At 38.6% G+C, this 144,179-nt stretch overlaps 2 protein-coding genes across 5 annotated transcripts; both read right to left on the bottom strand.

The window, feature by feature from the left end:
* Window positions 1-15,857: 15,857 nt before the first annotated feature.
* On the bottom strand, window positions 15,858-104,019 carry LOC147826108 (uncharacterized). Of its 2 annotated transcripts, XM_087183296.1 has the most exons (8): window positions 98,783-104,019; window positions 82,946-83,040; window positions 79,809-79,913; window positions 65,553-65,709; window positions 32,087-32,241; window positions 31,719-31,809; window positions 18,709-18,839; window positions 15,858-17,606 (listed from the first exon to the last, which is right to left on the bottom strand). In XM_087183296.1, the coding sequence occupies exons 5-8, from the start codon at window positions 32,187-32,189 to the stop codon at window positions 17,566-17,568; spliced, it is 366 nt and encodes a 121-aa protein (XP_087039422.1). In that variant the 5' UTR covers window positions 32,190-32,241; window positions 65,553-65,709; window positions 79,809-79,913; window positions 82,946-83,040; window positions 98,783-104,019; the 3' UTR covers window positions 15,858-17,565. The 2 variants fall into 2 exon arrangements, with proteins under 2 accessions (XP_087039422.1, XP_087039423.1); XM_087183297.1 differs by lacking the exons at window positions 79,809-79,913; window positions 82,946-83,040; window positions 98,783-104,019 and adding an exon at window positions 65,844-66,030.
* A 1,853-nt stretch (window positions 104,020-105,872) lies between these two features.
* Window positions 105,873-116,825, bottom strand: Tlr4 (toll like receptor 4). Of its 3 annotated transcripts, none has more exons than XM_087183293.1 (3): window positions 116,319-116,825; window positions 112,524-112,690; window positions 105,873-108,717 (listed from the first exon to the last, which is right to left on the bottom strand). In XM_087183293.1, exons 2-3 carry the CDS (start codon window positions 112,661-112,663, stop codon window positions 106,458-106,460), a joined length of 2,400 nt encoding a protein of 799 aa, XP_087039419.1. In that variant the 5' UTR covers window positions 112,664-112,690; window positions 116,319-116,825; the 3' UTR covers window positions 105,873-106,457. The 3 variants fall into 3 exon arrangements, with proteins under 3 accessions (XP_087039419.1, XP_004849535.2, XP_087039421.1); XM_004849478.4 differs by having other exon boundaries at window positions 116,407-116,824; XM_087183295.1 differs by lacking the exon at window positions 116,319-116,825 and adding an exon at window positions 113,977-116,311.
* Between the last annotated feature and the right edge of the window lie 27,354 nt (window positions 116,826-144,179).

Genomic DNA, 144,179 nt, shown 5'->3' on the forward strand with positions numbered 1-144,179 from the left:
TTTTTGGTTTTGCCTAATAGGCTGTCTGTGTTGTAATTACTCAACCCTTCCATGTATCACAAAGCAGCCATAGACAAGATGTAAAGCAACAAATACAGCAGTTTTCCATTAAAACTGCATATACAAAATGGTCAGCAGACCAGATTTGGTGGCAGGGCAGGCTGTAATTTGCCAATCTCTGCTTTAGAGGTTTGAGGTAATCATACTTCTCCTTTCATGGCCTATGGTCTTCAATGATCCCTGCACTGTCCCTCACTAGACTCCTTTTTCAATTTATATAGTTCCTATATTCCCATTCCCTTCTTATGCCCCTCTCAATTTTTCCACCATGGTATAAAGCAGAGAGATTAAAATATATACATGTATACATACATAGACATATAAAATACATGTAAACATACAATTTCATATGTCCCTGTACATTTTTGTGTGTATCTTTATACAACTTGCTTTTTTTGCACATATTTTAATTATAAGTGGAACTAAATTTTATATTGTATTTGATTTTTTAGTACATTTTAATAGGAATGAAAATGTGGTCTAGCAATAGGATGAATATTTAAATTAAAAGAGACCTATTATGATAAAAAATACAAAATGGCCCCTTTGCCCTGAGTACATTTATCCCATTATTTTTGCCACTTTCTGGAGCAGTTCTGGAAGTCCTCATTTGTTGTGCTGTCGTGGCTGCCTCAGTGTCCTGTCCAGACTCAAAATATTTACCTTTTACAGTCATTTTGACTTTGGGGAAGAGCCCGAAATCACATGGTGCCAGATCTGGTGAATAAGGTGGATAATGGCACATCTGAATGTTTTCATGAGCCTGCCTTTCTGTTAGTTGGTACTCAGCAACAGCACTCACCATATATTCCTTTGCTCTCATAAGGACACTCATGAAAGAGAATTTCTAGAACTTCTTCAGAAAGTGGCACAAGGGGTGGAATAAGTGTGTTCAAAGCAAGGGAGACTATTTTGAGAAGGACTCATGGCAATGTGTCTTTGACTGTAATAATTTTTCATTTATCGGTTTATTTTAATGATACTTCATATATGCTTATAGAATGTATAATTTTTGCAAATATTTTAGTTTCAAGTGCAGCTAAATTTTAGGTCATATTTGATTTCTTTATTTATCCAGTGCTTTCTTAAATGTTCAATTTGTGCAATTATCTTCATTTGGTCAGCTTTTTCTACCTGATGAATAGTTGAGAGTAGTAGAAGTTAATACTATTCTCCAACATCAAGTTCTTCTCTGGCTCATCAAACAAAGTAAATGTTGACCTGGAGAATTCATCCAGACACTTAAAAACTCTGTATGACTGAAAAATAAATGTATGGGTGAAGGTTTATTACAATGGTATTAGTTAGCCTATCCTAGCACACTGTGTGTTGCTGGTAAGTACAAAATAAGTCCCCTGCAGTGTACATGCAAAACATTTAGCCCATCTTCTGTCCTAGTAATGCATCATGAGATTGCTTAGCAAGCATAGCACAATGGTTAAACTCATGATCCCTGGAACCCACATGTCTGAATTAAAATTCTAGTGCCACCACTGATTAAATGTATAATGTTGAACATGATTTTAAAAAATCTTTTTTGTTTCAGGTGTTTCCTTTATTATACAGTCTTGTAGGCTATTACTGAGAGCATGTTTTTTAGAATCTACTTTAAATTTTAAAATATTTTCTGGCATTAAAATTATATATGTTTTTAAATTTAAAATAGGACTGGCAATCAACATTTTCGAATTTAGGATGTAATAATGTCTAGGGCCGTTTTATCCATGATTGCAGGGTATGAGTGGAGCAGGTATTATTGTTCCCAATTTACATGAGGAAAAAAAAAGGGAAGACTCAGACAGGTAAAATTAGTGGTTTCAGGCCATCCTGCCCATGGTAAGAGAGCAAGGCTCCACTCTGTGCTTCCGGGCTCCAAGTGAATAATTGCTTGGTGTCTTGGGTCCAGAGCAACAGTGGACTCTGTACAGGAAAAGCCATTCAGCGTAATGTGTTATGACAGATTATAAACACAAGATCTCTGAAGACATGTGAAGCTCTAACCAGGTAGTGGTACAAGTTGGGCCACAAGGACAAAAAATTAAAGAAAAAAAAACACAGAAAAGTGAGAGGACAGAAGCTGCCAGTGAGGCGAGAAGAGACATTTCTCCAAGGACAGAAAAAAAGGAAAGTTAAAATGATATTGATCTTGAGTGGCAAAACACTCTCTTGACTTTTCATCCTGCTTTCAGATCATCTGGCATCAGAAAAGAATCTGGTGCTGAACTCAGCTTTGGTGGTGGTTCAGAAGATAGAATAGAGGAGCAACCATTTGCTAACATGAGTGAGACCAAAGTGGTTTTTGATCGTATGAGCTAAGCTGCAAGGTAGAGGTGATGTGGAACTTGATAAAACATGCAGGCAATAGCAAAGCACACACGCCATCTCAAAACTTAATTCATTTCCTGACCTAAAATGGGGCTGACTTTCTTTTTAAATGAAGTTGCAATATCATTCACATCAAACCCACAAGGGCAGCAGGACATATGATGACTTCCAAGGTCCTTCCTCAACAATTACCTTATAGAATTCCCAAAGCTACACTGTGAAAGTAGGCTGGGAGCTGTTTATTATTATTGTTTTATAAATGATAAAACTGAGAATGAGAAAAGACCGGATTCAGCACCACAGAGGCAGTGGGAGAGGTAGAAGCAGATCGTGTTTTTCCCATAGTTTGTCAATTATCTCTGCACCACAGCACATTGTATGTGGTCAGACACTCCACAAAACAGGTTTGGCAGTGTCCCCGTGTGAATAGATATGAACATATCCATTCATCTAACCCAATGATATATTCATGTATCTTCATTTCTGTTCACTTTGATAATCTATCACTTATGAAATCCCTGTTACCTATCAATAGAGCACTTTTATAATTATACTTATCAGTGTAGCTATGAATCTCCACACTATCACAATCCTGACTGGTCATCATTCTGAAGATACATTGACTTGTGTGTTATATGTGTGGGGAGTTACACAATGAAAGAAAGTCTACCAGTACTGATAACATCAGTGTGCAGTTATAAGTCTTGTGCTCTGTATATTTTTAAACTAATTTGCCTCACCTCTCTGAGCCTCAGTTTCCTACCTTGACAAGAGTATAGAAATGCTCCCCTACCAAAGCTAGGAAGATCTGATAAAGATAGGGGTTGTAAGATGCTGAGCATAGGGCCCAGCCCACTACCTACAAATGCAATTTTTCCTTCCTAGTGGCTTTCTCTAGAACCTTGTTTTCTGTCCTGCCCAGCTAAGCTCTTCCATTTCCACTGGATCTTCATCTTTCTTGTCTCTGAACCTTACAGTTCTATATCTTGTGACTGGATTATTTGAACATTTGTCAGATGGTTTCAAAGATTATCCATTTTTTGGTCAGATGCCATGCTTTGACAAACAGGCAAAAGCTCCCTGAGGATAGAGCTTACCATTTCATATTTAGGAAACCAAGAACTATTCCTGAATCTACTCTTCTGAATCATCTAAGAGATTAGCATAGGATTTGATATTAATGAGTGCTAAGTTAGTGTTAGATAAATTAGATAGGAAAGGATTTTCCACATAGGACTCTAGAGTCTGGAAGAATTTAAGAGTGTAGACATACAGCAATTTATGCTCCACACACATACAAGAACTAGGATGGCAGAGTATTCTGCAGTTATACAAAGAATTAATTTTATTATTCATTATTTAAATTAGTATTTATTGAGCATCTGATCTATAAAAGATCCTGTGATATATGCTGGGCTACAAAAGTGAACACACAAACATCTACAGTGGACACATAATGAAATAATCCTATTCTAATATGATTCGTGCTATGACAAAGGGATGCAGGAGTTTTTGGAACAGAGAGGAATAGAGGGCATCATAGTATTAATCTGACATTTGTCTGACAGTATTCATTTGCCTCATCTTCTGGTCAAGTCACCTTTACTTTGAAGAGCTAAGTATCTTTCACCCCATGTCATTCCTACCATTATTGTGACCAAGTCTGGCCAATTATTGACCCCTACCCTGCACCAGTCGTAGGCTTAAATATAAGTGTGTGATCCAATATGGTCAAAGTTCTTACCTGGCAATTGATAAGCAGGTACTACCAGACATGGTCTCTATATTTGTAACTTTACCATAACTGGGACAAAATACCTAACATTCCCTAATTAAAGGAGGAAAGCTTTAATTTGGTTCACTTTTCAGAAGTTTCAATCCATGGTTAGCTGGCTTCATGGTAGAAATGGCCTGGTAAAAGAGCAGGGCAGAGGAAAGCTGCTCACTTTTCAGACCAGGAGGCAAGGAGAAAGAGAAGATCCAGGGACAAGCATGTACCTTTCCAGGCCATGGCCTCAGTGACGCACCTCCAAACGGGCCTCAACTCCTAACAGCGCCTTCGGCCATGAATTCATCAATGGATTGATCCACTGATGAGTAAAACGCCCCCATAATCTAATGACCTTTCAAAGGCCCCACTTTTGAACACAGGAGATTTTTAGAGGACATTCTAGATCTAAACCACAACACTCTCCTCTTGGCCACTAAGTTCATGTAACATATGAGAGCAGGTAGCGCCTCTGTTTTCCCACTGTATGGAAAGTCTCTTGGTGTAAAAAAAATCAGACCATAGAATAAAGCAGGCATTACATATGAATTAAAAACTAGTTCTGGGTAACTTTTAAGTACCTAGAACTCTATGAGTCTACAGTATCTTTGAATTTCCCAATCACATGAGCCAGTGAACTCTCACTTTCCCTTAAAATTTGAATGTCTTATGCAAACATATTTGTTTAGGCATTTTATTGCTTTAAATCTACAAAGAATTTCAATCCATTTTAAAACCACTATATCTTGTGTGAATCTCAAGACTGTTTTGTGAGATCTGTTAAAGTGTTACGATTCTACTTTCATGAGAAAACTGAAATCAGAAAAGGAATAATTCAACTGAGGTTAGTGAAAGTAATTGTTTCTGAAGTCTAGAGAGAAAGAAACCTTTCTGATATTTAGGACAGGGTTCTCATCAGATTCATGTTCGTCCTTGTGGTCCCAGGCACCACATTTAAGTATCCATTCCAGACACTAACTGGTCATAAAGGTCCTTATCACAATATCCTATTACTGTGTGCCCAGACAGGTAAGATATAGTTCAATCAATTCTCCAACATTGCTGATAGTATATGAGTTTAATCTTGCTTTCCCTGTATCTCTTTTTCTATGTTGTGTATAAATATATATGACATATATGAGTGAGTTAAGCCATATACGCATGGCAGAAACATATGCACATGTCTGTATATTAGTATATGTTGGTTATATAATATAACAAAGCTATAGATATAAAATTTAGATAATATATTTATATATGTGTATCGTGTGTGACTATATTTATCACTCTTACTATATTTATCACTCAAACTATATTACAATATATGCTTTGAAATATTGATCAGAATCCAATTCAAAGGATAGTAAGTAGAGAGATTTTCTTTTGTTGCCAAAATGTGACCTGTCAGCCTTAGATTGAACCTGACTCATGCATTTTAGGTATGATGGGCTAGGTTTGAAGAACAAGCACGTGATTGGGTTTAGCAGTATGTGTTTAAGGCTTAATGAGTTGCTTGCATCTCAGCAGTGCAATCTCTGAAATCCTGGGCGTCCTTGAGATACGTGCTAAGCCTATGACTGACCTCTGTGGAAAAGATGCCAAATACTTGAAGACAAATGATGCCAAAGGGCTTTCAACTGACCTCAATCTTGGCAAGCAGTTAGTTAAAAAGCTTGTTATTGATCCAGTCTTCAAAATATTCTGTCTTTGAAAGGTTTATTAATTAGACTTCTAGAATCATGTTAACTTAGAGAATAGCAACATAAATTGATTTAGTCTATGACATTTCTAAAAATATACAAATACTTATTAAGATTTTAATGCCAATATGTGTGTTACAGCTGGTGTTGGTGTTGTGTGAGTAGTAGGGGTTTGTTGGTTTGTTAGTGTGAGGCAAGAGTCTAAGGAACACTTTGAGAAAGAATAATTTTTTTTCTGGACACAGCCTTGTCTGAGACATCATTTAAAGTGCTACTCATTGACCCTTGTGAAACACCCACACGATAACATCTATCTAAAACTGAATATCAGAAAAAGTCTGGGCTATATCAAATATAGCTGTGCTCACTTGTGTCACACCAAGTTTTATCTGTGTTCTGTTACCTTCTTGGAAGATAACAAGGAAGGTAACACTTTTAATACTAAGTGATAGACTCTTCAAACTTGTTTTCTCAATAATTACTATAACACGATCACTACTCATTGAAGGATAGCAGTGATTCGTTGTCTCCCCAGTGGAAGTTTTCCTTTTTTGACATTTTCTTTTGGGTTACTAAAAAATGTGCAAGCCTATGTTTAAAAAAACACCAGAAAGGTTTATAATGAAAAAGTACATCACCACATCACACTCTCTATTCCTGCTACTCGAAGAAAGTCACATTTCTTAAGCTCAATGCTAGCATTCTTCTCTAATATTTAACACCATATTTTCAGGATTATTTTTCTTGTAATATTATTTGATTTGTCAACTTTAGGTATGAGTTTTTCCATACTTATGTCTTTCAATGAAACAAACATAATTATAATAAAATTTTAATGTAACTAAAGGATATATGCTCATCTTACCATATTCACATAAAAGTGCATACATTTTATTGTCCTTTTTTGAATATTTTGGGTGTATTTTTGCCAGTTAATAATTGCATATCTTTTTTCATAATATTCTGTAAATTAACATCATGGTAATACTCATCACATACACTAAGCACATAGCCATCACATTTTCCTCTAAACAAACATCTCAAATAATATATTTTTCCTGATATTCCGTGTATTAAAGCCAGCTCATCTTTTTGATCCATTATTTCCAATTTGTATTTTACACCTGATATAAAGGTATTCTTCTAAAAAATCCTTTCAGACTTAGCTATGGGATATTTCTATATTGGACAGCCTGTTTCATAGTTTTCATTTCTGTGGTCTTAAAGATTTAGTCTTTAAATATTGCAGAAGCACATAGTCTCATAGTTTACTAAAAAAGAATGTAGGAGATAGTACTTGCAAACTTTTGCTTATCTAGTTATCATTCTTTCCTGCTCCTATACATCTATAATTCAGCTGGTTGAAAGGATTGCACCTTAAAAATTTACAGGCATTTTTCTCTCCTAACATTCTGCATTATTTTTGTGAGGAATGATATAGCCTGATTCTCTTATTTTATACATGATTTTTCCCATCCATACTGGAAGGTTTTACACTATTCTGTGCACCCTTGGTAAAGATCAACTTGTGGAAGTTTATGACAATATGGCCTTGACAGGTTCTTATTTTTCACAATCACATATTGGAAGTTTTCAATCCAGAAACATTTTCTCTTTTAATTGAAGGAATTTTACTCCTTTATATTTCTTATTGAATTCCTATTATTTACATATCATTCTTTATAAATTATTTTTAATCTTTTATCAGCCATTTGATCCAATCAAAAGATATACATCAAACAGTCATTTTAACAAGGAAAACTTAACATACAGAAGTATTCATTAAAATATAGGATTGTAAATGGGAAACTGACTAATGAAAGGTAAAGAATGCTAACAAATATAGAAAGAGCAGATACAGGTAAGGCCCACTCTCACTTGGGTTACAATGGAGCAAAGCGGAAGAATCCCTCCTCTAACCCCAAAGTGAGCATGAGGCTTTGTTTCAGGGATGAAAAAACTGAGCACTGAATGGTAGCAAAGTTCACTGACCTGCTTCTCCATCTTGACGCCTAGAGCCTGTGCTTGGGGGTGCCAGGGCTGGTCCTCCACAGGGAGGTGACATGCTCGAAAACACATTAAGAAAACACACAAGAGGGCTCTGGGTGAGGTTCTGGCTTCCATGAGTACCAGGCTATGACACTGCATAGGAGCTGGGTGCTCAGAGACTGCTGTGCCGCAGGAGCTTAGGGAGACTCCTTCTCCGTTTCCTCCAGACCTCTATGCAGAAAAAGTGTAACATCTGCCTATCTGCAAAGGAGAAATACTTACAAAGTCCACCTCCTTTGTCTCAGAGAAGGATGTGAGGGTGCATTTGGAGCTGGCAAAAAATACATGGATAAAAGCATCATTCACTTTTTTGTTGTTGTTGTATTTCATTATTTGAGTGCTTTCTCAAATATATCTTGCAATATTTTTGCCCATTTTTTCTTATGGTCCCCCAAGTCTTCCCATCCGCTAATATTTATTTTTACATACTAACTTCTTAGGGACAATCTGTTGTTTTTCATTGTGCGGGCAGATATTTTGTGGTTCTATGCCTTTATTAAACCCTCTAACTTCAATTTCTAAAACTTTTTGAAGTCTGTCATGTAACACAGTTTCTTCCATTGTTTTGGTTCCTGTAGATGTATATGATTTGTATGCCTTAACTATCACTTGAAAGATGCATTTGGAAAGGAAAAGATAAGTGTATTCCTCCATTGTATTTCATTTCCTAATTTAATACCCTTGTTGAACATTTATTGAAGCCAATTTCTTCTTAGAAACAATCTGGTCACAAATGATAAATCGTTTTAAAATTTCATGTTGAGAAAATGACAGGGCAAGACAGTGAGAATGCATGTGTGAATGAGAACAAAAATTGGATGAGTGAACAGGAAAAGAAATGAAAGATGAAAAACCATGATTGTCCTCTTAATGGACAGCAAGGTGGAGTGGAAAAAACATAGGGTTGGCAGAATTTGATTCCTCCATTTGTGTGTGTGCTCTACAAAGAATTTGAAATGTTTTATCTAGATGGGGGGGCAGTGTGGGAAGGTTGAGATGAGAAATAGGAAAGATCTCTTCAGAATTTAGATTCATTTCTCCTCCTGATTCATTTTTTTTAAAAAAATAATAAACTCAGTTACATATGAGGAAGCAATAGATTTTTTTTGCATTTGTTTTCAACTACTGAGATGCCACATATCCCAGTAAGAAACTGATAAATTTCTGTGCTTTTAGCACTGAGCACATATGCAAACTTCCATACTGGGTACAATTTGAGAGAGTTTTCAAGCATGCTAATGCTCGCATGAGCATTGGCATAGCTGAGTCTTGATCTCAGAACTTTTGCCCACTTCCAAGGTGACCTCTGGACTGTGCCAGAAGGGACGCCTGATATGTTTCTTGGGGACTTTGGGACTTTGCAGAACACAAGTAGAAAATTGCAAAGGAGAACATTTCCCTTGCACACAAACCTTGTCATTCAGGTGAACCAATTTTCTCTTTGTAAATCAGGACATTTGCAAATGTTTCATTAGCTCTGGCCTAGATAGCTCTGTAACAAATGCATTTGCTGTGTGGAGCAGATGATGTATCAGCACAAACAGCTCACTGAGCCTCCATTAATTATACAGGGGGAATAAAGGGCCTATTTAAACAGAGCCAAAGAAAATCCATTTGGGGGTGTATGTCCCTGGAAAAGGAGGACACCCCATATTGAAAGAATTCAGTAAACTGGCTGACTTCTTTCTGCTCCACAGACAGGACACTGAATTACTCACTCTTTCACCTAGTATTTCTTGAGCACACAGCAATGATATTTAGCGCTGGAGATAAAATAGTAAACAAAACGTTTCAGCCTTTGTCCTCCTTGAACTAACTTGAGAAGGTAACAGTAATAACATGATCACAAAACAAAACATGAAATTACTGCATGTAACTGAAGACATGAAAGCAGATAAAATGGTGGGGGAGTGTGGTGAGCTAGGACAGAGAGGGCAAGGAAATTTTTCCAAGGGAAAATGATGACTGTAGAGCATAATTCTGAGGGATGAGTTGGAAGTACACTAGCTGAGATTCAGGGGAGGAGAGAGAGTTACATACCTTATGCTAAGGGACGTGCACAGTATTTGTTTAACAGCAACAAAAGAATCTACTAGGGCAATACAATCTAGTAGAATAATATTATCAGAAAGGACAGGAAAGGCACAGGACTTACCCATGCAAGACCTTTAATTCTCTGAAAATTGTGATTTTCATTGCAAAAACAATGATGAATCTCTATGGGAATGAAAAAGATACAGAAACCCATGCAAAGAACTTCACATAAATACTTGGCATGCTGAAAGTATTTATTGAATCTTTCCTGTGTGTTCCACCAGACCAGCCATAGGCAAAAATTCCTGTAAAAGGCCATATCATAAATATTTTAAGTTTTATTGGACACATAGGAATTTTTCTTGTGTTTACTTATTTTTCAACTCTTTAAAGTATAAAACCAATCCTAGCTCAAAGATAGTATAAAAATGGGCTAAGAGCAGAATTTGGGCCCCAACCTGAGTTGAACTTTGCAAAGCCATGCAGTAACCCAAAAGCTCTAATAAGCCACAGATAATATCTCTCTTCTTCACTTTAGAATATTCAGTGCTCATTTCAGCACCAACCACATAGTAGATACCCAAAACACCTAACTAATGAATTTTAATTCGTAACTAAATTAATTAATTGATGGCTAAACTAAATGCTTTAACTGTTCAATGCATATTACTGACAAAAAAACAAGGGACACGCTGATATTACAATCATTGTCATTTTTACTACCAGTGTTATTTTTGCTGTTATTATTCATGTGTTGTAGATAGGAAAACGTAGTAAAATTTGCTTATAATCATAGAGCTAGTAACAGAGTCTAAATTAAAACAAACCTGTAAATTTCCAAGCTCAGCTTCATCTTTCTGATCATTCTCACTTCTTTGTAAATACCACATAAACAATGTGTGATATAAATAAGCATCATATTATAAAACCACAACCTAACGTTTTGAGAGAAATATGCACTCAACATGGGAGGTACAGAACATCCTTGGATTTCCTCTTTTCTCCTGAGATTTTCATAAATGTAAAACAGTATTTGAAGAGAAGAGAAGAGGAGATAATAGGAAGGAAGGAGGGAGGGAAGGAAAGGAAAGGAAAGGAAAGGAAAGGAAGGGAAGGGAAGGGAAGGGAAGGGAAGGGAAGGGAAGGGAAGGGAAGGGAAGGGAAGGGAAGGAAAGGAAAGGAAAGGAAAGGAAAGGAAAGGAAAGGAAAGGAAAGGAAAGGAAAGGAAAGGAAAGGAAAGGAAAGGAAAGGAAAAAATAGAAAAGATATCATGTGTGAGAGGAGTCACTTTCTGGGGCCAGATGGGACTATGTATGTGCAAGGGATTTTAACTGAAAAAAGAACTGACCTGCTCAATACGTTATAGATATGAAGCCCTCTCCTCCCTCATAACCTCCCACCTCCAAGTATTCTTTCAGGTTCTGTGGATTTTATCTATCAGAGAAGGAACAAGTCATTCCCCTTTCTAGGCATTACAATTATTAGTGAACAATTTTCTTGGCATTCTCAATACTTGCTTTGAGAGTTGTTAAGAATTTCTTTTACTGAGTCTAATGGGAAAAGAAGTGAAATCACTTATGCAAAAAACAATATTTTTAACAATGCCATCAATGACTCGAGTGACTGATGTTTCACCTCCTTTTTACCTGTCTTAATCATCTTTTTATGTAGACAGAGAGGTGAAGGAGGATGCTAGTGTTCATGATAGTAGGATTGGTTGCCACTTGTTGGAATGGCCTAGGGGCCAAATGAAGAAGTCTGGTCTCAAATTCTCAAGTTTCTCTTTAAAATATGATGACTTAGTATGTTTTCAGCCTTGGAACACATAAAACAACAAATACAAATTTTATCAAAGTTTTTATTGTTATAAAAATGAAATCGACTTTGGAAATATAATACATAAAATTCGAGGAGGAACTATTTTGAAGGATATTGATGATGGTGGTGATTTGATAGGCACTGTAATATAATTGAAAGCTTTTATAAAACTTAAAGATGCGATAAACGTGCACAACACATGAAGAACATTATAATCAGAAACACATAAACACATAAACAAAGGACTATATGTTCCAAATATAAACCTATTGAAATGTGAAGTGATTTGGAGCCATTCATTTATTTTTACTAAAAATGAGTCTATAATTCTACTAATTTGGGGAACATTGTCCTTGGAATGTCCTGATGGTAGCTGTCTTAGTTACTTTCTCATTGCTGGGACAGAACACTTGACACCTATAAGTTAAAGGAAGAAATGTTTATTTTAGCTCACATTTTGCAAAGGTTTCAGTCCATAGTTGGCTGGTTCCAAGGCAGGGAGGCATGCAGAGGGGCATAGCAGAAGAGAAATACTTCATGTTGTGCGGCAGGTGCAAGCCTCCTTCCTGCTTTCTTTTTGTATTCCCTCCAGGCTATTGCTTATTTGTTGGTATCTCTCAAACCCAGGGTGGTGTTACACTCTTCAGCAATTCTATCACCCACAAGCACACTAAATCAATCAATGGATTAATCCAGGTATCAAATCCATAATCTAGTGTCACATACCCATGATCCACCTACATCCCAAAAGCCCCACCTATAAGCACAGGAGATTTTGGGGGTACATCTAGATAAAAATCATATTAGTTGCCAGTGATATTAAAATCATTATGAAGGCAAAGTCTTTCTTACCATGTCTTTATATCAATTAAATTTTTAAAATTCGACTTGTACAAGCAATTTAGAAACAAATCATGGAAGAATATATTGAAATATTATAAAGATACAGGTTCCACACTCGCTCTACTTTGTCTCCTTATATCCTATTTCCCTGCTGCCTTCCTTATTTAACCCTAATCCCATCTGATTCAATTGTTCTTAACCTCTATACAATACTGATTTAATTTACCTTTCTTTCATCATCTAGGCAAACTGACTGGCACCATGTAGGCCATTGTTCCTTAAAGTGTAAACCAAGAATAAGCAACATAAATTTCACTGGGAACCTGGTAAAAAATGCATAATCTTATGTACTATTCTAGATCTACTATAAAGATACTTGCATTTTAACAAAATCCCTGGATAAACTATATATACAATGAAATTACCAACCATTGCCCATGATGATTAATGTAAATTGTCAACTTGTCTGGCTGGGAGTTGCCCAAGGGATTAGTAAATTAAGTGTGATTTGATTTACTGGGTGTGTTTGAGTGAGTCAAGGAGATATGATCTTGGGGTATGAGCTATATCTGGTCTCTCATACTTTCCTCTCTGGCACTGTTCCCCTGCTCACTTTGCTGGCCACCAAGAGCTTTTCTCTTTCACACCCTTTTGTCTTGATGTTTCTGTTTGGGAGCCAGCTAACCATTTACTGAATCCCCTGAAACCTCTATTCCTTTAAGTTCTAAGTGTTGGGTATTTGGTCCCAGAAACAGAAAAGCTGACTAATATGGAAAATCAATACCAGAAAAGTGTGATGGTTGCTATAATTGTACCTGACCAAAAAGTTTAGAAGACTTTGAAATCGGTTTATTGTAAGATTTTGGAAAAGCTCACAGATGTAGGCTAGAGAAGACCTCTAATGCTATTAGCAGTGTCTGATTGGTGATTCTGGTTGAAGTTAAGAAGATCACAATGCTGATATGAATGCATACAGTAAAGGCTAGGCTCATGAGGTTTCAGCTATGAATGAGGATTTTTATTTTAGCAGTTGGTCTAGAGGCTGCAAGTGTTACACACTGGCAAAAAACAGTATAAATTTTGCTCATATCATGAGAATATGTGAGAGACTGAAATTAAGAGTGATAGACTAATTGATCTGATAGAAAAATTTCAAGGCAACCAAACATTCAGGATTTGGTATGGGTTCATCTGGCTGCTTTTAGACAGATTTATAGTTAAAATCAGGGACAAAAAGAAGAACTGAATTTTTTTTAAATTTAAATTTTGGTCCTAAAAGAATCAAAAGTTGTGAAGTTGGGGCCAAAGTGTGGTTACTGAAGACATTAGCACCAATGAAAAACAAACCAATTACTTTGCACAAAAACAAGAAAAAAGATTCCTGTGAGCATCTCTGAAATCAGCAAAAGCCCACCTATCATAGGCTAAGGGTGCAAACTTTCATTTTGGAAGAGTCCCTAGGACTCTTGCTCCAGAAAATCCTCCTAAAGCATGGTTCTCCAGGATTCATTTCACTATGATCCACACTTGGCTTCTGCCCAAGATGATAGTAGAATTCAGCATCATCCATGTGATGTTGGTTGTTCGGGCATGCAGAATGCAACAGGGTCAAGAAAGTTTCTACCCAGATTTTGAAGGAAGACCTGGAAGGCCCTAAGAGAATAGTATTGTGGAAATGAACAGAAGCCCCACTAGCGATTCCATAAAGTTAGAGATGTCAGGAATGTGTCTTGTCTGGCGAAGAAAGTCAAAAGCAGCAAATGTTGCCAGTTCAGCAGAGAGGGCATGAAGGTTGCATCCCACAAGGCCGTGGGGTAGGGCTGTCCAAGCCCTCCGGCATCCACATCTCACCACCATGTGCTCTGGATGCTGGATGTATGGGGCTACAAAACTCAATGTTTGTCCTTCTGGGGTGTCATCTTGCTCTGGTCCCAGTGTTTTCTCTCTCCCTATTCATTTTTTTGGAAAGGGAATGCTTAACCTATACCATCGTACTCTGAGGTTTTGTAACTTACTTTTGATTAATATAGAGATCCACAGCTAAGAGTTTGCCTTGAGTCTCAGAGGAGATTTTGACTGGGATGTTTTAGCAATCTTGAGACTGTTGAGACTTTGGGGAATAGATTGTTGTGTTTTGCTTGTACATGGTGTAGTAGTATCATATTAGGCAGAATTATAACATATTTATTTGGAGATTACCTGCTATTTAAAAAGATCTGTTTAATATCAAGTTGTCAGGGAGATGGATGTGACAATTAAGACAGTCACCTTGGTTGACTTAGGAGCTTCCCAGGGGATTAGACAAATAAATTTCTGGATGTGTTGGTGTGGGTTCTGGAGCTGTGATCTGGTCTCTCACACTAGTATTCCCCTCTTTGCTTTCTGGCTGGCATGAACCAGTAGCTTTGCTCCATTACCACTTTCTGTTAGGATATTTCTGCTTTGAAGCCAGCTGTATTAGTCAGTGCTCACCAGGAAAATGGATTTAATATAAGATATGTACAGAGCCCACCAAAAAAAATGTGTACACATATCAGGAAAAAATCTTGTATAAATATTTTAATACTAAGTTTATTGAGGCCTCATACAAGTTACCTTTGTCCTCTACAATTACAAGAGGTGCTCAAAGTGGTGATGATTACCTTGAAGATATTTATTCGTACGGCGAACTGCTGCTTAGGTAACTGTGGTCATTCAGATTGCTACACATGCATTTTCAATTTCTCCTCTAAGGATCGGCAGTGTAATGGGTTTTCTGTGATATACAACATCCTCTAGGGTCCCCCATATAAGGGTAACACCATCTGTTGAGAAAACATCATACTATTTTTCTTTTTCTGAAGTATGTGTGTGTTTTTGGTCATCTATCTATCTATCTATCTATCATCTATCTATCTATCTTTACAACATAGGCTTACAATGGCCACCTACTGGGTCAGAGGCAGAAGAATGCAAAAGGGGTGTCTGTGCACTAGAGTTCCAAAGGAGCCAGTCAAAAATCAAAGTCCTGAAGCTCCCTATAGAGTCTTGTGTGAGTCTGTATCAGGGGGCTGAAGAGTTTGTGCTGCAAGTCAGGAGACAGACATCCAAGGTGAAGTGAGAGACTGGAGTTCCTCTGAAGAAACAGAAGTGAGCCTTCTTTCCTCTTGCCCCTTCCTATTTCATTCAGGCTACAAGACTGTTGATTGGGACCACTCTTGGTGGGTCTTTCATCTTCAGTAAATCCATGCTGTCACACCCAGAACCATGTTAATCCAATCAGTCCAGCACTTCTTACTCAAGTTGACAAAACAGTTAACTATCACACCAACCAGACATAGACTGAATCCTATGAAACCATGATCTAAATTAACCTTTTCTTTTAGTTGTAAGTGTTGTATATTTGGTCCCAGCAACAGGAAAGCTGAACAATACGCTGCCTTTGTCCTATTCCCTTCCTTACTAGAACCTATCCATATTCCATTTCTTTAAAAATAGCTATTTACTGTGGTTTTAAAGAAGTTACTGCAAAATTCAGAAAAATGATATGAAATCAGGACTAAAAAGGAACTGCAATGTAAGGGCCAAGTTCATGTGATTTGGATTAGGACAAATCTAACTTCAAATTTCAGCTTTGCCAGTATGCAGCTGAGCACTTACTAAAGCTTTATAAACTCCTGTATTGTTTACACTTTGAAACCAAGGCTGGGCTGCCCCTGCCTTAATCTTGGACCTTGATAGTCTAATGGTAAAGAAAGGGTGATATGATAAGGTGGACTCAAAATCCCAAAGCTTCTTTTCACACCAGAGAAACTATTTGATATTTACACATCTGTGTACTATTTATTTCACTTAAACTGAAATTGTAAATAAGGAGCAAAATGTATAATGAATAATGTGAAATAGGACGAAAAGGTCCAAAGGGGAAGGGGAAGGTGGAGAAGTAAGGGGAAGGAAAGAAGAGAAAGGAATAAATATGAGATAAGGAAAAAAACACAAACAATGTTTTTGTAAATAGGGAGAGGTGGAGGGATTGAAGGGAAGGGAGGGGAATGGGTCAAAAGTAAGAACAAGATAAATCATGTAAAGGTCCAAATTCCTAATGATGAATGTCATTGTATTGCATACCTAAATGTACCAATAAAATTAATGAATAATAAAAAGCTTCTGTTCAAACCTCTGCTTACCATTTCTACTCACCTTCTACTGTCGTAAGTCACCCTTCAATGAATAAGTAGTATATTCCTCTCAAATAGAGACATGGAAAAGGGGGAAATAGAGCTGCTAATCAAAATTAATCCAATCGGCAATGGACAGAGTAATAATGGTCATCTCACGTTAATGGAAAGAATAGAAAATGTTTATCCATGCATCTGTTGATGGGCATATTGGCTGCTTCCAAGAGTAAACTATGAGGATTTTTGCTGCTATGTACATGGATAAACATATATCACTGTAATATGATGTCTTCAAAACTTTCAGGAAGATACCTGGAAGGAGAATAGCTGGGTAAAATGAAATTTCTATTTTTTTGAAGAATCTCCATACTGATTTCCAAAATGATTGTACTGGTTTTCATTCCCACCAACAATGTAGAAAGGTTCCATTTCCTCCTCAGGCTTGCCAATATTTGTTATTGTTTGATTCTTGATGATGGCCATTTTTTCTGGGGTCAGATGAAATCTCAGTGTGGTTTAATTTGCATTTTTTAATAGTTGTGACACTGAGCATTTCTTCATGTATTTATTGGTTCTTCTGAGAAGTGGCTACTCATTTAGGTTACTCATTTTTTGATTGTGTCTGTTATTCTTCAGGGAGTCTTAATTTTTTTGAGTTATTTCTATATTGTACATATTAGTCCCCTACCAGTGGAATAGCTGTCAAAATTTTTTTCCCATTCTGTAGGTTGTCTCCTCACTCTCTGAGTTGTTTCCTCCGCTGTAAAGAAGTTTTTCAATTTTATATGATTCCATTTGTTGATTCTTGAAGTTATTTCAAGGTGTAGGATTTATACACAGTGGAGTAGTACTCTACCATAAAGAAGGATAAACTTGAGTCATTTGTAGGAAAATGGAAGCACCTTGCCACCATAATGTTAAGTGAAATAAATTAAACACACAAGCTTACATATCACATGATTTCTCTTGTATGAGAAACCCAAAACAGAAATAAAGAGCACCATAAAACATAGATAATATAGAGATAAATAATTTGCACTTGGGAAGGGGACGAAGAGGTAGAAAGAAACAGGAAGAAGGGAAGGGGGTTAAAATATTTTAAATATGTTATGTACATGTACCAACTCTCTGCAAGAAATGTAATCATTTGTACTGCACACTTGTACCAGTAAAAAATGAAAATTGAAAAAAAATAATTTAAATGTTAAGACATGAGAAGTGTCTGATCTCTGACCTTCTACTTAGTAGCTGGGTACCTACTTCACTGTTCTGAACCTCAGTCTCCTTATTTATAAACAGGGCAATAACATTTCATAGACTTAGTCTATGAAATGAATGACTGTGTAGTGCCTAGTAGGTACTTAATGAAAAAGACCATGAACGTGCTCAGAATAATTATCTCCTCTATGCTCTCAGATGTAAAAAGTACCAAATCATCACAAAAACCTCCAAATTAGACATGCTGGAGGAGGCTGAAAGAGCCACGAGTTGCTTCATTCTCTCTTTCCTCTGTGTCTGCATCCTTCCCTGCAAAAGCTTGTCAGGAAGCCTGCTCTCTTTTGCATGGAAGAGGGAGTGTGTTTGCAGAGATAACATGGGGTGAGTTCAGAGTTCAGAGTTACTAATTGGGCTTCTGCTTACCTTTCATATTCATTCAGAATCCCAAGCAGAACAAGGAGTATAGCAGGCTCCCACCCTCCCCTCAATCCCTCCCCCATCTGCTGACAGCAGTCTTGTAGCTTCCAAGAGTCATTTCCCCACTCAAATTATAACTGTAATCAGAAATGGATGTGGCTGCAAAATTGGGGGTGGGGGACATAAAGACTATGAGGATATTTTGAGACTGGATTTGGTAGTACAGGAAAAGCTCACACAGGGAATTATTACATTTATCCCAGAAAAATAATCTGCCAAAGCCCCATCCCTCTCTGAGACCCACATAGATAGCACTTACGGTCTGAGATCACTTCAGTAAATCCAGAATATGATGTCCAATTGCAAAGTTCTTTAGAATCTATAAATTGCTTCCACGTGGTATGATCCTCCCAAAGCTTTAAGGAAGCCAATGCATCTGTCATGGCTCCACTTTATGGATTAGAACACAAAGGTCAGCAAGGTTAAATGTTCACACAGGCACACTTAAAGCATCATGGAGACAGGGCAAGTGCACATACGTTCTTTCTCTTTTCCTACACAAATTTATGACACTGTTTCTTTCTCTGGAATCCCACTACCTTTTAGAGTTTCTGGAGCCCCAAAACTGAGAGGTCAAAGTCTCTAAAGCAATGACCACCAAAGCAATGTCTTCTGGCCCACACTTTACCTGACGAGGTTTCCCCAGTTTCCCATCACCCCTGTAAACTCTTCCACCTAGACTTAAGGCTTCAGCTTCTTCTGAAGAGCATCCTTAAATACAGAATAAATTTCTGGTGCTAATAAGAATAGCCATTTTCTTCTTTAGCCCTTCAAAACATTGCTTTCAAAATAATGCAGTCCTTGTCATGTGACCTACAATACTTCTCATGCCTCATTACCCTTTCTAACTGTGAATCTCTACATTCCTTTCTTCTAGTGTTTGTGCTCAAACCAGATTGAACAGCTTGAAGAAAGAGGATCAGCCCTGTTTCCTCTTCTCTGTTTTGCAAATCCCATCCCCTGTACCTATATAATCCTTATTCAACTTGTCCTCCTGTCCATTTTCCTATAGAATTGTGCAGAAGTGCCCATGATATGCTCTCTACCAGAGATGGAATATTCTGACATCACCCTACACCACCTAACATAGCCTTTCTTACTGCACTAGATCTCTACCTTCGTGGCCCTTCCTTCTCTGTCCACAGCATCCACAATAAACTAGAAGTTCCTTGAGGACAGGGACTTTTCTAATCCATGTCTATACCTGTGGCTTCTAGTGTAGCACAGAGTAAACACATGCATCAGTCTGTCTGGTAAAACTTCTTAGAGTGGGAAATCCCTCTTCTCACCCCAGATTACAGAAATGTAGGATGCAACAATATTACAGTCTTTGTCATTCTTCTCCTTCAAGTCATTCAAATTGTCTTAAATTTAAGGTTCAAGATGATGTATGTGTAATCCAGCCATCCAGTCTCATATATTTTTTTTCTCTTACTGTCACATCTTCCATTAAAATAAGGGGGATGCATATCCTTTGAATACCCTCAGCATCTCTTCTTCTAATTTTTCACTCCTGCATCCCTAGAGCCTGAAAGGATGTTTTTCAACAAGAACTTCATGCAACCATTCGGTAGGAGGTTTTTAAATCATCCCGATGCCAGGATTCCACCCCATGACATTTAAACAGAAATACTTGGATGAGCTTGGGAACAGTATTTTTTAAAAAGTGCACTAGGTTATTCTAATATGCAGCCAGGATTGATAAATGCTGGCACAGAATAATGCCTGGCACAGAATAGGTATTTAATAAACATTTGCTGAAAGAATGAATAAATGAATGAATAAATATTCTGTCTTATGATGTGTTTTCTAATGTGCATTCTTTATCAGCCTCAGGCCCCAAACACACATGCACACACTGGATGTGAGCTGCTTCAGGGTGGGCACTCTGATTTAAGTATCTTTTTTAATTTTTTTTTTGCTTAAATTCTTTTATTGGTACATTTTGGGTATACAATACATGTACATTTATCATTGGGTACTTGTACCTGTACATGATGTATCTTGGTTCTTATTTTTTCCCCATTCCCTCTACTGGTTTAAGTATTTTTGATTCTTTAATTTCTAGCATGTAATATGAGCTAAGTGTTTATTAAGTGAATATGCTGTTATATAGAGCCGGGATAAGGAAGATCTCCTGGGCAGATGGAGAAGGATGATACAAATAAGGATACATGGAGAGATTACACTTGGGAGTCAGATGGACCTGCATTTGAATTCCAACATTGTTACCTAACAAGTCTGTGAACATTGGGCAAGTTCTTTCATTTGTAAATGGGGATAAATTACCCCTTTCGGCATGATTATGCAGCTAAAATGGAAAAAGAAGCATGAGAGTACTTAGTCCAGTTCCTATTATATTAAAGATACTTAAATGATGTCTTTTTTCCTCCTTCTTCCTTTATCTTTCCTGACACAAGTTTGAGCAGGATGATTAAGTCAGGTTGGACATTTGGGGGGGGGGGAGAAAGAGCGAATAGGCAAAGAGTAGAAAAAGTAAGCCAGAGGGAAATGTGGATATATCAGGATGGGTATAGAACACAGAAATAGTCGTTATTGGCCACAGCCAAAAGCACAAATCTCAGGCCTTACACTAGTCATTGCTCTTCCCTTACCCAAGCCAGAAACATAGCATAGCCATAATTCACTGTCCTTGCTCATATGCACCAGGTAATAAGTGCCATGAACACTAGAGACAGCATTTATCACCAGGTAAGCAGTTCCATACTGAAATAGCTTGGGCCAGCTAATAACCATTTGGAAAAACTCCCAACACTATGACTCATGCCTTCTGTCTAGCCTGTCTTGAAAGGAGGGGTAACGAAACAACCCTGTCCAAAGAATCTAAAGCAGCTGGGTTCTAGTTCAGTTATTCTGTCTTACAAATATATTCATCTGTAAAATGAAGACAGGGGCAGGACTCCTTCCAGCATTTTGTAAATCTGGGACCCTGGGGCTTCTTGAAAGCACCTGCTACCCCATTTTAGTAGTTAGTGATGCATTCAAATAGCAATACTATTTCTAAAGAGGTCTTACCTGGTTTCGCCTTTGATGATACTAAAATCGGAAATTTTAATTTTTTTTTAATGTAATGGGTTGACCAAAAGAGAAAGTTAGACTAAGTTTTAAAGGATCAGAAGTGCTTACAAGGGATTCTGTATTATTAGCTTCTTCCTTGAAGGTCCAAGGTAAGTATCTTTCTTTGTCATCCTGAGAGAAAATTTCTCTCTCTCTCTCTCTCTCTCTCTCTCTCTCTCTCTCTCTCTCTCTCTCTCTCTCTCTCCCTTCCTCTCACCCTTCCTACCCCCTTCCTCCTCCTCCTCTACCCTCTCTCCTCTCTGTCTGAACCTATCTTTCTCTCTTTCTCTTCTCTCCTTTACTCTATTTCTTCTCCCTTCAACTTTTGGTGTAATTTTTCATTAAAAAGGTTTATAGTTAAAATTGTGCAACCCTCACCAAAGTAGAAAGCATGTAGAGAAAAGGAAATTCCACACGTGGACAAAGTAGATCAGCTAAGCTTTTAGCCTTAGAGAGAAAATTCATTATCTTTGATGTGTCTTTCCTTGATTTTCTCCTTGGAATTGCATGTTCTCATCACAGTAGTGACATATCAGTATGGGTAACAATAGTCGCCCATCTAGCTTAGCTCACCATGGAATTGCCCTCAGGTTTGAATAGACGTCAAAAGTGTACTACATTCCCTTCTATGTCCTCTGTGAATATACTTTGCTTAGTGCTCTACTGGGCACTGGCTGGGTAGAGATTAAATCTGAACAATCAAGAATCCTAAAGTGCACCACTTGCCACCATTCTCTATGATTTACAGATGCTAGAGAATGAACAGTATATATAATGTATACATAAAATGGTACAGATTTAGGTATTCTGTTAGGATCCAAACAGCTTTCCAAAAGAATTTAATTTGCCCTGCCAGAGAAGTATTCCACAAATTTTTAATATTTTATTTTGTTGTTGTTTGTCATCCCATAGCAGCATGCTGGCTCTCATACATCAGATACAGCCTGCAAGGCCCCCCATGATTTTTGGATCTAGTTTCCTTCTCCAGATTCATAGCTCAGTGCTCTTCTTTACCCACTCCACCCAAGCCACACTTTGTCGCTTCTTCTTGAGTAATCCAACATCTTTTACACATGAGAAACTTCAGACATGTTTTTCTCTATGTTGAGGAAGATTTCAAAATTGCTTTCCCACTCTTATAACACATGCTTTCCCTGAGCAAATACACACTGATGTTCATGGGCATCAGTCACTCATGGACACAAGGACGCTTGTCTGCATTGTAACTCTGGTACCTCTGATATTTACAGCTCATCAAACGCTGACTCATCAAATGTATTCTACAAATAATTATTGAATGAGAAGAAGATTCTATTTTCTATTTAGTAAAGAAGGAATTGCAATTAAAAGGAAAGAAAATTGCAGGTATACGAGGAGTCAGGCAGAAGTAACTGGGAAGGCTGAAAAACACACTCAGATTCTAGTCAGCACAGAGGCCAATGCTGACAGCAAAAGCTCCTGCCAGCCACCTGGCATCAGTCAGAACAATTTCCCTCTCCCAACAGCAAATTCTCTGCAAATGAAATTAAATAAAACTTTATTGAAACAAGAAATAGCAAATGAGAATGGCTGGTTGAGTCCCTTTACAGCAATCATGCAAAAGACACTCATTAGCTTCCTTTTATATACAAGTAAAAATGCTACTTTATCTTTACAATTTGTTTACTCAAGGACACTCAGAAGTTTTGCTGCATCTTGGCAGGCTGGCTCACCTGATATTCCCATCACCTTGGACAATGTGGTTTCATCAAACCCAGGCTTTTCCCAAGGTAGAATGACTCTTAAATTTTGAATTTGTAATCCCTACTGATTCTTTGGATGGATAAATATCATGCCAGTAACCAAAATAAGGCATCTTCATGTGAACAGATTGGATATATTGATTCCATGATAGCAGATACAAGAACACTTTTTTATAATATTCCCTTAACCGAATTTAATCTCATCTTACTATCTTCAAACTGGCTAACTTCTCTGACCAAGTCCCAGTCTCTATCGATAGCTTTGTATACCTTAAAACTTGGGGCTGGAATCATAATTGGACATTATGAACAAAGTTGTTAATTAGTGGAAGCTGCAGGTATGTATTGTAGCAGCTAAGACAAATATCTATGGAATCAGAAAGATCTGGGTTTGAAGCCCAGTTTTGTCTACTTCTTGGCACAAGGCCTTAAATATGTTCCCCACACCAATCCTCAGCTTCCTCATGGGAGTGAGTAATGAGTGCCTGGCCTACAGTAAACACTACAGTAGAGACTGAAGAAAAGAGTAATGGTGGAGGAAATATCAAGTGACATACTAGGAGGAGCACAGAGTTTGAAATTCAGATAGATTTCATTTACAGTCCTAGAACTGAGACAGGCTATGTGATCTTGAACTAGTCAATTGCTCTTCCACCACTTCAATTTTCTCATTTGTAGAATATAGTTGATAATATCTAACTTCACAATATAATGTTTCAAACTAGCTTTGACACTAACGAAGTTTCTTACTTAGAGCTTGATTCCTACAAGCTACTAAAAAGGGGAAATTCTTATTTCATCATCCTCATGCTCCTCATCCTCCTCCTTGTCAGCCTGTTACTTGTTTTGTGTCCCTAGTTTCTACCTATCTAAAATATAAAATGTTGAAAACCTAATTCCAATGTTGCAATTTGTCCACTATGTGATTGATGTCTCCCAGATGTAACTTCACTAGTAAGAGCACTGGCTTTCAGCCTAGACTCTCAGATCTCACTGCACTGTCTTCCCCTGTGCTCTCATTAACTACTACTCTTTACAATTAAATTGTGTAATGAATTTCGAGTACCTTGGTTGAAAGAATTCTCGCTTACCACACTGAGTATAAATTTCCACCAAGAGCTTTTCTGGTTAGATCATAATTCAGAGGCCATTAATCACCTATCTGGCCTCCAGGGCCCTGCAGAGGCTGAGGAGTTAATAAAGACTTCTTAGTAGAAAGGAAAAAGAATCACAGCCAATGCTGGTAGATCTTTTGATGATCATGGAGTGGACTGCAGATTGCTGGGGAAAACCCTCAGCAATTAAAGAGCTGAGGTCTACCAGATGTGGCAATGGTTACTGTTTTATATGAAGACATAGACAGCTTTTCTCTCCAAGGTCTAAATTAAGAGCTACTTGGCAAGAATAATCTCCTCTGGCCATGAATTTCACTACCACCACCTGTCATAACAACTAAAATTCTATCAAGAGAGGTTAGCTCTTCTAACTCATTGTCAGAAACTGTATTATGACTCCACTAATTCTGCATAATATTTCAAACCACATTATAGTATATAAACTGCTTTTGTTTTATCATATTTAACTGTTAAATCAGGCAGGCAGAAGATACAAGTTTGTTCACTTAGTTAAGGAAGAAACAGACATTGAATGCTGACATGGTTATTCAGACACTAAATGACAGGTCAAGAGCTCCAAGCCAAACTTTTCAAAAGCACATCCATTGTTTTCTTGGTGCATGGTACACTCTCTAGACTGAAGAAGGATTTTTAGATCTAAGTTTAGTTAAGCAATGACAAGAGCAGTGCAAAGAAATTGTGGGAGATCATTGAAAAACTACAAAAATAGATGTTAGTCTCTCAATAGAGAAATTAGCTACACCTTTGTCTGAAGACAGAGAAATGTCACAAATACCTTTGGTGCCATGTTTTGTTGATTATCTCATGAGCAAAACATAGTAAATTGGAAAGAATATAGGCCCTGCTCTTGACAGATCTGGGTTCGCTTTTCAATCCTATCTTTTTCTTGAAACATTCCTCTTCAACAAAAGAAGATTGTATAATGTTAACCTTACCACCTGGTGACAAAGCTTGAATGAAGTAACTAATGTGATATGACCAGCACATAGGAGTACTCAATAAATGATACATCTCATTTGTTTAATTGGACTCTGCTCTTAGCTGTTCTAGTTTCTAATGATATATTAGCAAGGGTGTTTTTACCTAAAGAAAGCAATTCATAAAAAAGGTTAAGTAAATAAAATTTATCTTCTGAAAAAACTGAAGTTTCTGGCACACATTTATTGTTATCTTTAGGATGGGCAAGAATTCATGTGTTACAACAAGGCACCTTCTAAAAACCTTAGTGTTCAAACATGCAAAGATTTGCTTGTTGGATTGTGGCACGTATCTGTGATTGCTTAAATTACTGTTCAACAAATATTCACATTCATTCTCCATCCACAATGACTGAATTTACTCTCCATCCCTTTGAAGGTGGGTTTAATTATGACTTACTTTGGCCAGACAAATATTGGCAAGCATCACATCAGCAGAGGCAATACACTGCTTATCCAGTCTGGCTTTGGTTTGCACACTTCTCTGATTTGCCAGGAAAATAATAAGTCCCAGGTAGATTTTGCCCATCCACCTGTCCCCAGACTGCCATATCGCTGGCAGAGCTCATTGTGTAGGTATCCTTTCTAAGAATAACAGATACATGGAACAGATCAAAACCTGACCTCTTCTCTGTATCCTGGAGTCTAGTATATCCCAGCCAAGTTGCATCCATTTCAAAGACCAATAAATGGGACAATAAGTGGTAAATATTTAAATGACTGAATTTTGGGAAGATTATGAGCCATTATTGGGATTAGATTCATATACAGAATGAGTCAGCTCTTGGTGGTGGTGGTCGGGGCGGGGGGGCTCCTCTGCTCTAGCCAGGGACCCAGGCTCAGAGAGGTTCTACCTGTCTTGCTTTTAAGTTTTTTATTTTTTGCAACTTAATTGGCATACTATAAACTACATATTTAAATCATACAATTTGATGTATTTTTACAAAGGCATTACCACAATCATCACCCCACAGTCAGGAAAGTAAGCCTACCATCGTTTCCCAAAGTTTAGTACCCTTTGATAATCCCTCCTCAACCCTTCATCTTCACCTCTGTCTTTAAGCAGTCATTGAACTTATTTGTACCAGGATTAATCAGATTGCATTTTCTAGGAGTTTTTCTAGTGGAATTATACAACACATACATAGTTTATTCTTTTTAAATTACTGAGTACTATCCTATTTTATTAAACTACATAATATTTTAATCCACTCATCAGTTGATAAACATTTGTTTTGTTTCCAGTTTGGGACCATTAAAATTAAAGGTCCTACAAACATTTTCATACAAGTTAGGTATGGGTAAATGCTTTCATTTCTTTGGTATAATACCTAGGACTCCAATGGATGTGTTACAAGGTAGTTGCAGGTTTAACTTACAGTCACATCCTTTTGAATATGTGCAATTCATCAACTCTACAGAGGATTTTTAATTACTAAAGGTGCCACAGTGCCCTGCTTCCCTGCAGGAATCTGAGCAAGGTGAGAATCTCCATCTTTGCTTCATCATGGTTTTGTCTCTCAGAATCTTGGTTCTATTTTTCTGACAGTTTCTTTCTCTATCAGGCATTTATTTAAAAATGGTCACACACACACACACACAAAAAGGTCAGGAAGTCACTACCACATCAAGCTTCCATCTTACCAGATTAGCACTTTAAAGGAAAAGAGAGCCCTTCCTTTCTATGTGTTTTATCGAAGTGCAGTGTTCACTTTCACTTGACCACATCGTGTCTAGGCTTATTCATGAACCAGGGCAGGGGAGATGGAATAAGACAAGGGTCATGTTGGAGACAAGGGATTTGATCATTCCCCCCCTAGACTGCATCGTCAGAGAATTGTTGAGGGATGATTCCCCCCAAAATGCAAGGGCCTTTAGGCAGAAAAAAGGAAAGAAGTAGGAGGTGGTGAAAGGGGCCCAAAAGGAAGTGGAGGGGGAGGTGGTGGAGGACAAGAAGGGAAAACACACTATTGTGTTTGGGTCATAAGTGTCTCCAAAAGCCATGTTTTGAAGGCTTGGTCATCAATGGCTGGCACTATTGGGAAGCGTACAAGCTTTTTTTTTTTTTTTTGGTACCAAGGATGGAACTCGGGTCCTTGCACTTGAGAGGCAGGTGGCAGAACCACTGAGCTAAATCCCTGGCCCTAGAGAAGTATACAAGCTTTAAAAGGTGGGTATGGGAAAACTAATGGACGGCATTTAGGTCATTGGAGCATGACCTTGAAGAGGATATCAGAACCTGGTCCCTTTCTTGTTGTCTCTGTTTCCAAACCAATATCAGTGAGCATTTTCCTCAGCCACTTGCTCTCTACCATGATGCTCTGCCTCACTCTAGGCCCAAGACAACAGAGCTAAGCCACCATGGACTGAAACTTGTGAAACCATGAGCCTAAATGAATTTGTCCTCCCTATAAGTGAACTTTCTAAGGAATTTTGTCAGGGTGATAAAACATACACACACACACACACACACACACACGCACGCACACACACACGACAACAAAGCAAGCCTTGCTACAGTGATAGTGGTAGAATAATCTTAATGTTCATGTTCTTATTTTGTCCCAAGTAACTTTCAATGGCAAATTGAATTACTTCACTTTACCTAGCCCCTTTTCATCTTTCCATTGTCCAGTGGCTTACAGTGCCCATTATTATATTACCAAAAGAACAGTCTTCCAATCCATCTATTTTTCAGTATAATGATGTGTAAAAAGAAGGCAAGGCTATGCAAAATTTTTAAAAATTCAATTAAAAAAAAAGAACAAGAGAGGATAAATTCCAAGGTTTCATCCTGCTCTTACTGTCTATTAGTCTATGATTCTACAATCCCTATTCTTTGATATTAAGACTTTTCTCTGATTCTCTTGATTCGATGTTATTAAGATTCCAGCATGTCTTGGTTTTCTTGGCAGCACACACTCTTAAGAATCCATACTCTAATCTTGTTACCAAGTTCAGATCATGAGGTTGATACACCCCTGAGGACAGATTGACATTTTGATGTTCCTAGTTAGCAAAAACATAAACTGGGAAAACTGCATTAACAAGCAAATAAATTTATGGGATACTTGCTATAAAATGAATCTCGCTGCTTGTCGGCACCTTTTAAGAAGTGAAATATGTGTATGGCCTAAAGAACTAAGGGAGCTCTATATTCAAAAATGTGTTTTTCCTCTGCTTCTCATGATGCAGAGAGAAAGAAGAGAAAATTGCAGATACTGTAAAGGCCCTGGATTATTAATGGGAGGCTGCCTCAAGGAATGGAAGGGACCTTTTATTATTCTCTTCCCAGCTCCCGATCCAGCTTCAATAGCTAAGACTGGATCACTCAACATCATCTTTGTTCTTCCCACAAACCCTGAATTCTTCAGTATTATTTCTTTTCCTCTGGCATTCATTTTATACTCAATCTCTTGGGATGTCTTTTCTACAAATTGGTAACATCGCAAAGGCCCTTGTTTTTAGTGAAGTAGCCATGCATGCAGAGACGATAGGACTTTGCTGGTAGAAAATCTAAATTCAAATCTGTGATATAACATTGGCTAGCTGAGTCTTTCAGGAAGAAGCAGGGAGGTTAGGTACCCTCAGCCATAAGGTCATCGCTGAGATTTATTGAGCTGTCATATGGATAATACTGGGGACAGGAGAAGAAAATGGTGAATGATGATTCTCCTTTCTCATCCCTTATTGTCCGTGAAACACTTTCCTTAAGAGATTTAAATGTTCCCTAACAAAGTTTAGTACAAGGAATGAAAAGTGGGTGAGCACCCAGGATATAGGGCCGCGTTGCAAGGTTTAAACATTAGCTCAGTGTTTTCACACTGTTTCATTTTGGTTGATATAGATTTAAATGGAGTGGAGCCTTCCTATCACAACGTGCTGATTAAACCAACTAGACTTTATACAACAGTCTTCACTTCTGATAGCCACCCTTTCATCTAATAAACTAATAACATACTCCAGACAACCTAGCTTTCAGAATCTAAACTATACCCAGGATTCACGCACTGAAGTAGTTCCTAAATCTTTTGCGAGGATTTGTGCTCAGGAAATATGATTACTTAGAACTTCTTTGCTTCATGCCTGATGTAAACAGAAAACTAAAGTCTCATAATATATGTCACTAGTTATTATTCTTTTTTTTTCCAGTGCCAGGGATCCAACTCAGGACCTTGCACTTGCCAGTCAGGCGCCAGTACCACTGAGCTAAATCCCCCGGCCCTACTGCTAATTTTTCTTAAATGAGGTTATTCCTTGATTAAGACATAGATAGGAGAAGATTGATTTATATTTTGTGAACAAGGAATCTGAAGCTCACGTGTATGAAATAACTTTCCTTAATCAGACACTTACTGAGAAATAATACTACTGCAATTAAGGAGAAAATAATTGAATTTTAAAGAGCTGTGGAAGATAGAAGAAAGTATGTATTAGTTAAAACTGTTATTGTTTAAAAGTCCATATTACTCAACCAAACTACAAATTCAATGCAAGTCTTAACAAACACCCAATGACATTTTTTTTTTTTGGTACCAGGGATCGAACTCTGGACCTTGCACTTGCGAGGCCAGCAGCAAAACCACTGAGCTAAATCCCCAGCCCATCCCAATGACATTTTTACAGGAAAAAAACCCTAAAATTTATATGAACTATATACTAAAGCAATTTGGAGCAAGAAAAACAAAGCTGGAAGCATCATATTTCCAGACTTCAAAATATGTTACAAATACACATTTATTAAAACAATATAATATATAAACAGAAAATATCGAATAAACTAACAAAATAGAGGACTGTAAATAAGTACAGTCATATGCAATTAACTGATCTTTGATAAAAGTATCAAGAATACACAACAGAAGATAAGGTGGTCTCTGTAATAAATTATGCTGGGGAAATTAGATACCCACATAGAAAAAAATTGGATCTTCGTCTTATACACAGACAAAAATCAACTAGAAATGGGTTAAGCATATAAAGCTAAGGCCTGAAACTGTACAATTCCTAGAAGAAAACATATTGAATATTACTAATCACTAAGGAAATGCAAATTACTGTCACAATGAGATATGAACTCATGTATTTTGGAATGACTATTACCAAGAAGACAAAATATAGCAACAGTTGATAATGATGTGGAGAAACTGGAATTGTTGATGTTGTGTGTGGAATATAGGTAGATGCAGTCAGTATGGAAAACAGTATGGTAGTTTTTAAAAACTAAAACTAAAAATATAATTATTTAGCAATTCTGCTTTCAATTATACACATAATGTAATTGAAATAAACATTTCAAAGAGTTATCTGCACTCTCATGTTCATTAAAACATTATATTAAGATGTGAAAGCAACCTAATATTCATTGACAGATGAATGTATAAAGTATGGCATATATACACAATAGAATACTTTCTTCCTCCTTAAGAAAGACTGAAATCCTACATTTGTAACAATACAGATAAAACTGGAGAACATTGTGCCAAGGGAAAAACCCAGACACAGAAAGATAAGTACTATAATATACCTCTTACATGAGGAATATGAATAGTCAAACTCACAGAGTTAGAGAGGAGACTGCTGCTTTTCAGGGTCTTTGAAGGGAGGGAGGCAGAAAGGGTGAGGTATTTTTTTAAAACATACTTTGCTTTAGCACATGTAATCATTATTGGATTGATAAAGGTCAGGAAGAATTTAAGTAAAAAGTTGAAGAAATACCCATTCCACATGTAGTTGATTTCAAAATATGTACACAAGCTCCTTTCAATGCTTTATGCAGGTACCTTTGCAATGTGGCTTGAAGTGGATTCTATTTCTCTGACTTTTAAACTGTTCAATTCCTTTGTATCTGGTTTAGCCTTATCAAAGGCTTAAACCAATAGCTGAGCTGTTATTCGGTTTCTAATAGTGTCCTCAAGAAAGTCTGAAGCAGCTTCTCACAATCTCTTAAAAATCCAACTTCCATGTGAGGAAGTATAAGCTAGCCAGGTGGGAAGGTTTTACGGAGAAGTGAGGTGACTAGACACTCTAACCAGCCTGCCAGTGAACAAGACTTTAGGTATTTAATGTTCCATGAGGCTTCTAAGAATAGCGCACTTCCTACTTCCATCAGTTCTTCAAAATGTATTATCACAGTACACTAGTTAGTTTTTAACAGATTCATTTAACAATAAATTACTAGAATTGGAATGAACCTCAGAAAAATGTATGTCTCAGGTGACCCCAAATCTCTGTTTGCCTTTCTCATAAAACTATTTGCTCTCCTACTTCCATCTCAAAGGAATTCTAGTTTGTGTAAGATATTATATGATTTCCCTATTTATGGAGAAATCTTACCTGTAGTATCTTGGGTAACTTCTGCTTAAATACTTCCAGCCAATATTGACTTTCGAAGCCAATACTATTCCACCAGGGGTAGGTGGTCCAACTGAGGAGAAATATTTCCTTCTGTTAAAAAAGACCCAGTTTCCAATATCTCCCATTTATTAGACTTTGACATTTAAAGACAACTATCATGACTAACTTCGCTTACAGCACCAAACTCACAGTCTCACACAGAAATGCATAGACATAAAAAATGAGAGTTTTTCCCCTTAGCAATCCTAAATCCTTTAAAAGTTTACCATAAGAGTTAAAGCACTGTCAGTTATCTCTGGCCATCCATTTCTATGAAAAAAAAAAGTATAACAAAATTTGAAATTTACCTTTTCTCAGAGATGGTAGGTCTATACTGCAATTCCCACAATAGGCAGAAACGTCCCATTTCATGAAAATCATCATAAAACCTTCAAATATCTTGGCAACCATAATCAAGCATCATTGATTTTGTTTACAGAAATATTGAATATGGAAATTTTATCTATGGAGATGACATAAGAGAAAATGAGTTCATTAATTAAAGTAATAAAACCATGACTGGAACATACAAAGAATTTGGTGCAATGGTACTTACAAAGATTTTGAAAGCATGTGTGAGACAATGTAAGTCTCTGCAGAAGAACATGGGTCTTCAGAATCATGTAGAACTGAGAGAATTGAGCATTGATTTCACTCCAGGATCCACAATATATTCTCCAAGTCCTCCTGTAAGTTCTTTAACTTCATTAAGACCATGCACCATATACTTTGATACTAGCTATTGTATGCCATTTTAAAAATTCTTGATGCTTATTTTTACCAGATGTTAGGAACTGGAATCAGATGCTAGGCATTGTCTAATAGCTCATATAATTTGACTAAGTTTCTTAACTTCCTTAACATCAATTCTGTAATCGTATGATCTGATGAATACAATTTACCTGATGGGGAGGCTGTTGATTTAATTAGGAAGGGAAAAGGTTAAAATAGCCAACAAAACAGAAAAGTTCTGTAATCTAAGAAAAGAGTACCTTCCATGTCTGCTGATAACTGATTTAACCCTTGCTCTTATGGATAGCAACTCTGCAGGAGATGGCTGAATAAATTATTACTTTAATAAGAGATATGATGGGGCAGTACAAAGAGCTTTGGAATTCTAGAGAAGAAAATGACCAAATAAGATTTCCCAGAGGAAACGATGTCTCATCTTACATAGGAAAGATGAATCAATGATTACTAGATGAAAAGATGTAGTGTGGTGGAAAGAAAAGAAAGCAAATTCTCAGTATTGAGGGAAACCTTGGAAAAAGAGAAATCCTAACAAGTTAGAAAAATAAAAGTAGTCCAATACTGTATGATAGGGATACAGGGATGTACCAAAAACTATTTGGAACATCTTAAAATTATTATTGAAATAGGTCCTCCTATAGTCCTATAAATTAATGCTTACAATTCATTAGGACTTGGATTTACTCTATTTCAGAAGTGAGAAAACTGTCACACTAGAAGGTCATGATTTTAGTAAAGTTTAAATAAAAAATGAACCAGGATTGGTACTTGGGTACTCTATCTCCAAAGCCAATACTTTCTATTGCCCAAGAGACAATAAAGAACACAGAAAGAAAAGAAAGTTGGACATCAGTGGCTTCCAGCTTTAGTCCTGAGGGACAGGGTGGACAGGTGATCATGTGCCCTTGATGCATCATGTGCATCACCATGTGCCCTTGAGCCTGCCATGATGGAGCCAGGTATAAGCAGCCTTGTCTTCCCCAAGGGATCACTCAAAGCTTAATCCTTCTGAGACGAAGGAGCAGTCCTTGGCATGCATGATTGTCAGATGGTCCATGTGCCTGGGAAACTCAAAAGAAGCTGTAAGAACAGAACAGGCTGCCTCACACTGAGAGGCATGTCTTCAGACAGGGTCCCGAGGGTTTAGAACTGACCAACAACTGCAGTCACACCAAGAATTTGTGTTCCACTTTGAGTGATTACAGGTTTCTGTCAGCACAACTGGCCTTCCCGATAATATTCAGGCAAAAGGAATGAGAGAAGAGGCCCTCATTTGGCTATTTTTCAAGGCCTTTCCTATCTCAGGCCAGCAGCTTTATTGTTCTGTGGCTGTTTCAAAGTACCCTCTTTGGAAAGACTCGCACATTTTCTCCCTGAGCCTTATCGGCTTCCCTCAGACCTGCTCATTTGCCTAATGGTGTCTCCAAAACCAAGCAGAAAGCTCCAAATCTAAGCGGAGTGACTTCTCACTTTGGGCCAGCTGCAAGAATCCCCCTGGCCTCTGTGTTGGCTCGGAACTCCCCCGATATCCATTTTCCCCAACTCTTGACCTCGTAGTAGTCAGATACAGACATGAGAACATCTGGGGACTCAGAACTTCATGACTGCTGAATGCACTGCTCTCAGCTTCTCCAACATTCCTGGGCTGGCCTTGCTCCTAAAGATGCCAGCAGCAGCTGAATACTGCTGCTGTGCGGTTTGACCAATGACTGTGAATCAGGAATTAGATCAAAGCAGTGTGTGAAGGGGAACAGATCTTGAGCCAGACAGACTAAGGAATCATAGGATATCTAAATGTTAGAGCTCATATGTTACCTAAGTATTCAAAGCTTGATTCTTATTTATTAAAAAGGAACAATAAAAACAAATTTATTAGCTCTGTAATGATTAGAAGAGAAAAATGCCAGGCATTCATTTATTTTATCAAGGGATTTTTATTTTTTAGCTGCTATCAAGACAATTTTTATCTGAAGGAAGTGAGACAGAGAGAGGAGATGGAGGGTCACAAAAATAGTCCATTAATCTTCCCCCTGCTGCTGATGTTTGAGAAACTTCATATTCAGGAAAACATTTGTTGAATTGATCAAAACTTCTAAAGAAGGCCTTAGAAATACAGGTAAGGAAAAGGGATTTCCAATCAAGACACAAGAGTTTTCTTTTATATGACATTAAAAGAACTGTAATGACATCTAGTATTTTGTTACAACATCTGACAATGAACAAATACTTTGCTTCATAAAGTGATAGTTCTGCAAAATGGATATAATGAAAAGCCTAGATATCTAAAACTGATAATCACTGAAACAATAAATTTGGACATCCAGTACAAACGAGATTTTCTTCAGTTAATTAACGAAGAATAAATGGATTTTAAAATACTAAATTTCTCATCTTGGACAGTCTGCTTATGGTGTCCTTGACTCCATATTGGGCACTGAGAAGCAGTAGTTGGCCTCTGACATATGGAGCCAAGAAACTAAATAGGAGAAAATTTAATACATTGTGCAGTGCCATGCAATGGTTAGTCCACCCTTCCAGCTACGTGGCCCAGCAGGGCGGGCATTCCTGACTGCACTCTGTTCCTCATCCTCCACTTCCTCACATCAAGTTCTTCAATTCAGTTAGTTCTGCCTTCACATACTTGCAGAATCTGACCATGTGTTCCACTAACCCCCATCATCTCTAGCCTATATTATTCCAAAACCCTCCCCATATGGTCTCCCTAACCACATCTAGTATGTTTTCCAAAGTAATGCTTTTGAAACTTTAGTCAGCCTATGTTGGTCTGCAATGCAAAATATCTTGATGTTTCCCATCACACTGAGAAAAAAAGCTAAAGTCTAAGTCCAAAGCCTATGTGTTCTTATACATTTCCTCTTCTAAGACTTAGGTATAATCACTTTGCTTAGCCATACTATCTCACCTGCCTTCTTCTGTGATTAAGACAAATATACTGCTACCTCAGGGCCTTTGCACTTGCTTCTTTCTTGGTTAGGAATGCCTTTCCTCATATAGCCATATGGTTCACACTTTTATTTCATTGAGATTCTCTCAGAGAGGTATTCTCTAATTACTCACCATAAAAAGCCAATTCCCCTGCCATTCTCTAAATCTTTAGAGTGTATTACCTCCTATTTATTGCTACTTGCTATAATATAAGGTATATTTTAAATTTGTTTATTTTTGTCAATAATAGAATGCAGCTTCTATATGGACTGGGAATAAAACTCTTTTTTTCAACTATCAGTTTTAACTTTGCATAAAAGTATATATTTATTTTATACATAATTTGGTGAGTTTTTATAAAGAGATGTTAATCAGATATGAAACATTTTTGTCATCTCAAATAGCTTTATGTGACACACTTCTCATCCCAGGTAATAAGCTGATCTGGTTTCTGTAACATTAGTCTTACCTTTCCTAGAATTCCTATAAGTGAAACATACGATGCGTATTCTCAGGATATCTAGTTCCTTTCATTCAACAAGGTGTTTCTAAGATTCACACATGTCCTTCTGAAGATCCACTTTTTGGTTGTTGGTCTGTTATTAAATAGTATTCCACTTGATGAAAACAATTTTTCTATTGACTTTTTGATGAACATTTAGATTGCCCTCGGTTTAGGGCTATGATGAATAAATCTGCTATGAACATATGTTTTGGGTGAACACGTTTTCATTTTTCATAGGTAAATACCTAGACCTAGGATCATTAGGTACTAGGGTAAGTATGTCCCTACTTTTTTGACAACACTCGAAAACTCGGATTAGAACCTGGCATGTAGAAGGGATTCATTCAATATTAACTGACTAAAAATCTTTAACAATTGCCATGAGAGTGAATATAAATGCAGATGACTCTGAGGCCGGAGTTGGGCTTGTCCACAGTTCCAAACTGATTGAGAAGAGCTGAATTATTGATGGGTAGAATCCATCTGTAACTTGAGCGAACAGTGTCTAAGTGAGCAAGCCTGTTGAGTCCCTGGGTGAGACCCCCTCATGAAGGAGCATGAGTGAGTCAAGCTGACACAAGGCAGTGTTTCTCTGGCCTTTAGATTTCACAGGCCTTGCTTGGCTGTTTCCTTCCCACCAGGGAGCTGCTTAATAATCCCCAGAGTTCTTCCTCTCCAGACTCCTGCAATCCCATTATCCTCCTGCCTGGAGAGAAAAGCTCACCTGACAACACTGCCAGCAGAGACTCATGCGGACGTATTGAATTTCACCACCTGGTGACTACAATTAAAATTCGTCTCCTTTGATGTGTTTTGGTTGGGGGAAAAATCATTTAAATTCTTGGAGATGCAGATAAGAGATGATATATGTCCCATCTATTTCCCTCATAGCAACACTTCCTGCTGTTAATACAGATGGAAAAAAAGAGCTTCAGTCACACACACACTTGACTACCTGTAGTGGAGAAAAGATGAGGAGGTGGAGGAAGAAAAGGAAAGAGACAAGAAGGAGCCTGTAGTGGAAGGCAATAATGAGGAACAGTCATGCTATTTCTGGGAAAGAGATTTAAAGTAAAGAGAGATGTGCATCTGCTTGATACATAGTTTTCTGTTCGAACTGATAATCCAGGCCCTCTTTTTTATCAGTTCAACAGAGTCAAGTGTCACCTTGAGGATGAACTAATCCAGAAGTTCTTATTCTAGCATCTGTGGGTGAACTTGTAGGGGATTCTTGAACTTCCTGATATTAAGAAGGGCAGAGCAGGTATCTATCTTTCCTCAGTCTCTCAAATGGAGCGTAATGACCACAAAGAGGTTAAAAAAATAGTCAAATTCCTATATTTTAGGTGGTCAAATTCTTATATTTCATAATCGAGGATATTAAAGTCCAGAGAAAGAAAGAATTTACCCAGATCCATATTACTGGTTTAAGTCACAGAAGAAACCAGCACCAAATTCTCCTGACTCTCTCCCATTTGATTCATTTCATCTTATTGCTCATCAGCATACCTGGTAACAGGGACCAATGTCTTCCAGTCAGACCATAATAAGTACTCCTGTCTGTGGGCAAGGCACTTATAACTGAAGTCTTTTGGCAGAAGAGGAAAAAAGAAGCTTAGAGGAAGTCAGGCAGCACACTTCTTCAAGGTGTACTTTTTAGGCTTAACTTAGTGTGGCTTGCAGGACCATGATTCCAATTCTTCCTTTACATATCCCTCCAAGATTATTCCCCCATCTTCCAGTGTGTACAAGAGGAGGTGTGTGATTCTAGTTGGGTCAATCAGATGAATTCCCCTGGTGCCTGTGATTGGCTCAAGATATGGGCACATGATCCAGTGAATCCAATAAGAAACGTCCTCTGTACTTTTTTAAAAATTGAAATTGGATATGAGTTCTTTCTTGATCTTTGGTAAGAGACTTAGAAAAGAATTCCAGATGAAATGAAGCTGCATAAATTTTGATGGGAGCTGGGTGTAGATCAGTCACAGAGCAAGTGTGTTGGAGGCCCTGGGTTTGATGTCCAGCATAATCCCCAAAATGAGAGGTGGGGAAATATGATGGAATAAGACTGAGAGCAGGAATTAGGAGAAAAGAAAAAATGAACAATGTACTGATATCAATTTTCCAGTCTTTTTTCTCTATCACTTCTCTGACTGAACTCTGTTGGTATGTACGCAACAGTTCTGTTTTTGCAGAGCTAAAGTAAAGCAAGATATTTAGATAAAAACAGTAAGATATGTCATTTGCACTGAGTTCTGCCTAATACAGTGCCTAAATGTTTAAACACTTCCTGTAAGCACAGGGCATTTCTTTTGGACTCATTCTTTGAGAACTTCTTCAAGATCTTTTTTTTTTTTTTTTGGTACTGGAGATCGAACTCAGGATGTTGAACTTGTGAAGCAGGCTCCAGAACCACTGAGCTAAACCATTTTAAAAAGCCACTTACGTCCCTTCTGTAGCAGTATGGAGCAGGAAAATGTCTGGTGGCGCCAACTGGACCACTGAACACACAATATCCAAGGAACAGCATGCGCTCCTCTCAAAATGACTGGGAGCTTTTCTTGTCTTTTCTCCAGCTTCCATTTTTCTTTCATTAGGACACCCTTCCTGCACAGTGTGTCCTTATCCATGGAGTTCTGATGCCCCCTGCTGCTAGCTGCTGGCCATTGACTGCAAGAACCGCGCATTTCCCCGGTTGCAGAGCTCCAGGGCTTGGTTTTCCCTGCCAAGCTGTCATGTGTGCTAGCTCTTCCTTTTCCCATTATGTTTTTCTTCTGTCATCTAAGCACCTGGCTTTGTTTCCTCACCACCTTCCTGTGCTCCTTCCTTGAGTCTTGTCTCTCACATCTTTCAGTATCTTTCTTTTCACCTCTTTCCTTCTCAGCCAGTTTCTAATTTTGTTCTCTGTGCCTCAGTCTCTCCCTCAATCTCTGTCTCTCAATTCCTGAATTCCATTTCCTCTTCCATTCCACTGGCTCAGTTTCTGTGACACATCCCCACCCACTCATTCGTGTGATGTTGGCTTTTACAGAGAAACATACCTGATGTTCTTCTCACTGTCCTAAGAAAATTTAATGAGGAGGTGGTCAGCCATACTGAGTAGCTGGGGTGACTACCACTTTGAACAAAAACGTTCTGCTAGGAAAAAGTAAATTGTCTTCACTGAGTTCTAAGAAGATTTCTTCCACTATCTTCATCATCAGTTTGCTGTATGTTATTAGGCAAATCTTTCTCCCCTTTCTGAGCTACACGTTTTAAAAATGTATGTCTAGTGTGGGATAGAGGTGAGGAGGGAATACTGAAAGGCCCTGGGGCCTCGTCCAGATCAGAGAGGGAAGTCAAGATTCTAGCACTCCCAGTGAGAGGATTGGACTTGCACATCTGTGCAAATTTCCTGCTCAGTAGGCCTTGCTGAAGGATTGATCCTTTTGTTAACAAATAGGACTAATATTCCAAGAACCCCACTGGCCTGAGTTTGTTTTTCCACCAAAGTGAGCTGCTGTTAGATTCGAGACAAACACCCAAACAACCTTCCCCAAATGTACCCCTATCCATCTGTTAAATGGAGGGCATGCAATTTGCAATAGCGCCTGTGACTTTCCACAGGAGAATGCGGGCTGGAGGTAGAACAGGAGGGTGGCTATCGAACACTGCCGAGTCAGAGGCACTGCATACATGGTTTCACAGCTTTGTTTCCAATCGTTCCGTGAGGTGTGGATTTATGGATAAGAAAACCGAGCTTCCAAGAGGTTAGGTACATTAGTAACCAGCATGTAGCTGGGTCGGGGTCTAAACTTGAGTCTGTCAGATACAAAAACTTCAGGAATGTAAATCAGAAGCACAGACCTCATCACAAGGATACTCTGGATTGGAGTCTACTTACTTCCTTGGGCACAAGTTCCTCCCTGGATGAGATGATGGGGTGTCCTCTTACGGTGCCCAAGGGTCCCTTAAGTTGTAACATAGAAAGGATATGTCGGTATGTTGCTCACTACTTCCCCTGACTTCTTTCCAATTTGTTCTGCCCTTTAATCATTGAGAATATATATGAATCTGTAAATTCTGTATCACTGAGTTTCTCCTAAGGCAGAGACTATGTTATAGCTAACATTTGATTTCTCACAATGCTTAACACCTTGTGGTTTTAAATGTAGGAGACATTAAGTTTTGTGGTTTTTTTCTGAAAGCAGAAAGAGTGGGAGGAAACAAGTCAAGCATGGGAGCTACAGGGAGAGGAAAATATAAGACAAGAAGAAAGAACGGAAAGGGAGATAAATATTGAAATGTCTTTTTCACATTTCAGGATTCATGCTATGAAGTAAGCAAATCTCCATTATTGGCTCACTATTTGCCTTTAAGTACTCATGACTGAGGAAGGCCGAAAGCATTGAAAAATAAAGAATTTTCCGTGTGTATAGAAACTATGCAAGATAAAGAATTGGAGGCAACTGAATATCAAATTTCAAATCTCTCAATTTAGAAAATAAGGTAGTAAGATGGTGGTACTTGCCTTTATAGGACTATCCCTTTAAAAACAACGTTTACAGGTGCATGTTTATTCTGCAAAGCAAGATGCCTCTGCAGCCTGAACACCCACTCAGCCCAGCTTCAGGGACACCACTAAGCATGTGGTAGTCTACCCTCCCCAGGACAGATGTTAGCAATCAATACCAAACCAACCCCTCATGCTTAAATCTGTCAAGGAAAAGGCTGTCACAATAACAGCAGCTGTTTTATATGGCTACTGATTGCTTTTGAGCCTCTCAAACAGAAAGGTAGGAAAGAATAACTGATCATGTTTCATCAAGACAGATAATAGAGGAAGACAGTTGGAGCAAAGATGCTTCCTGTGACTTGTACCGCCCAAAAGAGTGCTACCTGGGGAAAGGTACAACTCACTCCGGAGGTTTCTGTGCCTATGTTGATGAACAGAAATAGGAACCCTCCCCAGCTCAAAGATCAGGCAGCACCAGGCAATTCCACATCCCTAGGTAAATCTTCACTACAGTTCCATGTAAGCCTTGGAAAGAGGCTGTATAACTGAAGAAAGGACAGCTATTGACCCCATGTCACACATGGGTAAACTGAGGTACACAGAGAGGCTTAGGAAGAAATAAGAATAGATATTATATTTTTTTCTCTTAAGCTAGTACTTTTTTGTTTGTTTGTTTTCCTTCAGATTTAAGACCAAGATGATCCAGTGGAGTAAATCCACATTAATGGAGGCAACCCAAACCTGTGTTTTTGAAGACTATTTAATGGCCAGGAGAGAAATATTTGCTGTATAAACTTAAATGAAACAAGAATCATGAATCCACATATGTCTTGTAACCCTGATTTCATAAAAATTTAAATACACACACACATCATAATATTAACCAAAACGTAATCTCTGGATGGTTGTATAAGAAGTGATTTCAGATTCTTCCTTATGCATTCATGTATTGTAAACCTTTCTTACAATGTGCACGTTTGTAATATTTTCAAAATTTTAATTTGAATATATAATTTTGTTTAAAGATGTGGGTGTGTAGAACCACCCATACACACACACACACACACACACACACACACACACACACACACACATCAAAACCAAATCATATAATGAGAAAAATCTTTTGCTTTACTTCCTCTTGCCTTCCCTCAGGGAGACTATAAATCCAGGAAGTTGTAGAATCCAAAGGCTGTGCTAGACAATACGGCTGGTCAGCCCCATGACCTCAGTCAAATGCTTCATCTCTGAGCTTCACAATCTTCATCTATCAAAAAGAAAATATTTCCTTCTCTCACCAAACTTGTAGGTTCTTTCAAAAAATAAGGAATTAAGATGTTATGCTTTAACCTAAATGTGCAGGCGGACAGGAAGCAGGAGTGTTATGTGAGAGGGAGATCCCCGCTCTTGAAACCATAAATTTATTCACAATGTCTGTCTTCACCGAGCTGTAGGCTGCAGCAGTCCCCATGATTACCTCTTCACAATCAAATGGGGGCATATATAAGGAGGCAGATGTGGCTCCACAGAGAGGGAGGGAGCTTCTAATTGCAGGATTTACATGAGACAGATTCCCAGGAGGCCTAGAAAGAGGCAGCAGAGGAGATACCACAGGCTATTTCTCCAAGCAGAAAAGTATGCAGAGGCTTCCCACAGACACTGCCCTGTCAGCCTCTCAGGGTCTTCACAGCAGGAATAGGAAGTTAAAACTAGGCTTAGTGACAAGGGATTGGTAACTTTACTGAAAAGCTGCTTACTGTGAGGTACTAGGGGGTAGGGATAGGCAAAAAAAAAAAAAAAAATGCAGCAAGAGAGAAATGATGGGTTTTCCTAGTGCTTATTTTATATCTATAAAATATTACTTAAATTATCATATACAATCTGTACAATTTATGTGCGAGGTTTTGATTAAATAGGAACATCAGGCACACTTTAATAAGGCCTGAGTAGCTCAGCTGCTGGTCTACATGTATGCCTTGCCAGCCTCCACTTCTGTTCCTCTTTGTATGTTCTTATTTTTACCTACCATTCTCTGCTTGAACAATTCCTTCAGGAATTGGTACAACAGCACCTTCTCTAAAGACTCTCATTTTACCCAGCTTCTCTTAGGGTAGTGCAGAATTCCAACTCTGTTCTCCTTTTATAGGAAATAATACCAGAGATGAAATATGAAATATTATATCTCCCAACCTGTGAACTGTATGATACGCAGAGTTCTTGTTCTCTAGAAATCGAAGAATGAGACCTAAGAACAACAGAGGTTAAGAGTAGGAAGATATTTATTGATAACAAAGCTCCTGAGGGCCAGGAGGGGTCCTGAGTGGGTAGCCGGGGATCTCACTTTGCAGAGTAGTTTTATAGGGTAAAACCCACGTGGGTACAATGTGGAGCACAGCCATGAACATCCAATAAGGTTACAAGTATAGTCGTTTAGGTAATAGTGGTCCAATTGGGAAACAAGTCATGTAATAGGCGTGGATGGAAAGATAAAACATTCTCCTAGGAAGTAGTGGGTCCAGAGGTCTCTGCTCACCCACCGGCATGGTTGATGTCTATTTAGATTTCATTAGGCCCAGTGTTTGTTCTTTGAGGAAGTATGTAGGTCTGGTCATCTTGGCCTTATCTTTAGGCCTGGTTTTCAGCTGATGTGTCTCAGGTCACAGCTGTGATGTATTTTACTTTTGTCTTGACCCTTGGGAGGACCTTGCCCTATCTGATGGCCTATAATATTTCTACCTAGCTCCTCTACCTATAACACTCCCTACTTCACTCTGATGTATTTTTTGTACTTACATATTTACATCTGCGTATCCCTCACCACATCATACAGTTTTGTTTTTCTTGTCATTATTGTTTTTCCCTTCATGTCCCTGGTGCCTAACACAGTGCCCAGAGAAAGAACAAGCTCAATAAATGTTCGCCATCTTACAAAACAAAACAAAACTAGATGACTTTATGGGAAGAAAAAAAAAAGGATATATGAATGAAGAATAAATTTGTAAATAACTGAAATATGAACTAATACAACAGTGAAAGGCAGCATAGATGTTTTTGCTACCACTCTAAATGCTGCAGATATAGAAGAAGAAAAGAAGTAAAAACCACTGAAACCAAGCAGAGATGGCCAAAACAGGTCACAAAGACTAACATCCAAATACTGCACCATCCAGGAAAACCAGGACTATTTTTATCCTCCATTTTCTCAAAACCAGCATCAGATTTCTTGCAATTAACCTATGCATTTTGAAAATTGTGAGCCTCGGAGAGTGCACGAGATTCCAGTTTTATATTTGGCACATCCTTTGCAGCTCATATAATAGCTTTAGGCTCCCCAAATCTGGAAGGCATCAAACATCTACTCTGATCCTTCTGTATCTGGTTGTGACTATGTGGAGTATCCTAACTGATTCTGAGCCAGTCTTGTTTAAGATCTCTTATTATAATAGCACTGCTTGTATTTATAAAAAAGAAACTACATGAAATTTAACAATTTATGGTTTCATATCAATACAACTGGCAAATATGAAACAATGTTGTTGTTTTAAAATCTTGCCATTGACATGGATTTAAATTCATCATGTACATTTTTTCATGAATCTTTATGATTTCCTTAGTGCAGCAGATGTGACCAGAAAATTTTCATCTCATTTGAGAGATGAAGCAACATATATTAGCCAGCTTTCCCATCACTGAGACAAAATACCTGACAGCTACAATTTAGAGTAGGGATTTATTTTTGCTCATAGTTTCAGTGGGTACAGTCCATGATCAGCTGGCTCCATGACAGGAAGGGTAATGTGAGAGGAAATGGTGACAGGAAGCGCTTGACTGTATGGTGGCCAGGAAGCAGAGAGTAAGAGAGAAGGAGCCAGCCAAAAGATTACATTCTTTCAAGTGCCTCCCGTGAGCCACTTCTTCCAGTCAGACCCCACCTCTAAACACATGAAACTTTAGGGATACATTTTATACCTAAACCTTATGGAAACTTGGTGTGATCACATACATACTTCCCTTTTGTCTTAATATCTCAGACACTTTGTGGGGTGGGTTTGCACTCCCTTATCATTCTCTTTCTGCTGTAGAAGAGAATGTTAATATTCACACATCCCTGAATCCTCTTTCCTAATGGATACATAGAAGAACTACCGTTTCTAGTCTTTTGTAGTTATGAAGATCATGCTACTAATTCGGATCAGTGAGCTTGCAGCAAAATATATCTAGGATCATGAAGCATTTCATTGCTGGTTCAAGGTCTCTAGCACCCCCTTCTTTTTTGAAGGACACATGTTCCCTTACTCCCCTATTAGAGTCTCATATTGAGAAGGTGAAGCCACAAAAAGCGAGCTGCCTGCATAACTGAGCTATTCTTAAAAAAAAAAAAAAAAAAGGAATGAATTTTACATGATTGAGAATTTAATTTCTGAAGTGTTGAGCCTAAAACTGGAGGGGTGATACTTTTTATTTTTGAACCCCCGATTCCCATTGGATCAATAGATGCCCTTATAAAATATTACAAATCTACATTTTGGCTTCTAAAACCTTCTTCACTTAGAGTCTCTGTACTCACATTTTCCAGATATTTCCCATTCTCTTCGCTTAGTGCTCTCCTGCAGAGATCCTCTAGACCATTAATCATGGTTCCGTAATCATCTGTGGAAGTGCACTTAAAATCCAGTCCCTGATCAATACTCCTGCCCTAATGTCCCAGTCCTAGTCCACTCCTCTCTGAATCACTGAAATAAACCAGCTGGGCTGCCCCAGGTGACCCACACTTCAGGCTTCTGGACTTGCTAGCTCCCCAACCAGGTGACTAACCTAGCAATTATAGAAAAGACCAAACTCAAAAGACGTGTTGCAAATTCAAAGAACTTTAAAGATGAAAGAAGTCACCCAGTGGCAGAATTGAGAAAATTAAGGATAGTATCTGCCTACCCAATACCTAATGCCCTGTATAGCTGAGATGCAGGAGGACAGATGCAAAATAACCTTCAGCTTCCCATATAAACGCCAGGACATTTACTAGCATACAGCCACCCCTTCCATCTCTGAACAGTCTGACTCTGGAGATACTTTTCATCATCTGGTGCCCAGCTATTTCAGCCAGGGCACCACTGGGATGCACTCACGGGAATCTGTTATTCTTCCCCCATAACAGCTCTTTACAATTTTGAAAATAATAGCTACACCTCCCGTACTTGATCAAAGTATCTGCCCTTTCAATCTCAGCCTTCTCATTTTAAACATAAGGAAAATCATTTCTACAATAACAGAAAACAGACCAACATCACACTGTTCATAACTAAAGCTGACTCCTAAGTCAGTGGTCTCTAAATTTATTCATCTGTTTTTTACAAAAACATGTTATAAACTTATACACATAACAGCTAATGCATGGCTCATAAATTGAATATAATTCAACTCCTGCCATAGAACAGCAACAATTCTAGTAAAATGTAAGATGTATGCATAGTTAATGCTACTGTAGTTAGTAGGGGATACCTAGCAGTCAATAAACACTTCCTAAATGTCAGGCATTTTGCATATTACTAAATTAAATTTAATCTTTTACCTATGCTCTAAGGTTGATGCTACCACTCTATTTTGCTGACTTAAAAACCAGTTCTAGCTATTTGTCTTTTACTGCATAAGATTCTTCATGCGCAGGTCTGGAACCTGAGCTGGGATGAGTTCAAAGTCAGGTTCAGCTGAGCTTGTCCACCAGAGCCACATGCATCTGATTCTATGGAGCTTGGGCTTCTGGTGGCAGTTGGGTCCCTTGCATTCACACTTTCATTATAGATTGAGGTGTCTATAAGGCAAACTTAGATTAACTTAGTAATTAGATTGTAGCTGATATATGGAAATGAAAAAAGCTACTCACGAGAAGCTGTAGTGTAGGAGATATTGCTTATTGAACACTAAAGGCTTAAGTTTCACAGCTGGCATTTGCTAGAAAGCATGGTATGAATTCAGTCTACTCTGGCTCCAGTACACTTCAGTATGAAACTTCAAAAGATAGTAATATCATTGTGTCATTAAAAGAAGGAACCATAGAGAAGATTCCATTTGGAATGGGCTTTGAAGGAGGGGAGGTATTTCTCTATGGAGGCAAAGGGCAATCTGCATGTTGGGTAAAGTATGCTTAAAGTCACAGGGCAGCCATCGTTAGTACCTTCACTGTTTCTGAATGATTTTCCTTTCCAAACAAAAAATGTGAATAATCTTCTTCAGTGAATAGAAGCACAAAGTACTGGGAAGTTCTTGTGACTAACAGTTGCTATGTTGCCAGATAGCAAGATCCTTAATCTAAGGATCTACATTACACATACAACTTATGACACAGTCTAGCAACTGGTAAACAGAGAGAGCATGGCTGAATCAAAGACAAAGGAAAGCATTTTAATTTCAGAGGTGCAGGGGAGGCTGAGATCTCCATGTTGAGGTAGGGTGTGATGGCAGCTAGAGCCTACTGACCTGCCCCAATTGCAGCTTGAGCCCTGGGTAGAAAAAACTAAGTCAGGGAGGACTTGCAATGAGAACTACTTGGGAGAATATTCTGGCCAATGGTATTCTTCATACAAAAGAAGTTAGGCAAAAGTCATATTCAAGCTTAAACCATAGTGGAAGAAATCTCCATGGAGATTTTATGAGCACTCAGAGAAATTATCATATTAGAACTTTATCAGTACTGTAGGATAGTGTGTATTTTCCAGTGCATATTTGAAACTAGTTGTTATTACTATTAGAAAAGCTATGATTTTAATACACATACTTTTAGAAATGGAAAAAATGCAGCAATTAAAAAAAAGACTCTATGACCACCAAAATTTCTCATGTCCTGCCTCATCAATCCCATCTCCTTACCTAACACATTCCCACAGCCAATGATATGTGCATCACAGCCCCTTTGATCTGTGTTCTTGGTTGCAGGCTTATTGACCTGTATTCCCATGGGAATGTCATTTCCATGTAGTGAGTCATTTAGTTCTGCATCTCAGGCACCCAGAATAATAATTGCATGTGGTGGTCACTCCTTGTTAAATAAATCATTTCCTAGGGGCAGGTAAGATCATCCAACAAGCTTGCCACTACACCATTTTTCTTAGCCTTGGGAGGATACATCTCACCCTGTAACATGATGATCAATGAGTCAGGACTGGTTTTCTGGCCATTCACACACAATTTCTAATTCCATGTGTGAAATGACTTAAGACAGAGTTGAGATACAATCATAGATTTTCTATCAGATAATTGTATGACCCTGATCTATTATGATCTATTGCTGAGTTTTAATTTCCCTCTTTGGGGAATTTTTTTATCAGAATATCACTGTAAGTATCAAGTCATGAAGGCCTTTTAGGGGGCTCAGTCATTATGTTGTACAAACTGCAGATTACTGGCTGCCATGTTTGGATAAGGGGAGGAAAAGGACAAGGAAACAGCAGAAAAGAAAAAAAATGAACAAACCTGACAAATAGAAAGAAGAAAAGAGTCTAGGAGATATAACAAAGAAATATTTTTGAAAGAGAAGAAAATATTATAGTAGGAAAAAATGTAGTAGGAAGAGGATGAGAAGTCAAGATGATAAAGAAATAGAAGAAAAGACGACAGGAAGGTGGAGGAGGAGTGGGGGAGAAGAAAAAAAGATAAGTATAAGAACAGAATGGGAGAAAACACCAGTACTATGAGGTACAGATGAAATAAAAAAATCAAGGGAGATGGAAAACAAGAACAATAGGAAATTTGGAACAACTGAAAAGGACAAAGGCAAGTAAGAGAATGGAGAGATCCAGGGGAAAGGATTCCAGAATCTCCACTTCAATGTTCAGACATCACTCATTGACCCCAAAATCCACACTGTTAAACCTGCTCAGAGAGAAGTTGTTCCTCCACCAGGGCATCGCAAGCTTTCCCAGCCCCTGCATGTGTTGGGATGCAGAACCAGGGTCCCCTGAGAGTCTGGCACTTACTCCTTGGAATGAATCCTTCATTTCATTCTCCCAGCCTCTCTGGTTGGCAGTCACAATCAGTACAGCCTTGGCTATGGATGTTTCTCTATGTGAATGTCTCCAGCAGACTCCATCACCCCTGACTTTTGAGGATTTATTGCATCTACTGATGTGGCTCTCAGTCTAATAATAAGGTTTCTCTTCCAGGGGCCCTTAGCCACTGAGACTCTTTCTCCTTACTTCTTCTAATGGCTCCATTTCCACCTTTTCTCTAGAATTTTGGGGCAGGGAACAAAAGAATAAAAGAGGCTTGCTCTCACCAATCTCTGTGAGTGGTAGTTAAATCTTAAATTCAACCTTCAGATTCCTCTTTCCTCCCTGTTCACTTATTTGATTAATTTATTTTTACACAGTGTACTCAGAAGCCTTCTGTGATGCCTAAGGTTAGGCCTCTGCCTCCACTTGAATCTAAACCCATATGGGTCATCATGGGGCGGGGGGGGGGGGATCTGTCTTCTAGTCCAGTCCTGGCTCATCAAAATGGAGACATTTTTAATTCGCAGTGTCCCTGGCACACAGCTGGACCCAAAGGAGATGCTGAATCAGTGTTTGATAAAATAAGGAAGGAAGGAATAGCTTCAACTTTTTATGACCCTCTAGACGTCGGGGAACATGGTAGATTGAGACTAAACAACCCAAATGCCTTTTGAAACATGGTCCACAATCTTTTGTGAGCAAACACCAGCCCTTCCTCTTTTTCTCCTGATGCCTGACTTTCCCATTCTTCCTGGAGCACCATCCTCTCAAAAGGATGATTAATAATGACAGAAGGTTATGAAGATTTGTTTGAAACTGAAGGCAAAACAGTAAGTTCTTGGTCCTTTGCAAAGTGGCATGACCGTTTCCAAGTTCAAAGGGTTTTTTTTTTTTTGTCCATTTCAGCGATCTCTAAGGCCCTTCCTAAGCAAACTTATCCAATTATGCATTTCAAAAGAAATACTACGGAATCATTAAATCTCAGGTCAAAGAAAAGAAGAAGAGGCAAAAAGATGTTTCTTTCACCTAGCAACCTAGTTTGGCTGCTCTCTGATGTCTCCTAAGTCTGGGGATGGGGGTCTAGGAAAAACTTTCCGCCCCCTTGAAAAAGGCATGCAATGAGCTGTTGGTGGGCAAGATACACACAGGAAGCCATTTCCATCAGGTAGGCTATAAATCCAATCTTTATTACCTTTTATTATGTTGTTTCAACAGACTCTTAAAGACAGCACAACGGTCGGCTGATAGCTGCACTAAATCTCTTTCATTTTCTCCCCATATTACTTTCCCCTCCTGAATTTTTTTTCTCTCTCTCTCTCTGTTCATGAGTCAAATTTTATTGGCCTTCTCTAGAGGACAGTGGTAGAATTGAAAGATTGTTTACAAGTGAGAAACAAAAGCCAACGACTTCCAAGCCCCCAAACTGTGAGCTTGCCATGAGTGTGTATGTGACTACATATGTATGCATTTTGTGTGTAACATATACACATATCAGCACATACACACACGTATACACATGTAAGGTCAAAAAGCAGAGGAAGAGCATAACTCTAATTATGGTAAAATGGGGCTGAGCGGAGTATACGGCAGGAACGAACATAAGAAAAATTGACTGCCAAACTGTCAAGTGCTGAAATGGAATTAGAATAAACTAAGGATCACAATTTTTTAAAACTCTACTTAAAGAGCAGAATTCTATTAAGAGCTGAAAATAGGTCTCAAGAATACTCTGAGGTGGTGAGCTGAGGCAGAGTGGCAAAGAAGAAAAGAGAGAGACAGGAAGGAGGGAGAGTGGCAAGGAGGATGAGGAGGTGCAAAGAGAAGAGAGGAAGAGGAGAGAGAGCAGGGAGAGTAACTTACAGGTTACAAACTCACATCCTAGAGCCAGACTCCATGGATTTACATGTAATCGGTGCCACTTACTGCTGTATGGCTTTTAGGGAAGTGTTTAACTTCTCTTTGCCTCTATTTCCCTATTTGTTAAAAGGTACTAGTAGTGCCTACTCTAGAAAGCCTGTGAAGATTTAATGAGCTGATGCTAGGAACATGCTTAGAATAGTCCCTGACACATTGGCAAGTTTAAATGAAAGTTACCAATTACTGTTCTGATTGGAGTAAAATGAAACATGAAGGATGTAGACAAGCAACCAGATCCAGTGGTAAATCCCATTCGGGAGATAAACTTCTTCCACTCCTAGAGTTAAAGTCTACCCACTTAGACAATGCATTTCAAGGAAATAGAATTTTTATCTTTTATAGTCAAGGTGAAGTGAATGCTTGATGCCATCATTAGTATTTGTCCTTCATTTGTATTTTTTATGCTTCAATATTTTGTTTAGGTAGAGTACTCCATCAAATTGGGGCCCTGAATTTGTGAATTCACCAGATAGTAAGCTTTTGTAGTTTCTAATGAGGAAACCAATTCTTCAAGCCTTGTTAGAATTGCCAAACAGGGTTTCCTGCTGGGCAGCTTCATTTACTTGGCATCTCCTACTGAGAGACATTGGTACCATTCACAGAATGGAGAACAGAGAAGACAGACAGCTGAATGAGAAATACCAACATGGATGCTGAAATGTGTCATCACTCTCCAGATGATAGGAAAAGGTTGTTGTTTTGTTGTTGTTGTTTTTACAAAGTGAGTTTAGGAGTTAGCCAAATTCATTCCATTTATATACTTCTGAAAATGTCAGAGTTAAACAATCCAATGTAAGAGACCCTACAATGGCAGAACTATAATGGAGTTATAGCAATTTCTGGGAACCCCGGGGAGAAAATGATGCCCAGGCTATTTCCTATCTTGGTGGGAAAATCCTATCATACATTAGTGATGTCTTCCATGGGCAAAGAGTTGGACATTATTGGGCCAGATGATATGATCTTTCTATTTCTGATCCAGGCTATATATAGATGTTATAGATGTTTTCAAATTCCCTACATTGGGAAAAGGTTTTTGACTACATTCATTTTTAAACTCAATTTAGTACACACAAACTGACTGAGATATGAAAAGCTGAATATAAATAAAAATGATTTGTGGATTCTTGGCAAGCTTTTGGGTATGGCTAAACGGATTTATTAACTCTTGAATAATATCATTTCTTGAATAGTTTTAACTGTCTTTTCCTTATTACCCCTGGCAACTTTGTGTATAATCTTTGCTGCCTAGAAAATTTATTAAAAATAGGCTGACACTTATTAAAATCTTTACTGATTCTAAAATGTTAAAATGCACAAATAAATTGAGCTTTACTACAAATTCAGAAAAAATTTTTTAAACTTTCCATGATCATTGTGAACAATTTTATAAAAGTTTTAACTTAAATGGAAGTTTTCATGCTCATTTTATTTTGTTTTCAGGTGCTTTATGAGCTCCTGGATTTTTGTTACTGTCTCTGTCATTGCCTTACCAATAATACCATCGATAATGACTATTAAATTATGCTTCAAAATCCGAGGATTTTTTTCAAAACCCTCCTCTCATCGTATATTATTTCATTGATTAGTGTTATCAAGTTTTTCCCCTAAAGGAAACATGAAAGGATTTTTGTTTCCATTTAACAGAGCAGGAAATTGAACTTCAGAGATAATTAATAGGAAACATCAATTAAATCCTACCCCCAATCTTGAGAAGGAAATCAGATAATCAAACAAACCAATTCACTGATTTGATCTAAAATCTCAGTCTCCTACATCACTCCCATCAACTTTAATATCCTTGGATAATAAATACATCAAGTTGCAAACTGTTCAATGCTAGGTGAAAGGCACAGAATCCTAGAATTAATTACTTCTTTCAGAGGTGGGATCAGAAAAGATGGGTGGATGTGAAGGACTGAATTTGAGTCTCAAAATTAGATAAAATGAAGAAGATAGAGATGGAAGATATCACAGAGATGCTTCATAAAAGTGGCATAAAATCCTTATTTTAAAATTTAGTAGACAACAAGACAGTACATCATTCTTTAGAGTGAAATAAATGCACCAAATTGAAAAACTATTTCAAACTCTTCACTGTTCTTGGTTGTAATTTCCATTGTTGACATGTGGTCACCATAACTGGTTCTACAATGGGTGCTGACTGCCTTGCTCAAACTTACCACATGGCTTTTAAGTGGCAAATTGGTGTATTAATCAATTCTTTGCCTTTTGCTATATGTGTACCCTCAAGAATATAACTTTACTTGCAGCCTTTTGTTTTCCTGCCTTTTGCTTAATCTGCCTGGAAAGAGTAACAATTTTTGCTACCCAGGGTTGGTGTAGGAACATCACAACCTGCAAAGAATACCTGGCATATAGCATGTGCCCAGCACACTGGTTCTCCTCATTTCTTACTGTCTTACTTATCTGACTCAAGACAAAACAAAGTATTTGCTTTTCCCTAAGAAAAACCAACACTGCAGCTGAGATTATCAGTTTGAAATTGAACTTTGTGTGAATGTGTGACACAAGGTAGAACATTTTGTCAATTTCTAACACTGTTCAGCTAGCGATTTGGGATAGATCTACTCAAAAGCATGGAAGTGACTCTAAATTGAATCAACCTTGTAAATTGTTCAGAGATTCTGATGCCTGAACACACACTCATGCACACACACATACACACACACACACTCACAATCACTTCCAGTCTCCGATAGTTTTAAGCTTGAATTATGACTTTATCTGCAACTTTACTAAATACCCATTTAATGACAATGAGGTAAGTGCTATAATCTAATATGTATGACAAAAAATAATGTTTGTTGTATTAGGTCCTGTTTCATAAACTATAACTAATTTCAATTGAATGCAATAGGATGAGGTGAGAAAACCTGGTTGTTTAGAATTTCATGTACATACATCTTTCTGTACATATACCTACATCTATGTGTCTGTATATATAAATTTATTTTTTTTCAACTCTAAGTAGTAAATCTATTCTGTTAAAATACTTTCTCAAGAAAGAGCACTGTAAGATAGATAAGATGAAATGACAATTAGCACAACATCTAATTCCACACATAATATTTATAAAGAATAGTCATATCACTGTGTGTGTCACAATCTTTTATTTGCTAAATGAAACATTTCAGCAGTATATATGAAGACATATTTTAAGCAGTGAGCTATGTTATACAGATTGATAACCATTATTAATCAATTCTCTTTGGATGTAAACAATCAGATGTTAGAATAAAATTTCTCTTTAGAAACATAACGTATTAATCTGGCATGCTCATTAACACTGTAACTTCACAGGGCTAATTGAGTAACTTTGGGTCCTTAGAAGAAACTGAAAATAATAAAGAAAAATGATGTTTCTTTGGGGGGATGAGCACCACATAAAATGCATTAAAGGGCAAGTGGTTGATGGGTCTGCCAACTGTTGATGGGGTTGACCATCTAAAATGGAGTAAAACCATAGGAAGAAATGGTCCAAAGGGGTAGAGATGATGGGAGACAAAGGGGAAAGGAAAGAAAGGAAAGGAAAAATCATGAGAAAAGAAAAAAAATGGAAATGAAGTCTATGTAAATAGTGAAGGGCGCACAGGGAATGGGGATAAAATAAGAACCAAAATTCATCATGTACAGGTACAAGCACTCAATGATAAATGTAAAAGTATTATATAGTTAAAATGTACCAATAAAAGAATTTAAGGGAAAAAAAAGAAACTTCCAAAATTGTGAGCCAAAATGAACATATATATATATATATATATATATATATATATATATATATATATATCTTTCCTGTGTAGAAACATTAAAGATAAATAGAAAGTCCTTGCTTTTAGAGTTCACATCTAATGCAACATTCCTAAAAGTATGGTCATGGAACCCTCAGCATCCATAACACTTGGAAACTTTCCAGAAACAAAAATGTGCAAAACTCACTGTGCAGCTACTAAACTGGAGACATTGAGGTAGGCCTCAGTAATCTGTGTTTTATTAAGCTTATTAGGAGATTTTGAGAACCAGATATTCCAATGGAACATATGCTAATAACTTCAGTCTCTAAGAGCTTTTTGGAAGAGAAAGTGGGAATAGAAAACAGAAATAAAAATGGCTGGTAAGTTGTTGATGAGGTTCCTTGATTTCCTTCCACATCTCTTATCCAAGAGAAGTCAGTTGGTATTTCTGTGATGTTGTCTAGTTTGTGGTGTCCCAATATTTTCTGCCACACCAGAATTCCTAAATACTTGTTCATTATTTCATTCATTCACTCATTCATTTGTGTAGTTACCTACTTATTTATGCTACAAATCATATAGGAAAATTATAACTCCCATGTACCAAGTTCATGTCCCTTGAAATTGGAGAATGAATTCCAAAGGACAACAGGGATTAAGAGTAGGAAAACTTATTGAGAGATATCTTCTGAGAGACAAGAGTGATCCCCAGGGGGTTGCCACTGAGGCCCTTTGTCAGGGACAATTTATAGAGCAAAGTCACAATGTGGGTACAACATGGATCAAACTGTAATCAACCTGTAGGAGTACAAGTATAGCTCCATAACTAATATTGATCCAAAGGAGAAGAGGGTCACATAGCAAGGGTACATGGAAACAACATAGGTATTCTGGGGAAAGGATGGGTCTGGATGCTCTGGTCAGTCATGGGGTGACTGATGCCTAATCTGGACTTCCTGGACCAGGTGGTGCTAATTATAGTATAATTCCAAGTTACTGCTTGTCCCTTAGGAGACATGTAGGCCTGGCCAGGAGATCTTTATCTTGAAGCCTCATCTTCTTCAGATACTCCTCCAACCACGATTCTGATGGCTTTTTTTTTTTCCTACTGTCTTCTTTGACAGTCCAGTTCCTCTCTGACTGTACATTAATTTTTATCTTACTTAGCTGTGTACAATAACTATATTCATAGAACATTTATCTAAGCACCCTTGCCAAGGGTGCAGATGCAATGATTAAAATATACAAGACAAGATAATGCTTGTTCTTGCACAGTCTAAAATGAGACGTCAGACTAGAAACAGTAACAGAAAAACAACTATAAGATTTACAAAAGAAAATATTATGAAACAAAACAGCCCTAATGAGTTGGAGGCAGTGCACATTAATAAGGAACAGGAAGTACCTCTCTGAAGATGTGATATTTAAGCTGAGCTGAAGGAGGAATAAATATTAACTAAGAAGACAGAGATTAATCTCAGTGTGTTCAAGGAACTGAAGAGGGCAACTGCAGCCAGAGTGAAGAGAACAGAAGAAAATTTGTCTGGTTTGAGACTGAAACCTTCTAAATTGGTAGGCCCCAAGCATGCAGCCTGGGAGACCAGCGGAGTAGAGGAGATTTCAGGTTTGAATTTTTACTATGGGTGCAAAGAGAGCAATGGTGTAGAGCGAAACAACAGAAATAGGAATACCCGACACTGGACAAGATCCAAGGAGGTTCCAGAAGTGGAGATGAGCAAGCCAAACTCTCCCTACCCACAAAATAATTGTGCAGGTTTCTCGAATCCTGTCACATAAAAAGAATTCTCAGAACTCATCAACAAGAAGGATAAAGGGACGTGTTAAGCAGAATTTTAAAAGTACATCCTTAAAGAAATTCAGTACAAGGGCCAGGGATTTAGCTCAGTGGTTTTGCCACCTGCTGCATAAGCACAAGGACCCGAGTTCGATCCCTGGTACCAAAAAAAAAAAAAAAAGAAATACAGTACAGGCCCTCAAGATAGAGAGACACATCCTAGTCTGTAGCTGGATATAAATACAGGGACTGTAGGGTAGAAATCTACAGCCCTGTACCTCTATGGAAAAAAAAAAAAAGATGAAGGTCCATGGTGGTTTGCTTCTGCAGAGGAAGGAGCTGATGCTCAATTCAAGGTGACATCCATCAGTGAGTGAGGAAAACCCCATTATTCTAAGGGAAAAAGAACAGTCCAGTTGCAAGTAAAAAGGAATCAGGAATCAGCAAAGTCTATTTGCAGGTACAAAGGAATAGTCCAGGCTTATCGCATATTTCAGGACCTTAGGAATTTTTTTGACTGAGTTTGTGTTCTGCACTTGCAGTTTTTATTAAAAGTACAGTTTTAAAATCATGATTTTCACAGTCTCCTTTTCATCTATTTTTATTTCTTCTATCCTATCTCAGACCCTCTGGGAGGAGACTCCTGCCACTGCCCAAAGGAGAATGGAACTTGCAGGCAAATCAGTGGCCTAACTTGCACAGAGCCCTGAGTTTGGAGCAGGACCTCACTCCCTGGAATTACTCCTCTGCTGTTTGGATGAAGAGATCCCCACTGGACTGGGGAACTGGAGAGAGCTTAGGTGCCCCTTTGAAGTAGCACTCCTTCAGTGGCCTCAGGCAGTTCCTTGCTCAGAAATCTCTCCTCCCTGTGCCACCAGTCCACTCTTACCTCTTGTTCCCTTTTTTCTAAGGGCAGACCTCCTCCCATTCTTTTAAAGTGCAAATCCTTAGGGAATTAAAGCTCTGAGCAGCTTTTGAGAATGCTGAGTACATGGACTCCCTCCTGACAGAGGCAGGTAGGTGACAGGGTTCCTTGACCCTGCTTTCCCTCTAACCCAGGTCAGGACAGGGATACGGCATGACTGACACTTCTCACCCCACACATGGCCTCTGGTGACTGGAGGTTGACACCTTCCTCAACCCTCTCCCCAGAGTGTGCTGTCATCTCTCCCAGTGGAGCTGACAGCACTTTGGCATTGCTGACGAATGACTCATTTCCAGCCACATAAAATGGTTTCAATCTTCTCTTTCTGAAGTTTCAAAGATTACCTCCTCCTCTCCTGCTTTTCTGAAAACGTCACCCTGCCAGTGCTTTATGTTAAAAACCTCACTTATTATGCCAGAGTGGATTCAGCACAATTAGAGCTCAATTTTAATCACAGGTGTTGATATGCTTGCAACGACCTGCATGGCTTTGATGTACCTGTGGGCCTGTGATCTGCAGACCTGGGCCACAGGACTCATTGTTCTCTCTCTCCTACAAAGGGGAAAGAGACTGCTCCTTCTACCTCTGTTTTTTTATTGTGGAATAGCAACGTTTCCTATCACAGAATCCAGAAAACAAAGTACTAACTCAAATTCTCCCCACCCCATCTTTATTCCTCTTAGGCAATCACCCAAGTTTCCTTCTTTTTTTTTTTTTCTTTGTCATCAAGCCAAAGCTCACTGCCATGCCCCTAGAGCACACTACCACCACCCTATTTTAGAATATTTTAAAATTCTCAATGTTCATCTCTGCCTTCACTCCTATCCCTTCCAAAACAGTCCCAAAGTAAATGCTCTAGAGTTCAAACTATCTTCAATTGCTCTCAAAAGTCCCTTTAGTAGCATCCCACCAGACTGGTGATAAAGTCTTCAGCTTGCATGTGAGTGCTCTGTATATCCCTCTCATGCCTGTCTTCTCTAGACCCCCTTCACCTGGGTCCTCCATGTACCCTACTCCTGGGCTCTGGCACCTTGCTCAAGCTCATGCTTGTCTGGAATGCCTAGTTTGCCTCTTTCTTTACTTCACTAATACATTCTCATTCTGCAGTGTCCATTTTGCCTCTGGGAAATTTTTTGTGATGTGTCCTTCTAAAAGGGACTAAGGATGCCTTCCTGAGACTCTGTGCTCCTTTCACTTGCCATGAATCTTGTTAGCGTATTGGTTCTTTCACTGTCTTCTACCCAATGAACTATGAGCTCCTGGAGGCAAAGGTGGTACCTTAGACAACTGTCTACCCAGGGACATACTTAGCAAATCATGATTCACAATGGAGCCCACTTTCAGCCTGCAGATCAACTTTGATGCTAGATAGTATGTGCATTCTGGCCTTCTCTATAGGATGTATTTTAGCATTTGTCACTCAACTTACTTCACAAGCGACATGTAAGGAAGTTGTTTTAGCTGTTTTTACAGCTGAAAAAACCCGATCCTTTGGGAGGTTGAGTTACTTGCTTGTTTTTTATGCAGCTACTGAAAGGCCATGTGCTACTTGCTGACAGATATCTACTTGTCCTTGGACTTGCTATGAAACAGTTATAGGTATAGAGCTATGATGGATCAATAGAAACTTCTCAATTGAGGTAAAGTGAAGTTAAGTTAGAAGGTTATTCCAAGCAAACCAAGGAGTGCATTCCTAAACATCAGCATCCTCATGAACCAAGGCACAGAGATATGAGGAAGGGGAGAATTGAGAAAAAGTCCCAGTTTGAATGCATCTCTGCCGATTACAGCTGAGTGATGTGAGCCAGTTATCTGACTCAGTTTCCTCTTATGTGCAATGAAAATAATAAAAGCTCCAAGTTCCTTGGGTTGTTACAAAGATACCATGTTATATAGAAAGATATATAGATAGATATAGGTGATATAGATGTAGATATAGTCCTGAAAACATACTCTGACAAACAGCAATGGTTCAATTTATGACAGGTGTTTCTTCCACTATTATTCCCATTATCTATTAGTATGGAAGAAGTTGCTCCAAACTTTACTGTCAAACAGCCATTTTATTTTGAATGTTAGAAGAGCTAAGCTAGGAGGCATGTTCCTGACACACAGGGCATTAAATGAAGAGCACATTGCCAAGATGACTTCTTCACTTACTTGTCCAGTCCCTGGACTGGGACATCAGTCACTGTTGCGGTTCTGTTAATTTTTAAATTTTAATTAGTACACATTTGCAGTGCATAATGATTACATTCCTTGTGGGGAGTTGGTACAGGTATGTAACACATCTTAATTCTTTTTTCATCTCCTTCCTCTCCCCTCCCTTCCCCTTCCTTGCATCCCTTGGTTGCCTTCCCTTTTGTAAAAGATCAATCTCCCTGTTTCCTATTATCTATCTTTTATTTTGCTCTTTAATTTATTTATATTCTGGGTTTCTCATATAAAAGAAACATTGTGATATTTAAACTTTAATTTCTGATTTATTTCACAACACCATGGTCTCAAGGTGCCCATTTTTCTACAAATGACTCAAGTTTATCCTTCTTTATAGTGAAGCAGTACTTCACTGTGTATAAATACATTTTCTTTATCCATCCATCTATTGATTGACATATAGGCTGCTTCCGATATTTAGCTCTTATGAGCTGTGCTGCTACAGATATACATTATGTACGTATCACTTTTACTTTTTCAGGAAATACCTAACAGGGTGATAGCTGGGTCAAATGAAATTTCTAGCTTTAGTTTTTGAGAAATCTCTAAGCTGCTTTCCATGTGGTTGTACACACCCATCAACAATGTAAAGGGTTCCCTTTTCCCCACTGCCTCACCAGCATTTGTTATTATTTTATTTCTTCATGATAGCCACTTTTTCTGCAGTCACTTTTATAGGAAAAGGGTGCTATATTTCAGCTGAATATTGAGTTCAAGCTGCTCGACAGAGTGCCTACAAAGACCAGATAGTCTACAGTGATTTCTCCACAAGACTTGCCCTTTCCAGTGTTGTCTTTTTCTCCCCAGAGGGGAAAGAAGCCTAAATAGAAGACACAGTTTCTACTGAGATAGCTTTAGGAGTTGCAGAGAGTCACTTCTGACACATCCTGTCAAATAAGTCACAAAAGCCAGCTCAGATTTAAAAGAGACAATTAGACCCCATCTTTCAGTGGGAAGTTGCTAAAGAATTTGCAGCTCTTTAATCTACCCATGGTGTTATCATTTGTGGTGCTGCTAATATCATTATGACATTTAGGAGCAACAGTAGTTGATATCCCATTGTAATGAGCATATGGCCTATGCAGGGAAAGGGGAAGATTGAGGGACAAGTCACAGAGAAACTAAGTGATAGAGTAGGGGAAGCCACATTCTCACCTCTCCACTACACCCTGAAAAGCCAGTGAGAACTAAGCAAGTGGATTTCCCAACCCCAGGGGGTGAATGTATAAACCAGGCATCAGGAGCTACAATTTCAAAGGTGTTGTGAATGGAATGCTAGGACCACCCCTGGGATGGCTTTTCTGACTCACTTGCAACGAAACAGCTGACTATCCCCTGCCTCTCTCTGTCTTTTAGGAGGTGGAGGTCACACTGAGCTATTTTTCCAAACTCTAGCGGTAAGAGGATACAAGGTCTCAGCTATCTCGGCCGTCAGAAGCTGGAGTTACTTGTGGGGAACAAGGCAGGAGGCATAAAGAGAACACAGCAAAGCAGGTGTTGTACTTGAAAGATGCTTTCTCGCACAATGCACAGTTCACATTGCGACCTTACTGACTGCTCATTTTTTAAAATCATGTTGGCTTTTGTCACCACAAGATATGTGTGGCCTCTTTTCTCAGTTCACTGATGTGCTCTTTTTAAATAACGCATTATTTTGAGGCTGACTTGTTCTTATCTATTAAATCTATTAATGTCTCCACTGTAAGCCTGCAATCTAAGAAATACCTAAATAATGTAATGGCTTCTCCTGTTCTTCCCAGGAACTTCTGATGCTAATAACACACGCAAAACTAAATGCACATAAATGTTCAGACACTGACATACTTTCATGTACACACACTCACACATTTCATTATCAAACGTTTCCCATTCGGATGATGAATTATATGATCCCTTTAACTTTCAAGCGCACACTGTACAACAAAATGTAGCATCCAGAGACATATACAAACATAGCCAGCTAACACTGAATTCTCCATCTTCAAAAACGCAGAGAAACATACCTAACCTTTCTGACACATGTGTGCACACATACATACCTGCCAGAACACAGCGATGCTCTCCGTATCTAAATACACATTTTGAAATCCTTGTTTATATCATCCTCCCCTTACTGACAGCACACACTTATTCATACACAGACAATAACAGACTCTCAGACTCTCCAGGGTGAAAAACAGAAATTTAAGAAAATGATTCACAATGGAAAAGGAAAAGAATATGCATAGAGGCCTATAGACTAACACATCCCCTCAATATTCCCAATGCCAGAGGCACTTTCTGAGAGGCTGTAGACACCTCATATACACCCAAAATGCCTCAGTTTGAATGAATTTCTTCACACATTTGGTTATACATATTAAAGACAAGTCGAAGGGTCTATTTTTCAAACTGTTATAGAATCAAGCATTTACTTGAAAGACAAAAATCACACAAAGGGATAACAGATAAAGTACTCCCCTGTATAACCCACTCATACATGTACACTTCTGACCATAGATCTCTCCTCTCACCAACACTTCCTTTATTTCATCTTCAACCTCAGCCTTTGCCCAGAACACCACTGTCGAACTCTTCCCCCTAAATAAACGAGTTCTTTCTTTACACACAGACCTCCCTCTATTCAGATCACACCTCTATCCAGACGGCCTCCACCTCCTTCCTAACCTAGACCCACTGTCCTGGACACCAGCACAGACTCTGGAAACATCTTCACACCCTTGTAATTGGTCCCATTCTAGTCAGACTAAGACCCCTGGAAATCTCAGCAGAGAAAGGAGTAAGAGTTAAGAAGGGTGACTGTTAATAATGACAGCAAAAGGTCACGTGCTGAAGGCAACGATGGATCCAGAGTTAGGACCTCAACTCTAGTCTCACTTCTGCCAGAAATTTGCAGAGAGACCTGGGGCAAGTTCCTGCTACTTTCTACCACCTATAAAATCTGAGATTTGGACTTCATAGTGTACTTTATACGGTTCCTAAAGCTGTAATTCAAAGTATCTGAATGTTTCTGAACTAGAAACTGCTAGCAGCTAACAACTTTTATTCCATCTAAATGCTGTAGGAAATGTATGTGAAGTTGAGAATCTAAAAAAAAAAAACAAAAAAGCTTAGTTCCTATTTTTGATCTGCCTTGAATTAATTAAATGAATCTATAATTGTCCCCTCCACAATAAAATTTCTGGAGTTGCAAAACAGGATTTATTGTTATACACCTGTCTGTAAGTCTTTGCTCACAAATTAAACAAAAAACACACACACAAGTGCTATATAATTGCTTACATAGCAGCTACCTTATCCCAGATGCTCTTCTGAATTTGAGATCAGAGATTCATCTGAACCAACTTCTAGCTTTGCAGTTTACACAGAGAAAATTATGAATTAACAAAAATTTGGGTATAAATTATTTAAATTAGATGAATGACTTATTCCACCACTTTATCACCCTTTAAAAAAAAAATCAACTCCATCTTCTTTTTCATAATTTCTTGCTTCTTACCATGCCTTACAACACATCTCATTTTTGAAAACCTCAGGACAAGCTCCACAGCCACTGCCTAGCTCCTCCATGCCCTGGCACTGGGTCTCCATCCTCTTGGTGAAGGGCAGACTGAGCAGCCCATAACCCTCCTTGAGGTGGCGGAATATTGCAGGACAGTGACACTTAATTTCATTACTTCTATTCACCCAGCCTTGGGTACTTCAGTTCTTCGGTTCCAGCCGTGTATAATTGGTAGAGTTCCCACTGATTCCTGATTAGCTGCTTTTGATTAGGGCCTAACGACTTCATTTGGCCCCTAATGCAGGGGGATGAGTTTCAAAACTGCCAGTAAACTGCACCAACAGAATTACATTTTCCCAAGCCCCGAAGACATCACTACCACATACACAGCATTCTCCCTCTCATTCCTCTTCCTCAGTGCCTCTGGACCAGGACCATCATGCACAAAAGGAAAACAAAACAAGAAGCCTGCATTATATACATGTACCAGCTCCCCACAAGGGCTATAATCGCTATGTACTCCAAACATGCACTAATAACAATTAAATTTTTAAAAAAAGGAAGTCTGTTACCCAGCTCCTGGCTGCTACAGCAGATGTCACATGAAAAAGGCCAGAAGCAGACAGCCTGGCTTCTAGGAGAAGCCACCCCCACAGCAACTGCTCTCCAGGAAAGGCTTAGCACGCAAGAACGTTGCTGCAGTATTTGCCTTGCACATGTGCACCCTACCTCTTTTGGAAACAAGATTCAGCCCAGAGATCTGCCTTGGTCTTCAGCTACAAACATCTGGAAGTATTTAAACAGTGACCCATAGCAAAATCAAAAAACAGTTTCCAACCCAGGATTCAAACTATTACTATTGCTGCTTGCTGACTGTGGCTCTGACCACCCAAACCACAGACTCTGAAATGTTATAATATGGAGCAACATGGTCCCCAACACACAATCATTACCTAAGGATTCAAATCCCATTGGAATTTGTGTTTAATATACAGATTCCCAAGACTCAGATGCTGACCTCAGAAAGATTCTTGTTTAGTTCAATCTTTAATTTTACAGGTGTATTTACTTTTTTAAATGTAAGCAATTTCATAAACATTTATTTAACACTTACTATGCACTAGATGCTATTAGGTCCCAAGGAAACACCAAACTCCCATCCTTTGCCTTAAAGAGCCCATTGCCTACTATGGAAACAAATCCCAAAGGCTTTGATTATTCAGCACACTATAATTAGTATCTTGTATGTAATAGTTGATAAATATAATTTATATGCGTATTAGTTAGCTTTCCTGTCACTGAGACAGAATACCATGTACATTACAACTACAAGGAAGAGAGGATTATTGACTCACAATTTCGATGAGTTTAGTCCATGATAGGATGGCTCCAGGTTAGAATGACATGATAAAAGTGCATGGTGGAGGACAGCTCCTCACCCCATGGTGGCTAGGGAGCATAGAGTGAATGGGGAATCCCTTGCCCATAATATATCTGTGCAGTTCATGCCTCCAATGACCTACCCCTTCCAACCAGGGCACACTTCTCTACATGAGACTTATGAGGGACATTTTAGATCTAAACCATAACATTCTGCCTCTGGTCTCCAAAATAATCATGTCCATCTCATTTCTTAAAATATATTTAGTCCATCTCTAAGAATTGTCGAAGTCTCAACAGTTCCAGCATTGCTGAAATGTCTAAATCCAAAGTCCCTTCTGAGACTCCAGGCAAACTCTTGGCTATGAGCCCCTGGTGGTAAAAATTTTAAAAAGAAAATTTAATACTTCCAACATATATTGGCACAAGTTAAACATTCTCATTTCAAAAAGGAAGTATGGATGAGTAGAAGGGAATTGGATCAAAGCAAGATCAAAACACAGCAGGGAAAACATTGTATCTTATAGCTCTTATGCCCAGCACCTAGAGCAAGTTGTGTTGAGATGTGAGCTTCACAATCCTTGGGCAGGCTTGCCCCTGTATCCTTGTCAGTTGCAGCCTTCTTTGGTTTTCTTTTAGCCTGGCTCTGCTCACTATCTGCCACTTTCCTTAGCAAATGTCTACTCCTTGTTCCTGGCACCTTCAAATGGTTCTGCTCTTCACTTGCTCATACTTTTTGGATCTGTCCTCTCAGGAGTTCATTTCCTGGGATCCAAGGCTTTCCTTTGATATCTGGGTAGAAACCTACAAACTACACAACCTTTGCACTTTACATGCCTGAAAAAACATCGGCACATGGATGATGCCATTGTCTGCTGACAATTTGAGCAGTAGCCTGGCCCACTTGGACCACAGCTGCAGCAGCCTTTGAATGGCTGGATGACTGAACTTGAAGAAACAAATTTTTATGCATCCTTGAATGAGTAGGGTGTTTGGGGCTCTTTTATCAATACTAAGTCTTTCAAATGAATTTACTCTTAAATCCTTGAGCCTGTGATATAGGATTATTTGTCGTTTGTCCTGAAGTAAAGTATATGGCCTCTTTTCAATGGCACTAATATTTTTAACAATGATGCTAGTCTTGGCCCCAATTTTACAAGCATTTTCTTTGTGGTCAAGTTGTGCAATTTTAACATATTTGGGCTTTGCTTTTTGCTCCTGATTCTCATTGTAAAATTGGCTGACAGCAGCCAGGAGCACACATACCACAGCCTGAAATTTTGGCTTCCTTGTATGTGTGTATATATACACACATATGTGCGTGTGTGTGTGTGGTATCTGTGTGTGTGTATATATATATATATACTACACACATGTATATATTATAATATGTATGTGTGCATTTATATGTATGCATACAAATATGCTAATATGCCGTTCAAAATACAAGAGCAATATTCTCCCTTCCACAATCCTTAAGATGCTCCTTCCAATAGTCAACTGCCAGAAGTAGTCACATGTGAGGCTCCCTAAAACATTTTGTATCCTTAAGTACACATTTTAACAAGGAAAGCAAAACAATGGGAAGAAAAAAGGATTTACCCAGAGTCACAGAGTAAGGTGATAAAGAAGCCATCGGAGCTCCTATTTTCTCCATCCAGTGCTCTTTTCTGAGAAAATTTTCATGATCTCTTCCAGCTCAGGAGATTGGTCCTCCAATCTTAATGTTGGGTAGATTCTGTTTCAAGAGCTCAGTGCTCTGCAAATGAACAAAGAGGTAGGAGAAGGGTGTGGTGGGGACAGAGGATGATGGGATGCAGATCATAAACTCTCACAGGTGCTTCCAGGGCTACCAACTCCTAATTCTTTACTTCTTGACCCTTGCCTTCTTACCAGGGCTGAACTAGATATTGGGGAGATCCTCAGGGTTTGGTGTCCATCCCCACTCGTCCTGAACTTCTGTGTAGACTTGGTGTTTCAGGCCATTCCTGAAGGTGGTCCTCCTTATACCACTGAATGACAGTGTTTAATTTATGATTCATAGAGAAAGAGATCTAGATATAGAGATAGAGATAGAGCCATGTAGATATAGATAGACATCTATGACATCTCTGCAGTGAGTTAAAAAAGTGCAGTGGAAAAGGGTAGGCAGTGAACAGATCTAGACCTGGTCTCTATTTCCATTGCTATCACAGCTGATAAACATAAAGCAAGTTACAGGATTTCTGTAAAATGAAAATGATCATATTTCCTTATCAGCTTTTTGAAGATTAAGCAATAAAATAATTCATAATATGTCTAACATATAGTCAGTGTTCCATACATAGTAAATAAGATTATGTTCTCTTTTCCTTTATTTATTGTTTCTCACTTAGTACAGCATATGCTCCTTGAGGTGAAAAACCACAGTGTTTTATAGATATTTGTGTGACAACATAGCAAATATTTAATAAACAGCCACCAAAAAAAATGGAAGAATGAACAAATGGTAGTTTCTGATTGTTAACCCAATCAATTAAAAGAGTAACTCTCATTTGGTTATTGGATAGGCTAGAAGGCATTTCAAGCTAGGCTATAAGCACAGGCAAGTTGGTGTGGGAAGCCATGGCACCTCAAGGGTCCATGAGAAAATTAATGTGATTAGAATATAAGGTTGATAAATACACTCATAAGTGAGATGTTGTTGATGGCTGCATACCATATAGAACAGATTCTCAATATATGTTTGATTTTTTAAAAAGGAAAATAAACATATACCAAACAGAGGAGAAAGTGTATGACAATCACAATTTTAGAAATTTTAGAACATTCACTTGAAATTCTAATTTTGGAAATACACAAAATGGGCTGCCTTTCTGTCATCCTCCATATCCCCCATAGGCAGACATAAAGAATGTTAAACAAGTAGTGACCACACACGGCCAGGCAGTAGTCAGAAAGATAGAAAGATCAGGGTCACAGTTGATTATTGTACAAGGAACAGACCTGCATTTGGGTCTTCTATGATCTTGAACATGCTAGAGACTATTTGCAAAGTCCTTCTCTGTATAAGTTGACCAAGTTGGGGTGAAAATAAATTAACAAAATGTACCAAATTGTATTTTCTACAGTTTACTGAATTAAATTTTTTCTTTGAGTAAATAAAACTGGGGCAAATTCAAGCAAGCATGATATCTGAGGGAATTACTGATGCACTTTTAGCAAATCATACAATAAACATTGATTTTTTTTTTTTATATCTAGTGATGGGTAGAGGAAGGGACATCATTGGAAGGATGGAAGAAGATGGAAGGCCTTGCTCCAAATAAGCTGACTTTTGCCAAATCCCCAATTCTGTGGCTCTCCAGTGAGTAATGCCATATTCAGTAGCATTATTTATAATGATAACTGTCATTTATTGAGCACTTTCTAAGTGCTTGGAGTTCCATTAAGTAGTTTACACACATTATTTAATCTCCATAACTACTCTGTGAAGAACACATTAACATCTCCAAGTAGTAGATAAATAACCTTCAAATCAAAAAAGCTAATTAACTTGGTGAGTGTCGCCTTGCACACTGGTGTCATTGGTGACAAACTATAACTCCAGCAAGGATCTTTATGTTTCCAAAACCTGAGTCCTAAACTTTTGACTCTATTTCCTTTTATTGCAAGGTCCTACTGCAGTACAGAGGGGATTTGCTCAATGACGAAACAGATGGTAGTGAGGAATTATTTTTCTACTTTGTGATCAAGTAAATTTGAGGCACCTTTCAGAAATATCAGTAATGAAATGAAAGCTACAAATTTAAGCAGCATAGAGGATCCATCCAAAGCAAAAGTTAGGCTGGAACTGCAATACACAGTCTAGTACTTAAAAGTTATTACACTGAAACTACAAAACCGATCTTGAACTTCCTGTCTGTTGACATGAAAAGGAAAAGGAAACCGATTGCTTCATGTCCATTATTTATAAAGAAAAGGTATTTTAGTTCCTCAGAGGAATCAAAAGTACCTTATCCAATAATGTATGACAGTATAATGAACAGTCAAAAATGTACTATGGGCCAGCCATAGAGCTAGGAAATAGGGATACATTGGGGTATAAACAAGCATGGTGTCTGCATCGCAGAGCCTATAGCCTAGTGGGAAGGCATCATTTTAAAAAGCCACAGTATAAAATTTCAACTATGCAGAGAAGGGTTGCAATAACAGGATTCCCAGTTCATACTAGCAGGAACACAGAAGACTTCCAGTGAAAATAATACTTAGCCAGTGGCAAAAATATTCAAGTAGAGGTGTAGGAATAAATATTAGAGAGAGAGGGAAGAGTTGTGGTATTGGGCAAACAGAACATGACAGACATAGAAATACCACTTGCAAGTTCTCACGTTTGTGGAACAGTGAGTGTAAGGGACAGAATGAGAAATGAGATGGGGGCATATATTATCATTCTGGGCTGGAACCAGTCCGTACCTGCTGAGTAGGAGCTTGAATCAGTCATAGTAGAAATATTTATACCAAAGGAATTGACAAACACCATTCATGCAAGGATTTTTTCCTTTAACATACTAGGGACTGAATCCAGGGTTTCATGCATGCTAGGCAAGTGCTCTACCACTGAGATATATGCCCAGAAATTTTGTAAAAAGGGATGAGAGTCTCACTAAGTTGCCCAGATTGGCATGGAACTTGGTGATGCTCTTCCTCAGCCTTCCAAATATCTGGGATTTCAGGCTTGTGCTACTACACCTGGCTTCATGCAGGGATCATTTTCTCCATCATCATGTATCAGCTCACTGCTGCAGGTTACCATATCTCAGAATGGTTGTTCTGCCAAGTAAGTAGTGGGGAGGGAGAATCAGTTGAAACTGAGATCAGAGAAGGCTTCTTGGAAAAGATGGCATTGGGACAAGTGATGACAATGAACTCAATCCAATCCTACAGTTTGGAATATGGAATCTGGAGAGTCGGTTAGCAATCAACAAGTGATGGGGAAGAATAAATGATCAACCTTAGAAAGAATCAATGTTAGCAGGTATCTTCTTAGTTATTAGAAAATAATAGCAGATGATTCAAAAAGCACCGAGGATCAGGTGAACCATAAAGCAATTACTACAAACCAATCAGCACTCTCATGTTCATGAAAAAGAATTGATCACTTGAAACGGGGAGGAAAGCTCTGGGGCACCAAGAAAGTCTTAGTCCTGAAGTAACAGGCAGGAAATTTAGAACTTGGGGATAAAATCTAGGACAATGCAGGAGTCTGAGAGCTTGGTCACAAGGAGATAAGCATATAATTTATGAGTGGCATGCCCTCACTGCTGTCCAGCATCTCTTTATTTTGTGATGTGTCACTCAGGTTAGATCTAAAGCTTCATGGGGGCTTCCAGGTGCCTCATCTTCAGGCAAAAGCAAGAGTAGCCTAGGATTTGGAGCAGGGAGATATGCATGACTGGTAAGCAAAGAAGTACACTCAGGAAAGGGCAGGGGAAATAAACAGAGCAGTGTCCCTGGACCAAGAATGGTAGTTCTAGGAGATAAAGCTGGAAAGGTTAATTAGGACCACAATGTTAAGTGCTTTCAGTACTTGGCTATGATGCTTTGACGTTATCCAGAAGGCAGTGGGAGTCAATCAAAGTGTCTGCACCATGCAGATAGCAATGTACCCAGACTATACTTGGAGACTAATCAGGTGTTGATTTACAGGTGTGGGACGATCAGGAGAACAGCTGGGGGCCATGTATTCTTGGGACTTCTTGAACTAGCACCACACTGATAGAATGTTCTCCTAAATCAGGGAAGAGGAAAATGGCCTTGGAGCCTGGTGAGCACCAGGTTAAGTCCCTTTCCTCAATTTCAGTCCACTCACCAATTTATTGATTTCCTTCTCTTTTCCAGGAGATTATTTTATGAGAAACTGGTGGCCTGCAAAATTTGACTGCCTTACAGTTTCCCTCAAAGTTCTACATTTTACTCCGTGTATATGTGACTGCATTCTTTTTGGAAATCCAAGTGCTGTTTTCCATTTCCCTGCTTTAACCTGAGATGAACCACTAGGGGTGCGGTTATTAATTATACTATTACTATTCCTTCTAAAATGCTCCTTGGAACAGCCTATAAACGCTTCACAAAAGTAACCTCTAAGGAACTTGGTCCCCAAACTGCATCCTTGGCAAATTTCTATATCATTGCTGTAGAGGTAAAAAGCTGAGCAATGATGAGTATAGCAATTTTGTTGCATTTGAGTCGCAAGATCTGGATTGAAATTTTTGTTCTGCAACTTTGTAGTTCTGTGATTTCAGACAAGTCATACATCTATTTGGAGGCTTCATTTCTCTTTCTATAAAATGGGAGCAATTATCTGCCTTGCCTGAGAGGATTAGTAAGAGGATCAGATGAAACGCTGCACAAGAAAGGTTTTTTTTTAAGTGCTGCTCAAATGACCAGAATCCTGTAAGCTTTTTGCCCAAGATAAGGCAACTGTGTCAGAAGATCTGAGGGGGCATTCATCTTCCTGAAATACACACTAACCCATCTGCCTCAGGTGAAGATAAGGGTAGAGTAAGCAGAAAGAGAAGGGAGAGTGGTGGTTTGATGGGCAGGAACCATATGCTTGGCATCATGCACCTCTTGCATCCTTGGAGAAAAGGGATTATGCTGTTACCCACAGAAATGGAGAAGGGGAGACATTAAAAACACTGCAGTACACATGGGAAGTAAAGTCCAAAGACCTGAATTCACATTTTAGATTGTCCACTTCTCTGCTGGCTGCTGAGACTACTTTTCAGTATCTTGGTTTCCTGCTCCAAAGAATGGGAAGGCTGAGTAGTGATGCCTCTTTCCTAGTCCCATGAGATTGTCTGCCAATTCAATAACATAAAACAAATGATGGCATTTGCCACCATGCCTTCTCTATACTCCTTCCTCCCATACCTCTGCATCATGCCTCATTCCTTCTGTGAAACTGACTTCTTTGTGTGGCTGATAATTATACCAATTTCTCAAATATACTGTTGAGCATGGTTTGCAATTGGTTAATTTTTCACCCTTCTAATGAAACAGGGCTGTTTTGCACATTCTTCAGTTGTAGGCTGATGGGGGTTCTCCAGACTCCCTGCAAGATTTCACAGGAGAGGCTGAACAAACCAGCCTCATGAACCTGGTGTCAACTTCAGCCAGAAAGGGTCCCTTAACTAGTCTACATATGACTTTTCCTAAAATATCTCCTGAATCTTCTTCTTTCAAAAAAGAAGAAGAGGAAGAACATTAAAAAAGTAAAAGGATAATACTTTTAAATTACCTTTAAAAGGCAATGGTGGTAAAGGAACAACTTAAATCAACCATTAGCTTGCCCTCCATTAGCTTGCCAGATTGTAACAGGTCAAACACAATTATGTTAAATAGAAAGATGAACAGACTGATAGTGGATTGGATGGATGGATGGATGGATGGACAGACAGAAGTATGTCTTACACAGGGGATGCATCTCATGATGGAGGCAGGGAGGTGAGACACTTTTGACCCTACATGTGGCTGCCATAATATAAGCTCTTCTTCAGGTTTCTCTGGATTTGGAGATGTCACCACTGCTGGGCTTCAGGTCACACACATGTTATATAAAAAGGGAATTTGAAAGCCCTAGAAGTTTCTTTTTGTACTGAAGTTTTTCTCAAAGAAGGCCTATTTCACAGGTTCTCATGAAGGTGTCCAAATACCTGATTCTCAGAGGACACAGGGACTCATCAGGGATGCCATGCAGATGGGTCCAACCCACTTTCTCTTCACAAATGAGCAGCTGCAGCAGTAACAATAACAATACAACCATACTGTGTTGTGACAGGCCCTGGGCTAAGTATGGACACATGACATTATCCCTTTTCCGATGAGTACTATGCAAGAGTGGCACCAGTACCTCCCTTTTATAAATGAAAATAGCTAAAGTCACAGGAGTTCTCTACCTCACTCAAAATCACAATTGTGCTGACTTGTGATGTGGAAATTAGAACTCAGGCCTTCTTTTTAGTCCCAACCCCAACTTTTTTTCAGTGCTCTAAGCTGATTTAGCCTTTTGCTCAATCCCTAATGGACACTTTCTGGAGTTTTGATACATTTTAGGCCATTGTTTCAGTCCTCTCCAGCCTTATATTCCCACAGTGATTCTAGTCAACTTATTACACATTTAATCTATTTTGGCTCTATTAGTTAAAGACTGGAAATGGGACAAATAAAAGTGTGAATAATTGAAGAAATGTACTGAGAAGTTGAATGAATGAATGAATGAATGAATGAGTCACATTGCAAAACACTAAAATGCAACTAAGTCAGTGCAGACTGGGGCCTGGGGTGGAGATCAGTGAATCATGCAAGTTTATGTGTGTCGGGGGGGGGGGGGGAGTGGGGGGTCCTGGAAGCAAAAAATAGAAAATCTCACAAAAATATTTAAAGGTTGAGGACACAGGCCTGTGTTATAGGACAGAGAGATGAATGCAGAGATCAGGGCTAGGCTACTTCACATGTATCTGAAGGATAAATACACACAGGCTGAGCTTTCAGTCCTGGTGAAGGGAGGGAGATAGTGGCAGCAGCTATAACATCCTGCTTGGTGCCTCTGGCACAGGTCTCACTGCAGGCTCCAATCCAGCCTGTATAATAAAGAACAGGATGCAGGTGATGGGAGAACCACAGGTCCCAGGGAGATCAAGGCACACGCTTTTATGCCTCAATTAAAGTTCAGCTTGTAAGGCTTTCAAACACAGTTTAGCCTTTCTCTGCTGGGCTGGGCCAGACACAAAGACATGCACTGGGCCTTTCTGGAGCACAGAGCCTGTGAGTCTGTCTAATTAACAGTTCCCTCCTGCTAAAGGGAATAGGGATTTGGTACACAACATGGTCTGCACGTGAGAATGGAAACGGTAATACACACAGTGGACTGAGTGGGCTGTCTGCTCACGATTGCCTGTCTCAGCCTGATAAGGCTGCAGGACACAGAAGTGTGAGGGAAAGAATTAAGAGAGAGAGTTCTAAGCAGAAAAAGGAAGGAAAGTGGGGAATATACAGAAGATGACAATTCACCATGTGCAGTGTGGTGGGAAGAACATCCACGTAAAGTCAGAAAATGTCATCCTCTTGTGTTCTGGCTTCGCTGCTTTCTTTGTTACTTTGGGAATTCACAGAGATCCTTAAATCCTACTTGCTTGTGAGAAGACAAGACCTCCCCCAACCCCCATGGGATTGACTCTAACTCCTGTTCTGAGAAGTTTTATTTATTTATTTTTTGGGAGGTACTGGGGATCAAACTCAGGTCCTTGAGCTTGAGAGGCAGGCGGTAGAACCACTGAGCTAAATCCCCAGCCCCGAGAAGTTTTATTTTAATATGCTCTCTTGGGTTCATATGGATTAGGCACCTTCCTATGGAACCCTAAATAAGTAACCATTCTTGTGGTGATGGTTTTGTAGGTGTAGATTCCAAATTTTATGGGAGTCTATACATGAAGTTTGTGCAGCTTTTTGGCTAATCACATCCCAGTGAAGAGAACAGGTGTGTAGGAGGGGCCAGATGAAGCCCAAGCCCACAGATGTCAAGGTCGTCCTGTGGAGGGAAAGGCTAGAGTGTCTACCATGTGTCCTGCATCTTCGCCGTGTTTGGTGGTTTGGAGAAAATTCAGACGCCCATCTGCCCAGGAGCAGAGACTGGGCTCCTTCTCACCACTGCATCTGGCTAAGTCCTTCCCTGAGTTTGGAAAGCAGGGTCATGCAACCAGGGAGGACTGGGATCAAGCAGGAAGAGCCAGGGAGGCGGTAGCAGCGACTCCCTCCCTTCTCTAACAGCACCTGTTTTCCCAACCTCAGACAAGTTTTGAACCGCCCCGTCTAATTTGTATGTATCTGTGTGTTCTTGCCTTCCGCACTCGGATCCCTAAGTAAAATTATATTACCGAGGGCGAGAGGGAAAAAAAGAATATGTACGTATATATCCTTCCAAAGAAAAAATTTCAATGCATTCACTTCAAATAGCCCATTCATCCCCCAGGGCTGGTGAGAGCTGCAGGAATCCGAACGCGTCCCCCGTCAATAAAGGGACAGGGAAGCGCACGGCGCCCACCTGTCCGAGACTTCCTGTCATTCTCCGCGAAGGCCGGCGAGGGCGAGCCTCCCCGAGGCAGCGGAAAAGCGAGCTCCTTCCTTCTCCAGCGCAATCAGGAGGCCCCACCCTTTCAAAGCCCCATTTTGAAAGAGGCCGGCGGCTTGAAAGGCGCCTCAGAGTCACTTGCCGGTCTCCCGGGCTGCACAGCAGGAGCCGCGCAGTCCCAGAGCGCAGGCTGCAGCCCTGAGCCCAGCCCAACGCAGCCCAGCCCAGCCCAGCCCAGCCCAGCCCAGCCTTGTGCAGCCCGCCCAGCCCGGGCGTTAGGCTCAGCTCAGGTCCCAGTCTCTCGGAGCCACCAAGACCCGCTCCTGCAGCAGGAGTCCCTGAGAGACAGCAGCAATCAGGCTGAGCTTTCGATTCTTCTTTTTTAGTTCACTTACTTCAAAGTTTTCCATATGAAGCTGCTGAGAAAAGCTGATAGACTCAAGGGAAGAAAGAGTGGCAAAGGGAGAGGGGTAAAATATTACAAGCAAAGAAAATAAAATTTAAAAGAACATAAAGCGACCTACAAGAACGATGAAGCTATTCTGAGCTTTGTTGCCTCTATTCCTGACTGGCCGCTGTACCTTCCAAACCGACAGACAGCTAAAGCAGTGCAACATGGCACACGGGGCCACGGGTTACCAGAACTGCGGTCAGCCTCACCATGGGATTGAAGATGGAATCACCCAGGAGAACGGCAGCGGCTGCTTAGGGGAAACCACAGGTTTCCTCTCTAGCAGGTTATCAGATTAATAAGTGTGAAAATGATTCATTCCTAGAAAAGGCTCCCCCAGGCAACTCACTTCCCTAGTATCATCGATGAATCCTCAAACGCAGCTTTCACTTCGAGATGGGACAGCCAGACCAAAAAGGTTAGGTGACCTACTCAAGTTAGCACATCCTCTGGGCTGAGACTTGGATTCAAAAGTAGCCCCTGTAGTTTTCAACAGGCACTTCTATCAGCAAATAAATAAGTAAATGTATAAATAAACAAAGGCAATTAAAGAAAGAAAAATGGAAAACTGGCTAATGTGGGCTCTAATCCAGTACTCCCAAGGCGTGGAAACCCACAGATCTGAGCATATAACATGGCCCTCAAAATGCAATCACTATAGTAGACATTTCCTTAACCTAATATGGGAACAACATCTACCAAATGTAAAGGTGACACAAGGCTCCATGAGAAAGTCCTAAGAAATCAAATAAGCTCCAAAGAAATTAAACCAACTCTAGAAATGCATTGTGCAATAGAGAAGAGAAATCCTGATGTCATCTCCTCACAATTGGGCACATCAGTTAACTACTGAACTCCTCAGTAGCATATGTAACACCGAGATTTATTGTGAGGATCGAAATAAATAGTATACACAGAACGGTGCCTGATGCATTTTAAATGCCAAATAAATATATGTACTCCTTTTTTAAAAGTCTTCTGCAAGCATTTTCTGTTTATAACATTACTCGGTCTTCAAGAGGGAGCACTGAGGAAAGTGGGACACTCAGAATTGATGCCACCTGCCCAATTTCACTCACCTAGAAAAAAGGGACTGAGCCAGGAATGAGTCCAGGACACTCCAATTCAGGTGCATTCTCTATGTAACTCTACAGCAGAAACCTGGACTCTATCTGGGGACGCTCCTCTGAAATGGAAGTTTAAATTTGACTCAGTGAAAAAGCTCACAAGCCTGTCCTAACACATCCCCAAACGAAACATCTGCTACATATTGGGGATTCAGAGAAAGACAACCTTGTTCCTGGCACCATGGTGCCAAAAAGAACACTGGAACTTTCACATCTCTCTGGCAATTAGAAATTTAAGAAATGTATCCCAACATTAGCTTCCAGTGTTGTCCAATACATGGACTTTATTTCAAAGAAATTCCAAACTTGGGTTCTGTTTTCCTTCCATCTACCATTTTTCTTCTACATTATCTCTCAGGCTGAAAACTTTAAAGGAAACCAAAGGTATTAGTAAAGCAAAGAGAGGAAACTGCCTCTCGGACACCAGTTTAATAAGCTTTCCCATCCAGTGCAAAGATTTACTTATAATATCTTCACTGGTTCTTGAATAGCTCCAGAGATGAGTCAGTTACATCTGGGGAGGGCCCAACCCTTTCTATAACTACCTCAGAAGCACCACCTAGATATTTCTTCTTATGTGAAATTGTAAATTCCACCCACAATTCAACTTCAGTCCATTGCAGCCTACAAAATAAGCCCAATCTCTTTAGTTCTGGTTTTTTAAATATTCGATTCCAGACTTAAAATTTTGTCTATTTCAAATTCAGTATTTCTCTTACACTAAGAATTTCCTAAGAGAATACGATTTTAACAAATCCCAATCACTCTCTCAAAGAGATATAAAGAGTGTACAGTGTCCACCTTAAAATAAAAGTGCTGAGGGAGGCAAAATATTTTGTTCCACCAGAGTTCAATGGCGGAACTTCTATTTGGGGATTCTAGTTCCTTGAATGTTGTCTGAGCTTGCATTAATTTTCCTCCACCTTGGGAAAGGAGAGTTTGGTGCCAGCAGCAATATTGTTAGTTCATCTGCATCTCTGTCGGGGACAGGAGAAGCAGGTAATTAATTCTTTCTCTTCTGTGTTAGGCAGGCTGCTTTCTTTAGAAAAGTTGAGCATTCCTCATCCAGCAATGGTTTCTGCAATTAAAGCGATCCACAGCCAGGAGTTTGATTAATAGCTTTGAGGTTTTTCCTTTGCTGACAAATGAGAAAAAAGAGAAATCAGATAGAGAGAAGCTGAATGTGTTTGCTTAGCACAGAGCCTGGCTAATGTTCTTTCCAAAGAAAGAGCCACAGTAATTTCCTAGGGACTGAGGGGCAGAGGGATGATCTCATAAAAGTTTGCAAAGTAATGGATCCAGAAAGCAGATGTGCCAGTTCCTCAGGAAGACAACAGGAAGAATTGTAATGGGCCATCTCTGGATCTAGAAAGCCCCACTAACCACATGGCACCAATGGGAAAAGGAAGATCCAGAAAGGGGGCCTGGCTTTCCCAAGATTACACATCTATCCAAAGATTCAAGGCAGCTGCTGCATCCCAATTTTGGCTTTCATAAAGTCAGAGAGATCATTTGTTCAGTTAATGGGACAATTGGGCCCAACTATGAAAAAAGAAGAGACTGAGCCCTGAATCCAGAACCCTGGACCCACCCAGCCGCCTCTCCTGGCTTCACAGCTCCCTGTAGCAGAAGGTATATTTAGTGACCTAGAATAAGATCTATCAGAGGGAAATCGGCCACTTTATAAATTCTGCACATGGTTTCTAGTTTTTCTCTTTGCAAGTGTCCTGAATAATTAACATCCTTGGAGATTAGGAAACAATAATCTTCTTCTTGAGCATTGGGGCAATTTTTTTCCCTCCCAACTAATTCTCCTATGTTCCCAGAACCTCTCTTCAAAGGTCCTTGAGAACCAGGGAAGTCAGGAGGGGTGGCAGGGCTGAGTATATTGGACCAATAATGGACATCTTTGTGCTAAGGGGCTAAGCTGGAACATCCAGGTAGGCTGGCAAAGGAAGGAGGAAGCAGAGGCTGGAAGGATAATAGAGGCAGGCTGGAAATTTAAGGGCTCTTCCTGGGTCACAGATGGAATAAGGAGACAGTGAATGTGACTATGATAGCACTTAGTTCAAGGCAATGAACGGGCCAGTCAGACCGTAGTACAGCAGTTACGGGAAGCTGCAGGCAGGGGGTGTCTATTCTCAGTAGAATTCTGCTGGGCCTTGCATCATCACATTCATTGGGATAGGAAGGTTCTTCAAAGACCCGCATCCTGTTCCCACGGGGAGCCTCTGTTAGGTCTATGGTCCAGACTTCTATGAGTAAGGCCTGACAATCTAGAGGATGGAGATACTCTCATCAGAGCCTGGAGTCTCAGTAGGAAGAAAAGCCTTACTGTGGATGTAAACCTCAGCCTCATTTTTCTCATTTATCAAGTAAGTTTTAGTGATGATCAAATAAGACCTGTTTCTTATCAAATCTTATGTAAGTGTGTATACACATACACATACATACTTATACACGATTTATATACATGTGTATGTATAAACTTGGTGTAATGCTTGCTACATATTCAGTGACAAAAATCATAGCTAATAATGGCAACTGTATCTATAGCTGCTAATATAGCAAAAATATGATAATAATGATAAACTAACCAGTAAAAATAATAATAAAATCCATTAGTACAGCATGCACTGTTGATGGCATAGATCAAAGAAGGAATTATAAAATACTGCCTCTGGACCTAATCCAGCTCATCATTTTTTATCATGCAGTCCTCGAACTAAGGATGTGGGTTACAGTTTTAAATGGTTAGGGGAAAAGTCCAAAGAAAAACACCATTTCATGGCATGTGAATAGTATTCCAAAGTCAGACATCAGTGTCCTTAAATAAAACTGTCCTGGAGCATTCATTTACACTTGTCTGTGGCTGCTTGTGTGTAGCCATGGCAGAGGCAGTGGTGGCAACAAAGACCGTAGGGCCTGTAAACTCTATGATATTTACTGCTTGGCACTGGGCAGAGAAAGTTTGCTGGTCTCTGGATTACATCCTCCTTCCCTGAATCCCACCCACCATCTCTTTTAAGCTCAGTGGAGCACTGACCTTCTAGCCCTCCAGCCTGTGTCCAGGAGTGGTTTTGCTAGCTCAGGATGTACCCTGCATCCACCAGGTACTGCATCTGCATCCTACGACATAAAGATGGTGACAGTTCTCCATGTGGATGTGGGTTGATAGACACTGATCTCTAACTCCCCACAGAGAGTTGAAATAACTATTTTCCCCAGAGTGGGTCTTCTTCCTCTCCCGTGCAAACGCACGTGCTGTTCGCGAAGTCCTAACAATTCAAGTCATAATGGAAGGGAATCTCACCCATTTTATTGCCATAGTTACCAAGACTGCAAGTTTAGATGCCATATTAGCAGTAAGTACACGGTAATAATAGAAGTCAAGGAAGAGGGAACAAAAAGGATTCTGGCTCCTGTTTCTCCCCACAGCATCCTTCAGGGCAAACTTACCAGAGACAGTTTGCATTAAATTGCAAAGTTGGCAACTTTCTTTTTTTAAAAAAAAATCTTAATAATTGCTTTAAAATCTCTTGTCTTCCCCTGACTGGTTAACCCTTATGCAGCCCACCTCATCCTGAAACAATGAAAAGGAGGTGAAATGAAAAATAAATGGCCAGTGTTACCATGGAAACTAAAGTGGAAGGCAAGTGAAAGTCAATTTAAGGTTTAAATGCATATGAAGCAGATGTATATGTGTGAAACTATTTGCATATAGATATCTATCTCCTCTTCTCTCTGCTATCCATAATGCTTTCTTCCTTCCAGACCCACCTTAGGACCTTCCCCCTCCAGGGAGAGTGTCCTGACAATTTCAAGCCCCAGTAATCTCTTCCTTCTAGAACTTCATTTGAACTGCAGTCTGGACCCAGGGATTGACCTCTTAATACATCCTGCCCTGGTAAGCAACTGTTAAAAGCTTCCAGGCCACTGAGTGCCCTGTGCTGTCTTTCTGTGCCTTTGCCCTTGCTGTGCCTGCCGCCTGGAATGTCCCTGCCCCTCCTTCCCCTTGGTTAGTCCCTGTTATACCCCAACTCTTTGTGTTGACAGAAGTTTCCCTACAGTACTTCTTCAACAACTTTGCCTTCTCCCAACCTCTGTTGCCTAACTCTCATTGCAGGGAGTTAGAGATGCCTCTTCAGTGCTTAAACAGCCCATCATACCTCTCATTACACCAAGTTGTAACTGCTGTTTGCAGGAAGATCATCTCCCTCCAGACTGAAACACAGGCAGGCCAGGTCTGGGTTTTACTTTGTGCATCCTCATTGCTAACGAAAGAATACGAGAATAAATAATTCAAATCATACAACCTAGGTCAAAACACCCATTTCCATATGCCAAGAACACTTGCTAAATGTTATTATTATTGTTGTTTCTAATTATTAGGATTATCTTCAAACATACATTTTGCAACTTCCTCTGTTGATTCTAACAGGAATCTTGAATGTATGAGGCAGGCACAGAAAATGAGATAGAGGGGGCTGGGATGGGAGAAGATGTATCATGAAAAGAGGGTTACAGGACCCTGAAACCTCTGTTGCAGTTAAAATCCTCAGGTCTGTTTCTCTAAATTCACTTCTCAGAAGAAGGTCTTGGGGGAGAACATTTTCTGTAGGGCAGATTAGGGGCAACAAATAGAAGTTACAGAGCAGAGTTGATGTTGTCATGCTGAGCTCACTATTAGAAGAGGCTTTCATATGGCATAAAGAGACCCCCAGAATAGAAAGCACCCAAGGGGGCATTACATCAGTATATTACCTCAAGACTTAGGGAATGCAAACTGTGCTGTATGTACAACATTGCAAAGAGGAAACTAGAGTTTGAGGTAATAGCAGTAGTGGTGGCCAGAACTGAGTGGAAGAACTAACAATATAGCCCACAGTCTAAGCACAGATGCTTTGTTTCACAGTGACAATTCTTCTGCAGTGGTGCAGGGCTGTGGGAGAACTTGATGGAGAGTGTGACATAATCATTGTTACGCTTTCTGAAGATCACTGTATTGGCCATGAACACGATGAAGTGGAGGGAGGAGCTGCAAAGATGCTGCTTTATAATAGCCCAGTGACAGAGGCCTGAATGAGGGTAGGGGCAGTGGTGGAGACAAAGAGCAGTGACTTTAGGGACATAATAGCAAAGTGGGTGAGACAGGCTGTGCAAACTGTTCCTTCCAGTGAGGTTCCATTCACTCCGCCTGCCCTCTTGGAACACAAACCAGCCTTCCCTGTTTGCAAGAGCAGGCTTGGACTGCCACAGGGCTGCGAAGGTTGCAGTCACCTTGAGTGGATTCCCCACGCAGCTCAGCAAGGAGCAGAGCCTTCCCTCTGCTGCTCTGTCAGCTCCACTTTGCATCAAAAGTGCTTTATATGTCAGCAAGTTATTAAAGTTGAGGATTGCAGTGCTGTGTCAGGCAATGTGCTGAAACTGGGTCAATGAGGGCTGCCTGTCAGGAAGTCAGGGGCTCCTGGTGTCCCCACATGCCAGCCTTGGTTAAAAAGATACCTTGCCTGCCTCTCCCCAGGCATCCTGCAGAAGAGGACGTAATAACCCTGGAGCTTGGCCTTTCTTTTCAGCAGCTCTGGTTGTAAATAATTCCCTACACGAAGATTTGAAAGGGCCTTCTCTGTTCTCTCGGTCACTCTTTGTGCACACAGAGATGGTGAGGGCTGGCTTTTTCAAGTCTCTTTTAAATCCTGCCTTTTCAAACAGAATGGCTGTGAGAAGTGAGGACTCAGATCCTTTAAATCTTAGGCATCAACATTTCCTGTCCGCTGCTCCAGAGAGCCCAAGGATAGAGGGAACCAGACCAGCACACATACAGAAACATGGCCAGGCAGGTGAGGAAGAGACACAAAACTCCCTACAGAAGGAATGGCTATGCACCAAGAGTATAAAGGAGGTGCACATTCAAGATCAGAAGAAAGGAGAAATTCCTCTCAGGCCTACAGAGACAGAGGGAGCTACCTTAATTCGATTTAATCCAATCCAACACATACTTCCTGAATTTACAATGTAGCAATTGTGGGATACTGTAATAAATAAAACAAGCAAGACAGAGATCATTGTCCTCTTAAATGTATAATCTAGTATGATAAGAAAGAAAATAAATGATATATGTAGTAAATAATTAAATAGTATAAATTATATCGTGTGCTAGAAGGTGATCCACTATGGAAACATTTATTATAATCTGTGAAGACTTCATGGGTGAAAATCTATGAAAAGTTTATGGAGAAGGAGAAAGAGAAATGCCAAGTGTTGGAGTTATAATTTTTAAGAAGTTATCTAGTAGTGGCTTCATTAAATAGGTAATACTTAGACAAGCAATTAAAGAAGGTAAGAGAATTAGCCAAGTGGGGTCTGCTACCTGAGGTAAGTATGTTCCTTGAAAAGGAAAGAATCACTTTAAAGCCACTAAGGAGTAACAGTGTGTCCATAGGTCCAAGACACAACAAGGAGGACTCTGAGGTTGGAGCCTTGTAGGTAGTCAGAAGAACAGTAGAAAATGAAGTCTGAGTGAGATTAAGAAGAGGCTCACTCACACATCTGTGTAGGGACTTTTGCTTTTACCAAGAGTGATACGGGTAGGCCTTGCCCAAGAAGATCATCAGCTATTGGGAGAAGGTGGAAACATCACCTAGAAAGAATATTCTAGAACAGCAGTTCTCAACTCAGGGATGACTTTTACCTTCCAGGGAGACTGACCAATGACTAGAGACATTTTAGTTTGTCTCAACTAGGTCAGGTGTGCTACTGCCCTCTAGTGAATAGAGTTCAGGGGATTCCCTTTTATACCCTGCAATGAAAAGGACAGTCCTCTGTATTGAAGAACTGTCCAGTGCAAATGATAAGTACTGAGTTTGAGAAACCTTGTTCTAGCAGAAAGTCAAGCTTCCATTGGCTGCCAGTCTACATGTCGTCTGAATAAAATATGCCACCACTGTGGCAGAACAACTTTTCTATTAGGGTAAGCAAAAGGTACTGTATATTTAGAAGGCCACACGTTTCAGTTTTTCTATCAAAATTTTAAAATACTGGATGGTATATTATATTACTCTCTATACTGATACATTCATTAAATATACTTTTTTTAATAGAGGAAGAAACCCATAAAATCACATGTGCCTGTGGTGACAAGTCTTCCTGTGTCCCTGGAACCTTGTAGTCATCCATGTTGGCTTCAGTTTTTAGATTAGAACAGTTTTAGTTTTCTGGGTACCAGCTGTGTTTCCAGGCCTAAATAACTTAACTTTGTCCTGCAATCTTTCCTTTTTGGGTAGGCAGAATTATAAATATAACTTACCACTAAGTTCAGGCAAATTGTAGTCATTTTTGTAAAAACTCGCAGAACACTGTCGAAGGTAGGACAGTCTTCAGAGTTCATTTGTTCTTCATTCTCTAAGATAAGGAAAATATTTTTAATATTGTATTAGTATATGTTTGATCAAGAGAGAAGAACTGACTTATTTGCACTGGAATCAGGAAGGGGTCTTAAAAATCATTTTACTAGCTTTCATTTTTGAATCTCATATTTGGTTTATTCCAATTTCCTCAAAATGCAGCTCGTAATATTTGATGGGAAAATAAATAAATCATCATTTAATTCTTTGTATTTTGCAAAATTTTTGTTTAGTTTTCAAAGCTCTTTAATACATTAATTCTCCTAACAGCTACAATAAAATTGAAAAATAGAAAAAGTGATTCTTATCACACCTTTTACTGATATGCAAAAACTGATACTGCAGGTCCACGTGATTTGATGCAGAGCTAATAAAAGGAAGAGTCACAGAACAGAATTCCAAGCCCTTGACTTCTCTTTTAGCATTGCCTTCCAAGTCATCAGTTTTTATTATGCTCAATATGTCAGATGGTTCTTAGTACAGACTTCGGATTCAATAAGGATTTATTGAATGTATAGTTGAACCATTCTGCTTCTGGTTCATAGATTAAATCATGTTTCTGAGAATATGGATAACCATGTGATAAAAACCTGATACATCCACAGCACTCTGAAAAAGGAGATGGAGGAGGATATAAGAAAATGGAAAGACATCCCTTGATCCTGGGTAGGAAGAACAAATATAGTGAAAATGGCCAGACTTCCAAAATTACTATAAAGATTTAATGCAATGTCGATTGAAATTCCAGCAATATACTTCACAGAACTAGAGAAAACAATCCAAAAATTAATTTGGAACCAGAAGAGACCTGGAATAGCAGAAGCAATTCTAGGCAACAGAGACATGGATGGGGCTATCACAATTCCTAACATGAAACTGTAATACAAAGCTACTGTGATTAAAAAAAAAAAAAAAAAAAGCATGGTATTGGCAAAGAAACAGACCCGAGGTTCAGTAGAACAGATTCGAAGGTGCAGAAACAACTCCAGACACACTCAGCCACCTCATCTTTGACAAAGGAGCCAACCACCCTCATTGGAGGAAAGATAGCCTCTTTAATAAATGGTGTTGGAAAAACTGGATTTCAACCTGCCAAAGATTAAAACTGGATCCATACCTATCACCATGCACTAAACTAAGATCGAAGTGGATTAAAGATCTAAATATTAAGACAGAAACAGTAAACTTGCTGGAAGAGAAGTTAGGTAGAACTCTTGAAGACATTGGCATAGGAAAAGATTTTATGAACAAAATCTCAATAGCATGGGAATTAGCAGAAAGAATCAACAACTAGGATCTCATCTTATTAAAAAGTGTCTGCACTGCAAGAGAAACCACCAACAGAGCTAACAGACAACCTACAATCTGGGAAAAAAAATTTAGCAGCTGTACCTCAGACAACGGACTACTATCTAAAATATATAAAGAACTGAAAAAACTCAGAGGCCCCAAATTCAAAGACCCAATTCAAAAATGGGCATCTGAAATGAACAGACATTTCTCAGACAAAGAAGTAAAAGCAACAAATAAATATATGAAAAAATGTTCAACATCACTGGTCATTCAAGAGATACAAATAAAAACAACACTGAGATTTCACTTCACCCAAGAAAGAATGGCTGCTATCAAGAAATCAACCAAAAATAAATGCTGGCATGGGTGTGTGGAGAAAGGAACTCTTCTCCGCTGCTGGTGGGAATGTAGACTGGAGCAACCACTGTGGAAATCAGTATGGGGATACCTCAAAGAACTAGGACTAGAGGTCCCATCTGACCCAGCTATTCCCCTGCTGGGTATCTTCCAAAAGGAATTAAAAGAGTCATACCACAGGGATATATGTGCACCCATATATAGCGGCACAGTTTGTAATAGCTAAAGCTTGGAAACAATCCAAGTGCCCATCAACTGGAAACTGAATAAAGAAGATGTGGGTTTTTAAAAAATAAAATGGAGTACTACTCAGCCATAAAAAATGAGAAACTAGAGACATTTATGGCTAAATGGATGCATATTGAGGGCATACTCTTAAGTGAAATAAATAGGACACACATGTGTAAATACCGAATAGTTTCTCTAGTATGAGAAACTGAAAGTGTAAATAAGGATTAAAATGATTAAAATGAATAATTGATAATTTGAAATAGGAAAAGGTCCAAAGGTGTAGGGGTGGTGGGAGGGGAAGGGGAAAGGGAAGAAGGGAAAGGAAAAAGTATGACAAAAGTAAAAAAAATGTAATCAAAGTCTGTGTAAATAGGGAAGGGTGGAGGGGGTGAATGGTGCACAGGGTATGGGAGAAAAAATAAGAACTAAGATACATCATGTTCAGGTACAAGCACCCAATGATAAATGTAAATGTATTGCATACCTAAAATGTACCAATAAAAGAGTTTAAGGGAAAAAAAAACACCTGACACATCTTAGTCAGGTAGATACTGGTTTTACCCACAAAAGAGTCAGGAAAGTATGGGGAATGGAGAGTATTGTGATTTTAGTTCACTTTAAAGAAAAAAGCCCATTATACTTTAGTTTTTCCCTGTGTCATTTTCATAAATACGAGAAAGTAAGTAGAAATAAAAGGGAATCAAATGAAAGACGATACAATGTCAAGACTCCAAATTGTCCAGGAATTACTGCTTGAGAGACGGAAATAAACTAGATTGCTCTATGGATTTGCTTGTCTTCCAGTCCTGTATTGCTCATTTAACCCTATGCTCTCACTCCAATTTACTTCACTCTTGGGAACAAGTCTCATGGCCCATCTTTAGATATCTGATAGGTACAGAGGTAGCAGCTCATGTCTTCCACGACAAGCCAGTCAGACTATGGGACCAAGTCTGACCTGGTCCTGCACACTGGGGTTGCTGGCTAATTGCCCCTTGGAAATGCCCATGGCTGATAGCCTAATTGTAAGACTTAGTTTTTGCCATCATTCATTCATTCATTCATTCATTCAAAAAAAGCATATAATCACTCCCTACCATTTGTCCTCATCTTTTCTTCAATTAAACATCATGCTGAGAATTTAAGAAAAAAAGACAGGTCAATACTACTCAGGCATAAAGAACAAGAAACTAGAGACATTTATAGCTAAATGGATGCATATGAAGGCCATACTCTTAAGGGAAATAAATAGGACACACATGTGTAAATACTGAATAGTTTCTCTAGTGTGAGAAACTGAAAGTGTAAATAAGGATTAAAATGATTAAAATGAATAATTGATAATTTCAAATAGGTAAAAAGGTCCAAAGAGGAAGGGGTGGTGGGAAGGGAAGGGGAAACGAAAGGAGGGAAAGGAAAAAAATGGAAACAAAGTCTTTGTAAATAGGGAAGGGTGGAGGGGGTGAAGGGAGCGCAGGGAATGGGGAAAAAATAAGAACCAAGATACATCATGTACAGGTACAAGCACCCAATGAGAAATGTAAATGTACTGTATACCTCAAATATACCAATAAAATAATTTAAGCAAAAAAAAGAAAAAAGATAAAGAAAGACAGTCACCCTTTCTTGAAGCTCATGGTTTAGGCTGATATGCAAAGAGTATACCTGCAAATAAACTGACAGCTCCAAAATAAGGAGACTAGACCTTTAAACAGAAACTGTATAGAGACCCCCGAAGACAGGCAATGGGGAAAGTCTGATTCTGTTTAGAACAACGGGGTGATTGGAGAAGGCTTTGCAGTAGCTACCAAAAAGAATCATGAAGGCTACTTTAGGAATGAAGTGAAAAGAAATTCCAAATATAAAATAACAGGATAAGCTATGGGGAGACTGGAGCCCATAGGTGAATACCCTTGCTCAATAATCACACAGCCATGGCAGTTGACTCTGCAACTAGATCCAGTTCAGTGTTCTTCTCATAACCCCACACAGTCACTTTAGGCAGAGGCTCATTAAAGAGACTTGTGTGTGGAGACAGAAGTGTTTTTCTTTGTTTTGTTTTGTTTTTCCACAACTTGGTGACAAGAACTGAGCTACACAGCTTCAAAAATGAATGTTACCCTTATGGTGTGAATAGATATATCAATACAAATTGCCTCCCAGTCTTTTGCATCATGAAAGGGAAAATGTACTCAGCCAGAGGAGTTTGGGGAAAAAATGAAATGGAAAAGGAAAATAATAGGCTGATTGAAGAAGGATACAGAATTCCTTTGGGATGAAATGGGAAAATAAAGACAGTGGATTTCAGGATAAGACGGAGGAAGTGCCTGAGAGTTGAGGAAGAGCCAAGGCAGAATCAAGGGAAGTACAAGATGCTGGAAACAAGGAAGGTTGCAAAGGCTGCTCTTATAGACAGAAGCTAATAGAGCACACATCAGTTAAGACAGCTTTGTCTGAAATTCACAGAGGAGAAATGGGGAGAGGTATTTTAAGAAATTAATGGAAGAAAAAGCAAAGAGTTGAGACTAAAAGTCCCACTGGTGGTGGAGCACACATCCCCAAAGAAGGAGAAATATAAGCCTGAGGAAGGCATAGCCTGAAAAAAAAAAAAGTAGTAACAAAAAGAAGGAAAGCCAAGAGGCTTAGAAAAGAAGACTCAGTGAAAGTAGTGTCACACAAGTAACAGATAAATCACAAGTCAGAGTCTGGAATATATAACACAGATAGGAAACAAAGGATATGCTAGTAGAGGGAAGAGGAAGGGAAGGAGACTTAATCCTCAAAAAGAAGGCAATGTAGATTGAGAAATCATAAATGATTCATGAACAAAGCTGAGGTTGATTGCTAACACATATTGATCACCTGTGATGTGCCCAGTATTTTACATAGAGTCTGTTGTTCCATTCTTTTAACAGTCCTGAGATGTCAGCATTTTTAGATTTACATTGCAGATCCACGAAAGAGTAAGTGTCCTGGCTAAAGTGCCACCTCTAATAGTGCTAGCAGTTAGACAAGGACTGAACTGTGCCTAAATCCAGAGCCCTTGCCTTCCCTATATTTCCACCTGCATCCCTCAGAATTTACAGCTATGTAACAGTCCCAAGAAAGGGCGATACAAGTTTGGGAATTCTACTGAGCATACTGTTTGATATGAAAATACAACCAATGGTAATGTTAAATTGTATAAAGTGGTTTTCACAGAGCCTGGAATACAGAGATCACTCCATAAATGTTCGTTTACATGATTACCTTTATCAAAAAATTAAACCTAGAAAATGGATGTGATTTATGTGAGCAACAATAGAGATTTCGGGCCGGGGGTTTAGCTCAGTGGTTCTGCCACCTGCCTCGCAAGCACAAGGACCTGAGTTCGATCCCTGGTCAAAAAAAAAAAGAAATAGAGATTTCAAACGATGAAGGAAAAGATACTACAATTTCTGATCATTTGGCTACCAAGAGCTGATTGAATGCATCTTGTTCCTAATTTCACCTCCACTAACATCGTGTTCATAGTGTGAAATTAACAATGGTCAGAATATTTACACCACAGAGTTCAGAAAACACCATCAAAACTTTCTATTCCCCCTTTCTCATTCCTGGAGAGATAATTTGGAAGCACACCAGTGAAGATACTGTTACCAAGTATCCTGCTTCTAAAAGTGGCTCGCCAATTAAATGTTACTAGGTTGCCTCTCCTTCTGAAGTTAGATTCCAGATTCTTCTTGTCTAGAACAAAGAATTGAACAAAACTAGCAAAATGCAGTAGCAAAGCTTATTTGGGAAAGTAAAAGTGAAGAGTGAGGGAGAAACTGGCTCTGCAGAGCAATCTTGCACGGAATAAAAGAGGAAAAAGCAAGATAAAAGAACACCTGCCAAAAGCAGAATAGGCTATCATGAGGAAAAGCCAGACTAGCAAGTGCTTCGTGGTCTGCCTCTCCTTTTATAGTGACCAAATCTCGAAGAATCCAATGAGAACTTCTACATCCGGGTTTTGAGAGGTGGTGTCACACAGGCTGACAGCAGGTCTAGCCTATCCTGTTGAAAACCTGCTCGAGTTCTCACAAGAAGTCCACGTGCAGGGATTTGGGAACTGTTCTGCACATGTGTGCAGAACACAGGTGTAATTAACACTTCACACGTACTTCCCCAGCCAGTTTAGCCACACCCTACTCTCCTAGTTCAACACCACAACTGAGTAGGATAATGTATGGTCTCAACAGTACAACAGGGAAGGGCAAAGGGGATGTTTTAAGAAATGAATTCATCTTTCTTCAAAACAAGCACACACAAATGCACTTGTAGATATAAGATTACTTTCTTATGATAGTATAAAAGGATTCATGTGGAAGTGGATTTTAACTGTCTTAGGGACCAGCACACTGTTGCTAAGTGGTTATTTATGACTTGTGAAACTACACATCTAAACTTGGAATTGGACAACAGATATTTAGCCATGTTAAAATTTTGAAGTATAGCAGAGAATTTGTGAGAATGGATTCTGGAAGAAGTGCATCAGGGCTTACATTCCAACTTTGCCACTTACTGGGATCTTAAGATAATTAATTCACTTCTTGGTTCCAATTGCTTCAGTAAAATGAAGATAACAACAGTGCTTCACAGAGGAAGTCAGTAGGACTCAGTGATGCAGTGCAGGTCAAAGGATTTTCACAGTGCCTGAGATAAAGAGATTGTTTACCACATACTGAATTCCACAATGATAGTGAGCTAGAAGCTGAGTCAGGGAAATTGCATTGGTTTGCACAAGCGTGAAAAGTGAGGGTCAGCTGAGATCATTCAGTCACTGAGCAAGGATCTGTCATTTAATAAATATCCCACTACAACACAATGCTCCTCCTTCATAATCTATTTCCACTCCTCCCTAAACTGAAAAGGCAAGTACATTTATCTCCACTTCAAATGTGAAACTGAGAATTAAGAAAAGCTATTTGGCTTTCTCCTCTGGGTCACTTGTGCAAGAAGTAGTAAAAAACCAGGATTTGGACCCAAATTCAGGGTCTCTGTATTTCACAAGCCTTGAGACATGTGACTAAATCCCAGATAAACAACCAAACAATGGCTATATTAACACAACTCTGCAGAGGGAACTAAGAGAATATGTAGATAGAAGATAGAAAAAACCAGAAACACACACTTGAGTATGCATCAACATTTATTACAATTTATGTGTGCCTGTCCCATTGTCCTCTTGCTAATATATTCTTGGGGGAGTTGAGAGGACCCAGGAGAGAATGACTTGTCAGTTCCCAGGAAGTTAATCATAGCATGAGAATTACTGATAACCCACCTCCTCTTCAAGCCCTTCAAAAAACTAAGAAGCAAGTTTTTGGTGTTTTTTCTTTCTTTCTTTCTTCAGAAAAAGTACCTTTCTTTTTGTAAATGTTGACCTAGATTGTGTCTCTTTTCCCTCTGGTATTTGACCAAATGCAACCAGAGACGTGACAAGACTGAGCCTTTGCTAAGGGATACAAAAATAATAAGATGAAAACCAAAGTCATGCATTTTAGGAATTCCCATTCAGAAGGGCCTCCCATCTCTTCCACTTGGGACTTATACTCAAATTAAAATACTTTCTGTCTGTTGTCACCAGGTTTCTACATATATATCTAGGGCTTGAACTATTGAAATAAAGCTCCAGAGCCCAAGTTGTTGGGTCAGGCCACAAGAGACATCCCAGTTTCTACTTTGTTCCAAAAAGAACAGATTGTTTTCTGGCCCTGAAGGTCCCACTCCAAGTTTTGTGGGATAGAGCTAAAAAGCGCTCCAGTTTTTATGATTCCTCATTTTAGAGTCTTTTCTATAATAAAATCAGGAGTCGGTGACAATTGTTGGAGTACTTTCGGGTGGAGTTTTCATGTCCTACCAACTGCTCCCTAGAGTTCAGTCTTTCTCCTTCAATCCGTCCACCACACCATCCCGGAGTGAGAGATATCAACCTTATTTCTGATCTTGCCTCTTCCTAGTGGTGTTAGATTTCTGTCACTCTAACTCAATACCTGAGGGAATAATAAGGACAAAAGTTTTGTTCCGGCTCACAGTTCCAGAAGTCCCAGTATAGGATCGAGTGGCACCATAATGGGCCTCTGTTGAGTGTGGCACATCATGGCAGAAAGGGTGTGGCAGAGCAAACCATGCACCTCATGAGCTAGGAAGTAAAAGAGGAAGAAGAAGAGACCAAGGTCCTACTATCTCTTTCAAGGGCACATCCTCAATGCGTAAGGACCTCCCACCAGGCCACTCCCCAGTGTTCCACTGCTGCCCTATCACACCAGCCTGGAGATAAAGACTTTATCACATGGGCTTTTGGAGCATTCTCCATCCAAGTCATAACACAAGCACAAAGAATTGCACTGTTTCCCACAACTTCAAACTCATCAGAGGATCTGATGGATCCTTCTGGATCTGATCCTTGCTGTTTTCCAACACTTTTTCACATTTATCTCACTCGTACTTTCATTAATAAAAATAGTTGTAATAACAAGGGGTCACAAATCGATCACTTACAATATGACAGTGTGACAATCATTTTCTATTCACTATATTCATTTATTTTGTCTCAGTATAATTCTTTGAGGTACGTATATCTTCATTTTACCAGACAAAATGATGAAACTGAGGAACAGAAGGGGTAAGAAGCCTGCTCTGGATCACACAGCTTGTATGTGATAGATCTGGGCATTAGATCTGTCTGTCACCAAACACGGAGTCACTAATCATTGTGTTGCTTGTTTCACACTATACAACGTAAACACCTTCTCACATGTCTCTCTGTTACTTCAGTCATCAATTTCTAGAGATTGAGAATAGTGCTGCTGCCCCTTCTTCTCGCTACTTCTTCCTCTTTCTCCTTCTCTTCTTCCTCTTCCTCCTATCCTTTCCCTTCTCCTTCCTCTTCGTCATTTTCACCTCTACTAGGAAAAAAGCCATGATAATTACTCAGAAAATGTCTTCCAAATTATCATTTTCTTTTTTTTCAAATTATTATTTTTGTATTTCATAAAAGTACATAGAGGTGTGCTAGGAGCACCAGTCTAGACCCAGACTAGTTTAAATTCTCCTTCTGTGATTCCCTACATTGGTAAAGACTTAGGGATAGGTTCTTAGGTGCTCTGTGCTATAATTTCCTACCTGGATGTTGGAATAATGTGTTATTTCACGTTCAGCACATTGACGAGGGTGGGGGCAAGGACAAAGCTTTCTCCAATGCAAGCTATGATTGTCAGCTGGATAATTGATAACTCAAAGTATTTGCACACAGGGATACACCCATGACAATCTTCTTACCTGTCTGCTTAGCCAGCTATAGAGGTTTATTTAGGTTTTTGTGGAGTCTTCCATCAGGGCCTGGCTGATAGCCTGGGTTCAGACTAAGTTTTTAAATGAGCAAGCATAGTATTCTGCACTGTGCTTAATCTGTCATCCACGTTATGGGAGGCAAGAAGACTACCAGATAGAGGGTCTCAGCTACCTTTTAGTTTTCATGTCCCTAAGAACTTCACTGTACCACTTGCTTCCTGGTGCCTCATTCAATATTTGCTCAACAGCAACTTACATTGCAAGGTGGTACATGTAGAATGTGCCAACCACTACACTGAGCACACTATGTATGTCACTCCATTTCATGGGAATACATTCTGTTACAGAAGTTCAGTGTCCTGCAGAGGTCCTGGTGAACCTAGTTGAATACATTCCTCAAGGAATTCACAAAGGAAGGAGGCTCTGTGTGCATTCATTTATCATATCCTACCTCCCAGTAGAGCTCAAGCAGCTCCTTGTCAAGGGTCAAACAGTGGGTAGAAGAAAAGAATGATTCTCCATGAGGGTTTTCCCACTACACTAGTGGTATGCCTGCCACAGGACAAAATCCTCTTGCTCCAAGTCAGCCAGGATTCCTGATGCACAAATGGTAAGGTCTAGCTGCAACAACCCTCGTACACAAGCCTGTGTTTTATATCTGGTTTTAGGCTAGGGAGAGCAACAAGTCTCAATATTTATTCCATATCACAAGAGGAAATGATGAGCCAACTCTTATGTATATGGGGGCTCCTCTAGGCTCAATTATAATAAATATCCCAACCTGTAAATCTGTCAACAGAGTTGCCAAACAATAAAATGAGACCGTTGAGGAAATAATAAGCCTCATCACTAGATATTTTTAGCTTCATTTAAGCAATCATATTCAAGAGATATTTCCAGGTGAGATCTTAGAGCCTGACCTTTGAATCAAGCAAATTTGAGTTTTAGTCTTAATAGCTGTAAGCTACTGGGATATTGACTCAGATGAAGCAGCTCAACCTTCCTAAGTTTCGGTGTCCTCCTCTGTGAAATGGTGGCCCTGAGGACACTTCCCTCAAAGGTTTGCTTGGAAAACTAAACTGGAAGACACGTGCAAAGCACATAGCATCATTCATGGCACATGTGACTGCTCACAAACTGTTTTATTTTCTCTAAGTGGACTTTATAATCTTTTTATTATTATGGCTTTTATTGTTTTATGGTAGTTGAAATCTCTGCAGTCAATAGAATGCTAAGTAAAAGTTTCTAAAACGACTCAAAGATGATGATAAATACTACTACTACTACTAATAATAATAATAATAATAAATTCAGACTATAACAACTAAGCCCTTAACAAGAAGCCTGAGAACAAACAGTTTCAAGTAAAACTACTCCAGATGATTCCTTACTGGATTCCCTTTTCCTTCTGTCTCTCCCCTTTTCTGTTATCATTGTCAGAGGTAGTAGCGTTAATATCATTTTACCCAGCTACTGCCACACCATTAATGCTACCCAAGTGTCTCCTTTGTGCAGAGTCAGTGTCCTGCAGCAGGAACTGAAATCCAAGCCAAGGACAGGTAGGACAGCAAGTTGGCTGTGGGAGACAGGGAAGGCCAACTGGAGTCTGTTGTACCAATGCACTCATTATATAGAATGCTTTGGAATATTTCATTTTCTGGCCCGTCACACTGTATCTGCAGACTAGCCAGTATCCTTGAGGGCAGAAGGCAATTGTCTCTTTGTACCTTTTCACCATCTGGTGCCTCTGCTTGCTGGCCCAATGGCTGCTAATTTCTAGACCGAAAATAGACAGTCTATTTCAACTGGACCTTGTACTCCAGGGAATTAAAACTGCTATGCCAGGAATCTTTATCTTTTTGGCATAAAAATAAGGAAGGATAAATTACATAACCCTATTATGCAATTGACAACAATTTTACAGAGAATGAAATGTTAAATTTACAGCCATGATTCTCCTGCCTTGATGTTGTAACATTCCAGGATGTTTGCCTATTTCTTGAAAAGGAGGGTGGAGTCACACTATTTCTCAGAAAATTTTTAAAGCAAGATAAATATCAAGCCATACTGTTTCAAGGCTGAGTCATAAATTCCTCAGTGTCACACAGAAAGTGTATGTCAACAAAAGAATGAGATCTTTGGCCTCATAGGTCCTAGGCCGCCAAAATTAGCTGGCTCAGGGCCAAGAAATTGCCTAGGTTTTCATGCTGATTCCATCTTCCCAGTCTCCTACCACAAGCACATCAAAGAATTAGTATTCTGAATGACTGCTAAGTCCCATCCACTGTGCTAAGCACCTTATGTAAGTTCATATATTACCCTTAACTGACAGACGATCTAATTAAGGCATGGTTATGATAAATGCCTTCCCAGGGTCAAAAGATGTCGATTACCTTCTGGAATCTACACAATTAACCATATTGTCTGTCTTCTCCACTCTATGCCATGGATGTCTTCTTCAAAGTAAGATTTCCCAGACTGATCCTCTTTATTCATGCTATTCTGTGGGCTAAGTATTCCTTTTCTTTATATTCTACCATGGTCCGCTCTCGAAGTGGGTCTTTTAAAATCTTCTAGCTCCAGTAGCATACCCTTTGTAAACCTGTCTCTGTTTGCTTTACCTTCCAGCCCCCTCCATTGTTGGCATAGTGTGTGTTTGTGTGTGTGTGTGTGTGTGTGTGTCTGGGTATGTGTGTATGTGTGTGCTTGTGATATGATTTATCTCCCTTGACAAAAAGAATATGAACTTTGCAACAACTTTGGGGGCACATTTTTGTCATTTATTTCTACCTTTTCATGTACCTTACACTGTGCTATGGAGTAGCATAGAGCACAATGGAGTTGTTTGACTATAAATGAGAGGTGGCACAGGGGTGGAATGAAGAAAATTTTCTAGGTGAAAAAAGCAAGTGAGATATTTACTTTAATGAATTGAACTGACAATGAATTTGAGAGATAGGTATCCTTACCCTCATTGTACCTTGTCCGGGTAAACAAGACACATACTTTAAGATGTAGAATCTGAACACAGATCTGTCTGATTCCCACAGCTTGCATCCTCTCTAACACATTAGAAGAAGGAATGGTGCACTCATTGTCATTGGCATGTACAGAAGCAGTTAATGGTGTTCACCAATAGAAAGATGAGGAAAAGAGAACAAATATCAAAAAATAAGGAAGTTAGAATACTGACAGTTAAGGCAGAGAGAAAAGGAGAGAGAGAGAGAGAGAGAGAGAGAGAGAGAGAGAGAGAGAGAGAGAGATTGAGAGAGCTTACTAGGAAAGAGTCAACTCAGGGCCCAGTAAGAAAGTACAAAGGAAGGGTGACATGTGGACAGGTTGGGATGGTAACAGAAATGAGCTTCAGAGATTTGGAGAAATTTTCTTCAGAATTGTGTTGGGAACCAGAGCAGAGAGAAAGAGAGAGACTGGAGACTCAGCAAGCAAAGAAGGAAGAATGATTTAGAGGCAGATGCCACAGCTTGACCCTACTGCTTAAGAAAGGAAGTGCCTGTGAGTTCTGCCAGCCTGGCCACAGTGCACATTAGTAGCTGATTGCAGTGGCATATGGATGAGGAATAGGGACAGACCCATCATGATATAGGAACAAACATGGATGGCATTTTTAGAAAGAAAGTGGAAAGGAAGGAAGAGTCAGAGGTCTCTGGTATTACCAAGCTCCAATTGTGAAATTTATGCACAGTTTACTCTCAGCTGACAAGAATTCACAGATGGCAAGAGGCACAAAGGGTGGGGTGGTGCCTCAAGAGCTAGCAGTGTAGGAGCCTGTGAGCTATCACTTTAAATGTCAAGTGTGGGAAAGAAGGATAATTGTATGCATTAGTCCAGGAAATGCTTGCATTTAGACAAACTGTATTTTTTTCCTTAAGATCAAAGTGGCTATATATATATATATTAGGAAAACCATATAAAATGACATACAGATTAATTTAAAAGTGTCTTAAATACATATGCATGATGGAAGGTATTCTTGGAATTATATCCTTGGGGAAAAAAAGGACTCTTCCTGCAAAGAATTTTTAATCATACCCGACAAATAACTCTGGATTTCCATAACATTTCCCTAAATTTTCTCAAATCCTCCATCCCATTTGGTTTTCAAAGCTACCATAGCAATGGCTGCACAAATACTCTCATCTCTTAGTCAAAGAAACAGAGTCCGTGGCATCCTTTAGTCCAGGGACCTGCCTCTGTTAAACACTCTGTCAGCGGTTCTCCACTTCACCACCCAATTGCCTTGACTCTTGGTTCCATAATCTTTCACCTAATACTCAATTAATTGAGCTGTTTGCCAAACCTTTTTCAGAAACGAGGGAAAGTGTGCAGAATTATTCACAGTGAATAACCCCACTACTTGCTTAATGAGTTTCATGTAGTGTCATGTGTCCCAAAATGCTAGAACCGTATGTTAAGGACTCGGGCACATCTGGATTGTGGAGTTATTCCGCTAATCATAGAAGGGAATTACTGGAAAGACGTTCACCCTCATCTTGGCATTTTGTAGATAAGGAGACAGTCCTGCAGAGGTGAACATGTGAGATCATCTGAGAGGTGACCTAATCCCCAGTTACCATTCAGTTCATTGCTTTCATTTGGCAATCTCTTGTGAGAACTTAAGTTTTTTTCCCTACATGTGCATATGTCTTACATAATTTATGCCATTTTCTAGGGTTTTTTTCCTTTTAAGAGGGCCACATTGTAAACATATATACTTGAAGAGATCATTGATTGCTAACTATTCTTAAAACTTATCTCAAATGGAAATAACTATTAAAGATAATACAGGTGTCTGTTAATGAAATAAAATCATCTCCTTTATCACTATATCACACACTGGAAAACAATGATCCCACCTCATTTACAGGGAAGATACTTGAGCTTGAGAGGAATCCTTGTGGCAGACAGGCACCCTGAATCCTACAACCTCCACCTCTGCTTGCTTTCTTGATCTCAGCAGTTAAGATTCCAGTGACTCCCAGTGGTGCTCTTTGCATTCAGTGGTGCTATGCATTTGCACCTGGACAAGAAACTGAGCCCACAGCCAATCCAGCCAACTCTCATGTGTAGAAAAGACTCAGCAGGACCCAAGCTGAGTGCAGGGGTAGCCCAAGATTTATCCCTGCTGTTAATTTCAAAATGCCCTTTGCAAGTAGGAAGTTTTTGCAGCAGGTATTTCTCACTGGGGAGCAATAGACTTCTCCAGAAGACTCAGGGTTACAAGCTTAAAGACTAAAGCTACTGAATTTTAACTGTCAGTGCTCCCTACCACCACCCCATTCACCAACAACAAAACAAAAGGAGTTCCTGGGAAGATTCCCAATGGCCCAGCAAGTATGCACAGGAAATACTTGTTTTCTACAGAAAACAATTTTTTGAATCTGCATAATCAATAGTAAGCTGAACATTCAGTTTGCAAATTGGAGATAAATTTTATTTTAATTTATTTTGGAGTCAAAAGTTAGGAAAATATAATTGGTAAAGAGCTCACAGGACAGTGTAAGGCATTTTTCATGTGTAAGTTTATGTTGAATCACAACTACTCAGGACTGTGAAGAAGGCAAATTGGCAACATACCAGGTAGTAGCTATGAGAAATAAACTATTTCCAAGTTATAGCATCTAAATTATGTTATAACTCAGATCAAACAGACCAAACTCTTCCTAATGTATCTGATTTCATAGAACAGAAAGAATCAACTATATAGTATAAAAGTAAAATTATCTGATCAGTAAGATAATTTCTTTCTTTCTTTTAACAAGAATTATTGCATATTCCATCATATTGACCTTGCCTTGCCTGTTATGAATCTTAGCAGCAAATTTCAAGAACAAAATCAGTGACCATATTAAACATAAGGTATTATGCTCCAGTTTCTATTAAAACAATCATTCTGAGGTCCGTCTGGGCATAAAAATTACTAGGGAAATATTTTAAAATAGATTACTTAATTCCTAACTGTAATTTTGAATCAGAATCTCTAGCAATAAAGAGCATAGATAGATAGATAGATAGATAGATAGATAGATAGATAGATAGATTATCCAATAGAGATGGATAGATTGATAGATAGATAGACAACAGTCCAATAGAGATAGATAGATAGACTGATAGATAATAGATAGAATCCAAATGTTCAAGTGATTCTTAGGCCAATCATTTATCAAAAAGTCAGAGATTGAGGCTTGGTAAACTTTATCATCTTTACTATTTTGATTTTTAACAGTTCTATCACAAACATCTCAGTTGTAAGTTGCCCATAATACTTAGTGAGATACAATATCAATAAGGGCCAGAGTAGATAGAAGAGAAGAAAAAGAAAACACAGTGACTGACAACAGAAGAAAACAACTCAGATTAAATAGCTTAATCTAACTTCAAGATCTTGGAATAGAAAAGACTTTTCTGACCTTTGAAAAGAGACTCCTGCTACTGGTCTAAGAAATAAAGTCAATCACATACAGCTTCTCAATTTCTTTTTAAAATTTTACTTATTTCCATATAGTGCCTACCAGGAAATCGCCTACCTAGAAAGTATTCATTCCTTTCTGTGGATTTGGGAAGATCCTCAAGGCAGAGTCTCCAGTCAAGGTGGAGTTGAGGAAGAAGATGGGTCAGGCGCTAGCATCTCACAGTTGGTTCCTGGGAAGAAAGCGTCCACTGCTCTGGAGAGTCCCTGGGTCAGAGCTCGGTGGGGTTATTTCAGGTCAGTCCTGTCTTGTTTAGCTCCTGAGAGCAGGACGTTGTTAGAGTGAGGCAAAAGCTCAAATTGGCACCTGACTGACTTTGATTTAATTACATACTGAGATAGTTACTTAGGAGCAAATGATACAATCCTTTCTCCTAAATGTAGGTTTAATTTTCAACAGAACATTTCACACATAAACACCATGTTGTTTCTAAACCCTTATTGTCCTTCCCAGAACTGCTTGCCGCCTTTCAGAAACCCATTATTTTATAATTATAATCAAGACTGTTAGGACAGGACAATTTGTGCCAAAAGGCACATTTACACTCAGAATCATCACTTAGCAGTGTCACAGGAGGGGTTATCTCCGTTTCTGTACAAATCAAAGAAAGCCACAGACTCTGTCTTTTAAACTTTCAATTTCTAAATGGTATGGGAGTTACTGACCTTGTCCAAATTATTCTCCTGTCACTCTTCTGACCAGTCCTGGCAGAATAGCCCAGACTACCACTATTTCCACTATTATGCGGTGGAAAGAATGTAGTCCCAAGACTCAGACCGACTTGGAGTCTGTTCCAATTGGACAATTCATTTCTTGCCTCTTAATTTCTTCATCTGTGGAATAGCAAAACTACCAGTACCTGCCACACTGGGTCATTTGAGCAGTTACAGGAATTAATACACAAATTAGAACAGTCCCAGGCATGGACTAATAGATTAGCAAACGCTGGTTATTATTGTGATTATGACATTGTGAGCTGTGTGACCTAGGACAAGTTGTCATCTTCTCTGGGCCTCCTCATTGATGAAATGAAGAGTGAGCCCCTCATCCACAGGGGAACAGCAGCAATTGGAGGAGCACAGATGGCATTCAATGTATTTCATCCTTTTGATCAACCACTTACTGCACAGATTTCACTTTGAGCTGAGGAGTTCAATCACCTCCACAATGGCATCCAGAATGTGTGATCCTATTGCAAACTCTAGAAAGTCCTCAGCTTTTGCAACTTTCCCTACAACCTCTGTGTGTAATCATAAGTCTGGGAGGCCCATCAGGAAGTGAGCCCAGCCAGAGACATGATAGAACAAGCTAAGCATGTTGTTTAAAGAAAGACCATCATCAAGTGAGTGTGATCTTCTCATTTTTAAAGATTTTTAATGACATGCATCTTTGCTTACTTTCCCCCAGGTTCTTACAGCTTGTAATGCTAATAAAATAAGTATCAATTGTAGTAACTCTTTTTGGTTAGTATCAGCCAAAATTATGATGCATTTGATAGAAGATTTCATGCACTGTTGTGGGAGTTGAATACTCTTTTCATTGTACAATGTTTATAAATCCTGGCCCTGAAGTGGAGTGGACTGATGCCCTAATCTCATGTATTATCAGGTGACATTGGTCACATCATAAAATGTTGTATAGTAGACACTGCACTTCAGTCTTCTCATTTGAGAATTGTAAAGAATTTAATATCTTACTGATTCACTAAGGTAACAACATAAGAGTTAGAACAAAAGAAGAGTCCTTTCACAAAGTCACTGATCAATTAAATGTAACTCTTGTTATCAGCACTGTAGCCAACTATGGTCTGTCCAGAAGGTATTATTACTCCAATTTCATGCATTGGTAGCAGAACCTCATGGCATTAGAATATCCTGTCTTTGAACAATAAATAAATGGAGAAATTAAACTACCTTTGATTCTTGCATTTGAAGAAGTTCTATTGCACCAGAATTCTCTTTCATTACAAATAAAAAATTACAAATGAACAGTGTGTGGATTATGTCCTTTGTAAATTCTGATAGCAGCATCTTGTCCAGTGGGTCTTTCGGAGCTGAGACCCTACCTTGTCTTCGCTTTGTCCCTGCCTGACAGCTGAGTTGCTGATTTTGACTGTGGATGTGAGAACTCCTCCTACCTGGAGATCTCCAAGTTTCCATGTCACTACAATCAGCTGCATACCAGGCTTGAGCTCTTATTCTTACAACAGTTCCTTTAGGCAGGTAAACTTAGAACTGTGCTATGTCTCTGCTTCATTCCCTCTTTTATCTTCATAGTAGCCCTGTTGTACAGGAGAGAACGACCCTCATTATTTAGGTGAGCAAACTAAAATTAGATTAAGAAACTTGTCCAAAATTATACTGTGAATATGTGGCAAAGCTAGAATTCAGACTGAAATCCACTCTACACATTTGCTAGACTAATGTTAGACAGCTTTTGCAGCTTAAAGCCAGATAAACAAAGTTTCTACCATCTTTTTTAAAAAATTTGCACTCCCTATATTTATTAACAACTAGAATAGTCCATAGTAGGAATATAAAAGTCAAACTTTTCAACTACTCTTGATTTTCACAGCATTGCATTCTTCAGTTAGCAAAATAGATAATTAGCATTCTGAGTACTAGGCTGAAATTCTAAGTCTCAAACATTCAGTTACTTGAATGCTCTAATTTAGTAACTAAAAGGAGAGATAATAATAGTGCTAGTAGGGAGCTCAAACCTGCTTCAGACAATCTAACTTAAATCCTGTATCAAGGTGCATTGTTAAAGTCAATATTTTCAGACTATGCCAGCTTAATCTCTGCTTTGAGTTGGTTTCCAATGACGCATCCCTGTAATTTAATAAAAGCTTTGGAACAGCACCTTTATTTAGAACCGTGTGGTAAAAGAAATATTTGAGTGATGAATGCTGGGAAATTGTTATCATCAAAGAAACTGCTGGGCCTATCAGGAAGACCGTTTTGATGGACTGAAAATGAGTCCATTCACATAAGTGTCACATAAGCTTTATGGTTAAAAATATCCATCAGAAAAGAAGGCTACAATTATTGGGGCGTGGTCCATCATTATTAGGAGAAATGTTTGATTTCAAGTACTACCTACTCTCTGACACAGCCAGTCCAAGAGCCTAATGCCCATCCTTTGGTTTAACCTTCATATCTAGGTCATGCTTTTGAGCTACACCATAGCAAATAGAAAATAAAAATAAAGAGTAGCAGCAATGAAATATATAGAGAAAATAAGACATTGGAGAAACTGTGCAGCATAGTTAGTTGACTCTTAGTATCAGAGAGACTATATTTAAATCCAACATCTGCCATTTAATACCTGTGTGGGTTTAGATGAATATATCTTGGAGATTCAGTTTCTTAATATGTAACAATGCTGATATTACTAGTATCCACTAAATAGTTATGACATGAGAATTTAAATCAAATATCATACATAAAGTAGTAGAATACAACCTCAAAATGCTCATTTGGGGTAATTGTTGTAAGAGGAGTCCTCTCCCTTCCTACAAAGTAACTTTTGGGATACTTGGAATCAAGAAACCAGGGGAGGAAGTGGTTCGGGGCACATATGCAGGTAACAGAGATGGGGAGAACTGTGGAAGTTTAGAACCCTGAGGATATGCATAGACTGCAACAAAGTGTGGTTTAAGGTGTGGGAGTCCTAACTGGAAGACACAGAGGACAAAACTTCTCCAGAGACGGTGCTTATTCATCTTTGCTTCAAATGAACAGGTGCTGTCTCTATGCTGTGTGTCAGGCATGGCACTCCATGCTGCAGAACCAAAGGCTACACAAACATGTTGTCAGCTCTCACAGGGCACCCGAGAAGTTTCATGAGGACTCTTATGTGTTCCCATATGAGTCTCCAGGAAATTGTTTTTGAGTCTCCTAGAAACACTATGAAGTCCAAAAGGAGGCTGAGGTCTGACAACTCATGATTAGATCCCAGTAATTCTAGTGGTCCCACAACCTGAAACAATAGCAGTTACTGAAATGCTGTTACAAGAAGACCACTCAATGCTTCTCCGTATGCCCCCATTTTAAAGTCCCAGAGGGATATTTCCTTTGTGTTGAATATAAATTATGTTTCAACGTTCTTACAAAGTAATATTTCTACCTTTGTTTTACATTTGAGTTTATTGGGTTCTCAGAGAAGTGAAGCCCAAGCCACATAGTTGGTACTTCATGAATCTGAGGCATGGCTTTCTCCAAAAGCCACAGCCTCCCTAACACCGGAGGGGTCCCTCTGGAGTTAGAACAGGAAAACACTATACTGAAACATATTCTCAGTGCCCTTCTTTCCTCTTTTTGTTCTCTGTCCATATTTTCCTCTTCTAACTGGTTATCCTTATTGTTTGTATCCACTTTGAAGTTCCCTCAAGTCTTTTATGTGAAGAGATGTGGAACAAGTAAATCATTCCCTATATAACATATACATGCATATGCATTTTCTTAATGATTCATGGTTTCAGTTAAAAAACCCTTGACTGGTGTCAGCCACACAGAGAATTATGCAAGTTTCACTTCATGTTTTGCCATCAAGAAACATGAAGCAATGAGGTGGGATAGAAAGAGTTTCCTTGAGTGGGCAGAAGACCCAGGCTCAGAACTTGCCACTTGGTTACACTGTGGCCAGTTGACAATGTACTTACTTCATTGCACTTCAGTTTTTGCATCAGTAAAATGGAGACATTAATTCTTGATTTGATAGCTCTTTTGGCTAATAAGCTATTATAATTCTGTGAATATATTCCAAGCTGCAGGATATTACACAAATGTAAGACATTCTAATTAGTATTAATTTCTCTCTATTTTTCCATTTACTTCTCTTTCTTCCAGAGTGCTCACGTGGCTAGAAAGAATCCATCCTACTCCTGAATTCTGTTATGGTCTTCCTTCTACTTCTGCGCATAACATTTCTTTCTTTCCATTTTTACCTCATCTGCACTTTGCAGACTTTCCACCTGGGAGAGGGGGCTGATGAGAAGAAGGTCAGTGTCAGCCTTGCTAAAAGAAACAATCCAGTTGTACTTTTATCTTCCTCCATGAACCTTACATATTTACTTCAAAAAACCCCCACAAAAACACAGGTACAGAATTCTTGTTCAAATGTGAACAAAAGCATAGTCACATATGGCAGAGTCATATACAAAACCACACACTTTCAAGACTACTCAGAAACTAACAGACAGTCCTGGACAATGGTGTATAAGTACAAGCATAGAGAATCTATCTCAAATAGCCGTATTTCACCACATCAAAGCACACATGCCCCACAGAATATAATCACACTATTTCCTGTGCAAATTTGATCACACAGACACATGCATTCTTACATACATACACACAAGCACTAACAGGAACACACAGGCATATACACAAACGCACACATTTGGTTTCACTATATATGAGAAAAACAAATATATTCAGCCACCCTAAATACACTCAAACCAAACACACTCTGAAAAACTCAGTCACAAACACACTCATGAGTGTAGTCAGATTTCCAGTTTTCCCAACTAGATTTTCATCTCTTTTCCTTTTTACAACTTCAATGATGGAAACTGGTTATACAAAAGCTGCACATACTTAATGCATACAATTTGATGAGTTTGAACATAAACATGTATTTGAGTAACCATCACCACAACCAAGGTAATAAAATATACTCATTATCTACAAAAGTCTCCTGTATCTATTTTTAAAAAGCATTTGTGTATGTGTGAGTGGTAAGAACATTCAACACGAGACCTACAGTTTTAACAAATTTTCAAGTGTGTAAAACATTATGGTTCATTAAAGGCAGTATGCTACACAGGAGATCTTTAGGACTAACTCATATAAAGGCCTCTGGGTTTATTTATGCTGTTGCAAATACCAAGGTTCTCTTCTTTTTAAAGGCAGAATAATATTCCACTATCTATCTATCTATCTATCTATCTATCTATCTATCTGTAATATGGGACACTTTAAACATTTATTGATCAATAGACATTAAGGTTGTTTTCATAATTTGGCTATTGTGAATATTAACTGCAAATAACATGGGAGAGCAGATATCTTTTTGAGATTGTGATTTCAACTCTTTAGGTGTACATCTAGAAACGGGATGGCTGGATCACATGACAGTTCTATTTTTATTTTTCTGAGGAATTGTCACACTGTTTCCTACAATGGCAGCACCATTTTATACTCCCACTTATAGTGTTGAAGAACTCCAGAACTTCTTCCTTATCCTGTACAACACACCCATATGAATTATATTTTATATATAAAATACATATGCAATATGTTTTGCATATATGTATAAAGTATATTAATATAATTTGCTTAATAAATATTAATTAGATAATGCCGATTCTAACTGGTATACAGTGATATCTGTTATGGTTTGGATTTGGATTTCTCTAATGATGTCCTCATTACTCTTTTTTTTTTTTGGTACTATTTCTAAAGAAATGGAGTGAACTACTCTACTGGGAACTCCCCTTACCATGAGCCCATTAATGCTGGGCACACAGTTTTCTCAATGGCTACATCTACTCTTTCAAAAAAGAGGTCAGGAAGTGATACCCAACAGGAAGCAGTAGTGTACCCAACAGGAAGCAGCAGTGTATAGACCCTATCTTGAATCATTTCACAATGATGGAGAGGGTGAAAGGGAGGAATTCCAGCCCTCTACAGCTCCCTGAAAGGACCCAATTTTCCACCTAACAACACTCATTCTGAGAGGAAACCTCTGCTGCAACTTATTTCATGGAGTCACTCTGGCGATACTAACCCAAATGTTTCCGGAATCAGCAAGGAGAAGTGGTCTTACAAGGTATCACACTTGCCTTCCCACACCTAAAAATCACTGTTCTTCATGAGAACAGCAAGTTGGACTTTTCTCCTCCTATTAAAAAATGCCCTTTTCAACCAAATTATTTTAATGCTGTCTTTATGACAGCCATAACTTAGTAGGTAATAACTTAAGAATGACATCAAGTGACAAAGTGATAGAGTGTATTTTACATACTTGCTTGAAAAATTGTCATTAAATATGAATATATCCAGCATATCTCTAACTGCCTTATTTGTGATGTGAGTTTATGGGCAGGACATGAGAAATGAGAACTGGATTTATAAAAATAAAATTATTAGGAATTATTTAATAATGAGACTGTACTAAGAAATGATCAGGATATTTTTGAGCATGTGTTTGTCAGGTTTTCTTAGTAATTAGTTACAATACCAAGGAAATGGACATGAAATGGAATGGGAATCCTGAAATAGGAGCCATTTGAATCATCCAGAGTTTCCATTATATTCAACATAAAAGGAATAAATCAACATCCAGTTCAGTTGAAACATCCCCAAACTCTTTTAAGATAGCAAAAAACACATAATACGTGACAGGGATCCCATTCGTATGGCTCCAGAAAAAAATAATGCTCTTTCCTGCACTCTCTGGCACCCAGCCTCTTGTTCAATTTGATGGCGAAAGAGTTGGAGGCTTCCATAGTCATGACACTCGAGCTTAGTTGGTTGAAACACACTTGGAAGGTTCTGAATTTTAGCACAGCATTTATGCCACCCCACGCTGTAAGCTTCATGAAATTAGCAGTCATGTGTATCTTGCTCGTCCTCAAATCACTTGCCCATAGCATGATCCCTGTCATGCTATGGAGCAAATATTGTCTCTAGCTGGGCAAGAAGTGTCTCTGGAGCTTTTTTCCTCCTCAGGTCAAAGTGGCTGCTTCTTTCTGGCTGTTTTCTGCATCTGCTGTTCCTTCTGGATTCCATGATTTTCCATCCATCAGGGCTTTCCTGAGTCGTCTCCAGAAGATGTGCCGCCCGAGGCCATGGTCTTCCCACTCCAGGTAAGTGTTCCTGCTGAGAAGGCGATACAGCTCCACCTGCTGCCGGAGCAGGGACTTCTCCAACTTTTGCAGGACAATGAAAATGATGCCAGCTCGGCTGCTGAGAAACTGCCAGGTCTGAGCAATCTCATATTCAAAGATACACCAGCGGCTCTCAATAAAGTGCTGAGACACCACCACAATTACCTTCCTGCTTTTGTGGAAACCTTCCTGGATGATGTTGGCAGCGATGGCCACACCAGGAATAAAGTCTCTGTAGTGCAGGCAGAGCTTAAAGGGTGGCACACCTTCTTCCAAGTTCTTTACCAACTCATTCCTCACCCAGTCCTCATCTTGGCTTGAGTAGATGACAAAGGCATCATAGGTGTTTTCGCCTTGACCATACTTTTTGCAGCCAGCAAGAAGCATGAGGTGAAAATAGAATTTGTAGACCAAACATGCTATAACAGACACCACAAGGACACTGACCACTGTCACAATGATGATAACCTTGGGTATTTGACAGGTGGCATTCCTAAAACTCAGCAGCATCTTACCCTGCATATCTGGAGGCATGGCACACTCCAATCGTTCAGCTTCCACCAAGAGGTGCCTTTGGTCCTTAATCCATTGCAGGAAACTCTGGTGCTCACAAGAACAATCAAAAGGATTCTGAGTAAGGTTTAAGGTAGTTAGATTGCTTGGGAAATGCTGCAGATCTTGCCCATTGGAAGATGCTATTCTATTGGAACTGCAATCCAGATTCTGGAGGGTATGGAGAGGTTTAAAAGAAAGTGCATCCAGTAATAAGAAGTGGTTATTACTCATATTTAGGACCCGAAGCCTGAGAAGTTTGTCAAATACTCCCTGGGACACATGTTCCAGTTGACACTCTGAAATGTCCAAAAGGGTCAAGTTAGTGACCTCCATGAAGATATTGGAAAGGGTGTTGTCCTTGAAAGAATTGCCAGGCATTTTTAAGACTTGGAGACTGAACAAGCCACTGAAGATGCCATGGAAGGCAACATGGGTGTGAGTATAGGAAATGTCAAGATAAAGGAGTCTGCTGAGTGATAAGAACATTGAAAATTGACTGGTCTGTTTCAAAGTAGAATGCTGAAACTCCAGACGCTCCAGTAGTTCCAAACCCATGAAGTTTGAGCTCATGCTTATAACATCATTGAAGCTTAGATTTAAATACTTCAGATTAGGTGTTTCCAAATCTTTCACAGAACAACAACCCTTGAAACTCATGCCATTTCCACTGAGATCTAGAAATTCAAGGTTTTTCAGTGTAAGGTCTGTAAAACTGTTCACACCTCTGTTGGCTGTGAAACTATACCTTTTGAGAGAGGGGATTGAAAATGCAGGAAATTGATTAACTTTACACTTCACCAACTCTAAAGATTGCCATTTTAAATCTTTAGGCAGGCCTTCTAGTCTCCTTGAATACACATGTGCCAGAGACACTGCAGAAACATTTACCAAACAATTAAAGAGGCCATTAATATTTTTTGGAAAGTCATCTAAATATGACAACCTGAATTCTTCAATGGTCAAGGTACACAGTCCTTGCAGGGCAGATTTGTCAAACTCTTCCACATACCTTTCATTTTTAAATTCTCCCAGAACCAACTGATTGACTTCTAAACCGGCCAGACCTTGAATACAAGTTTTCATTACACTTGTATTATCAAAATTACTTCTCAAAGTCAGTCCTTGAAGCCTCATTTTGTCAAAGGCACCAGGTTGGATAAAATCAATTGGGTTTAGAGACAAGTCTAAAGAGAGTTTGGAGTTGTTATATAGAACATGCAGGTCTTTATGATAAATATTTTGAATCTTGTTATTGGAAAGGTCCAAGTACTCCAAGTTGTTCAGGTGAGAAAAATATTCAGGTAACTTGAAGGAACGGACAAGATTGTGAGCAACATTAAGCTCCTTCAAGGTTTTGAGATGTCCAATTGGGAAGTTCTCTAGAGAGGACAGATTTATCTCCACGGCCACCAACTTCTGTAAACTGAGTAGTCCAGAAAAGGCTCCTGGTGCTAAATTCTTGATAGGGTTTCCTGTCAATATCAAGGTAGAGAGGTAGTGTAAGCCCCAGTATGCATCATCTTCAATCTTTTGAATTTCACATCTACAGGGGAAAAAGATACAGAGCATGTAACATTTCCAGCAAATAAAAATTCAAAGTAGAATCACAATCCCAGTCATCCAGTTTTTCATATAAATGTAGTATCTCATATAATTGTACATGGACAAAGACAAGCAAGACCAATGATGACTATGTGGACAAACAAGCAGCTCCACTGATTCAATATTATCACATTGACTTCATTGATAAATTATTTTTGTCAATCTAATCACACATGCCAAGCAGACACAGCAAATCCTTCAGAAGAAAATCAATTAAAGGTCAATATTTAGGGGATGTGAAGATTGCATGGTTGATAGAGTGTATAAGAGCCTTAGACCAAGTTTAGTCATTTCCTGCCACATTTAATTTTGATTGGTACAGAAGCTATGGGTAGTTGTTACTTGTTATCCATGTGAATGACTGGAAAATGTTGATTTAAAAGATGAACAAATTGGAAGATATTTCATATTTAAAAGATATAGAAACATAAGTATAAATAATTACACATCAGTGTCATGGATACCCTTGATTTTGTGCAAAGCTCTGCATACATGCGAGTTAGATATTTGAAAGTTGTTATCATAGGTGATTGTTAATGACTGTGATAAGAATGAATTTTGTGAAAGAAAAAAGAAGTGTGCTGGGACATTTTGCATCAATGGAACTGACCAGACTAGGGAATATTTAAGTTGCAATTTGTCATAAGTAAGCATCAGTAGGAATAAAGGTGAAATGAACAGCACATCCCCAAACTCCAAGCAACCGTGATGCATGGAGGAACCACAGCCACTGTGGCTGGAATGCAGAGAGGGAACTGGAAGAGTGTAAGAGGGGTGGTGAAGAAGGAAGATCCAGAGAAGGCAGGAGATTACAAACAGATAAAGGATTTCGATTGTAGCCCAAGAGAAATGAAAGCCACGTGACATACAATGTTCACAGAGACATCCCAAAGGCTGGGATCTTATGCAGCCAATTGCAGACAGCAAGTTTAAGACAAATTGCTGTTCGTGTTAGAGATGTATGTCAGTTACCACTCACAAACAGATCCTTTCCTTGTCTAACCCCATATAGTGCTTCCCAGCCTTCCTGTACCCTTCAGGATGTTCCTGGGTGATGAAAGCATTTCATCCCAAGCTTTTGTTATTTGCTGGTAACTGGGTAAAGAGTGCTGAGTGTGGTACAAGGAACACTGGAAGAATGGACAAGACAGCTGAGCTTTGGTGCCCCTGCTGTTCTCTCTGACTGTCTGATCTTTGGACCCTCTTTTTCACTCTGAGTTCAAAGGCAGCTGAATGAGGCACTGAACGTGATAATTTCTAGAGTTCCTTATTTTAAATACATAATTCCATAGCCCATAATCTTATATGTCTATTGCTCTATGCATGAGGCAGGACTGGGAGAGTCTTGCTGTGTTGCTATCTCATTGCAGACAGTTCATCACTTTAGAAAGCAGAGTGTTAAGAGAAGGAGACCATTACACTTGAAAGCGAAAGTTATAAACTTGAGTCTCTGGTCTGCTAAAACAGGAGATGTGAATGTGCATAAGTAATTCAAACTCTCCCAGCCTCAGGCTCCTCATCTATAAAAAGGATATATGGGAAATTATTCCTGGTCTATCACAAAGCCTTGCTAGAGGACTATCTGAGAACATGGGCACTGTATGAAAAGGCAAAGGATGTGGGCTGTGGTCTGGCCTGTCCTTGCCCTAATTCAGAATCTCCTGTGTGAGAATCAGAGGGGAAAGTAACCTCTTTCTAAGCACACATTTAAGGCCTCTAAGAAAAGTTCCTTGAGCATTTGGTAGATGAAATATAAATTAGGAGACATTGTTTGATGAGAAAATACTTCTCATTTCAAGAAAAAAAGGAGATTAGTCTCAGTCCAATTCAATACAGATCTTGACAAAATTCTGTCTTGAAAAACTAAAATTTAGAATCTAATGAAATGATATGATATTTCATGATTATGAAATATATTTCATAGAGTGTTTAATATATACACAGAACACTAATATTCATTATCACATGGATCTATCCAGGATAAGTTCCTCTCTTCCATTTAACAGGTATGAGAACTGAGCCTTGGGGAGATGAAGTGGCAGACCCAGGGCCACATGGGTATAAATGTTGGAGGAGGTCTTGACTGGTGTTTCTAGACTCCCAAATGGTTCTGTGCTCTATGCTATTGGCTTTTAAATGTTCCATTCTCACTTCATTATCCTCTACCAATGTTATGGCTTATATCTAGATGTCCCTCCAAAGCTTCACACACTCACAGGTGGGGCTTTTCAGAGGTGGCTGGTTCTAGGGTGTGTGATGCTAAGATTAAGTTATTCCATGATGGGATGAATTATTTGGTGCTGGGGTTAAGGGTGCAGACTAAATTAGTCCACTGACTGGTTAAGTATAGTTCCGGGTGTGGATAATGGGAAGGCCTACCCTGGGACTGGGTGGCTCCACACAAAAGGCAGGCAGCTTGGAAGGAATAAAAGGGAAAAGCTTCTGCCTTGCTGATTGCTGCTGCTTCTTCACTACTTTTCTGCTTTGCTGCCTTCTGCCTGCCATGAACTTTTTCTCCTCTTTGATGGCCCTCTGCTATGTCATCTTGTCCTGGAGTCAGTCTATTATGAACTGAAACCTCTACAAACTTTGATCTGCAATAAACCTTTCCTCCTTTGAGTGTCAGGTATTTTGCCTCAGCAATGAGAAAAATAACTAAGACAACCAATATCCCACTTAGAGTATGAAACATTAATTAGTCGCTTTCTTCTCTACAAAAAGCCTTCTAAAGAGGACTTTCCCTAAGGACTACAGCCTTAGTGTTTATCAAAAATTTATGTAATAAACGTCATATATGAAATGTTTCTGTATTTTCCACCGAACATTATAAAAAATGTGACTTATTATCCCCTTCAAATTTATAATGAAGTCCTTGATGATAAAACTAATTTAGATTCAGTCCCCCCAAAAATGATAATAATTTCACCTGCTCTAATGAATGATATACTTCTCTGCATGAGAAAAGAATAATTTAGTCACTGTTCCCTGCTTCAGAGCTGATGTTTTCTTTTGATTTTGGCATCATTTTTCTGGGTTACTTGTATCTTCCCATTCCCTATCCTCTACTTCACTTTCAATATTTCAAGACATTATCTGAATCCCAGTCAGTTCTCAAAAACTTTCCTGCCCACCCTCCATAGAGAAGGCCTGTCTTCTGAACGACACACATTGTTACCTCCTCTGTCATACAGTTTATTATCTATTGTCATAAATCACCATTTTTATCTAGCTTCAAGATCCAATATGTCAGAATTTGATAACACCTGCTGAATGTCTACAACATGGCCAGAACTTTAACATGTTAGCTCTTTTAAGAGGATGTATCCTCCTGAACAACAGAGCTATATAATATATCAATAGACATTTGTTTCCTAGCAGAATGTGAAACATACAACAAATGGTCAGAAATATCAACTAATGCAAGTGTTTAAATCAACACAGTGGTGTCTTGCTTCACAAACTTATTTTTTTCCATAATTCTGGTTTCTTCTGACTTAAAAAAATGCCCAGTGGTAGAATTATTCTTAGAAATCATCTCACTCAGTTGCCTATTTCACAGACAAGGAAACTGAAATCTGACAATAAATGTCATTTGTTCAAGGTTATAAAACAAGTAAGACAGCTGTTGACTGAATGATTAAGTGAATAAAATTGAGACACCACCATACAGGCTTTCAAGCCAAAGAATGAAATGATGGAACTATGAACATCTCACTTTGTACAGTATGCAAAAACCTCATTAGTTACCTGGATAAATCCAGCACCTCTAGTTCTGGAAAACTGGTGAAGCTTTGGCTTCCTAAGAACATCAGGGGATTAAAGCTCAGGTCCAGGTGCTTGGCTGAGGAGGGGATGCTGCTGGGGATTTTGTAGAGATTTTGCTCCATGCAGTCATATGTAATGTTGGGAACCACCTGCAAGGATCACATATTAGACACCACATCTTATGTGTGCTCCTACCTCTCTCTCATAAGCCAGAGATGGGGGTGGTAATTCCCCTCTGGAACATGTACAATACTCAGTCTATCTTCCTCCATCCATTCACTCATCCATTCACTCTATATTACACAATGTCTTGCTCAAGATAGAAAAGAAAGAACACCTCTACCCACTCTCTGTTCTAATCTCTGACTGTAACAATGGTAACATTCAGTAAGAAGTAATGAAAACAGGTGGTGAAGGGTTCTGAAGTCTGAAAGCCTTAGGTTTTGTACTATAGTTTCTGTGTAATTTGGGGGCAAAGTCTTAAAGAAACTTTGGTGAACCCTATTTATCATGAGTAAAATACAGATAATAAAATATATAGTATTGTTCTAATTCTCTTCCTCATTGTGTACAGCCATAAGATGTTCAAAGACTGATTTTTGACAATTACATTCTCTTTCTTGGCACACTGACTGTGAGCAGATTGATGCAGAAATGAGGGGCCATCTTTGGAGTGTATGGATTCCAGCAGTGGAAAACTAATAAATAAGGTCAAGCACTCTATGTTGTGTTGGTTTCAGTATTCGTTTCTTTCCTAATTTCTCACACTCTTTGTAATCCTTATTCTGTATCTTCCTATCTGTTGTCAGAATTCTCTGATTGCTTCCAACAAAATTCCTTGATTAAGCCAGCTAGCTTTAGTTTTTTGTTGTTTAAATCCAACAGAATCCCCTTAAAGAATTAAATGAGATAAGGTATTTAAATAATTTATATCAAAGTTTACTGCAATGTAACTGATCGATAAATCTTAACATTAATTATAACTATTAATCCCTCACTCTGTGTTGGTATATTTCTTTATGTTATATCCTTTAACTTAATCTGAAAAGCAACTTTTTAAAGATGAAGGAAATAGAAATTTAGAAAGATAAAGTAATACATATATTCATAAAAATTTATACACACAGGTCTTCACTTCATTTCCATGTATGCTTAAATGTTACCCATTCTAGGAGCCTTGAAGCCACTACTGTATAATAGAGACTCTTGCTAGGCACTCTTCTTTCTCCATCTTTTGTTTTTCTTCACAGTTATAACACCCAAAACATCACATTGCCTATGTGATTGTTTCTTAAATATTGTTCATTTTCTGTACTAGAGTGTGAGCTTTGATGGTTTTACTTTCTGCTTCATCTCTGCACTCGGAATGGTCCCTGGTAAATGGTCATTTATCAATAAATACTTGTCTGGAAAATAAATGAAAAACATTGCATACCTGATTGTACAAAGGTTTGCTTTAGGCCAAGTGGTATGTATTTTCTGCTAAGCACTCTGGGCTGTAATACAAAGACATGCCTGATATGGTTCCCAACTTCAATGAGTTCACAGTCTATATTGCTAATATAGAAGCAGAATGATCACTATCTAAAGCATCCATAAATCAGGCTTGGAAAATATGTCCTGTGGCTCTGAGAAAGAAGAGATTAATTCTGGATTCACACAAGACTTACTAAAATGGGTTTTGAAAGTTTTTAGATTTGAATCTATGAAAAAGGAAGAAGACATTAGATAAGAGAAAAATGAGTAACAAGGAAAGGATGGAAAACTAACTCAGATTCTCTCAAAGGGAATTCAAGGCAAAAATGGGATAGTGGAGAACTCTATAGGGTAACTGAGAAAGATGACCCTGAAAAAGAGATACATTAGCAAGGTCTGAATGGAGTGAGTGGTTCAGTCATGAAGATGACAGAACTGTACTTTCCAGTATGGTAGCCATAAGCCTCACACATCTACTGAGCACAAGAAACATGGACATTATAAATAGAAAAGTGTGGTAAAGGTGAAATAAATACTATATCTCAAAGACTTATAATAAAAAAGAAGGTATCTTCTTAATAGTTTATATACATACATGGTATACACACACTTATATACACTAATGCCTCAGTTCATGAACACTTCTGTTTGCAAACAATTTGGTTCACCAGCAAAAGCATTCAGCAAACTTTTGCTTTCATTTGCCACCTCTGTATTGGGTGACAAACACAACCACAGCCATTTTTCCCACACAAGCACAAACAATCCCATCTTCCCCAGAATTGTAAAACAAATTAAGTTTATAAACCAAGGCACGACTGTGTATATTAGGTACTTGTTTCTTTTCACTTTTTGAATATGTGTACTAGAAACTTTAAAAAACATATGTGGCTCACATAATATTGTCCTTGGACAGGACTGATTTAGGAAACAAGGATAGATGGATTGTGAGTAGAGGAAATAGTGCAAAGGCCCTATTGTAGAAAACTACCTTAATAGCTACAGAGAATTATTAAAAGCTTTTAAAGAGAGTAATTTGTCATAACCAAGCATCTGGAAAAACAACAAATAGACATCAAAGGGAAGTGTGCAGACTGGGACTACAAAGGGTGGGTTAAACCAGATCAGTCACTGGACAGGAATCCAGGCCAGGTGACCAGAGGCCCTGCCCTAGGGCTGCCCTGGGGGATAGGCAGGGAGAGAAGGCTTTGGGAATGCCAGAATACGGTACATGGAGAAAGTTAAGTCAAGGATCCTGGGATTTTATCCCCCGATTGGGGGTTCTACCCTTATTAACCTATGGGTAGGAGAGACACTCATAGGAAGACAAGGACTATGGGCCGGAAATTGGGAGAGGGTAGCTCTTTGAAGTAACAAATTAGTCTTCTCTGTTACATGTTAAATTACACTGTTTTCTCCCATGTCCTCAACTTTCCTTTCCTTGAGTTTCTGGCCCTGTCTCATCCTGCATCATCTTCTTGGCTATTCAGTTCTGTCATGGAGTTTGTGCAGGAGAAAAATGAAAGAGATTAATCGGGAGTGAGATCACTCACCAACTTGTATTTCACAAAGAAAGAAAAAAACTGTATTAGCTGACATCATTCTCTTCGCTCCACCCTTTTCTCTTATTTTTTTCTTTCTCTATTTCCTTCTCTGGTTCTTTGTCTCTTTTTCTTTTTTCTTCTGCTCTTAGTTTTTTCAGCCTCTGGACTGAATGATATGACCAGATATAGAAGTCTGAAACTCACTTCCAAATTGCTTTCTCTTAAGAAACAAAAAGAGGTGTACAGCATGCCTACAATCCCAGAACTCAGGGAAATTGAGGCAAGAAGACTGAAAGTTCAAGGTCAACCCAGCAAGACCTTGTCTCAAACTAAAATTAAAGGGCTAAGGATGTAGCTCAGGGAAGGCCCTGGGTTCAAGCCCCAGTACTGAAAATTAAAGAAAAGCACCTTTAACCTGAGATTGAAAGGTGTGGTATATAAACCACAAGTACAAAGGCATCATACTGAAGCAGCCTTCCTAAAATTCACTAGTGAAATATTATTATAAGTATTTTATAGGTGTAAAAACCAGTTCCAGAGAGGCTTAGTAAGTTCTTCACAGTCATACAGCCATGAGGTCACAGAACAGTGAGTTCAAGCCAGTCTAATTAACCTAAAGCCCCTAATAGCTTCAAAAGTCCTTAACAGGACAAAACACCATTGGCTGCCTGTTAATTCCCCGTTAACAATGAGTTATTTGTTCCCTGTGGCCTCTCAAGTCTAGTTCATTTTTCTCCTTTTCGTAAAAGAAACTAACCAGAGCGCAGCACAGCAAGTTCTGGGCAGGGAGGAGTTTTCAGAAGCAAGGGAAAGCTCCCAGGAGATGAGTTCGCCGGATCACGTACCTCCACGCAGGGCTCCCAGCTTTCAGGTCTCACGCAGGCGAGGAAGGCCATGGCTGGAAGCAGAGTCCCAGCCAGGACCTGAGAAGGAGTCATCCTGGCATTTTGTGCGAGTGGCAATGGCCGTGTGCAAACATGCCTGCTGACCCTATAAGCACCTGGGAGCGCAGGGTCCTGAAGCCGTGGGCTCTTCGCTCCTGTGAGTGCCCCACTATTCAAAGTAGCTGGGGTAAAAGGCGAGGAGGAAGTGAAAGTGCCAACCTTAGCTTTCTGGAGTTTCGTTTTTCTGGTACATGTTCCCGGCCACAGGAGGGGAAGTTATAAGTAAACTTCTTAGTGACCAGGGGCTGGAGCGGCAAGAGGAAGCTGGCCTTCATACCAGGAAGTCACCTGACCTCACCCTGGAATTCAGGCGGATTGACAGACTTCGTTGAAAAAGCTGACCTGAAACTGCAGTTTCTAACTTTGTTTCAGTAATGCAAATTACTGTTTACACTGATTAACTAAGGCTGCCATAGAACTGTAGAAAATATCCCAGGCTGGGTGGTTGAAACGACAGAAATATGGAGGCTAAAAATCCAACATCAATTTGTCTGGTGTGTCTGTGTTCTGTGTCCTCATCTCTCTCTCTCTCTCTCTCTCTCTCTCTCTCTCTCTCTCTCTCTCTCTCTCTCTCTCTCTCTCTCTCTCTCTCTCTCTCTCTCTCTCTCTCTCTCCCCTTCCCACCCTTCCCCCATCCCTCTTTTTCTTTCTTCTGCTTTTTGTTGTTGTTATTGTTGTTGTTGTTTTGCAAATTGTTTGGTAGTACAGTGCTAGGGATTAAGCCCAGGACCTTCACATTGAGCTACATACTCAGACTATTTTTTATTTTTTATTTTGAAACAGGGTCTCTCTACTTGCTAGATTGGGCCTGAATTGGTGAGCCACCTTGCCTTGGCCACCCAGAGTGCTGGAGTACAGGCATGTGCCACTTTGCCTGGTGCTTTTAGGAGAATAGAAGATTTACCTGGGTGTGCTGACATGTGCTGGTAATCCAAGCACTCTGGGAAGCTCAGGCAGGAGGACCATAAGTTCAAACCTAGCCTGGGTAACTTAGTGATTTAGTTAAATACTATCTCAAAATTAAAAAGAAAATTTAAAATGGACTGAGGATTTACCTCAAAGTGAAGGCATGATCAAAAAATAAATACAAACATAGATGAAAGAACACTAATCCATTATAATAGGAGCTACCCATATAATTTCATTTTACCTTACACTACTCGTTAAAAGCCCAGTCTCCAAATATGGTCACCATTCACCATCTGAAGTATTAGAGTTTAGGACTTCAACATATGAGTTTTTTAGTAAGATATACTATACAATTCAACATGAAAATGCTTGAAAGTAAAGGCCCAGTGTGACACTATTAGAAAAGGATAGGAATATTGAGAAATGTTTGAGATTCCGAACCAAATATTGAAGTTCAATCCTGGCTGGAGGGACTCAATTCACTTAAATTACTAAATTTTAATTTCTGACCTGTAAAACAAAACAGTTTTTAATCATAATGGAAACTCATATTGATAAAATTTATAAAAATAAAGCCAGGCAATGATAATCAAATTACACAAACTACCAAGCCTTCCTTTCCTGGTCTTTAAAATAAAGATAATTATATTTTCCTTTTGTGATTGTATTAAGTTACAAAAATGTCTAGTCTGGTGTATGGCTTATCATTATGTTTCATAAATGATAGCTATAATGATTATATTAAGTATGTGTTTAAAGTGGCGTGATCATATTATAGGATTAAATGAGCTGGCATTTGTAAAGTTTTAGGACAGTATCTGGACAGAAACAAGAACAATATAAATTTCTATTGCATAAAAACAGTTTAAACTGGGGATATTATTTGTATAATGTGCTCAATAGTTGCACCTATATAGAGTGCCCTGCTGGCACCTCAAATCCAGCAAGTGGGAAACCAGACGAGAGGGCGTCATGTCATAAAGGACTGAGTGCCAATTCTCGCAGATTTCTTCAGCCAAGCTGCACAATTAAGCTAAATATAGTTCCCTTCAGAGAACCTTTGTTTGAGGATGAATGGAGACTATGTATATGAAGACCTTAGAACACAGCTTGGTACAGAGTAAGTGCTCAGCAAATTTTGGCTCCCTAGAAACTCAGTGGTATTTTACTCCAAATTAGTCATCCAAGCTGAAGTCTCTTTGAGTTTAAAACTTTGATTTCCTCATTTCTCCCTCTGCACATATATTGACTCTATTTTCTATATAAATTGCTCCTGTAATAACAGTTGGGTTACATCACCATGAAGCCATCATAAATTGAAAATATTGGGAGTCAAAAAATGCATTTAATAAACCTAACCTGCCAAATATTATGCCTCAGCAACACAGTAGGGTGTCAAGCAGAGTTTGCTACCCTCATGATTGCATAGCTAAGTAGGAGCTGCAGCTTGCTGCCACTGTCCAGCCTTGTGAGAGAGGATGAAGGATGGCAAAAACTCTGGTGAGTGTTTAAATTTTTTAAAAAATGATTACAGTAAAAGACACATTGCCGTTAGTCCTCCTCAAAATACCCACATCCCATTGTTCCCACCACTTCCTGAAGCGCTGTTAGAAATTCTCTTCCTTGTCTTTACAAAGCATGATAAAAAAAAAAAAATCCAACAGAAAAGCAAACTTTTTTAAAAAGTGAATTTTATTGGTACATTTAAGGTATACAATATAATGACATTCATCATTGGAAATTTGCACCTTTACACCATTTCTCTTGGTTCTTATTTTTTCATCATTCCCCAGCCCTCCCTTCAACCCCTCCATCCCTCCCTATTTACAAAGACTTTGTTTCCATTTTTTCATTTTCTCGTATTAATTCCATTCCCTTCTTTCCCTTCCCCTACCCCTCCCACTTCCCTTTCCCCTTTCCCCTTTTCTTCCTATTTCACTTTATCTATTGTACCTCTTAGTCCTCATTTACACTTTCAGTTTCTCACTCTAGAGAAACCATTCAGTATTTTTACACGTGTGCTCTATTTTTTCCCTTGAGTATTGCCTCAATGTGCATGCATGTAGCTATAAATGTCTCTAATTTCTGATATTTTATGGATGAGTATTACTCCATCTTATTAAAAAAACACATTTTCTTTATCCAGTCTCCAGTTGATGGGCAATTGGGCTGTTTCCAAGTTTTAGCCATTACAAATTGTGCTGCTATGAACATAGGTGCACATATATCACTGTGGTATGATTCTTTTAATTCTTTGGGGAAGGTACTCAGCAGGGGAATAGCTGGGTCAAATGGGACTTCCAATCCTAGTTCTTTGAGGTATCTCCATACAGATTTCCACAGTGGTTGCACCAGTCTACACTTCTACCAGAAGTGGAGCAGGATTCCTCCTCCCCCACAGCCCCGCCAGTATTTGCTATTGGTTGATTTCATGATAGCAGCCATTCTTTCTGGGGTGAGGTGGAATCTCAGTGTTGTTTTCATTTGCTTCTCTCAAATGACCAGTGATGTGGAACATTTTTTCATATGTTTATTTGCTATTTCTACTTCTTTGTCTGAGAAGTGTCTGTTCATTTCAGATGCCCATTTTTGGATTGGAACTTTAAATTTGGAAGGTCTGATTTTTTTAAGTTCTTTATAGATTCCAGATAGTAGACCTTTATCTGAGAAACAACAGGTGAAAATTTTTGCCCACATTGTGTGTTGTCTCTTCACACTGTTGGTGGTTTGTCTTGCTGTGCAGAAGCTTTTTAATAAGAAGAGATCCCACTTGTTGATAATTTGTGCTAGTTCACAGGCAAATGAGGTTTTGTTCATAAAATCTTTTCCTACACCAATGTCTTCAAGAGTTTTACCTAACCTCTGTTCCAGCCAGTTCAGCATTTCAATTTTAATATTTAGATCTTAAATCCATTTCAATTTTAATTTAGTGCATGGTGAGAGATATAGTTTTAGTTTTAATCTTTGGCAAGTTGAAACCCAGTTTTTCCAGCACTATTTATTAAAGAGGCTGTATTTCCTCCAGTGAGGGTGCTTGGCTCCTTTGTTGAAGATGAGGTGGCTGAGTGTGTCTGGAACGTTTCTGTGTCTTCTAATCTGTTCCACTGGTTTTCAGGTCTGTTTCTTTGCCAGTACCATGCTGTTTTTATTACAGTAGCTTTGTAGTATAGTTTCAAGTTGGGGGTTGTAATACCCTCTGCCATGTCTCTGATACCTAGAATTGCTTTTGCTATTCTGGGTCTCTTCTTGTTCCAAATGAATTTTTGGATTGTTTTCTCAAGGTCGGTGAAATATACTGATGGGATTTCAATTTTGATTGCATTGAATCTATATAGCAGTTTTGGAAGTATGGCTATTTTTACTATGATTCTTCATACCGAGGAGCAATGATGTCTTTAGATTTTCTGATATCCTTTTCAATCTCTTTTTTCAAAGTGCTATAGTTTTCAGAGAAGAGGTCTTTGATTTCTTTTCTTAGGTTGATTCTTAGGTATTTCAGTTTTTTGGATGCTATTGTGAAAAGAATAGTTTGCCCTGTTGCTATCTCAGCGTGTCTGTTGTTCATGTAGAGGAAAGCTATTGATTTTTGTGTGTTGACTTTGTATTCAGCTACCTGACTGAATTTGGTTATTAAGTCTAGAAGACTTTCAATTGAGTTCTTGGAGTCTTCTACATAGAGTATAATTTCAACTGCAAATAATGACAATTTGACTTCTTCATTTCCTACCTTCATTCCTTTTATTTCCTTCTCTTGTCTAATTGCCATGGCTAATGTTTCCAAAGCTATATTGAACAGGAGTGGTGATAGTGGACCTCCTTGCCTCGTTCCTGATTTTAGTGTGAAGGATTTCAGTTTTTGACCATTTAACAAGATTTTGGCTGTTGGTTTTTCATAGATGGCTTTTATCATATTGAGGTAGAGACCATCTATTCCAATTCAATTTTTTGTAGGGTTTTAATCATAAATACGTGTTGGATTTTGTCAATTGTTTTTTCTGCATCTATTGAAATGATCATTTCCTTTTGTCCTTGGCTCTATTGATATACAGTATTACATTTATTGATTTGCTTGTGTTGTACCATCCCTGCATCCCTGGGATGAATCCCACTTGGTCAGAGTGGATGATGTTCTTGATGAACTTCTGCATTCTATTTGCCAGTATCTTATTAAGGATTTTTGCATCTATGTTCATTAGTGAGATTGGCCTATAGTTCTCTTTTTCAGTTGGGTCTTTCTCTGCTTTGGGGATCAAGGTGATGCTTGCTTCCAGGAATGAATTTGGGAGTATTACTTCACTCTCAATTTCATTGAAGTGTTTAAATAGTAGTGGCAGTAGTTCTTCTCTAAATGTCTTGTAGAATTCAGCAGTGAAGCCATTAGGACCCTGGCTTTTCTTAGTTGGTAAGTTCTTAATTACGTTTTAGATTTCATTGATTGATATTAGGTTGTTTAGAATTTTTAGGTCATCTTCTTTCTACTTTGGTAATTCACATGTATATAAGAATCTGTCCATTTCTTCTGTGTTTTCCATCTTATTGGCATATAGGTTCAAGTAGGTATTGGTGATCCTCTGGATTTCTGCTGAGTCCATTGTAATTTTACCCTTTTCATTCCTAATTACATGGATTTGGGCCTTTTCTTTCCTTTTTCTGATATGATTGGCTAAGGGTTTATCAATTTTTTTTATTCTTTCAAAGAACCAACCCTTGGCTTCATTGATTTTTTTGAATCATTCTCTCAGTCTCCATTGCATTGAATTCTGCCCTGATCTTTATAATTTTCTCCCTTGTATGAGCTTTGGGGTTGTCCTGCTCTTCTTTTTCTAGAGGCTTGAGGTTCAGAATCAGGTTGTTTAATTGGGCTCACTCTGTTTTCCTAATATGAGCATTCACTGCTAGGAATTTCCCTTGTAAGACTGCTTTCATTGTGTCCCATAGATTCTGATATGTTGTATTGTCCTTGTCATTTAATTGTAGGAACTGTCTGATTTCTTATTTAATCTCCTCTATGACCCATTGCTTATTCAGAAGTGTGTTGTTCAATTTTCCATGTGTTTATGAAATTTCTTGCGGTTTCTTTTGCTATTAATCTCCAATTTTATCACACTGTGGTCTGAAAATATAAAGGGGATAACTTCAATTCCTTTGCACTTACTTAAAAATGTTCTATGAGTGAGTACATGGTCCATTTTGAGAACAACCTGTGTGCAGTTGAAAAGAATGTGTATTCTGATTTTGTGGGTTGGAACACTCTGTAAACATCTGTTAAGATCATTTGCTCATGAGTTTGACTGAGTTCTGGCATTTTGTTGCTTACTTTTTGTCTAGTTGATCTATCTATTTGTGACAGTGAGGTATTGAGGTCCCACAGTACTATTGTATTAGTGCTTATTTAATTTTTCATGTCCATTAGTATTTGTTTTATATAGTTGGGCACACTAGTGTTTGGAGCATATACGTTTATTATTGTCATCCCTTCCTCTTGGATTGTTCCCTTTACAGGGATGTAGTATCCTTCTTTGTCTCTGTTAATCAGCATCCATTTAAAACCTATTTGATCTGCAAAGAGGATAGCTACTCCTGCTTTTCTTCAGGTTCCTGTTGCATGGAGTATTGTTTTCTACCCTTTAACTTTCAGTGTATGAGTTTCTTTTTGAATTAAGTGTGTTTCTTGTACCCAGCATATTGTTGGATCTTGTTTCTTAACCCTTTCTTCCAGTCTATATCTTTTAATTGGGGAATTGAGACCATTACCATTGATGGTTATAACTGATATTTATTGACTTACCTTTGTCATCACTTTTTCTCTTTGTTGGATTCTCCCCCTTTGCTTTTAATTTCTTGTCGTGCCCAATGGATTCATTCTGCTGGGCTCCCTATGGTTGTGATCCTCATTGTCTTTTCCTAGGATATTGTCTAAAGATTTGTGGCATGCTGGTCTGGTATTCATGAATTTCCTACAGTCCTCTTCATCATGAAAGTATCTTATTTCTCCATCAATTTTGAAAGATAGTTTTGCAGGTTACATCAATCTGGGTTGGAGGCTGTTTTCCTTTAGGGCTTGAAATATGTTACTCCAAGCTCTTCTTGCTTTGAGGGTTTTGCATTGAGAAGTCTGCTGTGATTCTGATAGGCTTTCCTTTGTATATGATTTGTTTCTTTTCTCTAACTGCATGCAGAATTTTGTTCTTCTGTTGGGCTTCTGGAGTCTTAACAATTATAAGCCTATGTGTAAATATTTTTTGATCAAGGCTAGCTGCAGTCCTCACATATCTGTATGTCAAGTTCTTTTCTCCTGCTTGGGAAGTTTTCTGCTATCACTTCTGTGAACAGTTTTTTTTTTATGTCTTCTGCACTCTCTCCTGTATTTTTGTTGACTCCAATCAGTCTTATGTTATTCTTCTTTGCATCGTCTAGCAGCTGCTGGATTGATTTCTCGTGGTCCCTTAGTATTTTAAAGAAATTTTTGTTTTTCTGGTCACTAATTGCAATCTTATTTTCTATATCTGAAATTCTATCCTCACATTAGTTCATTCTGCTGCATAAACTTTCAATGGAGTTTGTAATCTCCTGGAAGTCTGTTGCATCTGTTTTATGGATTCCATTTTTTTTCTATGTTGCAATTCCATCATGTTCCTCAACTCCTCTACTTTTTTATCTGTGTCCTCTCTAGATTTATTAATCATGTCTTGCACTATGGGCTGTTATCTGAAAAATTATTTCTGATTTCATTTTTTCCAGATCCTCTTTTGTTGCCAGTTCAAGGAGTCCAGGTGGTTCAGTTTCAGATTGTTCCATCTTCTTTTCCTTTGTGGTTGCTGTAGATGATCTAGAAGTTTGGTTTTAAGACATGTTTATGTGTCTTCTCACTTCAACTGGGGATGGGGGGCTGCTGCTGGCACCTCTGTGGCTCACCTCCTCAGCACTGGGGGAGGGGGGTGTACGGCAGCCTGGAAGGCTCCTCTTTGATTCTGGGCATGGCTCTGCTCCTAGGTGCTGTGGGGGCTCTGCTCCTCTCCTCTAGGGGTGGTGGTATGGTGGTCCAGAAGACTCCTCCTCAGCACTGGGGCTGGCTCTGCTCCTCCAGAAAAGTTCTAAATACTTTATGATGTGTTCTAAAACACCTTACACACTGTGCAACTTCTGTCTCTTCCACCAAGTCAAAGTGACTGTGAAAGGGAAGCATTTTGAATAGATTCACAGCATTTGGCAGCCACAGCACTGCCATTTAAGACATTCAAAAAAGAGGACTTCTAGAACTGCTTCAGACAATGGCCAGAACAATGAGATAAGGGTACTTGAAGAGAAGTATTTTGAAGGGGATGAATGGCAATGTGTCTTTTACTGTAATACATTTAAAAAATTTAAACACACAACATTTTTTTTAATGAGACCATATACCCTACTGCATATGGCTAGCCTGGGAGAAGATCAAAATGACCATCCCATCAGTGTTCTCCCAATTTGGAAGAGATTGTCCCTCACAGAGCAGTTTGCAGGGCAGTTAGTTGGAAATTAGTGACTCACCTTCAATATGCAGGTTTAGTAACCCAAGTTGACTCTGATACGCCTCTTCTATGGGGCTCATAACTACACCCAGGGAAATGCCATAGTCTTTCCCCAGTTCACGCATGGTGGGTACCAGACACCAAGAGACAGATTCTATACCCCAGAGCCTGCTGAAATCTTTCAAACTAGCCTATCAGCCTGTATACCCTACCTTGCCTTACCTTTTCTGCAGATGCCACAATACCCAGTTGGGCTCATGATTTCCCCCTTGTTCCTTTTACTGCCTATCTTATCTCGGTGTTTCCCCAGATGGCCACCTGCAGGGTGTGACATGCCCCTGACTCTTTAAAGAGCTGAGTGGCAATCTATATTTTCAATGACAATTGTTTCCTGATCTGTGGGCCTCACTATATGGTGAAAGAAAAAAAAATCTATCAAGTGGAAAATATAAAGTAATTCTAAAATGACAGTCCTCATTTCTATTGGCATTACTGCTAAATGTACGCCATGGTCTAGAGTAGTACAACAAACTGTCTAGATCTTATGGAGCCCAGACACAACTCTTCTAATTCATCCTTAATTCTCCAATCAAAGGTATCTTTCTAAAAGACAAATAGAAGTACCTCATGGCATGTTTACTGTCCTGAGGTTGTCTATGGCCTGGACCTCAAGCTTCTGTGAATAATTCCCCCATACACTCACATACATCCTAAGAAGGAAAAAAGAAAGCATGGGCATTATTCCAGGTAAGATGTAATTAGACCCCATCACTAGAACACAATGAATAAATGAATAGAGTAATATAGTATATATACAGAAATTCTATTTCTTTTTCCATCATTGTAAAGGAAACCTGTTGGTAGTTAAAATGAAGCATAAGAGAAAGGGTCCAAGAAGATGCTGTATGCATCTTCATCAGATATCAAATATACTTCATCAAATACCAATGCATACCTTTTATTTTTTTATTAAGTTTATTTTAGATATACAATATGATGACATTCATCATTGGGAAGTTGTGCCTTTACATGATATATCTTGGTTCTTAATTTTTCCCCATTTCCATGCCCTCCCTTCAACCCCTCCACCCATCTCTATTTACAAAGACTTTGTTTTTATTTTTTCCTTTTCTGATATTTTTTCCTTTCCCTTCTTTCCTTTCCCCTCCTCCTCCCACTTCCCTTTTCCCTTCTCTTCCTCTTAAACATTATCTACTATATATTTTGGTCCTCATTTACATTTTTGGTTTCTCACACCAGAGAAACTATTCAGTATTTACATATGCATGTCATATTTATTTCACTTAAGAGTATGACCTCAATGTGCATCCATTTAGCTATAAATGTCTCTAGTTCTTCATTCTTCATGGCTGGTGACTGGATAAAAAAGATATGGTTTATTTTTTAAAAAAAATTTTAATAAAATGCATGCCTTTTATAGAGGTTTTTCTTGGTAAACTTGCATATCTGTGATTAAAGAATTCCTGATGGTGCCTGGTGAGGATGTTTCTTTTTCAAGGGAAATTAATAGAGTTATTATATTACCATATACTGACCTTTCTCAAAGGTATCTTAGTTCTGTGTGCATATTGCAGAACACAGACATGTGGAATACAAAAAAGAAACTTTTATCCCTTTGATCATCAAGTCTTATTTTGTTACCTTGATAGATGATGAGATCAGTCAATGGTGAGTTGTTATCATCATAATAATTGCCACTACAGTAAAAGTAATAATACAATAAAGTAATAATTACACCTTGAGCACAGAAGCAGGGAAAGCCACTTGGTTTTCTATACCCTTCAATTATAACAAGTTCAGCTCATGAAAATTCAGTTAATGGAGGAATCACTTCTTTGACAGAGACCTGCCTGAAGTATCTTATACTTTGTGAAGTAACTGCATACACAGTAAAAAATTAAAATAGAACACAATTGGCCAGTGTTAGATTAAGCTACTTACTATATCCACCTCCAAATTTCAGTGATTTAGGAAAATAAAGATTTTTTTCTTACTCACAAAATGCTCAGTAATGATAACTGTGATTGGAAATAGGCAAGGAATGATTCATGGATCCACCATCCTTTTATATCATTATGCTGCCTGATTCAATTTGCAACCTCTAAGTTTCCTGAAAATGGGAAAAGAACAGAGAAACCACCAGATGCTCAAATACTTGTACTGCATGGTCTGTGACATGCATCATCTCCCCTCTCATTTCACTGACCAGAGCTAATCCCAAGACCACAGGAGCTGCAATGAATGTTTCTCTATCTTCTCAGCTTTAAGCCTCTGGCCTGCCTCCAAAATCTCTCCCTCTCATCTCTATCTCTATCTCTATCTCTAATCTCTATCTCTGTCTCCTTTGCATGTGCGTGCACGCGCACACACACACACACACACACACACAGAATCACTGCTGGGTTCTACTTCATAGCACTAATGCAATTCTACAGAAGAACATCAAAATTTTATCAGTGGTACATCTATACCACAATTTTACAACTTTTAATTTCTGGTTCATAATATAAACAGCAAATCATAAGAATGAGCAATCATAGCTTTGTCTGGTTCACAGAAGAAAAGACCCCTTTGCATATCTCAGGACTAAATATGATTCCATTGAACTATCTAACGTTTCCAAACTTTAAAATTTTTCATATGTTAAAACGGCTCAAGTCAGGATGTGTCTCATAATTGACAATGTACTACAGTTATAATTGGCAGGTTTTTAAATACTTTAGTGGCAAATAAATTAAAGCTTCATCTTCTGATTAATGGCATATTACAATCAATAAGGAATAGTTTGTCTAAGAGGGAAAATAGGCTCTGTTTAAGTAAATAAAGGAAATAAATCATTAAACAGAGAAAAAGAGATGGGAAAAAATCTTCACCTGCTGTTCCTCAGACAAAGGTCTACTATCTAGAATCTATAAAGAACTTAAAAAAATCAGACTTCCCAAATTTAAAAACCCAATCCAAATATGGGCATCTGAAATGAACAGACGTTTCTCAGACAAAGAAGTAGAAATAGCAAATAAACACATGAAAAAATGTTCAACATCAACGGTCATTTGAGAGATGCAAATGAAAACAACACTGAGATTCCACCTCACCCCAGAAAGAATGGCTGCTATCACGAAATGAACCAATAGCAAATACTGGCGGGGCTGTGGGGAAAGAGGAATCCTGCTCCACTGCTGGTGGGAGTGTAAACTCGTGCAACCACTGTGAAAATCAGTATGGAGATACCTCAAAGAACTAGGACTGGAAGTCCCATTTGACCCAGCTATTCCCCTGCTGGGTATCTTCCCCAAAGAATTAAAAGAATCATACCACAGTGATATATGTGCATCCATGTTCATAGCAGCACAATTTGTAATGGCTAAAACTTGGAAACGGCCCAAATCCCCATCAACTGGAGACTGGATAAAGAAAATGTGTTTTTTTTAATAAAATGGAGTACTAGTCAGTCATAAAAATGAGAAATTAGAGATATTTATAGCTAAATGCATGCACATTGAGCCAATACTCAAGGGAAAAAAATAGGACACACGTGTAAATACTGAATAGTTTCTCTAGAGTGAGAAACTATAAGTGTAAATAACGACTGAAAGGTATAATAGATAATGTGAAACAGGAAGAAAAGGGACAAAGGGGAAGGGGAAGTGGGAAGGGTAGGGGAAAGGAAAGAAGGGAATGGAATTAATATGAGAAAATGAAAAAATGGAAATAAAGTCTTTGTAAATGGGGGATGGAAGGGTTGAATGGAGGGTAGGGGAAGGGGGCAAAACAAGAACCAAGAGAGATTATGTAAAGATGAAATTTCCAATGATGAATGTCTTTATATTGTATTCCTAAATTGTACCAATAAAATAATATTTAAAAAAGAGATTCTTCCCAAGGATTCCTTATAATATTTATAATTCCAATGTGTATTTTCCATCTATTAAAGTAGATAGAATACTCAATGTTTCCTAATATTTTTGGCCCATGCTACTCTTTTTATCTTTAGACACTCATTTCCTACCCAGTATCCATTAATGTGCTGTGATCCAACATTTCTGGGGTTTGTAAGTCCTTACATTCAGACTTTGCATTCGGCCTCTTCACATAGGCATTGTCACTAGCTCCTTTGTGTTCATATGGCAACCATCTGTCCTGCTCAGGAGAGAACCATCATCTTCCTTTCCCAGTAGGCTTTCAACTCCTTGAAGGGAGCAGCCAAATTTGCACTTTTTCTGCATACTCCATGTTATTGCTTTTATGTACGTGTCCTTCCAAACTGTCATAGGTGGGTTTTTTTGGAGGTGGGTGGGTCTAGAGCGTGTGATGCTGGGACTAAGGGTATGATGCTGGGATTGGTTCATGGTGAAATGTCAGGATTAAGGATGCCTCACCCTGGGTGTGAGTGTTACCAACCCTAATGACAGGTAACCTGGATGGAATATAAGGTATGGAAAGAGGGCTTCTGCCGTCTCTTGGTGCTGCTGCTGCTTGTCTTCTCGTCCATCCTGCCCACTCTGCAATGTCCCTCTGCTGTGGCACACTGTCTTGGATCCAGCTAATTATAGACTGAAACCTCTACAAACTGTGATTTCCTCTTTTAACTTTAGGTGTTGGGTATTTTGTCTCAGCAATGAGAAAAGTAACTGAGACACTCCATGCCTATCTCAGTGCCCAGTACCATGGAGAAATTTAAGACTCATCAAGTGTATCAATTATTATAATAATTAATTTGAAAAAAATTGCCATTGATTGGAGTCTAATTTTATAGAGAGGCTAATAAGATACAAGAGAGGGCAGATTGTGTCTGTTACTTCCATACTTTCAGCCCTAATGCCTATTTATGACCCATATACAGTAAATGCTCAAGAAACTTTGAATGAATGAGTAAATGAAGCGGAGCATGATAATTCAGTACTTCAGGAGGCTGAAGCAAGAAGATTGAAAGGTGAAGCCCAGCGTGGGCAATTTAGTAAGACCCTGTCTCAAAAGAAAAAAGGAAAATGAAGGACTAGAGATACAAGTCAGTGTAAAGGTCTAAATTAAATTCCAGGGACCCCAGAACAACACCCAACAGACACACACACACACACACACACACACACACACACACACACACACAAGGAATGAGTAAATTTTATCTAGCTATCTCTTTCCTTAATTGCTAGGCAGATTTCTCCTCTTATTAGCAACTTCCCCTAAGACAGAAAATGTAAAAGAACTATCAGCCTTTTCTTTTTTTCTAAAGGGCAACTGATGATGCAATACTTAGAGCTGGTATCTGGTGCAATCCTGTCCTACACTGTATGTCACATTATAATGCATCACTGTGGATAGCACATGCTTTTGTAACTGAAGGTTCTGTGACTTCTGTCTCAGGAAGGAAGGGGTTAGGGCATGAGTGAGCAGTATCACTTGTCAAGGACCTGGCTAATTCTGTAAGTGGCTCACCTTTTATTCTACCTTTCACACTCAAGGAATTTAGTAATCTAGAGGTGATCAGGCTCTAAAATGATGGAAAAATATGCATATGCAACACTGAAAAAGTATCCAACCCACTGACTGCTTTCCTTGAGGTCCAAGTAATACAATTCAATCCACACAGAGCCCAAATATGTACATAGAATTCAGAATAATATCCCTCATGGAATTAACTTATTTCATGAGCCTCCATAGCTCTCTAGCTTTATCCTAACCTCTGTGGCAGCTCTACTTATGAGGTAAAACTTCCACTACAGAACTTGAATTACCTCTGGATAAAATGATTTACTATTACCAATAACACATTCCATAGACAAGGGGACTTATAAAGAAAAGAAGCTTATTATATCTTACAGTTCTGGAGGTTCCAGTCCAGGAGCCATGACTGATGAGGACCTTTATTCTGGCAGAGTTCAGAGGGGTACAGGGCATCACATGATGAGACAGAACAAGCATAGTATGTATGTGTGGTGTTTCTCATTTCTCTTCCTCTTATATAACATCTGGATTCAATCATAACTGAAACCCAATGACTTTAATAATAATTGGCTCTCATAAGCCCCACCTCTAAACTCCACCTCTGGATTAGGATTCTACTCTCTCAACAACAACCTGTGGACTAAGTTTCAACACAACAGGTCTTGAAGAACACAGTCAAATCGTACTCCAACCATAACAACCCCAAAACCTATGCCTTCTGTGCTGTCTCCCATCCCACACATCCTTGATCCCTAACAACTTTTATCTAGGTCTAGACATTCTATAAACCACAGACTTCAATATGCACTGTAAATCAGTCTCTTCTTTGTTTGGTAGAGCTGATGGGTAGGGAGAGAGGAAATCGACAAATCCTGCAATGAAGTTGACACAAAGCCTTGGTAGACTGACCACCAGGTGGAAGAGGGGACAAAAATAAAAGTAAACTAGTAAATGGGACACTTAGTACAGGTGAAATGCTTTTGACCAATTACTATGTATTTATGCTTATATAAGTACCTGTTTCATTTCTTGCTTTGAAGAAAATTTAAAATGAGGACCCTTCTTGGTGTCCTAGAAGCTTGAGGATCCAGGGAACAATATATATATATATATTTATATATATAATATTATGTATTTATATATATTTATATATAATATTATGTATTTATATATATTTATATATAATATTATGTATTTATATATTTATATATATTTATATATAATATATATTTATATATATTTCACATATATATGTGAAAGAGAGAGAGGGAATAAAATTAAAAGATTGCATGTGACATGTGGGACAGGATTATACTTGGGGTAACAAGAAAATATGTTTTAAATACCGAACATAAATATATTGCTATCTTGCTGTTTTGATCCTTGTCAAAGGAGCTATCCAGTGTCATAAGATCCTTAGAGCTCAGCATAGAGAACTGATTAGGATAAATGTCTCCAGAAATCCCCCATACATAAAGGAATAAGTTCATTGATTTTAGCATTGAGTGATAACTTAAATGGATGGATTATGCATCAGATTGGGAGGCTTTGGTTTTTTTTTTTTTTTTGAAGCAAAACATTTTTGGTACATTTTAGATATACATAATGATAACACTCATCACAGGGACTTTGCACCTGTACATGATACATCCTTTGCTTTTATACCTACTGTATCACTTCCTACCTGTGTGACTTCAAACAAGTCATTTAACTGTCTGTGTCTTAGTTTCTTTACTTGTATTCTGTTTGTGGCAAGAAAAAAAAATGTGTAATATAGGCTAAGCTATAGTATATTTAATACATTATTTTCACTTATATTAATGTTTGATGAAGAGCACTCATTGCCTGTATGAGTAGCATACATTGTGCCCTTCTAATCACAGATTTTCTAAAATGGTACATCTTTTAGTTAGTTGGAGACTTCCATGATTTAAGAAGATGCAAAGCAAACAATCAATGGAACTCTTGTTCCTTTGTATGTTGGAGTTTAATTTTTATAATCAGTTCCAATCACTAAATGAACATATGCCACTTTTCTAGGGTACTATGGTTTAGATCTAAAATATCACATGTCCAGAGGTGGGAGTTTCAGAAGGTGATCAAATTATGAGGGTTCTAACTTCATCAGTGGATTAATCCATTGATGAGATCATAATTTTCTTGCATTATTTAGAGGTAACAGAAAGTAAATCATGGGGGTGTGACCACGAGGCTGTATCATGTCTGTGCCTCCTTCCTCTTTTTTGCCTGTGGCTGCCAGAAAATAAGCAGCTTTCTTCCCGCTAAACCCTTCTTCCATGCAGTTTCTGCCTTGCCAAGTGTCAAGAAAAACCAATGAGCCAGCTGACCATGGACTAAAACCACTGAAACTGTGAGCAAAAATAAACCTTTCTTTCTCTGTTTTTCTAAAGTATTGTGTCACAGTGGTGAAAAGCTGACTGATATACAGGGCTATGAATATTGAGTATGGAAAACAGGCGGTGACTTAGGATATTTGGACAAAAAAATTGTCCTGTAAGGCTACAGGCTCATCTCAAAGTAAACGTCTTCCCCATGGTATTCTCTGGTTTCTCCTTACATATCATCTATAGCCAGTTCCATATATTTAAACCAGATCAAAGTCATTTTCCCTTATTTTAAATTTATTGTCTTGGTCCTGATATGTACAGATCTGTAATGAATGACATCACCAGTTGTGTTTCCCCCAAATCAGGAATTCCTCCAGGATAGTTACCTTGCTTTGTGTATATGTATAGATATAAATATAGATATAGATATAGATATAGATATAGATATATGATCTACATAGCAGGTCATTCTCTAGTAAAAATCAGTTAGTTGATGGAAGGAAAGGAAGGAAGAAAGAGAGGCACAGATGGATGGAGGAAGGGGGGGAGAAGGAAAGGTAGAAAACAATTCATTATAAAATTTCCCCAAAGAAAACAAAATTATTTGAACTTACTTTGAAGTACAACATGAAGCTCAAAAGTGATACAAGTAAAAGAACAAATACTCTTTGTTTTCTAAGAAATGCAGCAAATACTCTCCATTTTATTTTTCCAAGGTGCTCTGAGATTCCATGCTCAGGGCCTGACAATGAAGCCCATAGGCCCAGCTGCTCCAGAGTCTTCCACAGGCATTTGCTTCATTTCGACCAATCACAAGCCTTTGCTAATGCCTCCGCCCCAGCCCACCTGCCGTACATATGCTAGGGGACTGGTCATGTAAAAATTTCTCTTCTACTCTTGGAAAATGGTTTCTATGGAAGTAGTTCATTCCCATCTAAATCCCTCACCTTTAAATGTGCTGAAAAGTGAGTTTGAAATTAGACACAGAGCCATATGGCAGAGCTGAGGGGCAGCATATGTTTTCAGACTGCTCAATGCTGAGCTATAGCATTTTTAAGCTCACCTCCCATCTCTCTTTACACAGGAGGCAATAGCAGGGTTGGAATTCTGTATTTTGAGCTGGTCTACCTTTTGTGGGCAAAAAAAGACTCAAAATCAGCATCCATGATAAACCTGTTTTAGCTTTCTTTGTCAAAGTTGAGGTAGCATGCAGAGAAATATTTACACTTGCACTGGAAATAAAGAGGTAGAAAATGCATGACATATGGTTTGCCCAATAAACATGTTACTTGACTAGGTCACATCTGTAGATTTTGGTCATGCCATGAAAACTCCAGGTGAGGATAAGTTAGTGCCTTATGAACTAGGAGCATACTGAGGCCAATGTGTTGTCAAATGGAGAGAAAAGTTCTGGGGTCAAAGTATGAAAGCTAAGTTTTATGAACAATTTGAAATATCTGAAGAAAAGTGAGTACAAGTAAAACTGAGAGATTGGATACTAGAAACCAAATTTAAAAAATAAGCATTCGTAGGAAAGTAGAGAATTCAGAACCCCCCTCTAAAAGATACTGGCCCTCCCATCTCATTCTACTATCAATGTCATTGTTATTGCAGACAAAAAATACCACCATAATGGAGTCAAATTTTCTGAAAGCTTGATGGACCAACTAGTAGTAGTTTGACTATGCTCTGTCATTGGTCTTTTTACGGAGTCCAATTATTGAGAAGACTTACTCTAGCCAGGACTCTGGAGCCATCACTGAGATGATGGATTGTGTGAGTCTTTCTGAGTGATTTCTCTCACTTTAGGAGCTGAGTGTGAAGTGGATAAGAAGGACAGTAATCTCAGGTCTTCTTAGTTTTTGTATCAACAAGGAACAACTGCTTTACCTTCCGGGATGAGGGCGACTGGGCTCCCAGTAATTTTAGTGTAGAGGGTAGAGCCTCCATCCAATCAATGGGCTGGACAGGAAAAGGAAACTGCACACATCCAGAACTTAGCAACGCAACAGGCAGGTGGGAGTTATATGAGAAAGCTGACATTCTGCCCTTCCTGGTAAGAAGTCTAATAGAGTAGCCAGTAGAAGGAAGGCTGGGTGGAAGTCTGTGTTCTTTATAGCATCATCCTGGAGACTACTTTTGTCTCATTGAACTGGGAGTGAGAAATGAATGACTTACTGGGTCCTGGTTCAGATACCACAGACTTTCACTCTTTCTATTTATTGAATGTTAGTGGATTTTCTTGGTAAAATGTACTAATTTGCTCTACATATTTTAGACTATGTCCCAAAGCTCTGAATGTGTGTGCGTGTGTGCATTAATAATTTTTACCAGTTTCTGTGAGGAGCACCTCATGCTTCCGTGATAGTAATGGACTCAAATGTAGGTGATTTGCACCAAAGTTAATATCCCATAGAAATGTGAACAATCATCACACAGGCAATGAGAGAGGACAAGAGGGGATACACTGGGTATAGAAAAGAAAAGAGGAAGAATAATGAGAAAAGTGCATAAGGGGTGGTAAATGAGAGCAAGAAAGTAGAAAAGAATAGAGGAAAAACAGTGCAAGCAGCAATAAGGCTTAAGGTGAATCAGAAACAATTGTAAGTGGAACAACTGACATAATCTTGACTTTCTTAATGCTTGGCTTGCCCTCCATCAAATAATCATTTACCTTTTAACATCTCCCACTAATTTCTATGTTCATGTATTGCATTTCCCAAAAATCTTGAGTTTTTGCCAAAAAAGAATATATACACATGCACGTTTCCTTATAACTCAATATATATGTCTTTCTTCCTCATGAAGGACTAGGTCAAATATCTCCTCTGCGAAGTATCCTCAAATTTATCCAGATCTGTCTACCTGCCTAAATTTCTGTTCTTGCTATTTTCTGATTTTTTTCTACTATGTTATCTATAGCTCTCTTATGAAATTACCATTTTTTTCTGCCTTCCTAAGTTCCTTAGCGCTTGTCTAATCTTTTGTGATACCTATGTGTTTCTCTTTCATTAGTCAAAATCAACATAATAAACAGCCTTAATTAGTAGAAGTAGATAAATTTTTAAAACTTGAAGAGGAAGATTGACACAAGAATGTGCTCAAATTCTGCCTTCTATCACAGGAATGAGTAACATCAAATGAATGAATGAATGAATGAATGAATACTAAAAATAAGGGAATGTGCATATAATTACATTGGAAAACTAAGAAAAGCAACCTAGTGACCTGGGAGGAGAAAGAAGTAAAGTCAAAGCGGGGAGGCCAGGATCTATTTTCTTTTTGGCTACCTCGCTAAAACTTGTAGTGTGACCTTTAACATAGCATCTACATCCCTCAATCACTCTTGGGTTAGAGGGAAAGAGGTATATTATGTTTTTTGTATTTTTTCCGTGCTTAGAGTTTCTGGCCTGTCATACAAAGAATCTTGATAAAAAATAAAATTGAAAAGGTAACAAATTCCCAGAGAATTTGAAATTTAAGGAGAAGAAATATTTTTAATTAAGAGAAAAATATATAAATATATAGCTGATGCTATAAAGTACTACACCTCAGCTTCCAAAGCATGTCTACTCTTTTCCCTCAAATAGCCCATAAGTGAGAATGTTTATTTTTAAAAGATGGAGAATGCTGGACATAACATCACGGTTTGGAAAATTTTCTCTCCAGAGTTTTCAGCCTAGATAATTGGATCAACCTCATGTCTCAAATGCTATTAGCGCCCAAGTTTATGGAGAAATATGGTTTAGAATTGCTACTCAAATCTGTAAGGGACTTTAACATCTAAACTAAATAGTTATCATAGAAATAACAGAGGAAAATGAGAAGATAGACTGAATAATTCTGGAAGGAAGGAAATTCAGTTTCTTCCCAGCAGAGGTTGTCAAAAGTCATCAGCTCCAAATACAAGGATGAAAACCAGTAACAAATAACTCAACAATTTCTATATGGGGTATTGAAAACTCAATATCTAATTATATAAGGCAAATTGGGGCACTTCAGTTTTCTACCAGATCACAGAATGTATTACTCCTGGGTTTATTGTAAGGAATCTCCAAATTAGGCCAGACATCTTTGCCAAATGCCAATAAAGTATCAGAATTCCACTGACTTCAAAAAGAAAACACCTCCTATGGAGGTACTAGAAATATGAACTTGTTATATCAAAATTTTAAGCTTCAGAAAACATTTTCATTTAGTGTTTCTTCTCAGTTCATAGGTCATGTGGCATTACCAAAGGAAGAACTCACTTCTATGGAGGAAAGGATGTAATAATCTTGTCTTGAAAATAACTCCTCCCCAGCCCAATTAAGAAAGATTCCATAACATTTGGATAAAGAATTATGGTCAAATATAGGAGTAAAAGCAGAGAGGAGTATACAACAATTCATACAGTGGATTCAGTTCTGCCTAAGTAGAATGGAATAGATTGTAAAAATAGCAGATTGGAAAAATAGCAGAATGGAAATCCCATGGAAGAATAGGTATGGAACATGTTTTAGACAGGCTAATTAGAGTTTGAATCTTGCTTCACAATTTGCCAACTATATAATCTTGGGCTACTACTCTATTCCCATATATAAAATTAGATAAAAGTACTTTTTATGAAGTTGTCCAAAGAATTACATGAAAAATTATATGCAAACCTGTAATACAGAGACCTGCACACATTGTGTGTGCAGGACATGTAAAATATCTTCATTTTTCTTTCCTTCAAGTTACAACTTAGAGTCGTATGCAATAATAATTTTCTTCTCTTGAGACTACGGGTGGAGCTAGAACAAGTAATGATGTTGTTCCATAACTAAGGTAATGTGGTGCAGCTCACCACACCCTGTTTGGAATTCCCTTTCGCTTAGAAGCCTACTTGGCCAGTGGAACTGGAGTTAGTGGAAAGGGCACCAGCTCCAGTATCAAGGATTTTGAGTGATTCTGTAACTCCTTTACAACATATCCTGAAGCACATCACTTTTCTTTTCAGGAGCTAAATGACTCCATGTGTAAATAGGGATTCATAATCCAAGCACTCTTCTCTCTGGAGTTTGAAAAGTCCTCACTAACCTGAATCTGCTCACTAAAAAGCCACCTATCACCTATAAAAATCCTAACATTTTTCTTAAATCCATCAGCATTTTACAGTTCAGAACATATTTTCAAATGCAGTGACTCACAGTAAGACCATGCATTCCCAATTGTGATGTAAGAGTTAAACTTCTATTCCTCTTGGACATTTACACATTTTCAAATTTTCTAGTATATCTCATAATCTATGTTAGTGGTTACTTTTGGGAAAGGTTACCTTCCCTTTTCTTATCACACTGGTTTATTCGCTAAATTAACTAACTGCCCTTCCCCTACCCTAAGAGTTGCATGGAGAAACAAACTGAAAGACAGTGAACCAAAAGCTTTTTCTTAGAGGATTCTACCTCAAAAATAAAGCAGAGTACTCAAGGTGTGTCACAAACTTAAAAATTTTTCCCAATGGATTCCTGTTCCTCTATGTTGAATTTGCAAAAGCAAAAGTATATTATGACTGGATTAAATAAATAAACAGCTGATACCCATAATTCCTGCATTGATAAGGTTTTAATGAAAATTTGATAGGTGCTTAACACCTAAAAGACCAACATAACTAGAGCTCACGATGTTAACATCATGACAGGGCTAAAAATCAAACTCAAGGAGATGAATCCTTTAGTTATTTATTTGTGGATGAAGGAAAAAAATAAATCCGAATATAAAAGGGTAAATTTTCAAAGCTGTATTCAAATTCAATATTAGAAATAAATTTACGTGTTCCACTGTTCCTAAGCTAGCTCAAAACATCTCTCATCTACTTTAGAATGGACCAAGTATAGACGTTTGGTCTAAGATTTTGAGGATTATCTATTTACATGGAATATAATTCTACTATTAGTTGGCATATTATATCTTATTATGAAGTACTACAATAAGCACCTGTACAAAAGAATTTCTTAAATCTTGGAGAAGTCTGGGCTCTGCTACTATGTAGTGTGTAGGTAAGGAAATGGCTTTCATTTATTCATCCTGTATTGATTTTTGAATCTCCTTTATCTCTACTGTTCAGTGATTCTCTTCAGTAATGTCTACTACCTTGCAGCAGCATTAAATAAGTTTATCTTAACCTTACAATTGTAACATTTGTATTTGTTTTCCCACTTAACTAACCAAGTGCCTTTAGTCAATTTAGTAGATGTATCTGTACCATAGTTTCCTCTATAAAGAAGGAAGAATAATAGTGACCTCCTAGAACAGATAGTTAAACAGGTTATCTATTGATAACTGATCTGAAAATATGCACAGATTATTGGGGGCACAGAGATCAATTAATGTAAGCCACAATTCTTATATATGAAAGTAAATTATAAGATCTTTGATAAATATGACCATATATGTCATGTCCCAAAGTGCATTTCTGCAAATTTTCTGCTGAATATGGAGGGATTCAGTAAATCAATACTGACCAAAAGGATGAATTAGTGGTGGATCCCATAGGAAACCAAACATCTTTAAAATAATCAATAAGAGTAGTCATTAGTAGGGAAAGAGAAATGCTATCCTAGAACAACAAGCAGGTTAAATAATATTGTGTGTGTGTGTGTGTGTGTGTGTGCACGCGTGTGTAGGTAACAGTACTTCTCCCAGACAAAGTATAGCTAAGAATAATTAAGCACACCTTCACAGGGGCTTATGCTTCTGCATTCTTGAAGATTCATTGCTAAAACAGATCACAAACTTCAGAAAGTTCAGTTAAAAACTGAGACCTGAAAAAATTCCATAAGAGTTCAATAAGGGGGCCGGGGATTTAGCTCAGTGGTTTCACCACCTGCTACGCAAGCGCAAAGACCCAAGTTCGATCTCCGGTACCAAAGGGGGAAAAAAAAAAGTCCAATAAGGAATGTATACAAAAAGACACACACTATATTTGCTTAAATATGTTTTTACTTTTCTAGGATTGGGGATTGAATTCACTTGTGTACATTTTGCTTAGATCTTTTTATCCCGTATGTTCTTCAGTTTTGAAGTCATCTTCAAAGGCTTTTCCTAAATGATGAATCTAAAATTGCCTGAAATCCTCTTCTCAGTTATAGAAGTACATTACATATGCTCTGCCTCCTTATTTTTATATGCCTGCATCAGGTGAAACTATTTATGTACTGCTTAAACTTGAGGCAACAGAGTATGGACTTGAAAGTCAGGTGGATCTAAACTTAGATCTTGATTCTGTTACTTATATCTAAACATCCTTGGCCAAATTCTCTGCTTTAATGGAACCTATAAACAAAAGCCATTTGGAGGAAGATGAAAGAAGATAGTGCAAGTAGTTGCTCAACACATGTAAGTTTCTTCCTCCTTATTCCTTTCTTTTTCTCCTGTTTGATGACTGAAATGCCCTCAGAGAGGAACAAGCATTTATTTCACTTGTTCATTTGTACTACATATGCTTTGGGCACCATTTTCAGAGTTAAGATGAAGAAATTATCTTTTTTACTTCTTCCTACCCTAAATGGTAAGTATAGCACCTTCTGCTGGCAGTTGCCCTAAGAAAGTAAAAGAGCACACCAGCACTGATTAGATATTTTGTTCTCATTCATTTCTGATTTCCCTAAGCATCTAAGGACTTAAAATAAAATAAAACAAAATGAAGCCCCAAGGTACACACTGTGATTATTCCTGGAGAAATCAAATCAATTAGCTTATAGAAGGCTTCCAAAGTTTACTGAAGAAGATAGAACAGTAAAAAGAGAGCCATGGATTATACCTGACTTCATATCTTCATATGCTTTCATAAATTCCAAAGGGTTAGGAATTTTTACTTCACACAATGACAATTGAGGTCTAAAAGAAAAACTTGTTAAAAACTCACAGATTTAATTGCAATGTGTACACACACACACACACACACACACACACACACACACACATACACGCAAGCCAGGGACCTGAAATAGCCCATATTCCCCAGGAAAACAAATAATTAAACGAACAGGTAATGAACGTTCAGAGATAATTACCGGTAATACTCAAACATGCGTCTGATGATTAATAGCAATAGATTCTATGAAGGTGATGAATAAAGAGCCAGACAGTGTAGAGATAATACCTAAATGATTAATAATAGAACTCTCTTCAGGCCTTGAAAAAGGAGGGGGCCTAGGGAATTTCTCTTTTTCCATAACTTTCACTAGATGGCATCCAGAAAACCAGGGAGAATTTGACGTTGAAAGCTTGCAAGCTGAGAAATCATTCAGGAAAGGATTTAAAGTAAGTTATATTACTATTCAATTTAAAAGTCTTCCCCTGAAAATGGAACAAAATGTTATCTCAGGTCTTGTCCAACTTAGCGAAAACAATGATTATCACTGATTTTTTTTTCAGGTGTTGTTCTCGGGTAATGAAAATTGCAGCTGAGATACTGAAGGAATATTGGGTCAAAAAAGTTTAATACTGAAAATTATGAGCACAAAACATTGAATATTTGCCAGTAACTTAAGCTAATAATCTCTGAGATTCAAACTGCAAAGTGTTGATCAGAAAATATGTGTTGAAAAATTGTCTATTAATAACATTTATCTATATTCAAATCATTGGATATGGCTCTGTTCTTAAAGAAAATACCTTCCCAACTTCACCTCTCTGAGAAACTTCATGAACATTATTTTCTTCCAAAAATTAATTATTCTTGAATGGACTTGAGACCAGTAAGAAATCTGACTGATGATTAGGCAATGTGGTGTATGTCAAATCCTAAAGTTCCCTATCAAATATTTTCCTTGATTCCTCTTCTTGTTAATTTTTTAATATGATGCCAAAAACAATGACAAATAATTTTTAAATTTTGTTTCCAAAGGTGTGATTCAAAGGAACAGACCTAAGTAACTCAGTGAAAGTGCATCTTTGACAAAGCAGCTGATGTAAGTCAATTTTGATAATAAGGAAAAGGGTAACATTGAAAAGATTTCTGCCAAAGATAAGCAATTGGAAGAGGAGAAGAAACTGTATAGAACTCATTCCATTCTGGGCCTTGACCTTTAAATATACAAATCTATGTCCTTTGTACTTGCTTTGTCACTCACTAAGTGTGAACTCAGGAAAAGGGCAAACACTCTTAAATCAGGTAAGTTATTCTTCATGGGCTGCTAGCACTGACCTCCTGGGAGTCTGGAATTCGTTTTTGATTACATGCACTCATGAAGAAGAAATCATATAATTCCATGGTCATTGGCTTAAATCCCAAATCTATGATGGCAGGGACTTGGAAAAATTCTTTCTCCTTCAAAACAAATTCTTATTTATGGATGCCCCCCCTAGTTGGGCATTTTTATTCTTTTTCTTTATTTCATTTATTTTTAATTGACATGTAAAAATTTACATAATTACAGGGTATGATGTGAGGTTTTAACACATGTATACATTGTGTGATGTCCTAATCAGTGTCAGAATATCTATCTCCTTCAACATTTATCATTTTTGTGGTACCACGTTCAGCATTCATTTCTTCTAGCTTTTTAAAAATGTGCAGTATGCGGTTATCTCTAGTCACCAAACTGAGCAGTACAAAAGAAGCATCATGAAAAATAGACTCCCTATTCACCCATGATGTTTTTCTCTGATACTATTACATCTTTGCTCTTTCTGTTTTGGATTAGTATATGTTTGCAATGCAGTACAGTGATGGATGGGTTCACTCTGGGAAATTGGCATATTCATATAACATCTCTTTTATTAGTGCATGTTTGCTACACATAGTGAATACATTTAACAGGGGGAACTAGTACGTATACATAATGTATCTTAATCCATTTTAATTCCCTTCCCCTTCCCTTCTCTCCAGCTCTTTATTGTGATCAATTTCAATCCTGTTATCTGCCTCTCCCTTTCTTCCCCTTATCCTTGATCAGCTTCCTCATCTCCAAGACTCTGCCTTCTAGCTTCCTATCTTCTCTCCTTTATTTTATTCTTTTATTTATTTATATGTTTGGTTTCTCATATGAGACAAATCATACAATATTTAACTTTCTGAATGTGGCTTATTTCACTGAGCATGATGGTCTTAGTTCTTGGTGTTTTTTTTTAAATTATTCCATTTTCTTGCTGTACAGGGATATTTCAGTGGAAAAGGGGTTGAGCTTAACATTTTGGACATTGACTACTTCATTTGATTATTTATAAGATTTTCACAGATTACGAAGCACCCTGCAGGAGCAAATGAAGTAGAAGAGAAACTATTGTCCAGCCACACAGAGGACACTCTTCCCAGACTGGATCACTTGGGGCCATATTTTGTATTAATACTATAAGAACCAACTTCTCTCCCACACTTTGTCAACCACAAGTCAGTGAAAGATATTGTCAATCACAATATATATTTGGCAATTAAGACAAGATATGGTGGAAGAAAACCAGATCTTTCTTGTATATATCTCATTGATTTCCTTAAATGTCTTCGAAACTTATATTTCATACTTTAGAGAAAATTATATTACTAAAAATGCCCTGGAATGATAGAAATTATTCCTTTTGTCTCTTGGTCATGGAACTTGCAACCTAAAAATGGCCCTGTGCCTTTGTTAGGGTGTAAGCAGTCTGTGTTATCTCGGAGAAGGTATTGCTGAGTTAAACCAAGAGAAACAAAATATATAAATGATAGTACACCCCAGAATTTTAAATTCATCATCACAATTATCATCCATCATTGTAGCAAGTATATCATTGTTCAATTTTAGGTACTGTTGTAATTCCTTTTCACATATTAATGTAATGAAAATAGGTGTACAGTCGAGTTATGAGAACTAAGTTATAAATATCCTTTTGGAAATTTCCTCTTTTGATCACCCTAACACAGGTTTATCTTTCACAAAACTGGCCTGAAATTACAGTACCACCCAGTGGTGATGAGTTTATCCATTAATATTTCTTTTCCTTCAAGGTTTTTCTTAAACTCTCTGAAAAGAGTAATCCTATTGTCTTCCATTAAGTAGAATTTAGCTATTTCAACTTCATGTGACTTCCCCAACTATTATTACACCATGACTTTGCTTCCCTCCAATCTTTGCCACTGTTCACTGAGAATTAATTAAACTCCTTTACTTGAGGACTTGAGATCTCTGACCAAGTGTGTTCCTTGGTCAACGAAACGTATGTGAGTATAAATAAAGCCATAACAAACTATGGGTTTGCATTGGTTTTCATTGTTCATTGTTGTCTCTTGCACACCATCCCTTCACCATTACAAATTTCTTGGAAAGAAGAGTGCCTTCTTACATGTAAAATGGTTGCAATAGTCCGAAAAATGGTAAGAACTCAAAACTTTAGTTATCAAATTCATCATCATCAATATCATCATTACTTAATAACATTTCAAAGGCAATATATGGAATTTGACCTACATTATAGTTAATTAGTTGTGTGTGTGCTTAAA

The sequence above is a fragment of the Heterocephalus glaber genome, unplaced genomic scaffold (assembly GCF_053883595.1).
Source record: "Heterocephalus glaber isolate CG9 unplaced genomic scaffold, H.glaber_assembly_v1.0 deba00001479, whole genome shotgun sequence".
In the NCBI taxonomy this organism is placed as follows: Eukaryota; Metazoa; Chordata; class Mammalia; order Rodentia; family Bathyergidae; genus Heterocephalus; species Heterocephalus glaber.

Coding starts and splice junctions, on each gene's coding strand:
- LOC147826108 (XM_087183296.1), bottom strand. CDS start 32,189: ATGGTTGCCAAGATATTTGAAGGTTTTATGATGATTTTCATGAAATGG. Junction 18,840..31,718: donor AGTTACCCAAGATACTACAG/GTAAGATTTCTC, acceptor TAATCCATAAAG/TGGAGCCATGACAGATGCAT. Junction 17,607..18,708: donor TACTGAAGTGATCTCAGACC/GTAAGTGCTATC, acceptor TCTTTATGGTAG/AGTACTACTCCACTGTGTAT.
- Tlr4 (XM_004849478.4), bottom strand. CDS start 116,499: ATGACTCCTTCTCAGGTCCTGGCTGGGACTCTGCTTCCAGCCATGGCC. Junction 112,691..116,406: donor GCTGGGAGCCCTGCGTGGAG/GTACGTGATCCG, acceptor TGATCCTTGCAG/GTGGTTCCCAACATTACATA. Junction 108,718..112,523: donor GAGGTGCTGGATTTATCCAG/GTAACTAATGAG, acceptor TTTCCCCTGTAG/ATGTGAAATTCAAAAGATTG.